The following is a 128,129-nucleotide window of genomic DNA, read 5'->3' as shown; positions in this document are numbered from 1 at the left end:
TTTGCCCTCCTCAGATTTGACCTGTCTTTCCTTTTAAGTTTGTCTTGCTCTCTTCCTCCACCAAAGGCCTCCCAGGGCTCTCTTCCTGGAAGTCTAAATCCTGCCTTTTTAATCAGGGCTCCTCAACACCAGCATCTGCTATATCCCTAGTGGCTACTCTGGGTCTCTCCTAGCCTTCTGCTTGGCTTCTCTACTTAGGAGAGGATCCCAGGGCCAGCTCTTCATCTGGGCTTCCGCCTTGACTCTCCCAGTCTCACCACTCTTTAGCCCCAGAGAGCCCCTCAAACATCATCCAAATGCCTCTTAGGCTTTACCATCACTACCTTCTGGGCTTCGCTTCGCTTCACTTCCTCCTGACTCAGGACAATCAGTCTGGTTCAAGGCTTTACTACCTCCAGTCCTCACCAACCTTCTGCTACTGATGTCCTTTCTTTATTGTCATCACTGAGCTTTACCAGCTGGAACTAATCTTTAATGGGGCTGGCCCACCTCCACGTGCAATCACATGGATTAATTGGCCTCTCAGGTTAATACTAACCCTTTCAGAACCAGTATAGGGTATATACTTCATCACAGTCTCCAATAGTGGCCAGCACCTGTTGCTTCCGAGGTAAGTATAAGAATCCTGCAGTGGGTAGATATGAAGGGAAGATTATTTGACTTTAGGTCTCATCCTGATCTCTAACAGTTAAAGATGGGTTTAAACCCTGAAGCATGAGGTTTAACAACCCTTCCAAAATTTGTTAGTATCAACTAATAACTCTGGATATTCATCTTATCCATGTATATCTTCACACCCTTTTTGAATCTTGCTAAATTCTTAGCTTCAATTATTTCCTGCAGCCATGAGCTCCACAATCTATGGATTGTACGAAAAAGTATTTAATCACTCTTGAATTTGCCACTTTTTAATTGGTGTTCAGATTATGCTTTCAGTGATAGCTATGCAACCACATTGTTTTAGGATTATGCCCTGAGAGATAGCTTGTGTAACCCCATTAACTATCAGTTTGTTTACAAAGGTGACACTTAAAGCATAATCTCAGACAGGGAGTATGCACAAGTGTAGCTAAGGCTATAACTTGGCTTGTAGGCCCTCTAGTACTACTGATGTGTGAGATGGAAAGAACTCACAGTTGTCACAATAGTGTGCATCTAGGTGGGCAAGGATATGGTATATACTTCTCTTGTATTCTCTAGTTCTCCTTTGTGTTTCTTCTATTGAATCTTTTTTCCTGCTTCTCTCTCCAGTTTCTCACTTCTTCTAGTGGGTCTGTGTCTTATCTATTTTATATAAGTCTGTGTCCCCCCCATTCCTGTTGAATCTGAGCATCTCACAATCTTTAATGTAGTTAGCCCAACAATATAGCACCTTTAATGTAGGAAGGTACTATTATCCCAATTTTACAGATGGGGAAATGAGGCCAAGAGAGGCTGAGTGACTTTCCCAAGGTCACACAGGAAGTTTTGTGTGGAGCCTGGAATTGAAGGCTGGTCTTCTGAGTTCTAGGATGGTGCCCTAATTTCCTTTGCACCTTCTCTCTCCCTTCCCTCTTTGTTCCTCTTATCTCTTAACTCTGTGTTTGATCAAAAGCCTACTGAAGTCAATGACAAGCCTCATTGATTTCAGTGGGCTTTGGATCAGGTCCTCTGTGCTCCTGTCCCTCCCACAACTGTCACTCCCCCCTTGTACAATGCTAGGGATTCCATTGTTGCTGGTTCCCTTTACTCTAACCTGTTCCTTTCTTCCTCCTCTACTTCCTCTTGCTTTCCGGTTCTATATCCTACCTCTTATAATGCTTGGGTTCACTATGGGAATTGTCCTTATGTCTCTCACAGCATCCATCTATTCCTACAATGTTGCCTCCTCTTTTACACTCTGCTTGATCCTGCATAAAAGTCATCCAACCTTGGCAAATATGTTTCAGCCGAAGCATAGCAAAAACAATTTGCAGTTTATTTCCCACTTTAAAATTCTTTGTTAGGGGGAAGTAGAAGACATGCTAGAGCTCTGCTACTGAAGACATCCTAAATAGCAGATACTCTCTCTCTACTTAGAAGCAAAAGAGAACCTCCTCTGCTGACTTTCTCATTCAGTAACCTGACAGCCACTAGCTACTGTGGTGGATTCTTCATCAGAGGAAATTTTTTAAATCAAGATTATTTTTTAGAAAAGCATTCATTCTTTAGAAATTATGTTGGGGAAACTCTGGCCTGTGTCATACAGGAGGTCAAACTAGATGATCACAATGGTCCCTTATGGCTTTTGAAATCTATGAAGCAAATTCTGATATGTTTCTAGAGTGGGGTGGAACAAAAAGTCCTCCTCCATGCTAACTCTACATCAGACTGCAGTCACATGTTGCACAGGCATCTCCTGGCTCCCCTAATAAACAAGAATTGTTGTACTTCACAGGCAATTTAAGGACTCTACAGTAAATTGTGTCCATGTGTCACTGGGTTTGCTCACCGTAAGTGTGCCTGGGGATTAGCTGATTGCATGTCTGACACCTTTCTGCCTCTCGCTACACACCCTGCCTTCTCTTGCTGGCTCTTAGCTTGGCAAGATGCTCTGTGTTCGTGGTTTAACCCTATGACCAAGTTACATGCACCCTCCCCTTCTGGGGCACCAAAGTCCCTTCTTACAAACAGGCTCAGGCAGTCTTCCCATTCACTGCCCAGATGGTGCCACTTGCCCAGTGGCTGGTAGGGGAACCGAGCCCTGCCCTCGACTCTGGGTTCCAGTTCAGGGACCCTCTAATCAGCACCCAAAGTCTGTTCCATTCTGGACCTTACTGCTTCCTCCCTGAGCCTTTCCTAATCTCCCGGACCCCGCTTCTCTGTGTTTATCACCCCAAAACCACGGTGGATAAAAATCAACAATTTTTTTAAAAAAATCAATTTTTTGTTATTTAAATCAATTTTTATTTAAATCTGATTTTTCCTCAAAAAGCATTTTATCAAAAAAATCTGATCTAAAGATAGTTTTAACTAAGATACATTATAGCTGAAAGATATCTCATCATGGAATAGGGATTATAAATTCTCATTCTATAGTATGAGACAATATATTCAATTAATATTTAAGAAACGTTTTGTAAATGAATTCCAATAGGTCATGGGTTAGGGACCCAATCTTATGGGATTCCAAGGGCTTCTGTATAGATTTATTTAATCTTTCTATCTTCCCATTGGGACTCCGTGCTCAGTCTAGAAGATACCATCAGAGATGCTTAGTTTTGCAGTTCTCAAACTGTGGAGTTGTGTCTCCAGAGATAACATGCTTGTTAACAGCAAAAATGTTTTTAAATCTAGAGTTACCATACGTCTGGGTTTCCCCGGACATGTCTGGCTTTGGGGTCTTTAAATAGCCGTCCGGGGGGAATTTGTAAAAAGCTAAAAATGTCTAGGATTTGACTAGGGTGACCAGATAGCAAATGTGAAAAATCGGGACGGGGTGGGGGGTAATAGGAGCCTACATAAGAAAAAGACCCCAAAATCGGGACTGTCCCTATAAAATCGGGACATCTGGTCACACTAAGGATTTCCCCCTGGATGGCTATTTAAAGACCCAAAAGCGGCTGACAGGGCAGCCGCGCCGGATTGAGCCACTCACTTAGGGCCTCTCCGGCAGCAAAAGCTCCTCCCCCGCTTCTCCCCCTCCCCTGCAGCTTCAGCACGCCGGCAGCGCTGCGTGGAGCATAGGCACCAACTTTAGCTGGCACCGGAGGGAGCTCGTGCCCTCCCGGCTCCGCCCCTTCCCCACCCCCATTCCAATCCCTTCCCCAAATCCCAGGCCCCGCCTCCTCCCCCAGGCGCACTGCTTTTCCCATCCACCCCCATTCCTCCCAGACTTTTGCGCGGCAAGCCTGGGAGGGAGGGGGGAGAAGCGGAGCGTTCAGGGGAGGTGGCAGAGTGGAGGTAAGCTGGGGCAGGAGCGTGTGGGGAGGGCTGCCCACAGCAGGTAACCCGGGGGGGAGCACAGGGGAACCACTTCCCGCCCGAGCTCACTTCCGCTCCGCCTCTGCCTGCTGCCTTGAGCGCACAACCGCACCGCTCCGCTTCTCGCCCCCTCCCTCCCAGGCTTGCTGCGTGAACAGCTGATTCGAGGCAAGCCTGGGGTGGGGGCAGAGAAGAGGGGTGGCTGCGTGCTCAGGGGAGCAGGCAGAGCTGGAGCGGAGGTGAGATGGGGTCGGGCAGGGCAGGGAGCGCTGTGAGTCAAGGGACAGGGAGCAGGGGGTTGGATGGGGCGGTGGTTTTGGGGGTGCCTGTCCGGGGGCGGGGGTGTGGAGAGGGGTTGGAGCAGTCAAGGGACAGGGAGAGGGTTGGATGGGTTGAGGGTTTGGGGGGGGGCCCTGTCAGGGGGCAGGGGTGTGGCGAGGGATTGGGGCAGTCAGGGGACAGGAAGGGTTAGATGGGTTAGGGGTTGGGGGGGGGCAGTCAGGGGACAGGCAGCGGTTGGATAGGCGTGGGAGTCCTGGGGATCTGGCGAGGGTGTGGATAGGAGTCAGAACAGTCAGGGGACAGGTAGGGAGTGGGATCCTAGGGAGGCAGTTAGGGTGGGGGGTCTCAGGAGGGGGCAGTTGGGGACAAAGATAAGGGAGGCTTAGATAGGGGCAGGGGTCCTGGGAGGGGGCGATCAGGGGACAAGGAGCAGGGAGGGTTGGATGTTCTTTGGGGGAAGGGAAGGGAAGTGGGAGGGAGTGGCTAGGAGGCAGGGCTACTCCACCCCCCAAGTGTCCTCTTTTTTGAAAGTTCAAATATGGTAACCCTATTAAATCAATACATAGAGGTGAGAAATAATAGATCTCAAATTGTCCCTCTGCAAATTTGTGTACAGAGTCAATCCCTTACCTCTCTCTAAAAGTGCAAAGTTTCAAAAAGTTCAATGAATAGAAGATTGTTGGGGGCTAAATAGATCTGGACAAGGAAAAGAAGTTTGGAGATCAATGTGAGAAGGAAGGGACAGGCAGTAGAAACAAAAGTGAAACTGTTTGAGCAGAATATTCCAGAAGTCTTGAGGTCTTTCTTAGTGTTGCCTTCATTGAATTTAAATCTACCATACCATTTTCTCACTAGAAGGGAAAACCTATAATGGCAGCAGGCTGTAAAAGAGACCCAATTTGGGAATAAGAACCATTAAAAAAAAAGTTTGCTGATGATGTATTAAAGAAAGTCACACCCATGAACTGGTGGAAATTGCTTAAGCACTTGGATTCAGAGACTGTTGAAGTGATAATCTCACTTTTAACAGCAGTAGCTTCTTCTGCTGAGGTAGAAAGAATCTTTTCTTCCTTTGGACTAATTCATTCCAAATTGAAAAATCATTTGGGACCCAAAAAAGCAAGAAAGCTTGTTTTTCTTTTCCAGATTATGAACAAACAGGAAATGAAGATGAAGACTAAGTTAACTGCAGAAGCCAATATTTTACGTTTCTCATGTTGATGTGGCTGACATAGTCAATTTAATTTGTTTTTGTTTTTTAAATATTTCATTTAACTATTTTAGTTAAAACAGTTCTAACACAAACAAACCTGATTTTAAAAGCTTGAATGTTTAACTAAAATCAAATGCTTGTTTTGTTAAAATATTATATTTTTGCTGTTGAAGAAAAAAATCCAGAATACATAACATTGTTGTTTTTAGTTAAATAAAACAATTTAAATGTTTTAAATATCTGGTGATGTTCTCCTCCTAACACAGAAGGACAAGAAAATCCTCCAGCTATTAATGATTAACCTGTTGATTTGGAGATAGTTCACCTCCTAATGACTTCATAAATATCTGCTTCAATTACCTTTGGTAAATGAAATAACCAATCATTCATTTTCTGATATAGCTGTAAAACTACTGTAATTTGAAAAGTTTTCAAAACAAAGTCACTTAAAAATGTATAGCGTGTACCTTCTAAAAATGAAACCTACATCCATCTCTGAGTTGTGAGGAATATGTATTAAGGTTATAACAACCAACAAGAATGCACTTTTTATGTAGAAATCCATGATTAAATTGAGTCTTCCTGACTAGTGATTTAAATCAAATCCCCCCTGTCCAAAACACCTTCCTCCCAGAAAGTAACTATAGGCTACTTTGGCTCTGTAGTCCCCAAACAGACATTTTCCCCACCCCCCTTTCTCCCAGGGAGTGACTACAGACTACTTCCCTACAGTGCCCTGACTGCCTGTCTTTATAAACCCAGTTTACTTCATTCCTCCTCAGCTGGGCTCCCTCATTATTCAGTCCAGGGATTACTTAAGCCATTTGATTTCACTCAGCTGTGGTCTGTCTGGTTAATTGACCCCCTTCTTAGTTTACATTAACCCCTTCAGGGCAATGTCTGGGGGTGAATATCCCATCACACCATGTACTTGTATTAGTTACTCAGAAGAATAGAACAATTTCTTCATGATTAAGACTAATTTTTCTGTCTTCACGTGAATTTTCATTAACATGGTTGTAATGGAGCTGCCCTATCACTGTGCACTGCTTACTGGCTGTGGTAGCTTTCAGGACCCTTGGCTATATTACCTTTTCTGAAGATTTTCCATGGGGCTGGAGTAGGGATGATGTGTCCCTTCCAGTTCACATAATCTCCTCCCCCACCATTGTGTGGGCTTTGGATGTGTGGAAAGGTACCTATAGGGTCTGTGTGCGCAGTGGTGGTGTGAAAGTGGCTGAACCCCACTTCCATGTGGGAAGAGGGATATCTGTACATGGAGGGTCTTCACCATTCATTGCTCAGGGCAGGGGTACAATCCTGCCATGTGATTATCAAGACAGTAATATTGAGTGAGGGCTGCTTTTTATTTTACATATACTGAATACTCAAGAGAAATGCATAATTTGAAATCCATGTTGCAAACGAAAGTAAAAGAAATAAGACGTGGCTACCTGTCTCAAATGTGTAACTTCAACCCAATATGGTAGAGATTCATTCTTTACTGCACAAGTTATTCAATTTACCCATGAATGATGCATCCTACAACATGAGTAAGTTTTGTTTTCGTTCATCTGAAACATGTTTTTTAGTATGTCAGGACAGTTGCTAATGTTAGTGTAAGTTCCAGTCTTGTACCAGCATCTTCCCTAGTAATAATTGCTTCATTTTGAATCTTCTTAGTGAAAATGAAACTTAAACCTATGGTTATAGATTGTGGGCCAAATTCAATGTTGGTATAAATAGCACAAATCAGTAAAGTTGCATCAGCTAACACCTTGGACCACAGTCTCAAACTGGAATATAAATAATTTATCTGGACTGTGGCCTTTTAAAATATACAGCCTGTACTTTCTGTAACACAAAGCAGTTGTCTGTCCTTGTAAGATTACAAACACATTTACTGAAGCAAACAGGTTAAACAAGGTGAAACATTTTGAGATTTCCATTTCGTAAGAGTTGGGATCCATAGGGGCCCAATTTAGGAAAACATTTAAGTATGTTGTAAAACACCTTTCTGGAATAGGGGTACTTTCCTGAATTATTGCTTTACACAGTTTCTTTCCATATTGTTTGTTATAAGTCTCCATAAATATTGATGTCCTGACAGGATATAATTAATCATTCAACAGTTTTAAAATTCTCAGATTTATTCAAAGGAAAGGGCCCAGATGTGGCCACCTTCCTTAACATTTCCATCAATCTTCTTGTAATCTGTACTTTAATCTACTGTCTAGTAGTGTTATGCCATATGAAATACCTTAGTATAGAATAAATATGAAATTAAAGAAAATGGTTAAGAAAATTATATATATTGTAAAGAAAGACCCTGACTAGCAAGTAGAAGAAATAATTTATTTTCAAAGCCTAAGGCCAGAAGGAATGGAATAGGGAGGATGTCTGGTTCAAAAATAATTAATAAAATAAGGGAAAGTTTCTGAAAAGAAGGCCTCTGACTGATGGGGGTGAATGCAGATGATTTTAAATAAGACACAAAGAATCTGTCTGAAAAGATGCAAATATGGACTATTCTCACCCCACCTAGCAGTGTTATCTTAAAATACATAAATAAAAGTAAAGCCTATTTAAACTTAGGTGCAATGAAATAGCTGTTGGTCAGCAGCAAAGAGGAAGAGATAAGGAGAAAAGACCTTGGAAGAAAGGAGGTTGTAAATCTTACCTGGAGTAAAGTTAAAAATTAGGATAAATTGTCCCAAATGAGTTGTTAGCTAAAGAGGTAATTAGCTATGACCTCATTTGTTTGTTGAAGGGTATAAAAAGAGCTAGGGATTTGAGACTTATTTGTCAGACCCTATGCACACAGGGGATGAGACTGTTTTCCCTGGGTCTGGCCTATTTGTAATTATATTGATCATATGCTTATGAATACTTTATTCTGTATTGGGAGTAGTGACTGCTTCCGTTAAAGCTGTTAGGCATGTTTAGAGCAATTGTATAAAATACCATTGGCCTTTGAACTTAAAAAAGGCAATTTATGATTAAATTGATGTCTGGTCTCCCATATTAATAATTCCAACACTGAGTGTACTCACATACTTCAAATATATAAGGCAATACAGACTTTCAGATATAACTTCGAGTAACTGGAGGGGGTGAAGAAAGGAAACATTAGGTTGAGCAGACTCTTGGGAAAAATTTGCTAAGAATGAATGGGATTGTCTTTCCTACTCTGCCCCTGTGACCTCTCTGTGTGGGAGGAGTGCTGTCAACCCCAAGCATTTAAAAAAAAAAAGTTTTTTAAAATAGACGTTGGGATCATTTTATTTGTCTTCTGGTTTCTGAGCCTTTAGGGAGCACTTGGCTCACATTTTAAAGGTCTTCTCCACAACCAGGAAGATCAGAAAACTTAAAAAAAGAAGAAAGTAGAAAGTCTCACCTTATCAAATTAATGCAAGAGCTGGGGCTTTAAGAAAAACATCAAATATGCTGAGACGCACATTTCCCCATCTACCCAGCCCTCCAGAGTTGGGGCAGGAAATAGAGCAAGGGCTGGTGCTGTCAGATCAGAGCCAACTGGAGGAATAGGGCATACATGAAGATCCTCTTACGGATCCCAGAATGTCATAGCCTATTGCACAGGTTGTGCAAACCCAGCCCCCAGTGGAATGACAGAGGAGGAACTCCACAACTGGATTCTCGAGGAGTTTCCTCCTACAGAGTTCCCTCAGGGAATGTTTTCCACTCGAGCAGATGATCCAGTCCTATGAGATCTTGTTCACCATAGAATAGTCTCTGAAGGGAAATATTGGAAGCCCCATTGCTTGGGTTTTTTAAAACATCTTGTAAGGAATGTTTGGTGTTTCTGGATTGGGGAGAGGATGGACTCAATGACCTAAAAGGTTCCCTCCCCCCCCACCCCCCATCTCTAATTTCTGTAATTATATGTTAGTCTTGACTTGCTCATAACCTGTAGTAGCATGGCACCTGCCTCTCACAGGCACCCCTTCTGGTTAGGTGTGTCTGCAGTCTAAATAGTCTGAGCCCTGGTATCAGGCTGTACCCCCAGGAGGCAATGGTTTCGCCCTCTTGGTTCCTTCTGTCCTCAGCTGGGCCACTAAGTAGTTCAGTTTCCCGTGTCCCCAGTCTTTGCCAAAGCTTCACCCTTACCTCAGGGCTCATCTAAATTCAGGCCCAGCAGCCAACCAGGAGCTCTGCCTCACCACCTCAGACCCTGCCAGCACTAAGCTGTCTGTGGTGCTGCAGTTTCCTTTACCAGCCAAGAGCATCATCTGCATTCCTCTGGCACCAGCAAGGAACTGACTATTTCTGGCTCTGCAGCTCCTTTTATATGGCCTCCCTGGACCCTGACTGACTGCTCCCTGCAGCCACTCTAGGCTGGTTGGAGGACTCCTCTACTGCTCCTTTCCTGGGACAGGTATGGCAGGATACTGAGGCCTCCAGCAAGGGGCCTCTGGGCCAGTACTCTCTGTCACACCACCACATAGCACTTCCTCTGAATTCACACATGGTTGTGACACCTGTTGTACTGCAGCATGTTATGTTGTACAAGGCTGCATTAAGCAGAAACTATTGCTCTACCAGGAAACATGGGCTGTCGGATAACACAACTTGTGACTTCCCCTACTGTGTGGTCAAGACTTCTTAAAAAGCACTATATATGAAGCCCATAGTTCACAGGTTTAAACATATCATGGTGAGAAAAACTGCTACCGTCAAATTTCCAACAAACCCTTATGATATGTTTCTTCATAGTAACCATAGGTGTACATAAACCAACAGATGATTTCCAGGAAGAGAGATACTGTACAATGTACCTATTGTTATATAATTACCTACTTCATATTGAGAGAGGTTAAAAAGAAGTCTCGCCTGCATTGTGCCTAAGGTTGCTGCATCTGAGCCATTAAAAAAAAATGGAGGTCCAATCTTGACACTACAAACAAAGACTGTGGGATTTACAAGGGAGCAGAATCAGCATCCCTAAAACTGAAACCAAGTTGCTTGCACCTACACAGGTGGTTAATTCCCATCAACAGATAGGCATGAGAAGAGGAGCAGACATAGCCCACTGCTGCCCTTTTCTTCTTAACTTTTGGTTATCTTGATCCATGCTGTTCAGAGCAGGTTGTTTTTTCTGAATTTAGTCCCCTTTGTTGATATCTTTCTGGTACCCAGAAATTCTGTGTTTAGTCCTGGGTACCAGAAAGATATCAACAAAGGGGACTAAATTCAGAAAAAAACAACAGTATTTGACAAGGGATGGGTGAGAATAACTTAGGAGGAAAGATTAAGATAATGAAATATGTATACTTTGGCAACATGATGACCAAAATGGGTCTGACCATGGTCTACTGAATCTGTTCATCCTATTTGTACACATATATTATTTTGTACTTGAAGTTATGAATATTGGCTGTATGCTTGCTTGATTTCTAAGTAAGCTTTGTAAGGCAGTTGGTCAACTTCTTTAGAAAAGAATTTGCAAAGTTACATGCCCAATCAAGAAACACTTAAGGAACAATGCATCTTGGAATGCTCCAATCCACATAAGAAGTTTTCCTGGAGACATTCAAGATACCATGTGGGCAATGGCTTCTGCCTGTAAAAACTGAGTCATGCATGGACATGTGACTTGCCCAGGTGACTCCGTGTAGCGGGGCGGCCTGGCTTCCAGGCGCCCCAGGAAGCGATGAGCCAGAAAAGCTGCCAGAGTGGGCGGAGCCACCACGGCCTGTCCCCGCCCCCCGGAAGTCAAGGGGCGGGACAGGAAGTATAAAGGCCAGGCCCCAGCGCTCAGTAGCTGGCCGGCAGCGGGAGAGGACAGACGCTGGTGCCCGAGCTCCCGCGGACCTGAGCCTGCCGAGAGCCCGGTACCCTGAGGAGGACTGGCCGAGCCGGCCGAGAGCCCGGTACCCTGAGGAGGACTGGCCGAGCCGGCCGAGAGCCCGGTACCCTGAGGAGGACTGGCCGAGCCTACCGAGAGCCCGGCTCTGCTCCTCTTCGGCTCTGTGTAATTTATACAGTGTAAGTTACGCAGAGCCGCCGGAGCCCCAGAGGGGAAGTGCCCAGCTGGGGGCGCAGGGTCCGGAGGCATAGGGGCTGCCCAAAGCCTGAGCGCTACCGGCTTCACGGTTTGCTGGGCAGCCTCCAGACCCTGCGCCCCCGGCTGGACGCTTCCCCTCCCGGGCTCCAGCTGCGCTGGGGAAGCGCCGGCTGGGGGTGCAGGGTCTGGGGGCTGCCCGGGAAACCGTGAAGCTGGTAGCACTGGGGCAGCCCTTTCCCCCTGGCTGGGAGTGGGAGGGAGGAGGGGGCAGAGTTAGGGTGGGGAATGGGCAGAGTTGGGGCCAGGCTAGGGGTGGGGAAATGGGCGGGGCCAGGGCCCGTGGAGGGTCCTCTTTTTTTATTTATGAGATATGGTAACCCTAATTAAATACAGAAAGTAGGATTTAAGAAAATCACTTTTTACTTAACTCAGAGTATGTGTTAATACCTTGGGGGGGGGGCAAACAGCTGTGCATCTCTCTCTCTCTATCAGTGTTATAGGCTTTATACAGGGTAAAATGGATTTATTTGGGTTTAGACCCCACTGGGAGTTGGGCATCTGAGTGTTAAAGATAAGAACACTTCTTTAAGCTGCTTTCAGTCAAGCCTACAGCTGTTAGGGGACGTGGTTCAGACCTGGGTCTGGGTTTGCAGCAGGCTAGTGAGTCTGGCTCAAACCAGGCAGGGCACTGAAGTCCTAAGCTGACAGGGCAGGAAAGAAGGGGCAGAAGTAGTCTTGGAACATCAGTTGGCAACTCCCAAGGGGGTTTCTGTGATCAAACCCATCACACACGGTATACAAGTGTCTGAAAGACATAGGAGAGAACTTGTTCAGATGGCATACAGGAATTGTATAGACAGTGGCATAACTAAATCAGATGAAACTGAGCAAAGGAGAAATTAGGTTGTATATTGGGAGGAGTTTCCTGCAAGGAAAATGGTGGAAACTTCAGGACTTGAGTCATTGAAATCTAGAGGGACAAAATTCTCAAGAACACAGGAAATTATTCTGTACTGTTTGGGAGATGGAAGAGCTGATGAAGATTTTTTTAATATTTACATTATTGTATGTACGTACACAGGCTCCAGACAGGGTTGGTGCCTTAATGTGCCGGGAGCTATACAAAGCTAGATGTAGACATGATCTTTGCTCCAAAAGCCTCACCATCTTTGGAGATCTGTATTTTCCATCTCTGATTTCTACTCCTACTCTGCTCCACCTCTGCTTTCCCCTTATTCAGTGGGAATGTCTAAATGAACACTTAGCTCCTGGCAAGCTGGAGTGTAACTGTACCCTTCATTGGCCTATTGTACACTAAAGTGTCCATAGGACCCTGCAACCACACACTAAAAGTTCCCTAATGCACTTTGATTTACCCTGCTTTTCAAAAGGCACATGGGAACTTTTAGTGCATGGCAACAGGGTCCACAAAGACACCTCAGCTAAGTGCATGGCAAGTTAGCATGGGGCAGATTCATATCCTAGCTTGCCATGAACTAAGTGTTCATTTAGCCAACCTCCATGGTCCTCTTCCCTCCATTCCTTTCTTTATCCTTAGTGGCTCTTTTGTCTGCTTCTCCTATTGCTATTTGCCTTTTTAGGTCTCCTTTTTATTTCCTTCATATGCCAATATATTTTATATAGAGATATTACGTATTTTCATATGGTGGACCAGATCAAATCCTAAAGAGTGCATTTTTTAAAAAGTGTAGTTATCGTTAGAAAAAGAGACTTGATAAGAATAACCTATGGGGTTCCATATTTAACATTTTATTTTAGATCCTTTTTACTCCGTTTATTTGTCCAAACAGGATTTTTCAGCCAGTTTTGCAAGCTCAATTTGAAATCTGAGAACCAAGCTAAATTCTCTCTCCCTCTTACATAATCTGTAGTAATAAGCATTCTGCAATCAGAATTTAGCAAAAAACATTGGTGTTGATCATGCATAAGGCAGAATAAAATCCAACCCACTCTTTCACGGCTGAATTGCCAGCAGCAGGGAAAACTTTGTTTGACAGTAAAGTAGACAGATATGACTCAGACATGCTAGTATTACATATTGTGCAAGAAGGTTTCAATTTTCTGCCCACCAAACCACTTCTGAAATTTTCACTGTTGGTTTAAGACTCTCTCAAATAAGTTTCATCTTTGGATGATGAAGTGTGATCAAACTAAAATCTCCCAAGACTCAGGTTTGTATTGGGTATACCAAGGGAACCTTACCCCTAGTGGTGTGTTCTTATTGTAGCATGCCTCTCTCAGTCAGGATCAGGATCCCATTGTACTAGCTGCTGTACAAACATATAGGAACACAGTCCCTGTCCCAGAGTTTGTAGTCTAAAAAGATGAAAGATAAAGGGTGGGTGAGGGGATGGGACAGGAATACAACATACAAATCAGATGGTTAGGGCAATGTAAAGGGCTCCACTCACAGCAGGTGCACCTCCTTGTACCTAGGTCTGGGAATTAGCTTTTGCCCCATGTAGCACAGCGCGGGACTCACCCCTGCGGTGCCTCCTGTTGGTCGTCCTCGGGAATTAGCTCTTCGACCCAGGAGCGCCCTCTGCAGGCCGGTGATCCGCTTGCCATTGCCCCCCTGTGCCCCTCCCAGAACCCCAGTGCCCTTATCTCAGGGTTCTGCCTCCTGCAGTAGCCCAGTGTCTTACTGGATTTCCCCCAGGGGAACCCCCACTCCCTAGCCCCACGTCGCCTCAGTCGTGGCTACTGCCAGTCTCAGTTTAGCCACCGCGCCCTGGGGCGGACTGCAGTCTATCAGCCGCTCATCAACAGGCAACAAGGAGTTTGGACTGGCTGCCTTTACCCACCCTCCGGCTGCCCCTCTGCAAGCCCAATACCTAAGAGGCCTAGAACTAGGCCCGGCAGCCTGGGGAGTTGCTGGCCTAGGGCTTCCCAGCTCCTAAGGCCCTTCCCTAGCCCAGCCCTGCCTCCCTCCCTCTAGGTCCCCTGGGTGAGTTCCCAAGTAGCCAGGCCTGTCTCTCTCTCCAGTCAGAGAGAGAGAGTGTTCCCTCAGGCTTCCCTGGCCTTCTTATAAAGGCCCAGTTGCTTAGTTTGGGACATGGCCCCAGCTGCAGCCACTTCCCCCAATCAACCAGGGTTTTGCTCCCTTTCGCAGCCCCAGTCCTCTGCAGGGCTTTTCCAACCCCTTCTGGGCTGGAGTGGGTGTTCACCCCGCTACACTCCATATGGCACCCTTTGTCATTGGTTGCGTGCAGTGTGGCCCCTCTCTCTCTTCATGACTCGAAGAGCTCAGTCTTCGTGATTAGGCCCTCTGGCCAGGTCACTATATAGTTCCCCCTTCTGGGGTATCAAAGTCTCACTAGACAAGCTGTCCAGATGCTGCCTCAGGTGGTCTTCCATTTCAACTTCCTGGTGGTTAGTAGGGAAATCCAGGCTCGCCCGCAACTCACAGTTCCAGTCCATGGTTCCTATGATTAGCAATCCAGGTCTGCTCAGTCTCAGTTGCTGTTTCCCTGGCCTCTTTCCTACCCTCTGGGTTTATCACCAGATCTTCTTTTGTTCCCTGTAGTAGGGAGACCATATTTCCCTATGCTGAATATGGGACACCCAGTAAAATTACTCGTATTCAAGCAAGTTGAATGTCAATCAATCGTACAAATGTTCAAATTTGACTGAGCCCATGTTAAAAAGAAATACTGTGTAGTTAGATCCTTTTTATTTACCTTCTTATCTTTAAGGCTTTATGGTCCGCATAGGGAAGGGTGACACACCACAGTCCCGTACACCTCTCACACAGGGTGTGTGTGTGACCAACTGACCCAACCCTCCCTGCCTGGCGCTCTCCACCCTCTATGCCTGGATGGCCCCCCGGGATAGCCCCGCCTCTCCTGGTACCTGGCACCACATCTTCCTGAGGCAACACATGGGGGGACATGCAGGGTCACATGCATGGAATCCAAACTGAAACTGCTTCACGCATTGGTCATCTCCATTTTTCTGTATGCGTGCGAGACATGGACCCTTACAGCAGAACTTGAACAGAAAATACAGATAGTAGAGATGGGATACTTCTGTAAAATCCTGGGCATCTCCTACTTCGACCACGTCACTAACGAAGAGGTCTGCCGCAGCTTCACCCAATGCGCTGGGTCATATGAAGGCCTCCGGAGACCATGAAGAAGCTCAAGCTGAAGTGGTATGGCCATGTAACAAGATCTGATCATCCTCCAAGGGATAGTACAGGGGAAGAGAAGAAGAGGTAGACAGAAGAAGAGATGGATTGACAACATAAAAGAGTGGACAGGAATGGACGTCAAGGAGACTCAAGCACTGACACAATCATCAGGGGTGGAGACAATTGATTGATTGCTCACTCATCAATGATGGTGCCCCAACAATCAATGCAGTTATGGGAGTGATGATGATGATGTGCGTTTCAGATAGCTTCTAGTGAAATATCAGTTACACTACGAATGAAACTACTGGACCTAACTTTTGGGGCCAAAGTTAATGGGAATTGTAATATTTTAAGCACCAAACAAGTATGAGGATTGGTGGGAATTTGATAGCCAAACTATAAAATGTGATGTTAGAACTCCACATGCTATTTGAGTTGAAGTATAGAGGCAGAAATTAAAAGACAAGGAAGAACTGAAAAATGTCAAAACTTTTAGTCATGGGAAAATTAGTTATGGATGGAAAGTCAAATGTCTAAATATGGATTTAGATTTATTTTATAAACTTAAGGGTAAAAAGAGACAGTAGGTATTAAAACTGCAGCGTACCAAGATATAGATGAAAAATGGATTAGGTTTTGTCAAATAATATACAGATGGGTCCAAAAGATATAAAACAGGAAGAGTAGGGACAGCATATTGTATACCAAAATTTGGAATTAGTACATGTAAAAAATATCCGATTTTGTAGTTATGATAGTCAAACTAGTAATAACCACACTAGCACTACATTAGATTTGGCATGTGTGCCCAGCAGTGGTCCTTTTGTTGGATTCAATCTCAGGCCAGATGGAAGTTTTAAAAAAGGGTGTCTCAGCATCTAGAAGTGATTTAATCAATGAAATTATATTTCTAATATGAGAGTTAGTACAGATGGGAATTCTTGTAGCATTAACTTGGATCCCAATGCATAGCAGGGTAACAGGGAATGAAATGGCGGACAAAGCAGCAAAAAAACACTAAAACTGAAAGATTGACATAGAAATACCCTTGAGTAAACAGGAATTCAAAAGTCTACTGCAGAAAAATTTAAAAGAGGAACAGCAAAAAATTTGGACTTAAGGAAAAGAGGAGGAGGAAGATTTTTTTGAACTGTACCCTAGAATTGAGGATGACATAATTTTTACTATCCAGGTCCTGAAGTAATTGCTTTTGTTTAGAGTTCCAACTAGCTATTGTGGCTTAAACAAAAATCTTTTTCAAATAAATAGACACAAAGATGGACTATGTGCACTCTGTAAGGTGAAAGAAACAGGGTCACTTTTCATGTGTTTATAAGGGCTTTCATAAAGAAAAGTTTTCTGAGAAATTAAAACATCTTAAGGTAACAAGTTACATCATGTTATTTAGTAAAAGTATCAGGGAAATAGGGTAGTGCTAGAAAGGCATTGTTACATTACCTGAAGGACACAGGGCAGAGTGACGCTATAAACTGGTGGCTATAGACTGTTCAGTTAAGTTTGCTTCACCACTTAAAAAAAAAAGGGGAAAAAAAAGAGGAAGAGGCTGCAGGGAAGGAGCCTGCAGTCACGGTTTGGGGGAGTGTGTGTGTGGGGGTAAGCCCTGGGATCCTGCCTTGGACTAGGGAGTCTGGCAAGCGGCTGAGAGGAGTGAAGTGGCTAGAGGGTAGGGTGAGTAGATGTCCCAATTTTAAAGGGACAGTCCCATATTTAAGCCCTCCTGCAGGTGTCCCGACTTTCTTAAAAATGGGCATATTGTCCCGTATTTTCTGTCTCTTCCCCCATCAGTACTGATGGGTCCTGCTGCTGGCTGGATCCCTGCTCACCAGCTGCTTGCCCACCAACAGTAAGTGTGTATGGGGGGGGGGGGGAAATCCAGTGACTGATGATGGGGGTAGATGTGCAAGGCTGGTGGTGGAGTCCTTTACATGATTCCCTTCTCGTGGTCTACTTTGCCCCTTCACCACCCCCCAGCCCCGCTGCTCCTCCAAGCCCTGCATGTGCCAAAGCCCTGCACAAGGCTGGCACAGGGAAGCCTCTCTGGCCCTCAGTTAAGCTCTGGAGTGGTGGTGGGGAGGGAGCGATTTCCTGCCTGTTCACACCCCAAACCTGCAGGCTCCACAGCAGCCCCCGGGGTAGGGGCTTAGCATCCTCTAAGCACAGGGCTGCTCCATTCTCTCAGTGAAGCCCCTTCCATGGGGGTTGGTGTGGAGCCTGCAGGTTCGGGGGACAGGTGTTGTAATAAATGCACTGCATGCAACTCGTAGTGCCTGGGCTTGTATTAAATACAACTTTTTAAGTTCTGATTTTGATGATGACCCAAAAGCTTGGCAGCCATAATCTGTTCTGATTAAGGCTCTGTGTACCTTCAGTAACGTTTGCTTATCCACCCCTTAATTAGTCCCAGCAAGACTTCTAAGCAGATTAATTCTTCCTGTACATTTATCTTTAACATGTCTATATGATCTTTCCAAAGTAATTTATCAAATATTGCCCCTAGGGATTTAAATCTTTAACTATATCTATTTGTTTTCCCTACAGATACAGTTTATAGTCCTTTATAGCTTCCCTTTTTGTAAAGATCAGTTCCTTGGTTCTGGCAATGGAAAACTTGAAACCCTATGCATTTCCCCAATCAGACATCTCTCATAATACTTTATTGGTTCTCTTTTCTGTCATTTTAGTATTCCTGCTTCTAACCCACAGAGCATAATCATGTGTGAATTGAGTGGCATCTACTCCAGCACAAATTCATTTTGGGAGATCACTTATCATAATATTAATTAAAAAAGGTTGGGCTGATAAAAATGGTTCACCACAGGGAAGTGTTAATATTAAATACAGCCAACATAATTTCCCCCAACTCTGACATGCATGGTCCTGTTACTCAAAAAGTCTCTAATCCACTCATTGTAAGGCTCAGCCACTCAGCCTGGACCTGCAGAGTTGCCAGGAAACACATTCACACTGCCACACAGTAGCAGCTTGTGCTCCCTTACACATGACCCGCTGGGGGCAAAGATCACAAGTAGTCCTGATTCAAGGATTTTGACAGACTGCAGCATCACGGTCCCTGATTGGCTCCCCACCCTGTGTAAACTCAAGGGGCTTTCCGGGAAGTATCCAGAGAACAGTGTGGATTGCTAACTAGTTGCCATGATCACCCAGCATTCTCTCTCCCTGAACTCCTGGTATTGACCTCAGATCTGACTTGACCATGACCTCTGCTTGAACCCCAGACCACCCACATGGACCCTGGTATTGAATCTCAGTCTGATTCCTGACCTGTCCCTGGCTCTGTCCTTTGGCCTTACTATTGACCCTGATACTGACTCTGGACGTTGCTCCTGCCTACCAAGCTCCTGCCACTAGTCCCATTTACCTTTGGCCAGAGTACTGAAATGCATACATTCCTCCCCTTATCCCTAATGCACCTACTTTGTAAAACAAGCCTTCCCTCCAGAGCACTTCCATATCTAGTAAGGCAGCTATCATGAAACCTTGGTACATCATACTATTTTAACAATGACCAATGGTTCATCTTCCTCTTCTAAAACCACTCTTCACCTTGTCTATACTGCCATTGTTTCCAAATAGGCAACTAATCTTTCATTCACCATTTCCCCCATAATTTTATCCTGAGAGGACAAAAGGGCAATAGATCTATAAGCATCCACTTGTGTGGGTCATTTTCCGGGTCTGCATATTCTGACACTTCCAGTATCACTCCTTTTTCCCCATATAGTATTATATAATTCTGAAAGAACCCTCAAACTGTTTTCAGAGAGATATTTAAAGGTTATGTTGCATATGTTATCTTTACCTGGGGATGTCTTCTTTCTGCTATCAATAGCCTTTTCAAGTTCCTACATACTAAGCCATTCACTCAGCATAGTATTTTCATATTTACCCCATCTACATAAGAGTTTATGTTGCTGTTCAAAGTCTTGTCTTTTAATCTGAAAGAAAACTGCACTTTGATTTTCATCATTACTTGGCCTTCTCCTGCTCTCCCTTCCTGGCTTTATAATCCTATCCCTGCTCCTCCCCATTTGCAATTAGTCTTTACCAATCCCTGGCTCCCCTCCAGCTGCACCATGTAACATTAATTGGCCCCTTGTGGCCCACATTAACCTGCTCACGGCTTGTGTGGGGTGAACACCCCATTCCAGGTGATCACAGACTAACACACTGTATAAGTGCCCTGCTTCTTTTTTTCATATTTATATATTTGTTTTATTTGTATTAGAGACTTTTGTTTTTGTTTGTTTGTTTTTGGGGGCACTCAGGATTCAGGCAGGGGAGAAAGAGGTGAGAGAGAAACTGAGGGGGATGAAGACAGAGAGGAGGAAGAGAGTGGGGAGAAGCATCATGTACAGGGAGATGGAGGTTGAGCCTCTGAAAGGCTGTTTTGGTAGCAGATGATGGGCACCAAACAATAGCAGTGTGACAGATGTGAAAAAATTCCAGAGTCTAAGTTTCAGAGTTGAATGAATCATGGTTTCAAGGGGCCGCAAAAGCTCCTCCTGGTGCTAAACCTCCCCACGGGGTGGGGGTGGGGGGCGGGGGAAGCTGGTGGGTCTCATAGATCAGGCAGGCAGGGCCGGCTTTAGGAAGTGCGGGGCCCCAGCAGGGATGACTAACAACAACAACAAAAAAACCCTGTAAAAAAACCCCTTTCATTTCTTCCATGTATTATTTACTTTCCATAACTATATAAATAATAAAATTATATATTATGTACATTGTGTCATATATGCTATTGATTGGTTATTAATGAGCTCTGTTTCACATGTGTGGGTCCCTGCCACTTCCGGGGGTGTGTGCACATGTGTGGGTCCCAGCTGCTCCCTGCCCCCCTCATTGAAGCAGGTGTGCAGGGTTACTGCCCTGGGAACTGCAGGGCACCAGTGGACATGGGGCTGGCTGGAGGCAGGGCAGGGGCTGACTAGAGGTAGGGTCTGGCTGCAGGCAGGGCAAGGGGTGTGGGGCTGGCTGGAGACAGGGGTGTGTGGGGCGGGCTTCAGGTAGGGCCGCAGGGGAGTGTGGCAGGGGTTGGCAGGGCTGGAGACAGAGGAGTGCAGGACTGGCTGGCTTCAGGCAGGGGGGTTTGGCAGGGGTTGGCTGGAGACAGGGCAGGGGGTGCAGGGCTGGCTGAAGACAGGGCAGGGGGTGTGGGGCTGGCTGGAGACGGGCTGGCTGCGGGCAGGGCAGGGGGTGCAGGCCTGGTGCGGGCAGGGGGTGCAGCAGAGGCAGCTGGAGCCCCAGCCTTTAAATATCCCCCAAGCTCCCCGCTATCCCAGGGCTCTCAGGGGCTCTTTAAAGGGCCCAGGGCTCCCCTGCTTCTACCGCCCCGGCCATTTAAATAGCCCCGGGAGCCCTGGGGAAGCAGCAGGGCTCCGGCGGCTATTTAAAGGGCTGGGGCGGTAGAGGCAGCAGGAGCCCTGGACTTTTTAAATAGCCCCCAGAGCCCCGCAGCCCTACCCCAGGGCTCCAGCAGTGGTGCTGTGGTGGCAATTTAAAGGGCCTGGGAATTGCCCCCTGGGGAAGCTGGGCCACCCCAGTACGGCACACCAGCTCTTCCTGGTACGCTGTACCGGGGCTTGGGTGCGGGGCTCTCTTAGGCGTGGGGCCCGATTCAGGGGAATTGGTTGAATTGGCCTAAAGCCAGCCCTGCAGGCAGGGTCCTCTGGATGTGGCAGAAGGGGGCTGGAAGACCCTCATCTACCTCATGTTTCCACAACTGTAAGACTCCCTCAACATTCAGAGATTTCAATAATCCATCCCCTGTGAGATCCTCCTGGCTGTTACTGTTGTTCTTCATTTGGATGGGGGTGACAAGGGAAGAAAGAAGGATGCTTGCTGGGCCTAGTGCCCTGGGTTGTTTCTTCTTGGGCCAGTTGATGAGGGCAGGAGGAATGGGCCAGTAGGTCCCAGGTTATCCCTGCAGTCTCCAATGTAGCTGCTTATGAAGGTTGTTTTGGGAAAGTAGCCCCAAGTATTGTGATTGGCGCTAGAGCTAGAGAGGCTGCCTTTTTCTCCCTAGATGGATGTGTCCTGAAACACATGGAGCAGCCCTGGCCATGTTTTTGATTGGAAAGAGCCTGTGGAGTAGCCTTTCCAACTCTTTATAAGGGAGTGAGACTCAGAATAGAAAATTCTGCCCTGTGCCACCCTTTGGCTTTTGCATTTTCTGGCATATACCTATGTATAACTAACCGCCAGAATTTGCCCTAAATGGATCAAATAGCTTGAATCATAATTCTATTATACAACTGTATTTGACTTTTAAACTAACTTAGAAGGGAATTCAGTCACCAGTGCCAGTCCGTGCAACAAGAAATATGAGTTTCCCTCTATACTGTTCGTTTATGTGCTGTCCTCAGCAAGATGAATAAATGTTTCAGTATTAGACATATGTAAAGATTTACTGTCACTTCCTAATTGCTTGATGCATTACATAAATATTTTATGCTTCAAGCTTAGTGTAACAGTTTAGACCTTATCACTAACATGTTTCATTTACTGAAAATTTCCTATAAAGTGTGAAGGTTCTCTATTAAGTTCCTGTTTACTGAGTAGTGATGCTGCTTATCACACGTGTTTCAAAATATAAGAACATTATTGTGATGTTTCACTCCATAATGTTTTATGTAAATATGCTTGAGTGTAAATATGATGTAATTGGAATATGATTTATGCAAAAGGGCTCTTGTAAGGTACCATTACAAAGCTTATAATCTACTGAGTGTGTTCATCCTATTTGTATTTATGTATCATTCTTGTATCTGAAATATAAAGCTAGAAATGTAAAGTACAACTCTGAGGTCCTACTGTAATTATGTGAAGTGTGGGCCACTGATGGTGGTTGAGAATCTTGATGGCTCCCATTGACTAGGACAATTGGTTGTAAATAGCTCTGTTTACTTGCAAGCCTTCCTGTGTTCCTGTAAGAATGGTGGAATCCATCTTAAACCTGGTGATTTTCCATTTAGAAGGAGGGGTGGGGATCCAGAGAGACAAAAGATTCCTGCCTTGTGCCAAAGCTATAAAAGGGGGTGGAAGAGAACAAAGCGGGTCCCAGTCACGAAAAAGCCCTGCTTTTCACCTGAGATGCCTGCTGGAACTAACAAGGACTGTACTGGGGAAAGGATTGGGCCCAGACTAGGAAGCAATCTAGTCTGTGAAAGAAGCTTATTGGAACAGCTGAGAGTGAGATTTACCTGTAAACAGTTTCTTAATGTATTAGGCTTAGATTTGCAGGTTTTGTTTTATTTTGCTTGGTAGCTTACTTTGTTCTGTCTGTTATTATATGAAACCACTTAAATCCTACTTTTTATACTTAATAAAAATCACTTTTGTTTATTATCCAACCCAGAGTAAGCGATTAATGCCTGGGGGAGCATACAGCTGTGTGCATCTCTCTATCAGTGTTCTAAAGGGCGGACAATTTATGAGTTTACCCTGTATAAGCTTTATACAAAGTAAAACAGATTTATTTGGAGTTTGGCTCCAACTGGGAGCTGGAGATAGGAAACCTGCTGAGCAGTTTTTAGTTAAAGGATGCAGCTTTGGGGGCATGGACCAGACCTGGGTCTGTGTTGCAGCAGATTAGCGTGTCTGGCTCAACAAGGCAGGGTTTTGGAGTCCCAAGCTGGCAGGGAAAATGGGCTCAGAGGTAATTCCAGCACCTCAGGTGACAGTCCCAAGAGGGTCTCTGTGACTGAACCCATCAAAATTATTATATACTGGATGGCTTCTTTGAAATACTGTGGTTGGAAAATGTTAATGTACCTCCAGTCTCCAGCAGTGTTGGATGCTTACAGTTCTATTTACTTCACTAATAACCAATACTCATCTCTGAAAATTGGTCCATCACTACATGGGTCATCCTCTTTATGAACTGCTGTTAATGGAACAGATTGAACCAATGTTTTTAGATCTATAATTAGATAATGTCCTTATGCTGGCACTGGTCCTTTTCAAAATTAGGTATGCACAATTACACACACAATTTGCACACACAATTACTGTGATTGTTCATGTAAAATGAGTAGTTGAGCTCCCAAATAGCCAATTATGCATCTCTGCATATGTTCACAGAATTACCCACTTAGCACATACAACAGTGGTAAGTAGAGTCACACATTAGGCACAGAGTTGCACACCTCTAATTTTGAACAGCAGCCCTGTATAAATGGAAGATTGTCCTCTCATTTTGAAAATCTAGCCAACCATGTTTTTCTCCCAGAAAGTTCTCCAAACGTTTCAGAAACTACTGTACAGCCCTCATCCTGCAGTCTATACCCTAGTGGTTCCCAACCTGTTTATTTTGGAGCCCTCACTACCCCTTGGGATGGATTGGCAGATGGCTGCCCTCAGGTTTCCTCTCCATGTCCTTACACAGTTGCTGCCACCTCTCCTTTTTCCTCTTGTTTCTTCTCTTTTAGTCTCCTCCCCCCCCCTCTGTTTATATTTCTTCTTTTCTTTCTGCTTTTACATTTTTTTGGTGACTTTTCTTCTACTCTCTGGGTGTCAGTTGTTTCCATCCAAAGCTGAACTGAATGCTAAGCAGCAGAGCTCCAGTGGGTGAGCTCCTGCCTGAGCCTGCAGGCCTGCACTTAAGTGTCACCACAGACAGATACATTCGGGCCTGAATAGGAACAGGGAGGAAAGGTAAGTGGCTTTCAATAAACCACTTCCCTTATCCGCAGATGCATCAGCACATTTCCAGTGTTTGTATGAGATGAGAGGGGGAACTAGTATCTGGGTTCTTGCAACTTCCTTACCTCTCATGCTGACACGTTCTCTCTTGTGCCCCATACCTCTCCTGTACTAGTCTAGTGTTTTCCCTGCTTCAAGAATGCTGCCTTGCACAACGGGAGGTTTGCTTAGATGAAGACAGCAGGATTAAGCGTGATTCTATGATTTTGCACTTCATTGATTTCCACCATCTCTGGCCTGAATGTGGGAATTGTTTAACAATGTACAGCCATGTACAGTCACTCAGCACCTGGCAAGATTAGGTCCTTAACACATAAGGACACGTGACCAGCATAAAAATACTCCGTGAATGACATTCAATACAATTGTAGATCCAACTTTCAACTTTGCACAAAAAGTCAGTTAAATGACTGTGTACCTTACACTGAAGCTTTTCTGGTATCTGTCTCACACTCTAATTTCATAACATGCAGGTGTTTTTCCATGCAGTAAGTACTCTATGTACATACCATTTTGAACATAATTGTTTTTTCTATGCTGGAAAATGCACTGATGAATCTATTTAAGCATTTCCTGGAAGAGACGAGGGCTTATAAACTCAGCCAACAGAGAATATCACGCAGCCCTAATGGGCTACTTTAAACATTTGTTTTAATCAAAGTAACTGACAGGCTGAAATTCAGCATCATGAAAATATCTAAACAAGAATGCATCTGTGTCCTTAAGATAGGCTGCCCTTTGGTGTTTTATAATGTACTGCATCCTTATATGGTGTAAATACTTTTCTTTCTGTGTCTCTGCTGTATCTTTACAGATATCTGCGATTTACAGTGGTCATTATGTAGCTGTTTTGGGCCATTTAAATACGTTTAAAAATATCTACATTCAAACGTACAGTTCTTTCAAAACTGCTACAGCATCTTCTGGTTCTTGATGCTGTTAGTGTTAAGATAATAAATGAGAAGTGTTCTCTGGCAGGTAGGATCTAATGCTAGTAGAGGAAATCTTTCCTGACCCCAGAAGTGATCAGCTTAGGCCATGAAACATGATATTTGATACTGCATGCCCATTTTTCAAAGGGACCACAACCCAGCCTCTAGTTTGCACACACATCATTTCCCTAAGCCATTTTTGCACATTATTAATTGTACACACAAATGTTAGAATTTATATGCAACAACTTTGAGCTTGATTTCTGCATACAAGTAGGATTTTCTGCATGCAAATGGATCATTTGTGTGCACAAAAATTGCTTCCCTGAGTAATTGTACACACAGAGTTGACCATGTACAAATAGAAGCCTTCTGACAATTTAGCTCAGAAAGACCTAGTGTTTAAAAGGAGAATTAGGGTAAATCCTGGTTTGCCATTGACTTTAATGGAAAACTAAGGGTGAAATTGTGGCCCCATCTTAATATAGGGCTACATGTAGTTGCAGTCTGACAAAAGTAGGATGAAGAACTTTCACTTTAACAGACTTTTGGTTTTGGTTCCTTTAAAATCCAAAAATGTTGAATATAATATGGTTTTGCAGCTATTAAAAAGTGTGAGTTTTGAACAGCAATGATAAGAAGCCAGTGCCAATTCCTTTGTGAAAGGAATGTCAAGCAAAACAAGAATGTAGAGGTCCAATGACAGGATGCCACTACCTACCTCATTTGTTTACCTGCTGCTTGAATGGAAAGGAAACACTCCAAATAGATCCACTTCCTACGCTGGTGCTAAAAAAAGAATAGGTTGATAACAGCAAAGCAATTTTCTGACCCGGGGCCACATTTGTCATGTTTAAAAGAGAAACAAGCCCCAAACAACCAGATTACTGGATAGTGTGCAATAGTTATCTTTGCAATTTCTGTTTTAGCAGTTTTAACAATCTTTGGATGAAGCAGGACTTTTAGATTATTTCTACAGAAAAAAAAATCACTGTTCACTTTATTTTAAAACGGTAGTACATTTTCTGGAATATTTTCCTAAACATTTCTTAGATTGAAGCCCATTCTGTTTCTTCTTTTAAAACACCTGGGGCCTCAGTCAGCTTCCCAGTCATAAAGTAACTACACACATGGGCCCAGCTCACTCTTGTGTGAAAAACAACTTTGTTTATCCAGTTATTAATGAAATCTGTTATTTTTATTAGGTGACTGTCTTCTTGGAGTAACTCCTGCTTAGCCTACTTAGATAAATAAACGTGTTATTCCTACTCCTTAGTATAACAACTTATTTTTGAATTGCAAAGCACAGACAACACAGCCTGACACACATGAACATGTAGACAACTCCACACAAGAGACAGGGAGAGAAGGAGCTACTGGTGCTCTCCTAGGTTAAGATTAGGCAGGGCGCTCTTTTATAATAAGTTTGTACAGTGTCTAGTACAATGGGCACTTGCACTGGTGCTACTGTAAAGCAAATAAAATAAGTGGATAATAATGCATATCTGCCTTTGTAAAATGCTTTGAGATCTACAGATGAAAGTACGATATAAATGCTAAGTATGTCTAATGCTGGTAGGGGAAAATCCTCCTGACCACAACAGTGATCAGATTATGCCATGGAGCATGAGATCTGATAATCTTATTATTTTAGCATGTGCAGTGAAAGCTGTAAGTGTTATTATTAGTAACAGAATATATCCTATCCTGCCCTCCTTAGATAATGAAGGTCTGGAGGAGTGAAAGAAGCAAGGAAGAATAGATATTTTAAACCAAGGCAAAATACATTTAAATAAAAAAAATTGAGTTAGCTAATTTTGTAAGTCTACAGTATTAATTTTTCTTTATAAGCTCAAGGGTATAAAGCCAAATTATAGAGAAATTATTGTCTCTAGACCTCTTAGAGTCTATTAATTTTTCAATTTTAAGGACATTTTTTATTTTGCTAAGCCAGAGCACCAAACTAGGGGCTTGTGTTCACTACTAATTGTGACTAGCCATCTGGCAGCTATCAGTAGATGTAGTTTCCCAAACTATAATTTCTTTTAATTGCTATGACAACGAGGGCCCCTCTGTGGGCATCTCTTGTTGTTTTTAAAAAAAAAAAAAAACATTTCCAGTATGTCATCCCCGTACTTACCCCAAAATAAATAAGGCTGTTATTTCCAGCAAATGTGGAGGAATGCTCTTTTCCTTCACATTCAGCAAATTTCCAAAGAATGCTGATGTCGGTTTCTGGCAGTAACAGAATAAGATACCACTGGAATAATATTTCATAAGTTTTGACAGTTCCACATACTGATGAGCCAACGGCTGTTTCTGACTTAATGCTATTGACTCAGACTCATAGACTAAGGTCAGAAGGGACCATTATGATCATCTAGTCTGACCTCCCGCATGATGCAGGCCACAAAAGCTGACCCACCCCTTTCCCTTGAATCAGCTGTTCAAGTCCCCAAATCCTGTGATTTAAAGACTTCAAATCGCAGAGAATCCTCCAGCTAGCGACCCCCACCCCATGCTGCGGAGGAAGGCGAAAAACCTCTAGGGCCTCTGCCAATCTACCCTGGAGGAAAATTCCTTCCCGACCCCAAATATGGTGATCAATAGAACCCCGAGCATGCAGGCAAGATTCTCCAGCCAGACCCTCATTGACACTATTTACCAGCGATGGCACGCTGTTGATTAATTGACTAAAATCATGTTATCCCATCAAACCATCCCCTCCATAAACTTATCAAGCTTAATCTTAAAGCCAGAGAGGTCTTTCGCCCCCACTGTTTCCCTCAGAAGGCTGTTCCAAAATTTCACCCCTCTGATGGTTAGAGACCTTCGTCTAATTTCAAGCCTAAACTTCCCCACGGCCAGTTTATATCCATTCGTTCTCGTGTCCACATTAGTACTAAGCTGAAATAATTCCTCTCCCTCCCTGGTATTTATCCCTCTGATATATTTAAAGAGAGCAATCATATTCCCCCCTCAGCCTTCTTTTGGTTAGGGTAAACAAACCGAGCTCCTCGAGTCTCCTTTCATACGACAGGTTTTCCATTCCCCTGATCATCCTAGTGGCCCTTCTCTGTACCCGTTCCAGTTTGAGTTCATCCTTTTTAAACATGGGAGACCAGAACTGCACACAGTACTCCAAATGGTCTCACCAGTGCCTTGTATAACGGAAGCAGCACCTCCTTATCCCTACTAGATATACCTCGCCTAATGCATCCCAAGACCGCATTAGCTTTTTTCCACAGCCACGTCACATTGCCGACTCATAGTCATCCTGCGGTCAACCAGGACTCCGAGGTCTTTCTCCTCTTCTGTTACTTCCAACTGATGCGTCCCCAGCTTATAACTAAAATTCTTGTTAGTCATCCCTAACTGCATCACCTTACACTTTTCACTATTAAATTTCATCCTATTTCTATTACTCCAATTTACAAAGTCATCCAAGTCTCCCTGCAGAATATCCCGATCCTTCTCCGAATTGGCAATGCCTCCCAACTTTGTGTCATCTGCAAACTTTATCAGCCCACTCCTACATTTGGTTCTGAGGTCAGTAATAAATAGATTAAATAAAATGGGACCCAAAACCGAACCTTGAGAAACTCCACTGGTGATCTCCCTCCAACCTGACAGTTCGCCTTTCAGTATGACCCGCTGCAGTCTCCCCTTTAACCAGTTCCTTATCCACCTCTGGATTTTCATATCGATCCCCATCTTTTCCAATTTAACCAATAATTCCTCGTGCGGTACCGTATCAAATGCTTTACTGAAATCGAGGTATATTAGGTCCACCGCATTTCCCTTATCTAAAAAGTCTTATTTTCTCAAAGAAGGAGATCAGGTTGGTTTGGCACAATCTGCCTTTCGTAAAACCATGTTGTAATTTGTCACAATTGCCATTGACCTCAAGGTCCTTAACTACTTTTTCCTTCAAAATTTTTTCCAGGACCTTGCATACTACAGATGTTAAACTAACAGGGCTGTAGTTACCTGGGTCACTTTTTTTCCCTTTCTTGAAAATAGGAACCACATTAGCTATTCTCCAGTCCAACAGTACCACCCCCGAGTTTATAGATTCATTAAAAATTATCGCTAACGGGCTTACAATTTCTCACGCCAGTTCCTTCAATATTCTCGGATGAAGATCATCCGGTCCGCCCGATTTAGTCCCGTTAAGGTGTTCAAGTTTGGCTTCTACCTCGGATACGGTAATGTCAATCCCCCCTCCTTTATTCCCCTCTGTCACGCTGCCACTATTCCTAAGCCCTTCATTAGCCTCATTAAAGACCGATGCAAAATATTCGTTTAGATATTGTGCCATGCCTAGATTATCCTTAATCTCCACTCCATCTACAGTCTTCAGCGGTCCCCCTTCTTTCTTTGTTTTCTTCCTATTTATATGGCTATAAAACCTCTTACTATTGGTTTAATTCCCCTCGCAAGGTCCAACTCTACACGGCTTTTGGCCTTTCTCACTCCATCTCTACATGCTCTGACCTCAATAAGGTAGGTTTCCTTACTGATCCCTCCCCTCTTCCACTCTTTGTACGCTTTGTTTTTTCGTAATCACCCCTTTGAGATGCTCGCTCATCCAGCTCGGTCTAAATCTCTTGCCTACTAACAGTTTTCCCTTTCTTGGGATACCGGCCTCCGACAGCTCCTGCAACTTTAACTTAAAATAATCCCAGACGCCATCTGGCTTTAGATCCATAAATATTTTAGCCCAATCCACTTCCCTAACCAGTCCCCTTAATTTATTAAAATTAGCCTTTTTGAAATTGTAAACCCTAGTCTCCGATTTAATTCTGTTAATCCTTCCATTTAGTTTAAATCGAATTAGCTCATGATCACTCGAGCCAAGGTTGTCCCCTACAACCATTTCCTCAATGAGGTCCTCACTACTCACCAAAACCAAATCTAAAATGGCCTCCCCCCTCGTTGGTTCAGCTACTACTTGATGAAGGAATTCATCAGCTAGCACATCTAGGAACATCTGAGCCTTATTATTGTTACTAGCATTTGTTCCCCAATCTATATCCGGGAAGTTAAAGTCTCCCATGATTACACAGTTCCTATTAGTATTTACTTCCCTAAAAACATTAAATAGTTCTCTGTCCATATCCAGGGTAGATCCCGGCGGTCTAGAGCACACCACAAGCACTATCCCAGGGGAGGCTCTAGTAGTTCTTTTACCCAGTGTGAGTATTGCCCAGACAGACTCCGTCTTATCCATTCCACCAGTTATTATTTCTTTACAGTTTACCTCACTATTGACATACAATGCTACCCCCCCACCTTTACCTTTGTTCCGGTCGTTCCTAACTACTGTTCAGAAACTACTGCCTTATCCATCTCTTATGACTCACTTTTGAGCCAGAATGTGCTCTTAAGGCACAGGTATGTGTTGGAAATGGTGTAGAGCCACTCACAATACCTCCTGGAGCAACTTGGTGCATAGAAGAACCCCCATTCCTATTATACTACCTATCAAGGCCATTTCTACATTAGCAAAAAGCATGTTAACCATGACCAGCAATCATTTTTTTTTTTTTTTTAAACTCAGCTGTACCCGTCTACACGAACGACAAATTCATGTTCAACATTGTGCTACTTAAAACTGTTTTAAAAACACCATGTTTTTTCCTAGTGTAGACATGACTTAGAAAGGCAAATTGCACATTATGACTGAGACTATTTGCTATATATTCTAGTGATTTAACATTAGACGCCAATAGTATGCTTTGCACTTCTATAGCATCTCAAAATCCTTTACCTATATTAGCTAAGAAAATCCCACAACACACACTCTGGTACAGTATGAATGTATGAATCACCACCATCACCACAAGATTAGAAAGCACCAGCTCTTTAAGTTTGCACAGCAATTCTACACAACCGTTTGGACCAGGCATTTTAAGTGTAGGATATCCAATTGAAACTGCAAAGGAATTTTGGCTGGTTGTAACTTGCTAAGTTTGAATTTGGCAATGAGATAATCCAACACTCTTCTTCTGCCTTTTAACTGGAAAGGGAGCGGGGGGAAGAGGGAGGAATCACCTTTATACTGCAATGCTGCTGAAAAGAAAAATTGGAGCATTTCGATAAGCAGTTTGAAAACTGATTTAACCTCTTCCTTAGAGAGATTAGACCAGAGATATGGGTTTTCTTAGTTACCAAGTTAGTATATTCACAGTAAAGAAATACTGTGCTGAACCTAAGGCGTATGAGCAAGAAAGACAGTAGTAACACGTGTCTAATCGTTGTGGTTAAATACTTGTGGTAGCAGAAAGTCTGCTTTCCCAGATCTCTTCATCAGCCATTTCATTCAAATCAACAGTTCTAATCATCTGGGTAAATTCACTGGCATTTAGAAAGCTGGCACAGGGCTCTCTGGAACACTTAAGTCCCATAGCAAATTTAAGGCTATGTCTACACTTGCAATTGAACGACAAAACTTTTGTCTTTCAGAGGTGTTAACCGCCCTGCACAGGACTGGCTCCAGGCACCAGCCCACCAAGCTTGTGCTTGGGGCGGCACCTGGAGGGGGGCGGCGCGGTGCAGCGCTCCGGCCGCCGGGGAGAGCGGAGCCACAGTGGGCTCGCCACCCTCCCCCCGGCACTCTGGCCGCCGGGGAGAGCGGAGCCCCGACCAGGCTCAGCGCCCTCTTCCCGTGGCTCCGGCTGCCAGCGGAGCCGCGGCGGGCTCGCCGCCCTCCCCCCAGCACTCTGGCCGGTCATGGAGAGCGGCCCGCGGCCGGGCTCGGTGCCCTCCCCTGCTGCGCTGGGGGGAGGGGTGGGGAGTGGGGGGGGGTGGCAGGAGGCTTTTTTGCCTTGGGCGGCAAAAAAGCCAGAGCCAGCCCTGCCCCTGCACACACCCCGAAAGACAAAAGTTTTGCTGCAACAAGCACCAGTGTGAACATGTTGTTGGCAGGAGTGCTCTCCTTCTGACAACACAAATGCTGCTCTTTGGGAGTGGAAGTGTTTTGTCGGCAGGAGAGCCAACAAACAGCGGCTATGCTGCACGACTTTTAGTAGCACAGCTGTAGCAACGCAGCAATGTCGCTAAAAGCTGTGTAGTGTAGACATAGCCTAAGAAAAAGGCACTGTGGGTAGAGTGGCTAATTAGGCTTCCGCAACCTCTCTAGATAAGGGAGGCCTAGACAGACAGAGAGGCCAACATGAAGATGGTATAGTTGGGTGGGGGGAGCCAAAGGACAGCCCATGGGAACTGTGATAATATTTCATGGTTTCCAACCTTCACGGGGGCGGAGAAAGCAGCTGCTATTCCAACCCATACTCTGGAGCAGTCGGTGTGGAAGGACTGCGTTGCTGTTCCTCAGGCTGCCTGCCATTCTTTCACACACACCTTTAGTTCCTGGCATGTAACCTGTTGTTTTTCTTACTTGGAGGAGGGAGGGGTAAATTTCACTATGTGTAGGAATGTACCCTCTGTGTACAATCCACTTGACACCGCTGCTGAACACTTGCCACATTTTCTAGTTGGACTTAAAGCCTCAAACGGTTTGACAGGCAAACTTATTTCTGGAAGTATCAGGGTGCATAAAATCTATATCTGAGCATCTTTTATATAGATCCTAGAACTACACAGGCGATTTGGGTGAGGCCCAAATTGGAGTTTGTCCTTAAAAGAAAAAAAAATCAGTATTATTTGATGAACAAGGTGTTTTTCTCTCTATTTTCTACATGAAAAATATCAGAGCTTGTGGGTTCTACTTATAGTATTTCCTCTTTGTTTCTTGTAACCCTGCTCTTCAGTGCAAACAGCTCACAGAATTGCTGCCACAAGCATACCTAAAGTGTAGAAACAGGAAAGGTTTTTCTTTTTTGCTTCCTTTGACAGCGAAAGGTCAGGGTGCCTGGAGAGGTAAAAGGAGATGTGTGGCAGGGAGGAAAAAGAAGAGATTAAAACAAAACACCCTACAAAAGTCATGGACCCTACTAGCCTCAGGCCAAGCCTCCACTCAGTTGCTTTGCATCCCATGCCCAATCCCTTATTTTTCCCACTCTACTTATGCCTTGATTCTACAATTTGATCCATAGGGGTAGACTCTTTCAGGGTAGTCAATGGAGCTCTGCACTGGTGCAGAAGTCTGCTTGTATGAACGGATTGCAGAGTCAGGGCCTTTTACTGTAAACTCACTGGGCCAAGAACCTGTTTTCTTAGATGTCTGTAAGGTGCCTAACAAACTAGGAGTACTATTGCCCAATTCTTCAAAGCACTTAAGTACGTGATTAAATAGATGATTAAGTCACATACATACATGATTAACTTCAAGTAAGTGCTTTGCTAAATGTGTGTATAAATAATAAAATAATATTCTAAATGTCTAAATTTAACCTAATTGATGTCACTTCTCATGATTATTTAATACCATCAATAGAACTACTAGATGCAATCTAAATTATATAAAGACAGACAAGCATCTTCATGATAGCAGATAATGATGCTAGAGAGAGACCTGAGCCACAGAACTTGGATCAGATTCATTATTTTAAAGTAACATCTGGAATTAATACTGATAAGGGAGTAATTATTCAGAGTAGCTTAAGGAGGGAAGTAAAACAAAGAGAAATAGCTTGAAAATTAAAGAAGGAAAATTTGAGACACATTTACGGCCTGTTCCAAAGCCCTTGTAGTCAGTTGAAAGACTCAGTGACTTCAGTGGGCTTTGAATCATGCGCTTGGTCCTGCACCCATTTGAAGCCAGAAGGAGATTTCCTGAGTAAGGGATATAGAATCACTCCCTAGAATATTCTTAGCCACAAAGCCAGGCAGGGAGTGGAGTCATTTACCCAGGACAGAACGTTTAGAGGTCATTCTTAAAGAGCACAAGTGAGAAATAGATACAAACCCAAGAGAAATAGAATAGAGGAAGGGCTTGTGTGTGGGGCGGGGGGCTGGGCTTAAATGGCCAAGGTCTTTTCCAGCCATAAAATCTATGATTCATTCATCCTAATTTGTCACTGAGGCAGGGGACATCTCTTGTGGCAAAAGGCAAACATTGTACTTTTATTCACCAGAGGAATGCAGAAGAAAGGAATGGCAAGAAACATTATATAAAAAAAATAGTTTAAATATCCTGCAGCTCAGTGACATGAACACACAAATAATAAATACTAGTCTGCATTTTGAGGTCCTGGTGACATTAACAAAAAAAGGATTCCACCCCCTGCCTCCATGATTTCTACATGTTACGCTGGTAGCGGACCATATTGACCGTGCCTTGAATCCACACACAGCAGCTCTTCCAGGAGTTTTACAAACATTGATTGTAAGTTGCTTACAACATCTGGGACAAAGTCTTCAGCTCTGGTCTGCCTGAACCAGTGCAGTCTATAATGGCCTCATACCAGTGCAGACAGAAAACCACACAAGTTGCAGCTGCATCAATTCAGCCAGTCTTCCTTATTCTATAGCACAATACAGTCCCTTCCATTTTGCAGATTACCCAGAAGGCCCTGCTCCTAGAAATAGTGCTGTGAATTCTAGGAGCTTCAGGAGTTTCCTGAAAGAATGGTGCAATTGCAGTTACAAGGGATGCTGTGCATGGGTGGATTAAAATGGTTTTGCCAAAATGTGAAGCTGTATAGACATGCTAAGTCACTGCAAGAACAAGCATTGCAACAAACCGTGTCTTGCAAAGTGGGACATTGATTGCGCACTGTACATTCACTTCTGCAGTAGCGTCCTTATGAGGTGCTCAATCCATTATCATCATCCCTTTAAAAATTATTAATCTTTACAACAAGCCTGAAAGGTTCAGGTACATATGAGGATTATATTTTAGCCACCTCTGGGATGGAACTCAGCAGTTGTTTAACAGTGCACATCAGCACTACAAATGTCATATACTTTAATGCAGGAGAGTAGCAGCAAAAAAAAAAAAAAAAAAAAAGGCGCCGCGCCGCCCCCTGCCACCCCCCCCGCCGAGCACCGCGCCGCCGGAGCCCGCCCACCCCACCCCCGCCGAGCACCGCCGGAGCCCGCCGAGCGCCACCGGAGCCCGCCCCCCCTATAGTCTATAGTGCCTCCTGTAACAGCTGCATGACAGCTACAACTCCCTGGGCTACTTCCCCATGGCCTCCTCTAAACACCTTCCTTATTCTCACCACAGGACCTTCCTCCTGGTGTCTGATAACGCTTGTGCTCCTCAGTCCTCCAGAAGCTCACTCTCAGCTCCTTGCACTTCTTGCTCCCAGCTCCTCTCATACACACCACAAACTGAAGTGAGCTCCTTTTTAAAGCCCAGGTGCCCTGATTAGCCTGCCTTAATTGATTCTAGCAGCTTCTTCTTAATTGGCTTCAGGTGTCCTAATTAGCCTGCCTGCCTTAACTGGTTCTAGCAGGTTCCTGATTATTCTAGTGCAGCCCCTGCTCTGGTCACTCAGGGAACAGACAACTACTCATCCAGTGACCAGTATATTTGCCCTCTACCAGACTCCTGTACCCCACTGGTCTGGGTCTGTCACAGTGTATAATGCGTAACAGGGTGGAAGCAAAGACTGTGTGGGAAATGGAGATAAAAGACCACATCCAGAGGTAAAATGAGTGGTGGTGTAAGCCAGGGTACATTCATGTATATCTTAAACACCAAGGGTTTGATTCCCATTTATACTAGGCCCCCGTGCACTGCCAGAGCACTGTAAAGGAGAGTTAGTGTAAATAAGGCTCAGATCAGATCTCCCAAGGGAGCCGTGTAGCAGGGAAAACAAGGAACAGGCAGGTGTAAGAATGAGTAAGCAGGTCCCTGACACTCTCACTAGTTCACCAAAATATAATTTAAACTACTACTTATGCCAACTCTGAACATTGCTCAAAGAAAAGAAAATACAGCTCAGAACAAAGTCCCGGAGAAGCTGTCGCACTTTGTGAGTTCCATTTCTCAGGCGCTGTTTTAGGAAGAAATGAGCAAATACTGCAATACATTCTCAGTGAATATACTCTGATTGGCTGGTAACCAGAGGCAGGTGGTGTAGCTATGCTCTCTGCCCCATGTTGGGCATAGTCAGGCCCCAAAGAAACATTTATATTCATTTTATACTTAGACTCTTGAGGCTGACAGCTAAAGGGCAATTCCACTCCCCCGTGCCCAGAAATCATTATCTGGGCCAGATGCTGGGAAGGTCTGCAGGGGAAAGCTGACAGGAATGCCATCCTCAGGCTGCTGAACAGCCATGGGATTGTGCCTCGTAAGCTACACCACTCTAAGAACTAGAGCAGTCTGTGTCCTTAGCACCCCATTCAATTGTGGAGAAGCACTGGAAGACCTGCCCATCACCAAATTCCCTTTGCCGATCCCCATTCAAGTCCCATACCTGCATATGGCTATACAGGGGTCGCTCTTGCAGAGGGTCTCTCTGATCCCATCTCATCCCCTCTGCACAATGGAATGCCAGTGGTTCTCTGAAGTTTTCTGCGCCTGCAAAGGCAGGGGCAGCCAGAGAGGAGTGAGTTGCAAAGATGACATTAGTACCCAGGAGCTCTCAGCTCACTGGCCTGTACTTAAATCACTAGACCACAGGCACCTTTCCCTTTCCTCTGTTCTAGATGAGAAAGAAACAGAAGGAAAGGAATGGAGAAAAAACAGTTACTCACCTTCTCATAACTGTTGTTCTTCAAGATATGTTGTTCACATCCATTCGAATCAGGTGTGCGCGCTGCATGCACAGTCGTCTGAGAGTTTTCCCTTAGCAGCTCCCGTGGGTCGGCTGTGGAGCCCCCTGGAGTGGCACCTTCATGGCACTCAATATATAACTCAGCTGACCCGATCCCCCTTCAGTTCCTTCTTGCCACCTACTCCGACAGAGGGGGAAGGAGGGTGGGTATTGGAATGGACGTGAACAGCACATCTCAAAGAACAACAGCTATGAGAAGGTGAGTAAGTGTTTTTTCTTCTTCGAGTGCTTGTTCACGTTGATTCCAATCAGGTGACTCACAAGCTCTCCCCCAGAGGTGGGGTCGGAGTTAAGGAATCGCTGACTGGAGCACCGTTCTGCCGAATGCTGCATCATCTCTGGAATTCTGGGTGATAGCATAGTGAGTGGTAAACATATGCACCGATGACCAGGTTGCTGCTCTGCAGATCTCCTGAATAGGGAACTGGGCCAGGAAAGCCGCTGACGAGGCTTGTGCCCTTGTGGAGTGTGCCGGAATAGCTGGGGCTGGGACCTTAGCCAGCTCGTAGCATGTGTGGATGCAGTCCGTGATCCAGGAAGAAATGCATTGGGAAGAGACCGGGAGCCCTTTCATTCAGTCTGCCACTGCAACAAACAGTTGGTTCAATTTCCTGAAAGGCTTAGTGTGCTCGATGTAGAATGCTAGTGCACGCCAGACATCCAGTGAGTGAAGTCTCTGCTCCTGTGCACAGGTATGAGGCTTAGGATAGAAGACTGGTAGAAAAATGTGTTGGCTAGTACAAAATTAGGACACCAGCTTGGGAAGGAAGGCTGGGTGAGGCTTGAGTTGCATCTTGTCCTTGTGGAAGACCATGTAGGGTGGGTTCGAAGTTAGTGCTTTTATCTTGGACACTCTCCTAGCCGATGTGATGGCGACCAGGAATGCCACCTTCCACGACAAATACAGAAGGGAGGAAGTCACCAATGGTTCAAAAGGGGACCCCATTAGTCTGGAGAGGACCAGATTAAGGACCCATGCAAGCACAGGTTGTCAAGTCTGTGGATATAACCTTTCCAGGCCCCTGAGGAAACACCGTACCACAGGGTTGGCAATCATGGAATTCCCCAACTCTCCCAGGTGGAAGACCAAGATAACAGCAAGGTGTACCCTGATGGATGACCCTGCCAGGCCCTGTTGTTTCAGATGCAGGAGGTACTCCAGGATGAGTGGTATAGGCGCCTGGAATGGAGGTGTGCAATGCTGGGCAAACCAGCAAGTGAACCACTTAGCTAGGTAAGTGACCCTGGTGGATGGATTCTTGCTGCCAAGGAGAACCTGCCTTACCGGTTCTGAGAACAGGAGCCCCCAGTGGGTTTAACCATGAAGCTTCCAAGCTGTGAGATGGAAGGAATGGAGTCTGGGTGGTGAAGGCGGCCATGGTCCTGGGTGATGAGATCTGGGTAAAGCAGTAGCAGGATAGGGGTGTCCACAGACAGCTCCAGAAACGTGGTGTACCAATGTTGGCATTGCCATGCTGGGGCCAACAAACTTATTTCTGTCTTGTCTCTGTAGATGTTGAGCAGTACCTTGTGTATGTGTGGAACCGGTGGAAATGCATACACGAGGTGGTCCCCCAAGGATAGCATGAACGCATCTGAGATCAAGCCCAGGCTGTGTTTCTGGAAAGAGCAGAACATTGGGCACTTTCTGTTGCCCCATGTGGCAAACAGATCTACCTGGGGAAACCTCTACCTTTGGAAGATGGAATGTATGACATCCAGCCGGAGGTGATCCGCTAGTTCGTTCTGCACTCCCGGGAGATAGGATGCCTCCAACTCCAGGTGAATGGAGTGGGCTATGCAGAACTCCCATAGTTGATGGCTTCCCGACATCGGGGGAGGAATGGGCTCCATCCTGTTTGTTGATGTAGAACATGGCAGTGGTGTTGTCGGTCATCATTGCCAAGCACTGGCCTTGTAGTTGGGACTGGAAGGTCTGGCAGGCTAGTCGCACCACTCTGGGCTCCTTGATATTTATATGGAGTGAGAGCTCATCCTGTGACCATAGGCCTTGTATTTGGAGATCTCTCAGGTGAGTCTCCAACCCAGAGTTGATGTGTCCATTACTAGGGACAGAGAGGGTTGTGGGCTGTTGAAGGGGACTCCCTCACACACTGACCGAGGGTCAAGCCACCATTGGAGAGTACTTGCTCTGACACAGTGACCACTGAGTCCCGGCTATCGTGCCCTGGGTGGAGACCAACACAAGCCACGCTTGGAGGGGTCTGAGCCTCAGTCTGGCATGTCGGACCACGTAAGTGCAGGCTGCCAAATGGCCGAGGAGACTCAGGCATCCCCTTGCTTAGTGGTCGGTTATTGCCTGAGGTTTTGAATAATGTCTGTTATGGCGTGGAACCGGGTCTCTGGCAGGAACGCCCTTGCCTGTACTGAGTCCAGTACTGCCCAGATTAATTCTATTTTTTGGGTCGGTGATAAGGTCGACTTGTTCACATTGAGGAAGAGTCCCAGTCTCTCGAAAGTGAATCAGACTTGAGACTCTACCTGTTCTCTGGAGCGCCCCCTTATTAACCAGTAGGGATATTCCTGCACCTGCCTCCTGAGGAGGAAGGCTGGTACAACTGACATACACTTGGTGAACACTCGGGGAGCCGTTGATAGATCGAATGGGAGGACTGTGAGCTGATAATGTTTGTGGTTGACCACAACCATAGGAACCGTCTGTGCACAGGCTGAATGGCTATGTGGAAGTACGCATCTTTCATGTCAAGGACTGCCTTCCAGTCACCTGGATCCAGGGAAGGGAGACCATGTGGAACTTAAACTTCACCATGAACTGGTTGAGTCCTCGCATGTCTAAAATAGGTCTGAGACCTCCCTTTGCCTTGGGGATTAGGAAATAATGGGGAGTAGAATCCCCTGCCCCATAGGTCCCGAAGAACCTCCTCCACTGCCCCTGTGATGAGGAGTGATTGCACCTCCTGGATAAGGAGTTGCTTGTGAGAGAGGTCCCTGAAGAGGGACAGGGAAGGGGGGTGGGAGGGAGGAGAGGAGCAGAATTGGAGAGAATATCCCACCTCTACCATGCAAAGGACCCAGTAGTCCGATGTTATTTGGGACCACGCATGGTAGAAGTAGGATAGACGATTCATAAAACAAGGGGAAGGATCCGGTGCTGTGGCAGGTGCACAGTCCTCAGGCATCCCTTCAAAAGGCCTGCTTAGAGCCCAAGGAAGGTTTGGTCGGGCCCTGGCCCTGACCTGACTGGGGGTGCGATGATCTGCACCTGCCATTGCTACCCTTCATTCTATAGAAGTCCCATCTGGGTTGACGAGGGTAAGAACGCTGCTGTTGAGGCTGTGGTTTGAAGTGTTCACGCTGGGTTGCAGGGTGTGCATACGTAGTGACTTCAAGGTAGCCCTGGGGGTCAGTCAGCTGTGCAGCTTGGAGTCCGTCTACTCCAAAAATAACCCTGTGCCCTCAAACAGCAGGTCCTGAAGGGTTTGCTGCACTTCAGGGGGCAGCCCAGACTCCTGCAGCCATGAATCCCTTCTCATGGCTAACCCCAATGACAAGGTGTGGGCGGCAGAGTCCGCTGCATCAAAGGAGGCTTGAAGAGAGGTTCGTGCCATCGCCTTCCCTTTGTCAACAATGGCTGTGATTCAGCCCTGGAGTCTGATGGAATTAGCTCCTTGAACTTCAACATGGAGGCCCACAAGTTGAAGTTGTATCTGCTGAGGACAGCTTGTTGGTTAGCTAAACTCAGCTGCAGGCCCCCCGTTGAGTAGACCTTTCTACCAAAAAGATCTCAACTTTTAGACTCGTTGGCTTTTGGAGTCAGTCCTTGCTGGCCCTGCCTCTGGCTGGCTGTTGGGGCTGTAGTTGTGGTTGTGTTGACTGTGTCCTGGACAGGCTGCGGGCCCTGTGCTGGCGTTGATTCTGATCCCCAAGGCACCGGGCATCAAAGCAATCTTTATGTGGCTGGGGTGCTTGGGCATCAGAGGCTACTGACCAGGTGCCCCTGGAGAACGAGCCCTGGACCTGGTGATAAGCCCAGGGAGTCCAAAAGGGTCATTAAGGCTGTGGCTGCCAATGTGGAGGCCATGCTGCCGGTGCCTCAACTTTGCACCGATGCAACCTGCTGTGGCGTGATTAAAATGAGTCTGCGTCCGAGTCAGACGACACTGATCTAGATCGTGACGACCACGGCGGCACCAAGTGATATTGAGCTGAGGACTGGTGCCGATGCTCCCGCGCTGGGGATCAGTGCCGAGGGGCCGATGATGGGGACCGGTGCCACTCCGCTGGTGCCGGAGACCAGTGCTGCTCCATTGGTGCTGGAGACTGAGCCAGGGAACCATGCACTGGGTCCCAAGCTGGGGAACAGTGTCTCAGGAATGATGAACCCGAGCGGTGCCGAGGTGAACGATGCTGTGCCGGGGAAGGTGATTGCCGCATCATGGCTGGCTTGCCCCTAGATGGCCCTGGGCATGGTGGTACTGGGCGCTTGTCCCTGATAGCCAGAGGCTGAGGGGCAGTCATTGCTATCAGGTCCCTGGCAGCTTTGAAAGTGTCCGAGCGGGCTGTGGACAGAGAGCAGATGCCATCAGAAATTGTTTCAGACAGAAATCCCTCTCTTTCTTTGGAAAGACCAGCAGATTTTGCACCTGTCTGTTTGGTGCTCTTCCCCCAGACTCTTAAGGTCCCGCAAGATTTAAACCCTTGGCCCTGAGGCATGCCCCAGAGCCGAGAGGAGGTAAGGGATATGGGATGACCCTGCACCCTAACTACTATATACACTAAACTACTAACTGAAATCTAGACTAGAAAACTACAAGTTAAAGAAGAGAACTAAGGGAAGCACTTGCAAGGCAAGCGAATGCAGTTCCAACGTCTGTCACGGATGGTAAGAAGGAACTGAAGGGGGATTGGGTCGGCACAGTTATATATTGAGCACCATCAAGGCGCCACTCCAGGGGGCTCCACAGCTGACCCAATGGGAGCTACTAAGGGAAAACTTTTCTATGACTGCCTGTGGCTCGTGCACACCTGATTGGAATCAATATGAACAATCACTTGAAGAAGAACTCTTGTTATAAAAATAAACACACCTTTTACCAAATAGTGCATTTATGTAGCTTTTCCCCCCTCTTTCAAATCTTTTTCTGTATCAATTTTTGGCATCCTCCTCTCCAGTTATAACACATCCAGAAATCACTGGGAACGTCACCATCCAATATTTTTAGTCCTAGCCCACCGAGACACTGGTCAGTAATCATCACTGCAGCTGATCACACTGCAGGTAGGATAATTATAAGGATGTTAAGTGGAATGTACCAATATGATCACTGGCAAGAGGGGAGAGTGACACTAGTACAAATTACAATAAAAAGGAAAAATGACAAATCCTTCCCAGTGTAGGATGTTATGTGTCAATTTACTATTTGTGTTAGGAGGTAAAAGGCCAAACAAGCCACTTCACAGATGTAATAAAGAAATGTAATGGCAATAAGCAGAACAGGTGTCTCAATGGGGGAACAGCTAACTTCCTGATGAGCTATTTCAATAACCACACAATATGATCAGCATTAAAGGATTACCACAAAGGAACACCACTGTTTTCAGTCCAAGTTACAAGCAGGCAGTATAATTTTGATTATACAAGGCCAATCAGTAATGTGGGGTACAGAACTGGGAGTCATGTCTAGTCCTGGCTCTGCCACTGATCTGCTGTGTGACTTTGAACAAGTCACATCACAGCGGTTTCTTTTCCCACCCCTTATCTGTCTTGTCTATTGATTGTCAGTCTTTTGGAACAGGGAGTGTCTTTTATTATACTTATACAGAGCCTGCCTCAATGATGTCTTGATCTCAATTGGGTTTCCAGGCGCTACTGTAATTTAAATAGATAATTTTGTATCATACACTCACATTATATATACACACACATATATGGCCAGTAGTGAAATCAGCATCTAATTGAACAAGCACAAATATGTTACGGGTGTATCTACATTACAGCTGCTACGGTGCTGCAGCTGTAGCCCCATAGCATAGAGGCTTTCTACACTGATGGAAGGTGATTTTCCAGCCATATAGTTAATCCACCTCTTTGAAAGGAGATAGCTAGGTCAATGGAATAATCCTTCCGTCAACCTGGCCATGTCATCACCAGTGGTTAGGCTGACTTAACTACAGTGCTTGGCACAAAATTTTTCACAAACCCAAGTGCCATAGCTAGGGTGATCTAATTTTTAAGTGTAGATAGGCCTATATATTAGTCTGCAGCATGGGAAGGCATGTGTATAGTTTGGTGCTATGCCAACTCTTGCCACAAGCTGTATTTCTGGAAACAGTGACTAATATGCAGGGTATTTCTTTTTATTGTGTAAACCAATCACATGAGCTGCTCCCTAAATGGTTTATCTTCTGTAAACTCAAGTGCAACTTACTACTATGTGTCCTGTTGCTCTTGTACATTCCACAGCCTCATAAGCATAAATATTGGTGACCCTTGCTACATACAGGCAAGAGCTCCTGCCAATAAGAATTGTGGTATCATTTTGATGGAATAAGTGGGCCCAGAGAGTCAAAGAGGTTATCACGACCTTGTCACTGTGCAACATTACACAGTTCTACATGGTTCAGGGTTTTAAATATAGAGACCTTGGCCTGCTTAGTCACATGGCAAATGCAATAGAAAATTCATGCCAAAGTTTGAAAATTTATTGATTAAGATACACAAGGATAAAAGAATAATAAAAAAAAAAAATTCAGTGCTTTTGAATGGTTATGCAAAGCCATCAAAACTTATCAAAATCCCTTTTTCAGAGAGAGGATATCAGTTACAGTCTCTTATTCCGTCAAACAGTCCTTCTTAGTGGGGAAGAAAGGGTTAGTTTTGTTGAATTTTGAGTTGACCACTGTGAACAGTCATTACTTTTCCTGCTTTTGACCCTCACTTGACTCACTGTGGAACACTCCAGAATACCATTCCAACACTCTTTTTGGTTTTTGGGACTTGAATGGCTTTTTGGTACTTCTGCTTGTCCCAGGCCAGGCAGCTCCTTTCCGCTCCCTGGCTGCAGAACATTCCCTGAACTGAGGTGGGGGGGTTAGTGGTGGGTCAGTGTGGAAGGAGCTGGGGATGCTGCAGCTAGGACTAAGCAGAGGGATGTGAGGGCTGGAGCTGCTGGGAGCCTGGGGCAGACCTGGGCAATGTCAGGAGCTGGGTAGTGAGGCCACCTGGACAGTGGACCTGCCCCCTGGGGAGCAGAAGCCAGGCACAGATAGGGAGGCAGGGATGGGATGTTACTCTGAAACTTGAGGGATGGGATGGGCTCTCTGTCAGGCTGGGTTGTAGCTGGCCAGCCTAGTGGCTGGAACCAGATGTCAGGAATTGAAATTGTGGGTCAATCCAGTCAGGAACCAAGGACCAGAGTCAGAAGCCAGAAATTAGAAGCGGGGGACAAAGCCAAGTCAGAAACCAGCCTTTGGAGCCAGGAGATAAAGCCAAGGTCAGGAACCAAGGATCAGAAGCAGAAGACAAGCTGCATCAGAAACTAGGTATTGGAGCCAGGAAGTAGAGCCAAGGTCAGGAACTAGGTATCAGAAGCAATGCAAGTAAGCAAGATCTGAGGCAGCAGCTAGCGGAGGTTCCACCTATGTGCACAGACAAGTTTCCTGTAGCCTCCCTGGGCTTAAATAGTGTCTGGGCCAATCAGGAATGGCCTATCATTTGGGCCATCTGGGCGGTGGCACATCCTGCAATGTGTGGGGTCCTTAAGGCTCATGACCTGCCAAGTGTTTCTGCTACCAGATCTTGTTAGATGGCAGTGTGGCAGTAGCTGCTTCCTAGGGAAGCTGCAGGCCTAGATTCTAGATCTGCTGCTCCTTGTCCTTTGCTGAGTCTCTCACTGCCCTGCATTCTAATACTTTTTTCCTTTAAGACCCCAGCACAGCTTATGACAAACCAGAGAGGCAAAAAGGGAGAAGAAATAGGATAGTAAAGGTGGTAGAAATATAGATTTGCCATTGCTCTTGGGCAGCCGGTCAGTCACGGATGGTTGGACTGGGCTGGCAGATTGGCCATGACAGCTGCCATTCTGGACCCTGGCTCACTTCCTAGGCTGGGACACTATCAGGCTGGTCTGGTTAGGTCCCTCTCCTTCACTGGTCATTTTCGGTCTGAGCTGAGATGGATGGCTGTTTTATCCCACTACACTGGAGACCTGTTGTGCAGTTGGTCTCAGGATCAGGTGAAAAGACAAGAAAGAGAGATGGACAGAAGGAAAACAGTGGGTGATGGAAAGGAACACATGAGGGAAGGGAAGACAGAGAAGCCTCTCACATATATTGGACTAGGGTCCTTGCTGGTCTAACAGTGATGGTCAGGCATCCTCATAAGTGTGCTGGTCTAGACATCCCACTGACCAAGGCTCAACAATATAGGATGAAATCTTTGGAGCAAAGCAGAGGCCTATTGCTCTTTCTCCAGGGAATCCTCCAGGAGTTCAGTCCCTATCCCAGAGTCTCCCTAAGGACCCCAAAAGGTTGTTGTTAGTGGGTAGAATAGCCCATCCCCTCATTATTTTGTCCACCAGTTAGGCCTAATTTTTGACAGACCCAATTCTGGTCCATTAATTCCTGATCAATTCTTTTCTTGTTTGCTAATCGTGATCTCAAAACAGTCCTTGGCTTCTATCATCAGACTTTTTGTTCAGACTATTCCAGTTTTCCTTTCTCCCTTTTAAATACCTTTTTCTATCATAATCTGGAGCATGAGAGCACAGTGAGATTGTAACATTTTATGAATTTCCACTCACTCTCCAACAGTTGAAGTAGGCACAAATCCTCCTAGGGTGCATGAGAGACATTCCTCCCCACCTCTCCCAGTTAGCTGTGTTGTGCTGGAGGGTGTTAATGGCTACTAACAAGTGAGTCTATGAGCTATGGGCAATCATAGACCTCACTCGGTGTGCCTACCACTTTTCATTCAGGTTAAATGGAAGAAGCAATTAAGTTCCTTTATGGACTAAGATATCTGAAACCATTGCCCAAGGCATTGGACTACATGGGAAAGCCTGAGCAAGAATTAATTCAAAGAATAAGAAAGGTTTCCCTGGGGACTGATTGTAAACGCAGGGCACTAATTGGTTGCTGTGTGGGTGTGGGTGTGTCAGAAGCAGCAAGCAAGCAGAAAGTGACCAGAAAGCCAGGAAAAGGCCCAAGAAGCACTGGTAGTATGACCAGGAGAGGGAGCAGAGACAACTCCTCAGTGCACAGGACTGGGTGGAAAACAAGGCTTGGATTTCTGAACAAGGAACCTACCTCTTGTTTCTTTCTGTGTTCAGGGAAACAGGACTTTGTGTACATTCTTTGTAAACACAGGGTTGCACCAAAGAAAAACCTGTCTCCTTTCATCAGTTTCTCCCCTTAATGGAAACAAGCTGGCAACCACTTAGGTCAAATTGTATAATCAGTTCTACTATTCTGGAACATGCTACTACATACAACAGTTATTCTGACTTGTTCCTTTATTCCTGACCACGCTCCCTCTTGACCATATTCAGCAGAGTGCCTCTATAGCAGGTGAGAGGGGAAAGAGATGGTTATATGGTGGAGAAGAATTTAACACACAACCATCTTCCCCTCTACCACATACCCACAATCTCCCTTTATGGAGTTAGGGACCTTCCGTTTCCCCTCTACTGGCTGTACATCGAGAATGACATATGCCTTTGGTGAACAAGTTCCATTAAAGAAAAAAGCTTACTAGCTCACTGGTAACTTAATCCAAATAAGTAAAAATAAAATGAAAGAGCTTATAGAGAAAGGAATATTTTAGATTTCCGGAGCTGGACTGAGTTAACTTATCTATAATAATTGGCTTTGTTTTCTGAGCATTTCGACACTCACCTAGTGTTCTTTTCCCAAGAATAATAATTAAAAAAAGAAAAGAAAAGAAGAAGAAAAAAAAAAAAAAAAAAAAAAAAGAAAGAAAGCACCAAGTGCTCTTGTTCAATGGTTTCTTACTAACCACACAAACAAGTTTAGACACCCTTGGAAATTTGCCAGTGAAGATTGGGAAACATGCACAAAAGATACAAAGAAAACAAACAAATGGAGACTAAGTTTTAATTTGTAAAAACACAGCCTGAACAAATAGAAGTGATTGGCTGCAGGTGGTATTCCAAACCCTGATGAATGCTAAATTATTACAACTACTTGATGCTGCAGTTTGGTTGATTGTAAGTTGTCACAATACATTTAATTAACACAGCTGATTAGTTATTCCTGGTTCTTAGCACCAAAGAATTAACACTACCCTTCCCACCAAGTACACAAATTCAATCATCTGGATGATCAATGCTGACTGCTTTCAAGTGTATGGCATAAAAAAATTGAACTCTAATTTTTCCTGAGAAGTACATAAGGCTAATTATGTGTTCTCCTAAAGATATCACTATAATGTTTTTCCTAAGATGACTTATTGAGCCCGTTTCAAGGCCTGATTTCTGCTGTGCAGAAGACATTTCAAAAAGTTTTCAGTGTAAGTTGCTCATCTTGAATCTAGCATTGATTTTGTTAGTGACTGAGGAAGGCGTTTTCACCTGTCGCTCTGCCTTGTGTAAGGCTCTTAACTGAACAGAGATCTGATATGTTTAAGCTACAGAGTGACCTTTTTAAAAAAAAAAAGAAAAGGAAAAAGAATTTGAAATACAAATTGACTTGAGAGACTGTAAATGTAACATGTCTTGCTTACACATAGGCTATACCAGAAAACAGAAAATACCGCATGGAATTGGGAATCTTACTCACACACACAAGTTAGAGCAAATTATTCTGCTAATATTGAGACAGAGACGCCACAGATGAACTACAGAGACTTGAGAAGCAGGGCATAGATTAATTAAATTAAGATTATATTAAGCTAATTGGAAATTCAAAAAAAGACTTGAACTGCATATCAACACAGAGGTTAGCACTATAAGGACTTTCTCCAGTACTTTATGAAAATATATCTATTAAAGGCAGTTTGATTTATAGATGAAAACAACCCCTACTTGTCCATCTCAATCTGAAACTGATGTTTTAAAATTCTGGTTAATACACAATAGTATTACAGAAATATTAGGCGCTTTAGCTGGGGTCTGGATGGCTATGAGTATTGGTAATGGGATAACAAGCTTTTAAGTTTGGGTCACTCGTTGAAATCCAGCTCAGGCCACTAGTTACTAACAGTTATCATCTGATGACTATTTGGTGACTTCTATGAACCGAGTTGATGATTTCAATTCAATTCTCAGGACAGTTGTATGCATAATTAGGGTTGGCACCCTCATTGTTGGCAGTGTCATAAGAGCAGAATATGGAAACTGAACTAAGATCTTACCCCAGAGATGGTCCATCCAATAAATCAGGGGTGAGACATTGCTGGGAAATTTGCTATACTGTTGCCTGAGCTGTAGATAAAAGATCTCATTGTCCAGTGCTGTTAATTTGGCACCTTGTATGAATGAAAACAATATGCCTATGTCCTTAAGAAGAGAGTGTGTTGGAGGTGGCAAATATACAATGTGATGATGAGCCGTGTCAGATTTGGTGTCTCCAGGATGGCAATGTGAAAAGACAGAGTTTTAGTTTGGAATTTGATTTTGATTTGGAGAATGGAAGTCTGGCTGTGAAGATGGTATAAAGACTGGGAAATAAAACTATTCACTGGGTGAATGGCTGTTGCATCTCCTGACTGTGCGTTCACCTTGTGGCTAACAGTCACTGCATATTGATTTTATCCTTTGTTCATTTTCTCCATAAGCTATTGTAATTGCTATATGATAGGTTCAGGTGACACCCTCTTCTCACAGTTCCTCAGCCTGTCATTTTCTCCATAAAATCTTCAAGTGCATTCAACTTGCATATGCTTCGTACACAAATATTGTATCTAGTAGCAGAGGTGCCAACTTTCTAATTTCCCTGGGGGTGCTAGACTCCCATTCTGCCCCAGGCCCTGCCCCCACTTCACCCCTTCCCCAAGGCCCCACCCCACCCCACCCCTTCCCATCCTGTTCCGCCCCCACAGCGCACCCTGCCCTTGCTGTGCCTCTTCCTGCCCCTGCCCCTCCCCCTACCACCTCCTGCACGCCACTGAGCAGCTGATCATGGCAGGTGGGAGGCGCTGGGGGAGATGGGAAGGAGTTGATTAGCAGGGCTGCCGGTGGGTGCTGAAGCGGGTGCTCTAGCCCCAGAGCACCCATGGAGTCAGTGCCTATGTGGCAAGGAGTTGGTAGGGGAACCCAGGCCTGCCCACTCCACTGGATTCCAGCTCAGGGCCCTAAAGCTACACAAGAAGGACCAGGATTTGCCAACTCTGACAGTGACTTCCTTCCCCCGGGCCTCTGCAGCTCTCCAGCTTGTTGGTCTGTTTCTGGAGTGTTGTCCTTGGGCGGCTCCCTAGCAGTCTGCCAACAGGAGTTCCTTCCTCAAGCATGCTCACGCCTCTAGTAGCCACCTCACCCCTCTGCTTCTGAGACCTTTTATCCTCCTGCTGTGAATCAGCAGTGGCCAGCAGTGCCTATATTAACCCTTTGGTTGCTGGGCTACCCCATGACGGGCATTTTTTGCCAAAAAGGTTTTGTCCAAAAATTTCTGACCAGCTTTAGTTTTTATCTGTCTGTCAGAGGCAATGAGCCTGAGGAACTTGGAATTATCCCAAGGATAATGGAAGAGGTGGTGCAGGAATTCTCCATGGTTGTTTCTTCCAAAGGGTTCAGAGAAGATGCAGCTGCAAGTCTTGACTCACTAGTTCTTTCACATCCTTTCTTCGACACTGATTATTACAAACCATGCATCAGGAATAGTATGGGGAAAGGTCTGAGTTATGCTTTAAAATAGTTGTAGTAGAACAGCAGCATGTGAGATAGAATTGCACAATAACCACAACTCTGGGGGTAAGAGCTGATCCTGCAACAGGCTCAAGTTTGGAAAAAAGGGAACTAAAAGCAGATGTTACTTAGCAGTAACAAATCTGATCATATACTAGAGGGAAGCTGAGCTGTGGAACAAGTTCTTCCACATATTATGTTCCCCTAGGGAGCCAGTAAAATTTCTGAGTAGAAATTCGCATGCAGATATCCAGCTTTAACTGTCCTGGTGGCAGTAGGGCATAGACATGTGTCTTGTGAAAGAGTTGCACGATAGAGCCAGTTCTCTTAATGGATGTCCTGCAAGGTTTAAAGCCATAACTCCTTCTCAGCCCCGCAAGACTTCAGGGAGAATTTCTTGGAAACTGGCAGCTCAGTCTTGGTTTTTGAGAACTCTCCCCCATGTTGGTTGTTTTATGGAAGGGAAACATTTTATCTTCTTCTTCACATGATGGTTAGTAATAAAGAGAATAACCAAGCACAGAATGGAACTGGCTGTTACAAACTATGACCTTATGGTCTAGGACAATGTCTGTCAACTGCTTCTGGTTGGTGACCCCTTATTTGAAGTAAAAAATGTTCATGATCCTCTTACATTTACTATAAAAGTAGAAGTCAAGAATATAGCAATGATAACAATAAGCCTATATTATATATATATATATATATATATATATATATATATATATATATATATATATATATATATATATATATGAGTGTTTCGAGTGGTTGACAGAGAATACTTGGCCTTTAAGAATAAGTGTGTGTGGGGAGTGGAGAAGCGAGATTTTCTTTACTTTAGATTGTATTAAAATGTTCAATACCTTGCGACCTCTCTGATCACCTTATGGGACCCCCCCTTGGAGGTCTTGACCCACTGGTTGAAAAACACCAATCTAGGAAGTCAGTGAAGTCTTGTTTTCCATGGTAAAAGTATTTTGAGAAAATAAGGAGGTAGATTTATTAATTGAAAAGGGACCCAGGTAAGAAATCGTAATTGTGTTCCAGAGCCTTGAGAGCCCCTCACAATTCCAAACATGTAATAAACTGTGTCAGCTGCCTTCTTGGTTGAACCATGTGTGTCTCAAATAAAAGATGGGTTAGGTCCTATCCCCCCAACACTCCACAAAGGGGGCATGCAATTGCCTTAACCCTGCAAATGGTTTTACCTGGTGTTGGGGAATCCCTTGGTGGTGGCATAACCAGCTCTAACCCCCTCTCTCTCCCCATCTCTCTGGCAGAGAGGACATGTGTGCCCAGGAGGTGCTGGCATGTGTAGAATGCCGCAGTGCTCCCATGGTCCTTGAGTAACATAATGGCCTATGAGGGCCATTAGTTGCTGGCATAACTATAGGCCTTTTGAGGCAGTTCTGATTTACATTGGTTAGCTCTTGGGAATATCAGGGATGTCCTCCCTTCTGCTCCCTTTTAGGGCTTTGTGCTGAGTGCAGTGTGGCCCTATGATTCAGAAATGGTAACCTTAATTAAACTTCTCCACTCGGATAGCACAACCTCAGTACTGCCAATGAATAGTGCTCTCACTTGCAAAAGAATGAAGTATATCTGGGAGAAAAAGACCCTAGGGACAGTGATAAAAGATTATATAGCTTTCTAAGCTACTGTGGTATGTGATTCCTCATGTGTACTGAAAAATAGCCACACTGAAAATGGAAAAAGGACATACTTGGAAAACTGTGGAGAGACATTAGACACTTCTATTTTTTCAAGAGAATCTGAAACCACAAACTATGAATACATTCTACACTACGACTTTTAAAGATGTTCAGCTACTACCCAGTAAGGGCACCAGACACAGAACACCATAAATGTTTGTAAGAGTTCCATGGACAAAGCAGAACTGCCCCTTAATTGGGTACATGAAGAAATTTTAACAGTGGGAAACTTTGACTGTAGAAGTATGTATTTTTAGTGTGACTTAAGATTTTGCTAGTGTGATTTTAAGATCTTTTTAATAGTCTTCTCTTCCCCTTATTTATATGGGGCTCATCTACAAAACATAGATCCAATACTTTGTAATTTTTCACTTGTAGCAAAATCCTCTTGTACCTCAGAAAGTTTTCCCTCTTCATACCTTTCAACATGCAGCCTTATTTTGGAAGTTTTTTTTAGCATATAAGAAATCAAATTATGTTCCAGGTGAGCCAAAGCTTCAGCAATAGCAGGTGCATTGCACCGTAAAGTCACCTCCTAGAACTAGCATCAGAAGGATGAATGACTAATTTAGGTCCTGGTCCTGCAAGCTGCCTGTTTTAAAAGCATGTTTCAATGTGGTTGAAATGAGGTTACTACAAAACCAACTTAGAACATGATTTGTCCAGCCTTGTATGGAGGGAAGTCAAGCCATATAATAAACCATCTTTTCTCCAACTGTATTTGAAACATATTTAATTACAGGGTCTACCCATGCCAGAGGAACTTGCAGGATTGAAAACACTTTTGATTATTTTCCTCCGATCTCTGTTTTCCTTTACTTTTTCTCGTAAGTGCAAGAGGCAGAGCAGTTTGATTTTGTGGTTAGGCATTCAAGATTAAGATCTAAATCTGGTTCTGATCTGGGAAACCTGATACAGTAGACAGTCTAGTTCAAGGGCTACATGTCCAGTACAAAGGGCATCCTTCCAATGCAGGGGAGAATGGATCAGTGTGGGCCATTGTAGTACAGGCGAGTCTCATCTTATGTGGGGGTTCCGTTCCGCGGTTAGCACGTAAAGCGAAAACCACGTATAGTCAAAATTACATTGAGTTGAATGGCGGGCAAAATCACCTGCACTACAGGTACAGTATTAAAATTGTTTTTTTTTTTGCCTACTGCGTAAAGCTGAAATCGCGCATGTTAAATACGCGTAAGATGCGACAGACCTGTACATTGCAATATGCTGGTCACGGGATGACCACTCACCGTTGGACTGGCTTCTCCTCCTGGTACTCCGAGGATTACTCAAGACTGATGCCCTGTCTGCAATTTGCATACCATAACTCTGTCACTGCTATCCACCTGTGGCCCCTCTTGCAGTCTCAGAAACAACAGTGATCTTTCTGTGGCTCAGCCCTCTGGCCATGTTACTGTCTGCATCCCCCCCTTGCAGGAGAGGTTTAGCTCCTCAACAGCCCTAGGCGATCTTCCCACCCACTACCTCGGTACCATTTGCCCAGTGGCTAGCAGGGGAACCTCTCCGAGTTCTAGCCCAAGGACCCTCAGCTCAACAGTCTGGGCCTGTCCCTCTCTCTGACCTCGTTGCTCTATCTCTGGGCTGCTTCCTGCCACTAGTTCCTCTTTTCTGGGCCTACTAGTTTCCTAAAGCCTCCTCCCTCTTCCCAAGGAGCAATTGCAGTTTCCACTCACTCCTTCCTTTTCCCAACAGCCTCTTCTTCTTTCAGCTCCTGGACTTTATAGACCACGCACATTCCTGCCCAGCTGAGTCTCCTTAATCAGCTGCCTAATGGGTTAATTGGTCTAGCTGGTCTGTTAAACCCTGCAGGGTGAGTGTGGGGTAGTACCCCCATCACAATGCATATGGCTGCTCCTCTAAGCCTATCTATATTCAGGTTAGTGCAAAGCATAAGGCAATCAATATCAAGATTCCAACATTTCAGAAATGACTCGTCTACTATGAAGGCACAATTAGAATGCTCCAGTGTGGGAGTAGTAAGCTTGGAGTTGTAGGACTCTTCTATAGCAATAAAAAACAAGTATCGCTGATAAACTGCAACCTTTAGTTTGGAGTTTTCCCACAGACAATGCTGAGCCTTCATATGAGCAAAGATATCATGCCAGAGCCATCGTGTCTTCCAAAACGATGGAAGATGGGAAATCCCTATCGACCTGTGTTCAGCCTTAAGGAAAAGAAGCAAAGTACAAAGGGACCTTGGTCTGTAGTTCCTAAGGCTCCCACCTTTGCTGGCTATTCAACCATCTGTGATGCCGTGTGCTCTCCACACTTGCCCTGAATGGGGCTAATGTAGGCCAGATGGATCAATTAATGTAATAGACTGAGAGGAAAGCCCTAATCAAGGGAGGCTCACCTGGGCAGGAACAGACATGGCTTCTATAAAGTCAAGGAGCTGGTAGTAGAAAGAGGGCTGCAGTCACTCTTCTTGGGATGAAGGAAAGGAAAGAAAAGAAAAGGATTTAGACTGTGAGGAAGGGTTTGGCTAGAAGAGTGGGGAATGTGAGCCTGTGATAGGCAGGGTAGGAAGCACTCCATGGGAGTGGCAGGAAGTTTTGTGGTAGTATAGACCTTAGCTGCTGGTGATAGGGCCCTGGACTGGAACTCTGAGTAGAGGGTGGGCCTTGGTTTCCCTACCAGCCACTGAATGAGTGGCATAATCTGGGCAGTGAACTTGACGACTGTCTGGGTTTGTTTGCTCTAGTCACTGAGGGAATGGCTCAGCCAGGGCAGAGGACTTAAGGATTTCCTGGGATGGTGAGGAAGACTGTGGTAAGACCCTGGAAGAGGAGGCCTATTGTGAGTTGGCCGGAAGACTAAGCCATGAAGACAAGGTGTGGTAGCTCCTGAAGAGCAAGTGGGGGGCCAGAGAGTGAGGTGACAGGCTGAGGAACTGTGAGAAGAGGATGTCGGGGTGCCAGAGCTAATCCCTAGATATGGCCAGAGAGAGGTGCTCCTGTGGTGCATAAAGGATTCTGTGACACCATCTTTAAACGTGGTTCAACAGCAGTTGTAGCAAAACTGGTCTAGCAGCAGTCTGGGTCCAGCTCATAGAAGGTTGGCAGAACCATATTCTAAACTGGTTTTGCTGCAACCTAATTTCAGCCATGCAGAAATGTGATTTTTAAAACACATTTCCGCAGCCACAGAAGAGAGCAACCTAGTGAAATTCTAGGTAATCTAACTTACTTTTTTATGTATTATAGTATGTTCACTACTATGGTAACTGAAGACTTTTGAATGAGCATTCATTCCCCCAAATACCAGAATTTTTTTTTTTTTTACATCAGGCTATGAGAGGATAGTTGCAGGAACATCATTTTACACATGAACATTTTTTTCTTTAAACAATCATGACTCCAGTTAAAACCTCCTGCACAATATAGTGGAAAGGTGGAACTCTGCATATGGGGGTAAATATATTACTGGGTGAGGGCAACGGACGAAATACTTAGGCAGATTGGAGTGCATCTTATTTTCAAAAGAAAACGTTTTTTGAGAGGAGTCAGTCTTTGGTTCTATAAATCTATTGTAAGTGTAAGAATATGTTGAATGTAAACTATGTTACAGTATGTAAATGCATTTGACCATATTGTATTTTGGTTAGTAAATATTCCATACGTGTATACATTCATTCCCAGATCCCTGCACTGGGCCAAACTCTCCTCTGAGTGATACTGCTGCAACACCCAAATAGTTATATTGGTGTAACCGACAGGAGAACTTGTCCAAGTCATTTTACCCATTAAATAAATAAAACCGGTTGTGCCTGCCTCCTCAGGCATTTCTTGGCAGCTAATAATCAATTGTGTTAACCTTAAATACTCCATCTCGTCATTATTTTCCAGGAAAACTCAATGACCTCTTGGGGTTGGGGTAATTACTGGTTCATTTATTATCTTATATACGGTATTCTCAAATGAACAATGTGTTCCCAGTCAAAAGAGAGAGATTGTAAACTTGTCTTTTTATTTATTTACTGCACTGTTATTACTAGCTTTCGTTGCCAAAGAGGTCATGATAGTTCCTGGTGAGATTGCTTCTGAGAATAACATTCAGTGCTTTCTCAGGGCATGTTCTGGATGTTTTCACGTTCAATGTTTGGTTTACTGTCAATTGTATAATTATCAGAACCTCGTGGAAACACATCAAAATACCATTTCAAAAATGTATATGACCCAGATTCAGGAAAGCACCTATATAGGTCCATCTCTATTCAGGGAAGAACTTAAGCATATGCTTAATTTAAAGCATGTGCTTTGCATTTACATCCGGAAATGGGATGCTTTCCTGATTTGTGGATCATCAGAAAAGAAAAATTATCTTTTTGGGGAAAAAGCATACAGTGTGAAAATGTCAATTGGCTGAGGTCGCCTGACTAGCGTACAAAACACTGTACATTATTATAGTGAGGATGTGTGATACAGTGCTATTATAGAGACTAACAAATTTATTTGAGCATAAGCTTTCGTGGGCTAAAACCCACTTCATTGGATGCATGGAGTGGAAAATACAGTAGGAAGATATATATACACAGAGGACATGAAAAAATGGGTGTCGCCATACTAACTATAATGAGAGAAAGCTTATGCTCAAATAAATTTGTTAGTCTCTAAGGTGCCACAAGTACTCCTCGTTCCTTTTGCTGATACAGACTAACATGACTCCCATTCTGAAACCTGATTGTTATTATAGTGAGCAATGATGCTTCCAGCTTCAAATCACTCCTACTTGAATTCTACATATTTTGGATTTTATGTGGTCTTTGGAAGAAAGTATTTTCTTTGATCTAGACCTCTTTTCAGCTGAAAATGGCTGGCAACATTAGTTCATTACTCAGCTTTGTTTGTGCAAGACTGATAAACCCTTTATGGAGAGGTACATTTGTTACCTGATACTTTATTTTCTGGGAATGACCCGACCCCTAACCCAAGCTTGGTCGTGCTGTCTCACGCTTCTTAGAATATTGGAGGCAGTTCAGACTTGTCCAGGGGTCTATTGGCTGTGCCCCATATCCACATGAGTACTCCCAAAGCTGTAAGTAAACATTCCATTCTTATTAGTAGATTATATATAATGTTTTAGGTAGTAATGCTTTTTAATCTGAAGAGATCACTTCACAGATACCTGAAGAACTTGTCTTAGGTGGGGAAGGCTAAGCAAGTGGTTAGTCCAGAAAAGAAACAATACCACTTTATTCACATTTACAGGTAATACATTTTCCATTCTGGATCCTGACCTCTCTCCCAGTCTCTAGATTAAGGCAATCCAGGGCCCTAGAGACACCATTATATGGGGCTGCTGTGACCTTGCCCCCACGTGGAATTGTAGAGAAAAACTACATAACAGCCACCTGCTGGACTGGTAGGCGGCCAGACACCACTTCTCTGTGGGCAGCCTAGAGTTCTCATCCTCCCAGGACAGGCAGTGGCAACAGCTGGGAGGAGACACTTTCCCCTGGAGTAGGGGCTGAGTCCCCATTCCTCTCAAGAGCAGCAGGGGCAGTGGCAGAAGGATTCCCCTTGCTTTCCAGAGAGGCAAAGGCCTTGGCATGGGGCTCCTTCTCTCCGGGAGAAGGAGCAGAGTCCCTCTCCCTGCAAGCCAATAGGCATCTACTTCTTTCATCCTGCAAAGGACAAGAGTGGCAACAGGGGGTCATTACATACTTACCCGAAGAGCCGGGGTGTATCTGCTTCAGTGAATGTTTGGTGGGCCAGGCCACACACAGTGCCCCTTTCAGGCTGGCCTTAGAGTTCACACCCCATTGAGAGGCAGGGGCAGTTCACATGTCTGAGCTATTGTTTCAGGCAGCGTGCATAGAGAGGCAGACATCACTCTGGTAACACTTGGATCACCTTCTCAAACTTTCTGTGCAACTACGAGGGCTAGAAACTTACTTTTTTCATGAAAGCTTAGGTTCTGATGTAATAACATCGCTCCAGGAGAGTGGGTCTTGACACTGTCATGTTCACATCTGTAGAGCTTTATACACGTTCATAGATGGCCAAGTGGTAGGTTTGCAGATTTCCTCTGTAGTGGCTGCCACCCTTTTTGCCTAGGAGGCTGTTGTGCAATGCATTGAGTGGGCTCTGCATCCTTGTGGAATTGGTTTACCATTGACTGAGTGTGCTTCGGTGATACAGCTTTTTATCCACCTAGCTACAGAGGATTTGGATGCTTTCAGGCCCATGCATTTAGGGCCTGATATTTGGATCAGGTGCTTAGGTGCAAGCACAGGAATCAGGAACCCATTTATGTGAGTTCTTTCCCCTCTACTTTCCAAGAACAGTTCTTGACTGTTAAGTGTCCTGAGACAAAAAACTGCTGTGCTGGATTTGGCCTCTACTGTGATGTGAGGTAATTAAGAAAGAATCATGTAGCTAATAAAACATGTATCTAGAACTACTTGGGAGTGCTTATTCCATTCTCATTGGTAGAGTGGGATTTGGAGCTAATCAACCCACATATTTTATTGGAAATGGAGAAGTAGATTGTTAGCTGAAGACTGTAATATGGGAAAGTAATGACAAGAGCACCCTGAAGCAATCATATCCTGACTAACTCTGACAGCCTCCAATGAAGTACAGTGTTAGAAAATGTTTTCCAGAAGACCATAGAGCATACCCCCATATAATGCAACTCAAATTACTGTTGATTAAAAGGCTTTCAGTTTTGATTTTTTTAATTTGTAGATCAGAAGGATTAAATTGATGAAATAACAGCTAATAACACCGATCTGATTGAATTATCCTTGTTATATGAAAATAATAGTGTCTTGTTATTGAAGAATATAAAGTATTAAGTAAATCAGATACATAAATCAATCTGTGCAATCAGCAAACATTTTGAAAGGCCTGTGGTATGTCCCTGTCTGTCCTGCAAAGATTTGTTTTTTGTATTACATTTTTTTTTGGCATGTGGAGATCACAAAAATCACAAATTCACAGTGCAGAAAATGTGTTAGAAATAAATTGGAAAATAACAGCTGATTTACCAAAATGTTTCTTTAGAGTTCAGAATTTTAGTTTTTAAAAAAATGGTTTTCAGCATCAGAGCCTTTGCTTTGTGAACCACAGTAAAACCTCACAAACTTACATTTCACTTATCCAAACATCTTATGACTCTCACACAAATCCTGGCATTCTAGCCCTACTTCTCAGCAAAGATTTAATAGCACAGTGCAGTAGTGGGGTTGTGTGTTATTAGGGTCTCCTTTCACAAAATATACTACAGTATATTCACTACTTACTATCAAATGAATAATAAATTAAAATGACACTAAAAATGTCAAAGCAATGTACAAAATACTGTGTGTGATGCAGTATCCTTGCTTTTTAAATTGTTTAATCATTAACAGTCTAGTTCACATCAGCTTTCACTAGTGTGAATTAGCGAGGTTCTACTGTATAATAATCTTGTAATAAAAAGCTTAGAAATATTTCCATCTATGTGTTTGAGGCCAGCAAGATGAGCTAATTTTCACTGTCTGATTTGCTGGAAGATTTCTTAAAGTATTCCACTGTGAGAGTGGACCCCTTCTGGCTCGGGATAGCAGGCAGGACACGGCTTGTTCTCAGAGAGTCCCCCGATAGAACTGGTAAGAAGGAATGCAGTGAATGACTTTGAGAAAGTCCTCCTCTCTGGGATTTGGAGGTAAGTGCTGGTGGGAGTATAGCTGTGCCAGTCCTTAAGGAGTTTAAAGACAGAGACTTTGACTTCTTGACACCCTGAGAAACTTCAGTAGGTGGTAGCTGGACTGAGGAAAAAAGAGAAAAAGAGTGCCCAGAAAGTCAGAAACAAATTCTATAATGTGTCAGTTTGTCACTTTCTTATTCTTGTACGTTTATCTTGTATCATGTGCACTTAAATTGAACCCATGAAACTTAGGGTAGGTCTACACTTACCTCCGGGTCTGGCGGTAAGCAATCGATCTTCTGGGATCGATTCCGGAAGTGCTCGCCATCGACGCCGGTACTCCAGCTCGTCGAGAGGAGTACGCGGCATCGATGGGGGAGCCTCCCTGCCGCATCTGGACCCGCGGTAAATTCGAACTAAGGTACTTCATTTGCGTCCCTTAGTTCGAAGTGGGGGTGTGTGGACCAGGCCTTAGAAACAGTATTAAAAAATGAGCAAAGAATTACTAAAGTAATTTAAAGCATATCCTGGCAGAATTAATCATGTGTGGAAATACTTTTCTTTGTGATAAAACAATGCCAATGACAGATGATTTACAAGGAGTTTTCCGTGCTCTGTGAGCCTGCATAGCTTCACTTTTGATAATCACTGAAACACATGGATACATATCCAAAACCTATCTGAACATGAATCTTCATGACTCCCTGCCTTCCTTTGACAGTTCTTCAATTCTTTGCTCCTTCCTCGCAACCCACCTGATCGGGATTTTCTTTGCACAAGTTTAAAATAAATTCTACAAGCCAACAAGGAGGAGATTCTCCTCTCTTAATCTGATGTAAATCTGGTGTAATACCACTGAAAACAATAGAATTAATCCAGATGTAGATTGATTGACTGGGGTCACCAAATGAAATTAATAGGCAGCATGTTTAAAACAAACAAAAGGAAGTATTTCTTCACACAACGCACAGTCAACTTGTGGAACTCTTTGCCAGAGGATGTTGTGAAGGCCAAGACTATAGCAGGGTTCAAAAAAGAACTAGATAAATTCATAGAGGATGGGGCCATCAATGGCTATTAGCCATGATGGGCAGGAATGGTGTCTCTAGCCTCTGTTTGCCAGAAGCTGGGAATGTGCAACAGGATATGCATCACTTGATGATTACCTGTTCTGTTCATTCCCTCTGGGGCACCTGGGACTGACCACTGTTGGAAGATAGGATACTGGGCTTCGTGGACCTTTGGTCTGATCCAGTAGAGCCATTCTAATGATTTAATAGAGGAGAATTTGGAGCAATTGTTTTTAGAATCAACAGGTCACATCCTTAGCTGGTGTCAGTTGAGTATCTTCACAGAAGTCAATAGAGCTATGGCAGTTTATGTCCACTGAGGATCTTGTCCTACAAGTCCACTTTAAACAATCTTTGAATTTACCTGTTAAGAGTAGATTTGCTGTATATGAAACACTGTAGAATCCATATTTACTGATTAATTGTACCTTTAGAAAGAACAGCAGATCAAAAGAGTGCCTGTTTGTTACACACCTAAATCTATTGCACTTTTAAAAAAATGTTTATTTAGGATATTTTAATAGGTTTACAAATCCTAGCCATATAAATATTAGAGACAATACAATAAATGTTACGACAGTGAGCTTTGGTTTGGCAAAACATGTTATTGTTGGATCTCTCTACTTAACATTGTAACATGCATCACACACACTGAGTGAGCATCTTTACACTATCCATGACATATTGTTTCTAGTGATTTATTGAATTATATTTAACAAAACAGGCATGTCTACTGAATGTTAATAAAAAAAAATTATCTGGTGTGCTTTTTTTGTAGAGGTGAATGTACTTTGAGTATTGAATAAATGGTAACCAATACCATGGGAAAGTGAGCCAGTTAAAGCTAGTTTTGAGCTCTAATTAAATTAGAAAAGCTTTTTTGATGAATAGCTGGTCAATTGTTTGTACTCCATGGCCTTTTCAGTCTTTAGACTTTCTGATTAATAATTTGGGTTAAAATCTGGAATGTTTGCAATGGGGGAAAAGGGCTTTATTTTATCTTTAGCTCTATCCCAACCTATAGAGGAGTCTTCACTTAAGGATGAGTATAAATTTCTGGAGGGTGTGTTTTTGTTTTTTAATTGGTCCATGGTAGCCTAGCAATGTTTATACTGCTCCAATTTTCTTGTTAAGTAAAAGACCCGGTGTTTGGCTGGGTTAGAGTGCTCTCAATCCACTACTGCTTTGAGCGGGCTGGCTTGCTAGTGCCACAGAATATTTGTAATAGCTAATCCACTTTGTTCAATGGGTTGAAAGAAAGTATCTGCACTCACATTTGATCTTTTCTTATTCCATATAAATTCTAACACTATCCTCTTTATTTCTGCTAGGCTTTTTATCCAGGATGATTACAGGAAGACTTTGAAAAAAGAAAGATATCCTTGGCAAAATGTGCATTTTGACTGTGACTACTTCTCCCAACCAAGAAATGGCATACTTTCCCCAGCACTCCAGATCTCTTTTCATTTGCTGAAGTAGAGATTTGATATTTAAATTATAAAGCTCTTCTAGAGATGTGAATTCCCAGATATCTTTGTGAGTCTTTCTTTGGGTGCCCAAAATCATAAGCCACTGTTACCCTACTACTTCAGTGAGTGAGAGCTTTACTGGAGCTTAAACTGCATGTGTCCACTCCTTGCCACACCATTCTGCCCGTCTCACCAGCAAACTCCTTGAGACTCTGCCAGTCTTAAATTTGTGTGATAGGTAGCGCTCACTGGCAGTGTCGCTAAGTGGTTAGGATGATAGGTCTCTACTTGCCCCACTTCCAATGTCTCTCACTGGCTACAGTCATGTCCTCTGGTGGTCTGCCTTCTGCTGGGTGTCCACTCGACCCTCTGGTCAGGTCATCCATAGCTGCAGATCATCCAGGGGACTGGGCTTGGCATTCAGTACCCCAGAGGGCATCCCCCTCGCTGGGCTTGTAGATCTGTAGTCTGTGATACTCTGGAATGAGCATATTGAGGCCTCAGTGTTCCAGTGGCCAGGCATGTGGTCACCATATAATTTTCTGACAGCCTTATTGCATCAGTCGATGTCTCAGACCTATGTCACAACACTCACCCATGTCTGCCAGCTGGGAGAATCTGTGTGAATTGCTTGAGCATGACCTGCTCAACTGGAGCCACAGCCAACAATGTTCTTTAAGGCTCTGAGCCACTGCTTGAGGCTGGGATCCCGGTGGAAAGTGCTGCTGGTGGGTCTCAGCCATGATATCAAAGATGTCTAAAATGGCTGCCTTGACCCATGCATAGTCTTGCACATCTATGGCATCGAGGCTCTGATATGCTGCTTGAGTTGTCCCGGTAAGATAAGGTGCCGGCGAAACAGCCCAGAGTTCAGATGGCCATTGAGCTGCTCCCATGATCTTCTCAAAACTAGTAAGGAAAGCATCAGAGTTGTCCCCAGACATCTTACCAGAAGATTTGGGGTTGGGGCAGGGTTTGGGGTCCTGGATGCAAGATTTGCGCTTGCCCCTGGTGGTTGTGAAAGGGTCACCACCTGCTGGACCAGGTGTTGTTGCTGCTCTAACTGTTGTGCCATCAGCTCCTGGCTGAGCTGCTGCTGCTGTCATTGTGGTGCTTACTGCTGTTGCTGGGTAGCCATTTAAGTTGGAACATCTGGTTCTGTTAATGCTGGCTGTCCATCAGCCACCTCAACAGTTTGTCTATATCCATGATTTTTTTTTTCTTTCAAGGCTTTACTGCAGACCTGTGATGAGTGCCCGCCGTTTCCACCAAGTTGTAAAGGGTGGCTCACTGGTGATGTTGCCTAGTGGTTAAGATACTAGGCCTTTACTTACCTCACCTCCAAAATCTCCCACTGGCTGCTGTCATGTCCTGGAGAGGCCTGCCTTTTGGTGGGTGTTGACCTGACCTTCTGGCCAGGTCACCAGTTAGCCATATCCTCTGTGGGGAAACAGAGTCTCAAGAAAGATATTGGGCCCCACACCCCCATGAAGGGGTGGCAGGGAGATAACCTTCAGTCTGTTTAGTGACCCCTGGGGGTGTTGAATTCCAACCAGGCAGTTTGCAAAGTCTTTACCCTCTCTGGCTTTCCCCAAGGGAGAAGAGAAGAGAAGGTTTTCATGCCCTCCGTAACAAGGTGGTTGGTAGGGGAGCATGGACCCTCCCACTCCACTGGGCTCTGGCACCCAGGAGTGCCTTGAGGCTGCCTCCCGGGGCCACTTCTTATCATTTGCTTACTCTGCAAAGTCTTACAGTTTGTCACAGTAGCAAAGGAAAGGAGAATAATTGAAATTTCTGCCCCTAGGGTCTTTCCCCCAGGGAAAGGTTTTTGTAGCATCCTTCAGGAGCTTTTAGGGTAGGTCTCTCTCCCTGTCCTGTCAGGCATCTTTTGAACTGTCTGGCTCCCTTTTAAACTCCACCTCCAGCTGGAGTATGCTCTGCAGGTGGAGATGGGTAGGGCTGCCTGAGTCCAGGGTTACTCCTTAATGCCTTCAGTTCTGGCGCGGGATAAATACATCCCATCACACTTTGCCTTGCAGGTAACATTCAGTAAACCCTAGTTCCTGAACCTCTGGAAGAACATTCATTTGCAGTATCCAGCCCTTCCAACTGGACAGTCCCAGAAATTACCAAGTCAGCTGTATCCAAAGAGACAGAATACACCCCAGCCTGTGGTCTCAACTGAGAATGCACCCCTCACTTTAGTATAACAGCACTGAGATAAATTAATAAAACAAGAATAAGTTTATTAATAAAGAACAGATGTAAGTGATGCTAAGCAGAGCTAATACAGGCAGAAAATACTTACAAATAAAACACGTTTTCTAGAGTATAAAATTTAGATTATAATCCTGGTGTCAGGAAATTTCTCACCTACAGTCAGTTCTGTATCCTCAACCCACATGGGAGGGGGAACCACCTTTCACAGATTCCAAGAGTGCTGGCCCCTTTTGTCCCTTTAGTGATAGGTAACAAAGGACTCCCCTTTCTTACCTTTTATAGTCCAGAAAACCTTTGAACTATATTTTTTTGAACAGTAAGCCCAGACAGATAAAGTTCCTCTCCCCGGCTGCTTGTTCTTTGGGGTGTAGGTACCAAGTCTTTTTATCATCTTCCAGTCAATTTGCTCTTTTGATTGGCTTGAGTACTTTGTTTGTAATCAAGCCATGCTGTTTTTTCATCTGCCTGTGAACTGGGTCCATGCAGACAGGTAAATCCATATTTCTTTTTCTAGGGCAGGCTTGTTTATCAGCTGCCTTCACACCATACTTTAACAACTTATTTCCAGAATGCTCACATATCTCTGTATACACAACGTGCACGTACATCACACAATGATATTCCTGATCAGTGTGACACCAGTTTTCATGAGATACCTTACAAGACACTGTTTGGTAAAATATTCTGACAACTGTGTGTTGGATGTGCATTTTTCCTGTTGGCATAAATGGTTCTTAGGGATTACAATCTTATAGAATTTGTTGCCCATTTGTATCCAACTGTCTTCTGGAAGAATGAGTTCTTAGAGCCTAGCAAATTTATAGTTAGCATTTCAGATTTGGCATAACTGACTTTAAATTCAGACAATTTTCCAACATCATGGATTTCTTTAGATACTAATTTCAGGGAAATATTTGGTTTAGATAAAAATAGTATAGAATCATAGAATATCAGAGCTGGAAGGGACCTCAGGAGGTCATCTAGTCCAACCCCCTGCTCAAAGCAGGACCAATCCCCAACTAAATCATCCCAGCCAGGGCTTTGTCAAGCCTGACCTTAAAAATCTCTAAGGAAGGAGATTCCACCACCTCCCTAGGTAACCCATTCCAGTGCTTCACCACCTTCCTAGTGAAAAAGTTTTTCCTAATAGCCAACCTAAACCTCCCCCGCTGCAACTTGAGACCATTACTCCTTGTTCTGTCAGCTGCTACCACTGAGAACAGTCTAGATCCATCCTCTTTGGAACCCCCTTTCAGGCAGATGAAAGCAGCTATCAAAATCCCCCCTCATTCTTCTCTTTTGCAGACTAAATAATCCCAGTTCCCTCAGCCTCTCCTCATAAGTCATGTGCACCAGCCCCCTAATCATGTTTGTTGCCTTCTGCTCAACTCTTTCCAATTTTTCCACATCCTTCTTTCATTGTGGGGCCCAAAACTGGACACAGTACTCCAGATGAGACCTCACCAATGGCAAATACAGGGGAATGCGCTGGCAATGCTCCTACTTATATAACCCAAAATGCCATTAGCCTTTTTGGCAATAAGGGCACACTGTTGATTCATATCCAGCTTCTCGTGCACTGTAATCCCCAGGTCCTGTTCTGCAGAACTGCTGCCTAGCCATTTGGTCCCTAGTCTGCAGCAGTGCATGGGATTCTTCCTTCCTAAGTGCAAGACTGCATTTGTCCTGGTTGAACTTCATCAGATTTCTTTTGGCCCAATCCTCTAATTTGTCTATGTCCCTCTGTATCCTATCCCTACCCTCCAGCGTATCTACCAGTCCTCCCAGTTTAGTGTCATCTGCAAACTTGCTGAGGGTGCAATCCACGCCATCCTCCAGATCATTAATGAAGATATTGAACAAAACCGGCCCCAGGACTGACCCTTGGGGCACTCCACTTGATACCAGCTGCCAACTAGACATGGAGCCATTGATCACTACCCTTTGAGCCCAATGATCTAGCCAGCTTTCTATCCACCTTATAGTCCATTCATCCAGACCATACTTCTTTAACTTGCTGGCAAGAATACTGTGGAGGACTGTATGAAAAGCTTTGCTAAAGTCAAGAAATAACAGGTCCACTGCTTTCCCCTCATCCACAGAGCCAGTTATCTCATCATAGAAGGCAATTAGGTTAGTCAGGCATGACTTGCCCTTGGTGAATCCATGCTGACTTTCCTGATCACTTTCCTTTCCTCCAAGTGCTTCAAAATTGATTCCTTGAGGATCTGCTCCATGATTTTTCCAGGGACTGAGGTGAGGCTGACTGGCCTGTAGTTTCCTGGATCCTCCTTCTTCCCTTTTTTAAAGATGGGCACTACATTAGCCTTTTTCCAGTCATCTGGGATCTCCCCCCGACCTCCATGAGTTTTCAAAGATAGTGGCCAATGGCTCTGCAATCACATCCGCCAACTCCTTTAGCATCCTCGGATGCAACACATCCCGCCCCATGGACTTGTGCTTGTCCAGCTTTTCTAAATACTCCTGAACCACTTCTTTCTCCACAGAGGGCTCCTCCCCATACTGTGCTGCCCAGTGCAGTAGTCTGGGAGCTGACCTTGTTTGTGAAGACAGTGGCAAAAAAAGCATTGAGAACATTAGCTTTTTCCACATCCTCTGTCACTACGTTGCCCCTCGCATTCAGTAAGGGGCCCACACTTTCCCTGACCTTCTTGTTGCAAACATACCTGTAGAAGCCCTTCTTGTTACTCTTAACATTCCTTGCTGCAACTCCAATTGTGATTTGGCCTTCCTGATTTCACTCCTGCATGCCTGAGCAATATTTTTATACTACTCCCGGGTCATTTGTCCAAGCTTCAACTTCTTGTAAGCTTCTTTTTGGTGTTTAAGATCAGCAAGGATTTCACTGTTAAGCCAAGCTGGTCACCTGCCATATTTACTATTCTTTCTACACACAGGATGGTTTGTTCTTGCAACCTCAGTAAGGATTCTTTAAAATACAGCCAGCTCTCCTGGACTCCTTTCCCCTTCATGTTATTCTCCCAGGAGATCCTGCCCGTCAGTTCCCTGAAGGAATCAAAGTCTGCTTTTCTAAAGTCCAGGGTCTCTATTCTACTGCTCTCATTTCTTCCTTTTGTCAGGATCCTGAACTCGACGATCTCATGGTCACTGCCTCCCAGGTTCCCACCCACTTTTGATTCCCCTACTAATTCTTCTCTGTTTGTGAGCAGCAGGTCAAGAAGAGCTCTGCCCCTAGTTGGTTCCTCCAGCACTTGCACCAGGAAATTGTCCCCTACACTTTCCAAAAAGTCCTGGATTGTCTGTGCACTGCTGTATTGCTCTCCCAACAGATATCGCAGTGATTGAAGTCCATGAGAAGGAGGGCCTGTGATCTAGTAACTTCTGTTAGTTGCCTGAAGAAAGCCTCATCCCCCTGGTCTGGTGGTCTATAGCAAACTCCCACCACGACATCACCCTTGTTGCTCACACTTCTAAACTTAAGCCAGAGAGATACCCCAACTAGTTGAGGATTCACTGCCTCCATGCCTATTCTTCTTAAGCCAATCTCCTGACTTCCTTCCAAGCTGATGTCTAGGGAAGCTCTGTGATTTGCAGAACCCTACGTGGAATCCCTGACTCTCACCTGCCCCTGCAACATGGAATCAGACCAGTATTGTCATGCTCAGGGCCCTCTATGCCTGCAGAATTACACAGGGTAGGGAAGCAGAATTTTCCCTTGTGCATGAAGGACCTGATTCAACTCCTATTGAAGTCAATGGTAGTTTTCCTGTTGACTTCAATGGACACTGGAACAGCTCCCCTCCCCATACACAGATAGATTTTTTTTTTTTTTTTTTTTGCTGTATGCATTATACAACAAAGGCTGAAGTTCTCCCAACCATCCCTTTCCAAAGCCACATGCCAATCTAATAATTCTTCATTTGCCATGAACAATAAGTCCAGAATGGCCACAGGGGCCCTGTTTGTTGCAAAGCAGATTCTTATAGAAAGGATTTAAAAGTACTGGAGGTCTTTTTAATTTTTACTAGCTTCTAAACACACAAGTCTATTCCAAACTCAAGCTTGATCAAAGCACACAAACCATGGTGTGTAATAAGCAGTATTGTAAGCTAGCTGCCTGGTCTTTTGCAGTTTAACGTGATGCATAGCTCAGATTCATGGTTCATTAATATTTAATACTGTAATTCAAGAAAAAAAATTTAAAGAAAAAAAATGCAGTGATTATGGTTTGAATCACTTTGTACAGAATTTGCCTGGATGACTCTTGGGACACATGCATTGTGATGTTTTAAAAAGGAAAGGGTCAGGATTGCTATTTTATGGCATGTGGTAGAATTGGTTTAGTGGAGACTTTTGCACCAAACACATCCAGAGGAGCATTCACTCATTTCTTAAGAGGACAGCACTAATCTCAACATTTGCAGATTGTTATTCACCTAAGTGAAATTCACACCAGTGAAAAGGGTCTGCAGAAGGCCCTAAACACCAAGAAAGACCCACTTAAACCCTTAACTAAAAGTGTAAGTGGTTTAGAGAACCTTGCACAGGCCTGCTGCACTGTGGTGATTTCACCACCAAGCATCAGAAGCCACTACATAGTAACATTCTTTCAAACAGGCAAGATGAGGTGGCCAGAAGTCAAGCCCTGTTTGTCTGTCGGATCCTGAATAATGCAAACCTCCCTCTAGGACAGTGGATTTCAAACTTTTTTTCTGGGGACCCAGTTGAAGAAAATTGTTGATGCCCGTGACCCAATGGACCTGGTGATGAGGGGTTTGGGGCGTGGGAGGGGCTCAGGGCTAGGGCAGAGGATTAGAGTGAGGACTGCAGGGTGGAGCCGGGAATGAGGGGTTCAGGGTGTGGGATGGGGCTCTGGGCTGGGGCAGGGAGTTGGGGTATGGGAGGGGGTCAGGGCTCTGGGCTGGGGGTGCAGGTTCTGGGGTGGGGCCCAGGATGAGGAGTTTGGGGTGCAGGAAGGGGTTCCGGGTTGGGGAATGCTCAGGGCTGGGGCAGGGAATTGGGGTGCGGGGTTGGGGCACAGGCTTACCTCTGGTGGCTCCCGATCAGTGGTGTAGCCAGGGTGTAGAGGCAGGCTTCCTGCCTGTCCCCTGGCACCACGGACGATGCTGCACCCCGGAAGCAGCCAGTAGCAGGTCCGGCTCCATGGCGGGGGCACGCAAGCGGCTCCATACGGCTCTTGCCCGCAGGCACCGCCCCCCCGGCCAAAGGGAGTGCGGAGCTGGTGCTTGGTGTGGGGGCAGCGTGTGGAGCCCCATGGCCCCCTGCCTAGAAGCCGGACCTGCTGCTGGCCACTTCCGGGGCGCAGTGAAGTGTTGGAACAGGTAGGCACTAGCCTGCCTTAGCTGGGCAGCACCCCTGAAGGGACAGGGCAGGGTCAGTTCTAAGGAGAGGAAAAAGACTCCAGCAGCAACTCTATGCCTGTCCAGCCCTGCGTTCCTCAGTACGCAAGTATGACTACTGTGAACTGCTCGTGTCTGCAGAGACAAGAGGAAGATTGTCAGAGAGGTGGTGCCCAGGGAATGCTAGAAGAAAAACTGCGGAGTGAGGACAAAGGCATCATAGGTAAGACTTGGAAGGAGAATGTATCAGGATTAGTCATGACAAAATGAAATAATACAGGTTGGAAAGGCAAGGGTTGGGGAAATATTTGGAACAGTGACTGGCACTTCCATAAGTTAAAAGTTGAGATTTTCACTTAAAGCAGAGATTCAACCACTTTGTTACACATGAAGAAAGTGAGAGTAGAGGACTAACCTTTCAAAGATACCTTTTTCAAAATGGCCACTGACTCCCATTTTTCTCAATGAGACTGATGCCAACCTGCCCTCAAAGAAGATGGCGGCCTGAGTCCATAACTTCCCTGAGTGCAGCTTGGCTTCACTCTCATTGAGAAAAATGGGAGGCAGTGGTCACTTTGAAGGAGGGTTTCTTTGCAAAGGGCATTTTTAACCTCCTCCCACTGAGACCAATAGGAGATGGCAGCCATTCAGAAAGAGGAGAGTTCTTTGTGAAATTCTCTATAGTAGAACATTATTCTTCAGCCCATGTTGATGAAGAAACTTTCAGTTATAAAGAATAATGGCAAAAATCACCATTATTCCTATTTTCAAAATTGACCTGTTGAACCAGATCTACTCATATTTATATTTAAGAGGTGAGAATTTCACCACAGTTCTAGCCCCTTTATGCCACATGAAAGGGCCAGAGCAGTATAAGGGGGCCTTAAAAGCCCAACATTTTGCCAGGGGAGAACTCCTCCATTGCAGGAGCTGTGAAAGTCAGCCCTAAGGCTGTCTTCTGAGGACCCTTTTGCAAGCCTTGGTTTAGAAGGTATATACCAGGGGCAGGAAGGGTGTGTTGGGGGTGGGACAGCAGCACTGAACACTGCAGAGATTTCAGGCCAACAGGGCAGCCATAGGAGGTTAAAAGAATGAGGAGTACTTGTGGCACCTTAGAGACTAACCTCTTCAGCTCCCAGAAGAAGCCCAAGATTGGGAGGTCAAAATGATGGCTTAAAGCCAGCCTAGTACCTTCTCCCACCATATGTTTTTCTTTTCTTATGTTCTTGCTTCAGTGCTACTTATAAACTTTTTTCTAAAAGGTATTTTTAAAGTTGTTTTAAGGCAAATACATCTTCCTTTTTTTGCTTCACTTCCTTTTTTTGAGGGGATGTATTTTTTCTGTTTACATTCATAGAGGTTTCAGTTCTCTTTCTAATTATTTTTATACTTTTATTGTGTTTTCTTTCACCTTTTTATTCTACGTATTTAGCACTTGTTTCAATTTAATTAAAAAATCATGGAATCTTGTCTTTTCTATTTGAATCCTAACATTCTTACTCAGGTAAACTTCCCTGGGAGTAAAACTTCAGGAGTGGAAACCTAGATCTATTGAAATCAATTTGATTTCAGTAGATCTATGTTTCCACTCTTGAAGTTTTGCTCCCAGGGAAGTTTACCTGAGTAAGATAAACCCCAACAGTATTGGATTTCACCCATCATATTTAAGTTTTTCTCTGCTGTTTTCTACAGCAAGTGAAACATTTAAATCAGTTTTGCAAACAGAAAAAAGCTTTTCTTTTTATTTGTATCTGCCCTAAGAAAGATGATACCCTGTATATGGCACTGCTGCTAAACATTAGTACCTCACACCTCTATCTGTTAAGTATCAGAGGGGTAGCAGTGTTAGTCTGGATCTGTAAAAGCAGCAAAGAGTCCTGTGGCACCTTATAGACTAACAGACGTATTGGAACATGAGCTTTCGTGGGTGAATACCCACTTCATCGGATGCATGTCATGTAGGTATTCACCCACGAAAGCTCATGCTCCAATACGTCTGTTAGTCTATAAGGTGCCACAGGACTCTTTGCTACCTCTACCTTTGATGCTTACAGTAATATGCTGCTTGTAGCTGAAAATACCCTTGTTGCTTGTGTGAATTATTAAGTCTACATAAATACCGATGACTATGAAATCCACCGTTGAAAGTTATACCTAACAACAGTATGCTAATTGGGGATGAGCAGAGAATATTTAAACATCAGAGGTTAAAATTAAAGAGACAACTTGAAGCTCTGGTTCTGCAAGTAGCTAAAGAATTTTTCCTTGACGACATGGAGTGTCACTTAAGCCTTCTTCGTGTCTTCACTTCAAAAGAGAAAAGGTGAACATTAGTTTCTCTTTTACTTTCTAGACAACAGCAGAGTTCAGGGTTCTGTTTTCCTATCACCCTGGCTGGAAACATCATTAATGTGCAGATCAGTGTAAGGAGTCCAGCTTCCTTTATTTTGTTGTTGTTAGCAATCTGGTCAACTTCAGCTGCAGACACATAGATTCCGAAGTGGTAGAACTCAGGTCCTAATGGGCAAGAAGCCTTTTGCTTAGCTCTAAAACGTTGGTGTTGTAGGAGCTGGCTGATTTGTGCTTTTGTAAATGGCAAACCCACAAATCCTCATTCAAAACAGATGTATGGACTTGGAGCTTAATGGAGCACAGAAATGTGAGACCATGCTACTGTGCTGAGAGTGGGGCTGGCATTGGTTGCGTCACACACCAAGTGCCTCACCGTGTCGGGCTCCAGCTAAAGCTCTGACGCTGGCCTATGGTCTTCCTCCTCTGTCCTGACTTTTTAAACATTCTCTCCCCTGCTGGTGCTGATAACTGGGGCAGGGACGGGCTCTCTTTGCTCTTGCAGCAGCTTTCTTGGGGTTGTCATGGGAATGAAGAGGAACTGGCTGGCAGTCTACAGCAAGAGAGGCCCTCGCTATCTTCCTGCTCCTCTTGATTACAGCAGAAGCTACCAAGACAGCCATAATTGCAAGCACCAAGCCGTTGAGAATGAGTGAAGGCAACTGCCACCAGCTTCCTGTGAAGGAGGAGACAGCCTCAAGTTCCACCTCCCATCCTTTCACTTGCCGATAGGATTGTGAGTCTTTGGCCCATAAACTGTACACATTTGTAGCTGTCTATGATGAAATAGTGACCCAAATTACCTAGCAGCTCCGACACCCTAGTAAGGTGCACACTGTCAAAATCTAGACACCTAGGTTACTGTAGACAAACTAATGCTTTGAAAGGTCTGTTGTAGCAATATATAATACAGCACATTAGACTGAATATGAGGATATAAAGTTATATGCTCTTGCTTAAAATCAAGTCTAAGCACCAGACCATAATACAGAGTAAAAGATCAGCACAGACCACCTTCTCACTTGTGCACTGTCTTTCTCTCAAGAAAACGACTTGGTGTGTGGTTGGCACCCAAAGTTCGAGATCTAATTCTCTTTCCTACCATGATCACAGACAAGAACATATGGGAGATGATGGATTTCTTTCATATTATCTATAGTAGAGCCATTGTGTATCCATATTTTTATCGCACACATCAAGCATTGCTCCAAAATGCACCAAGCAGGATACATCTTCACTTTTCAGTGGCACTGTACCTATCATAAGGGTCTACAGCACATTGTATATACATCCCTGCTCTTCAGTAGTAAAACACTGCTTTGGAGTATCTAGGAAGGGCTGCTACCAGAGTGGTACAAGGCACTTTCACTTCTACTGGAGGCTGCGCATACTACATCTGCAACATATTTCAGCCCCTGCTATCCTAGAATTAAATTCTCCTATATGATAATGCTGATAACTGCTGCTAGACCAATTATATCAAACACCTCTGGGATAAAAAAAAAAAACAATCCCAATGCAAATGCTTTACAGATTCACATAGGAGTGCTACAGTAATTTAGATGCTCTACTTACTTTTCTGAACACAGTGGTCTGGTATGGGAGCTAGATTGTTCCGTACAGGAGTAAGGTCTTTTACTTTGGGTCGGTCTAGGGACATCTGTTGAAAACTTTTCCCTGTGATAGAAAAATATATACATACTATATGTACTTGGAAATAATATGGAGCATGACAGTACTCTACTTGCTGGTAGACTAACAACTTCTGTGTTAATATTCAGAAATGGGTATCTTCATGTCTACAGAAAACCAACTGAAAATGGCTAGACAGAAGGTCAGTGGTGATTGCTGATATTTATTTATTTACATTCATTTATAAAAATGAGTTCACATCATTAAGTTGTGCACATAGAAAGTCTACATAACAACATGACCTTGTTACTGTCACTCTGGTTCCCATTCTCTCATATTGTGCGTAACACTCATTTGTATTGTCTTGTTTAAAACTGGCCCAAAATTGTGTAACTAGATCCACATAGGAAGCCAATAGGGCTCAACACTTCCGTGTGCGTCCATCCGTAGTATACACAGTTTGCTGTTCTCACTTCTGAAATGAGGCATTGAAGTCTGTGTTTCTTAGTTACTCTCCTCTATGTAGACAAGTGTAATTCACCTCACCAGTCCTGGACCAAAGGCCTGATTCAAAGCCCACTGAAAGCAATGGGGATCTGTCCACTGGCTTCTATGGGCTTTGGATCAGGGCAAAATAGCTTTGCTAAAATATGAAGAACACCTGTGGAAATCAGAGATTTTGCCCCATCACTAGAGTCTAAATGCCGGTGAACTCTCTAGACCTGCTTTTCCTTTGGTTCGCGTTCTGTTTAGTCCCTAATACTTGTGCCAAATGGCTGTAAAATGCTGTCACTATCTTACATCCACTTTGCACTGGGATAAATGACTACATAAGCTTCAAGGTAGCAGAGAATGTCCATCTGCTTCCATTACTATAGTCAAGTTGTGTTTGCTGTGTTGCGATGCTTTAAATTGGAAACTATTGGTTTTGCTTAATTTGTATGTATGCATATGAGATTGACTGTTGGATTTTGTTATTTCTGGAAAGAAAAGGACTTATTTCATAAATGGGGTAGTGTGGTGAAATAATGGCAATAGAGTATAATTATATGCTTTGATATGAATGACTGGGATACAATGAATGTGTTATTCCTTGACTTTAGCAAGGCTTTTGATACAGTCTCCTACAGTATTCTTGCCAGCAAGTTAAAGAAGTATGTGCTGGATGAATGGACTATAAGGTGGATAGAAAGCTGGCTAGCTCATCGGGCTCAACAGGTAGTGATCAATGGCTCCATGTCTAGTTGGCAGCCGATATCAAACGGAGTGCCCCAAACGTCAGTCCTGGGGCCGGTTTTGTTCAACATCTTCATTAATGATCTGGAGGATGGCGTGGATTGCACCCTCAGCAAGTTTGCAGATGACACTAAATTGGGAGGACTGGTAGATACGCTGGAGGGTAGGGATAGGATACAGAGGGACCTAGACCAATTAGAGGATTGGGACAAAAGAAATCTGATGAAGTTCAACAAGGACAAGTGCAGAGTCCTGCACTTAGGAAGGAAGAATCCCATGCACTGCTACAGATTAGGGACCGAGTGGCTAGGCAGCAGTTCTGCAGAAAAGGACCTAGGGGTTACAGTGGACAAGAAGCTGGATATGGGTCAACAATGTGCCCTTGTTACCAAGAAGGCTAATGGCATTTTGGGCTGTATAAGTAGGAGCATTGCCAGCAGTTCGAGGGACGTGATCATTCCCCTCTATTTGGCATTGGTGAGGCCTCATTTGGAGTACTGTGTCCAATTTTGGGCCCCACACTACAAGAAGGATGTGGAAAAATTGGAAAGAGTTGAGCAGAAGGCAACAAAAATGATTAGGGGGCTGGTGCACATGACTTATGAGGAGAGGCTGAGGGAACTGGGATTATTTAGTCTGCAGATGAGAAGAATGAGGGGGGATTTGATAGCTGCTTTCAAGTACCTGAAAGGGGGTTCCAAAGAGGATGGATCTAGACTGTTCTCAGTGGTAGCAGATGACAGAACAAGGAATAATGGTCTCAAGTTGCAGTGGGGGAGGTTTAGGTTGGATATTAGGAAAAACTTTTTCACTAGGAGGGTGGTAAAGCACTGGAATGGTTTACCTAGGGAGGTGGTGGAATCTCCTTCCTTAGAGGTTTTTAAGGTCAGGCTTGACAAAGCCCTGGCTGGGATGATTTAGTTGGGGATTGGTCCTGCTGTGAGCAGGGGGGTGGACTAGATGACCTCCTGAGGTCCCTTTCAACCCTTATATTCTAATCCTTGTTGTTGGTTAAAAGGTCTGGAATAAAGTGGATGTATATCGGTATGCAGAGAGAATTTCTCTTCCCCCAAATATTTTCTTTGGGCCCAAAGTACATTGATGGCATTTGTTTTTGTATGGGGTAGTAAGGATATGCTGTTTTGATTGCAAAATGTTGTAATCTTTGCTGGCATTTTATTACATTGCGAGTTTTATGATAGCTGGCACTGCTGCTGTGTTGTTGCTATTTGCACCCCATTTACAAATGGGCACATGATCCCTCCAGTGGGGTTTCATGTGGCACAGAAATAACTTCTGATACATAGGATATCATAAATTACCCTAGCTTTGAAAAGGGGAGCAGGTCATACAGATCAGCTATTGCCAGTTCCTTGCCCTCTCTGCCAAAACATGCTCCCTTTTTTATTATTAGCCCATTTTTTAGATTACCTATCATGGCACTCAAGATGTACTAGGTGCTGTACAAACACATAACAAGGTATAGTCTTGTGCCTGATGGCTTAGCAATATACACAACAAATAAATGAACGATAAAGAAGAGCGGGAGATGATTACATGGTGGTGGGAAACATCTTGTGCACCTGCCTTTCCACCCCATACAGTGGTTCCCTTTCCGTAATTTATCTCCTTTCTGTTCCACAGAGTGGATGAAGGGTTGTGTCTGTTTTACAAAGGGATATACTGGCAAGGCTCATTTAAGCAAAATGTTCTGTATTGCTGATGCCAACTCAATGCTACAGTTGACAGGAGTTTCTGCTGCAATATTGCCAAAGCTTTTTGGGATAGTTGATCATCCTTGTTCTACCAAGGTCACACACTGATGGAGACAATCCAAGATAAAGTGTTTTTTCTCCAAATTTGCGCCAGTGGTAAGATGGTAAGGTTCAAAATGCCCAATGCTACCAACACCAAACTCACTTGACATTTATTCAAAGGGCAATCAGTAGATAGATCAGCTGAGCTTTCATTTCTAAGAGTATAAAAAAACCACACAAAAAATCCCGTTTCATGACAGATGTCTCAGTAGCATTAGCATAAAATATAGTTCTAAATTTTAGCAAAGATAACTCCATATAAGGGCTTAAATGCTGAATTTCAGCTGAGATAATGACTTGCAAATTAACTTGTTACTAAAAAAAAAAAACCCCAAATGACTGATAACCATAATTCTGTCCTATATTTTCAGTGATAAGGCAGTTATATGTAGCAACCACTGTCAGTACTGAAAATGGAGGAAAAGAATATTAACATTTAATTACTATAAAGAGCCAAATGTCTGTCTCTCTCTCTAAACCCTACCCCCTGTGCAAGATGAAGTAAATGGGCTTTATGAAAGGGCCTCCCCTATATCAAGCCCAGCTGTCTGGTGGGGAACCTTAATTTACTTCCAAACCTCTACAATTCTGCAGGCAGGGAAATGCTGTGAAAGCTACAGAGGACTAAAAAGCCAGAGCTAAAGTAAGAGCCACGAGTCTCTAAATTCATAAAGTAAATGGAGTGTTAATAACAGGGATTCAGGTGTCCCTTATTACAGCAGCAGACAGATTTTAGACAACACACACACAGCTCTTTTCTATCATCATATTTTAAGACAATACCTGGGCTATGCAATATATTCCCATCAACTAGCGAGCTGCCCTTGTTTTATTCATTTCAATGGATGTCCTCTATTCTAGCTTACGGGAATCTTCTTATTGTTGGAAAATTTTCTTTGTTAAAGAGCAGCTGAGCCTGTACACAGACTACTGAACTCTCACAGTGCTCCAGCTTTATGTAGTAAGTTAATTTTCTAACTGTAATTTGTAAATTGCAAACCATTAGAGATAAGGGGATACATTCTTCCCTTCGATACACAAAGAGAGCTCCCACCATAATGAGTTAACTGTTTCCTGTAGGTTCCATACTTGGGCCATGATCCTGCAAGCAGACCCATGCAGGAAGACCTTTACACCTGGAAGTTAATGGGGTCTCTATGTGGATACAAGTGTCCACTGTGCAGATTCATTTGCAGGATTGGGGTTTTAAGACACAGAAAACTCTTGGAAAGATAGCAATTAGATGATCCTGTCTGTGCCTCCATCTCTCCCTCCCTCCAGCATAGTAGGATTGACCTTTACCATATTACACCTTCTTAAGAAAAGCCAACAATGTAGATTTAAATTACTTAAGTGATAGGGTTTTCATCATTTCCCCAGTGAAAGTACTCCACAGTCAACAGACAATTCTTTTGGGGAATGTTTCCAAATATACAGCCTCCATTTTCCTTTATTCAGTTTTATCCCATTTCTCTTAGTGAAAACCTCTTGCATGATCCTAAACAATTCCTCAGCCTCCTTGGTAGCTATTTACGCTTGGGTTGCAAAAAAGTCCGACAGGATTTGTTTCATAGGGGTTGTGTGAGGTGAACCCTGATGAATTCAATCTAGAGGTGATTGCATCACATCAATCACAGCTAGTTCCCTGGAGTCTTGGGTGCATTTAGTGAGAAGGATGGCAAAGGGGAAGGTGGGGAAAAAAAACATCTAGGCAGAGATCTAGGGTCCCAGACTGTGTGAACTTAATCAGCCAAGGTCTGTCAAACTTTTAGGGACCTGGCTCTACTTAACCCCCTACAAATAATTTCTAGCCCTTATTTTCACAGCATCAGTTATTCTGAAATTAGCTTGTCTACAGAATCTCTATTACAAATGTAATGAAAGTTCAGCTACTGTGCAGTAAGTAGCTTAGTGGATTGTTCAGTTTTCACTGCTATGCAGGAGGCAGCCACAGCTCAATAGTGATGCATCTGACCAGTTAGGAGTAGGTGTCAGAAAGGAGTCCTTGCCAGTCCTCCTTGAACTGAAGAGTAGTGGGCTCTGACATGGTCCCTCAGCAGCAGCGGTGGTAGATACAAATACTTAAATTACATCTATTCTTGGAATTGGTGTACAAATGTGTGTGTGGGGGTGTTTAATTTTCAGTTAGCATCTAGATATTATGATGCTTTGTGCACTACAAGATCCCACTTTGGGAAGGTACATAAGCATGTGCTGAAATTGAAGCATGCGAGAAGTACAATTGGGAATGAAGTTAAAATTGCTCGTATGCTTAAATTATTTCTGAACCAGAGCCTGACAGACAGATTCATGAAGAGACAGACGTGAATCAAAACATGGGATCCCAAACTGCCAAACATCAGCTCCAAATTCACTTCAGAACCTTGTAGCTCAGACTCATCTTTCGTTTCATTATCATTACAGAACAGCTTACAAAATACTAGGTAAAAGCATTTACTCTCTCAGTAAATTTAGCAACTTTAATTCAGCACTGAAGACAACATAAACTTGAACACAGCACATATAACTGAAGTGCTGAAAAGACAATATATTAACTAAAAATCTCTTAAGATGCTGTTTTGGGAATCCTACTGCATACAGGAAGAATAAACTAAAAAAATTAGAAATATCAGCACTCAGACTTACCTATATTTCCAACATGCCCCTATCCAACCTGCCATGTCTGTAGAGATTAGATGATACGGGGGATATTGAACAAAGAAATTACCTGATGGAGAACTAGGCAGATAGGGAAGGTGGGGAGGGCACAAAAGCACATGGCTGGATCTTTCAGAGAGCAAACCATCTATCAGTTTATCTGAAGAAGTTGCAGTACAGACTTTATACGAGAGTATTTGGTTAGCATCTGTGTTCCAAGGATTATCTGATAAAGTCTGGCAGCTACTTCTGTGATCTAACAAGTCATGTTCACTTCTACTTTTCTGAGATCTGTGTGCAAAATGGTAGGCATTAGTACCCAAGGACACACTTGAAGTTGCACTCTGGGAAGTTGTTAGAAAAGAATTGCCTATAGTAATGGGGGGGAGACTTTGTGTTCTTATTGGAGGAAGTCCATTACACTCTGGCTGCTTCTTTTCTGATATGAGGTACTTCTGGGTGTCTGTGCTCCTTCTTTTAAAGTCAACAGTGGTCAGACATTCCTCGGAGTTGTCTTTACAGTTTGTGTCCATAATGCAATCAAACGTAGTGATAATGTCATCAACTTCCGAGGTCTCTTCCCTTTGATATCTGTCTCTGCCTCTGTCTTTCTGGTTTGTTTTCTGATCATCTTTCTTCTTTTTGCAGGAGAAGATTTGGTTAAGCATACTGAATCTTGCTTCCTTCTTTAGGATTTTATTGTTCTGTGAAGGAGGGTGATGGACTGGCTCCGATCTACTAGAAAATAATAAACAAATAAATATGAGAACAGAAAGTGGAAATCCTTCAGAGTTTTTGTACAAATGTACTGAATCTTAAAAGAAATCTTGCCTGTCTTAGCACACAAAATGAAGACTGTCATATCCAGAAGAAAGTTAAATTACTGCAGGAGTAATTTAAGTAGGTTGAATGGTATTGCCAAAACTGGAATGTAAAGGACACTTATGATCAAAAAAGAAACTAAGAATGGTACCTTTTGACTCAACTGATCTGCTTTTTGTGTGTATTCAGAGTACATTAGATGGTGATACATTTGCCAAAAATAACAGAGCTTAACTCAAATGCAAGGCTGAATTTGCAGGGCAATTTTGGAAATTTGGTCTGGAATCTTTGAGACACTAATAGATTTGGAACCTGGGATGCCAATTTTGTGGGCAGTTTTCAGAGTATAAATGCACTTTATGCCAGTACACTGGGACTCCTTTTAACAAGAAAAAATGCATTGGGATCTTGAAAGACAAAGCGGCCTTTGTTTTATGTCAAATTTGAAAGCTGGTATTTCCAACTGCACAGCAATCGCTAGCACCACGTGAGGGGCAATGGTTCAGCATCGACCAGAGAGGAAAAAAAGCGACCATTAAATCAGTACCATTTTACTGTACCCCAGCTCTTTCCTTGGAGGTCGCTCATCCAAGGGCCGAGCAGACCTCACGCAGATTTGGGAGCTCTATCAAGATCATAGTATGCAGTGGTCTGGCCTCAGCAGGTTTTACAGGAGGCTGCTGCTGCTGGCTAAATATCAACTTCTAGAGGTTGCTCAGGAAGTAGAGTTTGCAGCAGCCTCAAAGATCATTTGAAGTTCATCTTACCCTTTGTAACACAGGAAATAATACTGACTGTTGACTGGAAAGAAAGGGGCAGGATAAAGAAATGTAACAAAAGTCTAAAAAAAAAAAAAAATCAGCATGATAGCTTTCACTCTTTATAAGTGAGTTTTCTACCAGTGAAGGAGAACCTAAATGAACAAAATTGGGGCCATTGATAAAAGGAAAAATAATTCGTAAAGCGACAAATAATAAAGCCTCTTTAATAGAAGAGGTTTAGAAAAGTGAAAACATGTACACAGCAAGGCACAGAACTAATCATAGACAAAAACATTACGTCAAGGGTGAAAACTATTTTAAAGTTATGGGTATGAAAGCTTATATTATTAGCCGTTTGAAACACGACTATTATATTTAGTGGGGCAAATTTTGCCATAGTTACATGAACCAATGGTGGTTACATGAACACATAGCTAACCTCCATGAGTTCAACAGAAGGCAGATATTTGAGGGCAAAAATTGTCCCATCACATGTATTTTGTGCAGGAGACATTGCTGTATTGATTTACAACTAAATTCATGTTTGATTTGTTCTGAACCCTACATTTATTGTTCTGAACCCTACCTGAGACAGGTCATTCATTAGTTGATTGACTTTACCATTGCTATTTATAGTGAAGAATTTGAACCAAGCATTGTATAGGAACTGCAGATTAATTTCAGTAGTTTCGTGGCTCTTGCATTCTTCAGTAGCATTCAACGAGAAGGAAATGTCATTTCTTTCCTACTGATATACTGTTCTAGCCAGTGACCTGCTGGCAAAAGCAAGAGGTTGTTTGATTTCTTGTTCCTTTACCTGTTCTCCTGAGAGAGCAGCTTGATGCACGCTGTGTGCCCGCAGTACATCGCGTATGTCAGAGGAGTGTTTTCATTGATGTCCCGAGAGCTGCTATCTATCCCCAGCTGCAGCAGCGTCTGTACACAGTCAGCTTTCCCTGCTGCTGCAGCCCAGTGTAGAGGCGTCCTAGGGAAAATATGGAACAAATTAATGACCCAATGAGAACTACTGCAGTACTACCTAGCCTGCATCTTCACAGAGTGTATCATCTAGCGCTCTCAATGATGTGGTGGTAAAAATGCCTCTGGTTGATCTACATTAACACTCCATGATTGCTAGCACTGGTGGATCTGAACTAGGGAAAGAATTGCCTAAAATTCCCAGTGCAGAGTTCAAAGAAAAGCTTTCTAGTCTCCATTGTCTGGTGGCAACTCCTTCCCACCTCTGCACCGGACCCAGCTGTGAGGGTGTAGGGGAAAGGATGCTCTCTCTAGCCACAGAGCAGTAGTGGAGCTACTCCGCAGCTGCTACTTCATCCATCAGACTACAGTAGCTTCTTTTGCTGCTGTGTTCCATTACATAGTGGACGAGGACCAGCAGGAGACCCATATAGAGGCAGATCCATTTTCTAAATCAAGCTGTCCTGATCCTTTCTTGTGTAGGGGAACCTATTTGATTTTCTGCAACCAGAAACCTCTGAAGTCACAGTGGAAGAAGCATTATTTGGGCCTAGTGTATAGAAAATAATATTTGGCCTCAAAATTTTAACATTACACAGAAAAACTACTGCTTATATTTCTGAAATTGAAATAAGCTGCAAGGTACAGAACATGCCAGATAAGAAAGATTGTGAATGACAATAGGTGAATAAAAGAGGAAGTGTGTGAGCATGGTGCAACCCATTGATTTCAGATGAGTGTAACAGGGAACAGAATTGAAAGGACAGCTAATGAGGGCTTATAAGGTATTGTCCAGTCTCCAAAATGATATCTCTTAAAGGAAAATGTGAGGGAATTTAATAGAAAAATGTTTTCCCATTTGCATATTGAAGATTTTTAGGGTAAAATCTATAGAACCCTGTTGGTTTAATCTCTATTAAGTTTTATAGGACTTTTCCATAAAGGATTAAATGTGTAAATCCTTCATGGGGAATAGGATAGGCCCATAATTGGATTTATACTGAGAGCTGTTACTGACAGCCCTCAGGTTCTACTCTTACTGAACTCAATGCTAAAACTCCCATAGACTTTGATGGATGCAGGATTGGGATTCTAAACAGTAAAACGGAGGAATCTTCTACATGTACAATACAATGGTGCAAAGTGCTTCCTGTGAGAATGGGAGATGAGGTTCTCAGCATCTTGAAAATCAGGCTCTAACATCTTAGCATACTAAGGGTGAAAGCCTGCACCCAGTAAAGTCAATGGGAGTTTTGTCATTGACTTCAAGGGGGCCAGGGCTTCACCCCAAAGTCGTAGGTTCTTGTTCTGGTATTTTGGAAGGAATGCCTAATTTTAGTGAATCAAATAGTAACAAGCCCGTGTGTATAATCACCTTCTTTTCCTTCCAGAAATATAGTGTAAAAAACCATTTACATGAGTCAGCAGTTGTATAAATATTATGGACTGATTTCCAGAGTCACTAAGCGCACATAATTCTCAGAAAATTCAGTTAAATTAAATAGGTCATGGCCAGTAGAACAGGAAACATGATTATTAAACAGACATTCTTAGCCTCAGGTAACACAATGGGACTTAGAGCAGGGGGTTTCCAGCACTTTCAGTACATTTCCATGGGTACCTGTCATCCACATCAAGGGCCTGCAGATTGCACTCCGGGACTCTAGCCAGCTCGCTGATAATGTCACTGTAACCTGCAGCAGCAGCAATGTGCATACACGTCTTCCCATTCTCATCGTCATAGTTTATTAGCGATGAACCCTGGTGATGGTTCAGAATGATGGAACACAGAATCCTGTTTCCACTCTGGAAAACAAGCAAGGGGAAGAGAAACATTTAACAATGAAGCACATGTTTTGCGGCACTGTCTATCCTTGGGAGGAATAAATACAACAATGGCATTTTCTGTTTATTTCAGATTTGAGAATTCCTGCCCCTCCCAAAATTGTTTGGGCTGTGAGTTTCTTAGAATGCTTCTGGGCATTATAGAAATAACAAATAAGGTATCACAATAGAAAAATCCAAAGAAAGACAGCATATAAACGTATATGAATACTTTCTCAGAAATGTTTCGATTTTTATGAAACACAGAATTTAGAGGGATACAAGCATATATATATGCATGTGTCCCTTTGAAGAGCATTTACATTCTCCTCTATGTTTTTAATCAAGACTATACAAAGTAGTATAAGTCCCCAGACTGGCTTAGGCTCTGTTATTCCCTTCTCTCTGTTCCACACTGGGGATCTTAACTTGGGACTGAATTCTGCACCCCCTCATCATGGTGAGTTGTACTTATGCAAATAGTTCCACTGACTTCAATGGGATTACAATTGTAAGTACTGCTCAGCAAGAGTAAGGGACAGAAAGTTGGACCTTTGATGGTTACTCTGTTTTACAACCTTGTTTTTGTTCCATGCAATGGTACTTCATAAGCTTCTAAATAAACTGGAAAAATGCCAATTGATAATGTGGTAATAAACTGATGGCCACATTGAAATCCAAATATACAATATCCACTGGCTTCCTGTTATCTGCCAAATCAGTAACTGCATCAAAGATAACAAACCTGAGCAGTGTGTTGATTGGAATCTTTTCTCCCTTAAAATATTTCTGAACATGTAATCCAATTAGCCAGTGGTTTTCCAATTTTTCCTCCTTAAAAATAGAGGGGTGCTGGGGCTCAGGGCTTTAGCTACAAGGGGAGTGCCGGTTTCAGCCCGAGTGCTCCCCCCGCAGCTAAAGCCCCGAGCCCTGGTGTGGGTCTCCCCCCATCCCAGTGAAGCAGGGAGCGGAGCCGTGAAGAGCCCTGAGCCCTTGCGCCCCTGAGGGGCTGAACCCGGGATTGGAGCCATGGGGCTGAAGCCCCAATCACGGCGCTCCCCCCAGGTCTAAAGTGCTGAGCCCCAGTGCTCCAACAGGGCAGAAGCCCTGAGCCTCCGCCCTGAGAGTCAGAAGCCCCGACTTCCCCTCCCTGCCCTGAGCCCTGACTCCCCCCACCCGGCGGCTGCAGCACCAACCCCCCATGTGGCTGAAGTCCATAACCTCTTCTTCAGAGTTACGGAACATTTCAGAGTTATGGAAAACCTCCATTCCGGAAGTGTCCATAACTCTGAGGTTCTACTGTATATCCTTTGTGCTTTCCAAAGACTACCGAATGACCAAGGACTCCTTGAGGAAAAGCTGTTTGGCTGAAATGTTGGTTTGTCCCTGTCTTTGTTGTAAGTATTGTTCAAATAAAAGTTGTATGACTGACATTGTCTATTTGACACCTTATATGTATATGGAAATTTCTGTAAAGAGTGCACAGGGTTTATCAAGTACTATGATTATGACTAAAACTAGTTGTGATCTTTCCCCCTTTTAGCACAGTATTGTATCAACTGGTTTCTGTGGATGAGTTACTGATATGGTTTTAACGAATGAGCTTGCTCCTGTGGGTTCTTTATTCTGTACTAGAAGAAGCAGAATTTTCCATTATTTTTGTTGTTGAGGATTCATTTGTTGGTACCCTAGGAAAGATGAATCATGCATGCTGCATTTTGATAAGATATAGAAAATTAAAACATATGTGGGCATGCAAAAGGTGTGGGGGCATGCCTCTTACTCATGTTCTGGCATTCAGCGAGGGGGTTACACACAGATCATCTGCTAGGAAAATGTCTGTTAATCATCTGTTATTCACCTGTTGTTTCTATCACATGGCCCCATCCCATTACAACTGAACACCCTGGCATACCTTAAATTGTCAGTGGCTCATCTAAGGGTTAGATTACAGCTGGCCCTGCGTGTGTACTCTCTGGATTACTGTTACCATCGGTAGTGCTAGACATATTACAGGGAACATGGAGGTGTCATGACCCCATTCCTCTTCCACAGTAGCTGGTGGACTGGAAAAGTGACATGGCATGTCTTCCGTTGAAGGGCTTGCACTTAGGGGGGAAATCATCTAAGCTCTGGTTAGTTGTTTTGATGATCTGATTATGCTAGTGAGTTTCTAGCTGAATATTAGCATCCAAAGCAGTGGACAAGCCCTTTTGTTTATTATAAATTGAAATAAATAAGTGTGTATATGCAAAGGTAGAGGCCAATTTTTGAAAAGTCCCTGTAAGAACAGATGTAAATAACTTTTATTTACTTAAATCCTCCTTATTTGCAATTCTTTATTATTCACTTTTTGAATATCAACAGCCCAACCATCCAGCCCTCACTTCTATGGAAAAAAACCTATCCATGTCAGAAGTCCCTTTCACTTCAATGGGAGGACCCTATTTGCATGAGGAAAGATTACTGATGTGAGTACGTTGAAGAATGAGGGACTGGAGGGTGAGGCTTGATTCCGATTTTTTTTAAAGTAGAAATTTTCTTTGAAGTTTCACAAAGTTAAATAGTCACCACCCCCTCCTTAGGCATTCCTGGGAAAACACATGAAGCCAGCAGACAGCAAATGAAGTTTAAAAATGAGAAAGCTGTCTGAAACTCTACTTAGCAATGAGTTACTGGTTACACACCTTATCCAAACCTAATCCAGCAACACACACAGGGCTAGACCATGGCCCTAAAGGAAACACCCACTGTGAACTAGGAAACTGTTTTCTTTAGTATACCTTGGGAGGGAGGGATCGCCTCTCCCCAAAGAAACCAGGGGTCTCCAAGATCCTCCTGAATCATGGGATTCAGGAGGGACTCAGGGCCATCCATATGCAGATCCTGCACTTCTGCATTGCCACGGGTGGCTTTGCCTCCAGTCTGTGCTGCCAGCTATTCCCCCTGAAGGGGTTCCCCAGCACATAGGGGGCTCATCAGGCCATATTAACTTTCCTCAAGGGCAGTCTGTGGGAGATGGAGGGTGGGGAGAATGATATTTTCTCTGCCTAGTGCTCCCACCTCCCGGAGCCTGCCTATTCCCTCCACCTTCTCTATATGGAAATCCCCCAAGCCAAGGGAGAGTCTTCTGTGGAGCCTAGTGGGAGAGAAAAGAATACTGCTGAAGAGGCACCCAAGATCCTTCTACAAACAAAGGGCCCCCTTACCCACAGCTCCAAAGGGTACAGTCTTGTTCTCAGAGAGCCTGAACTTAAATTAACATCTCAGTAAGTAGGACTAAGAAAAGCTGTCAAGTCTTTCCATATAAATCCAAACAAATAATCTACGATTTCATCATACAACATGTACTAATGAAAGTTTAATTGTTGCCAAGGAGCAAATGTTTCTGGGCACAAGTTTGATAAACTTAGCATCATTCAAATAAAATGAACTTACACTGCACTAGATCAGGAGTGGTTTTGTTTTGTTTTTTAAACGTGAATTCTTTTTATATCCCTTCTGATTTTTGAGTCTTTAGAGTTCATGTTTTCCAGCTTCTCTCTGCAACCCTGTAGCCTAGAAACTTTTTTTTAAAAAATGGAAGCTGAGATTTTCATATAATTACCTGACTCCAGGAGCTGAGCTTTAAGAAAAAGAACAAATACTGTGAAACTGTTTGTAAAAGTCCTGAGAATTGGCAACATAGCACAGTGAGGAAACTATGTTGTTTCTAGAACCTTTGTCACTGCAGTATTTAAGTGGCAGCATTATCTGGGATTTAGAACATTTTAAAGAAATTACATTTGGTCTCAACTTTAGTAAACAGACTTTCATGATGCAACTAAGTTTCCTTCTGGTTACAAAGATTATTGCTTGTTTGACTGAAAGGGGAAAAACAGCTTCTGAGGCCTTGTTTAAATAGAGCAAGTGAAACTAAAGGTCTGACAGGACCGGGTGTTCACTCACGTACAGACATTCTCCTGTTTGTGCTGAAATCACATGCAAAGCTCCTAGTGAAGCCAAGGAGAAGAGTGTACACATATGCAAGGGAAGTATTTGACTCTAAGTAGGTACACAGTTTGGCACCTGATAGACAGTTCCACTACATGGAAGTAGCTGTGCTAACGTGTTTGAATGGTAGGCCCAGTTCAACACCACTTGTTCAGCGCTATGAACTGGAGTATTTTCATGTGTGAAAGCTGGAGTTGTGTTGTATGAGAGAGATGAGGGGTTTGGGGGGACAGCAGGGATCTCTAGAGCAATTTTGGCTATCTCGGGGGGAGTGCATGCTGGAGCAGGGGCTCTCACCACCCTTTTTTATGGTGCAGTGAGCATTACCTTATTGAATTGGGCCAGGTGCATGGAGGTACCATGGTTCCACCTCACCCCACCAGGTCATCAGAATTCAACGGACTGTAGCTGGTGCCTTGTGTCCTGTATTGCTCCCATGCAGGACCAGATACAGCCTGCCCCCAGCTTCCTGACTTTCAGTTTCTAGGTACTTTTGTTGCATAAATGAAAATACTTTGGGCCTGATTAACTACTGTGGCCTGCCTCCATTAGAGCTGTATACACTGACACAGCAACACTGATGGAGCTGAACCAGTGCAAACCCCTAGCGCACATCTGCTGCACAGGTATAAACTGTGACTTGCTCTAACATCTTACTCTAGTTTCAAAGGAGTTGTTTTTTTACTCTGATGCAGCATGTCTACAATAGGGGCTTACACTAGGGCAGCTACATCACTGTTGCTCTTCCTGTACAACCAACTACTGTTTGAGGCAAGGCCTGTCTGGTTCTCTAGTGTCACACGGGCCTGGAACTCTGGTGGGGAAATCATCAGATGCACAAACTCTTTTTGTTTGCACCTTGCCAAGTACTAAACATGTGTTCTTTGAAACTGTAGGCAGAGGAAGTGTATTTATCTCCCACCCACACACAATAACTGTAATGGGGCATGATGGTGTAATGGTGTATATTTTAGCAATATCTACCCACGCTGCCTCTTTTCTGTGCCTTCTGGAACAGGTTTCTTTACAATGCCTCATGTTTCATCTGCTGCTTTCCCAGGAAAGAAAGCACAAGTCCCTATTCAGCTGAAAACAGCTCCTGCAGCTACTGGCTCTGGGAGTTCTCTAGGCCTCTTGTGCTCCGCAGATATTTAGCGCAGCTCTTACGGGAAAAATATCCCTGCTTCAGCAGCTCCAGAAGTGGTTACTAGACCTCCCTTGCCACTGCCGCCTCCACAGCACAGTCCTGGGACTCCACCTCTGGGCTCTTGTGAAAAAGTTTGGGGGTATTTTCAGAGTTCCCCAGATCTCAGACTGTGGCAATGAGTCTAAGCACGTGTCTGTAAGCTGGCAGGAGCTTTAGACAGGCCAAAGCCTTATCCTGCCTGGCAGCAGTTATTAGCCTCTATCTGCCCTTATATTGACAGGGAGGTAGAGAGAAACAGCTGTCAGATACTTTTCCCTGGCTAAGCTCAAGTCAGAGAAGAACACTAAGGCCTGGTTTACACTACACAGTTAGGTGGATGTAAGCAGGGCTGGCTTTAGCAGGTGCGGGGCCTCACGCCGGGACGTGAATTGTCTCGCGCCCCCTCCCACCCCAACTCTGCCTCAGCCCCGCCCCCTCCCTGCCCCATTGGATTCCTCCCCAAATCCCGATCCTGGCCCCGCCCCCACTGCCCCATTGGATCCCTCCCCAAATCCCTGCCCTGGCCCAGTGTCTTCCTCAAGCACGCTACATTCCTCCTCCTCACCCCTTCCTCCCAGGCTTGCGCTGATCAGCTGTATGGCGGTGCAAGCGCTGGAGGGAGGGGGGAGAAGCAGGACACGGCTTTTTTCCCCCCGCTCTGCCGGCAGTCCCGGACATTGCGGGGCCCTCTTAGGTGTGGGGCCCCCATTCCGGGGAATCGGCCGAATTGGCTTAAAGCCGGCCCTGGATGCAAGGCAGCTTATGTTGACTTAATTATGTCAGTGTCTACACTACAGCCTTGTTCCGCTGAGGTTATTGCCCTACTACACCGACAAACATACATGACATACACAAGAAGTGTAGGGCTTATGTCAGTGTAGTTAGGGTGTTTCAGTGTCTACCTTACATCAGGTGTCTTGTCAATTTCATGGCTCCATACTGCTGCCAGGAGGCTCCCCACTGAGGGAGGTGAGAAGCCTGGGCAGCTGTCCCCCTCCCCCGCTCCCGCCAAGAGCTGGGTGGGGCAACTGAGCGCCAGGTGGGAGGGTTCTTAGCCCACCAAACTGCCCTCTTCAGTCAGAGGAAGTGCTCCTGGTGAGGACATGCATCACTGACAGAAGGAGGGAAGTATGGACAGCCACTGCAGTAATTACTATGCTGACTTTAAGTCAACCTAACATAGGTCAATTTAGGGCTGTAGTGTAGCCATGTCTAAGAGCCTATGCCTGGTCCAGATATTTAAACCTGCCCATCCTTCTTCACTCCACACCCCCAAGAAGTAAAGCCTGTGAACCAGTCGGGTTCACTAACAGAAATTTCACAGAACAAAATCACAGCAGTGAAACAACACTTATTCCCTCTGCTCTCAGGCAGGCAGAAAAGTAATCCAGTTGTGAGTGGGTGACTTGAAAGGAGCAAGAGCAGGGATTTGTTAACCGCAGGAAACTGAGGGTTTATTTGCACCATTCAACCTCCCATGTTTTCCCAAAACATGCATTGCACATTTGTTGTTCTGAGAGGAAGGTGTGGGGGGATATGGACTGAGTAGGTATGTCTACACTGCACACGAAGCTGGGGCATCCACACACAAATCAATCTGACTTGGGTCAGCAACTGCTCAGGACACAGGTCCCAGGACCCTGCAAATGGGGTGGTTCAAAGCCCAAGTCCCAGTGAGACTCAGGTCCAACCCCTGTCATTTTGCAGAGTACACACAGGTCAAGCTGCAGACTGAAGCCAGGTCTGGGTAGCGCAGTATGAATACATTAGCATGGCTGAGAGACCTGGGTTCAGCAATTGTAAACCCAGGTTTAGAATGCAGTGTGGACGATCAAGCATGGGCTTGGAAACACCAAGTCCACAAACCTGGGTCCCACAGACCCGGGCTTAGTGTGCAGTGTAGACATACCCAATAAGGCTTCCGCTTTGCCATTCTTTTGACTAGCTTGGCCCTCACCAAGCTTGAATGCAGGACCCTCCAGAGCTTGCATGGAACAGAATTTCAGAAATTTTCAGCTGGATGGAACCTACACTGGAGCAAATGTACAAGAATTATTTAATAACTATTAGAAGAGATCCCTTTGAAGTACCAAGGCAAAATCTATACGACCCAATATAGTTTTGAAATGATCAGAAAAATATGAAATCAGAGAGGAAGTGTAGTTGAAAGTAATGATACGTATGGAGGCCACACCTGAATTCTATTCCAGACAAAAACGTTTTGATATATTTTAAGCATGGTAGAGTTAAGACCAAAAATGTGAGAATGGGGATGTTTAGTCACAGTGTATCTTCTCCTTGCAATTTGTGTTTTCTGTTTATAGGGTGACTAGATGTCCCGATTTTATAGGGACAGTCCCGAGTTTTGGGTCTTTCTTATATAGGCTCCTATTACCCCCCACCCTCTGACCCGATCTGTCACACTTGGTGTCTGGTCACCCTATCTGTTTATATGATACAGAGATGTTTTGAATACTTACTATAACTGTCACTGTAAATCAATAAAAATGTATAGTAAAAGCTTTGTCATCAGGCATGTTGGGGAATGTGGGGTGCCAGTTGGTCAAAAATTCTGGTTAACTCAGAGTTATACTTACCAATGGAGGGAGTCTGGGTGTGGGAGAGGGCTCGGGCACAGAAGGGGGTGTGGGACACGGACTCTGGGATGGAGTTTGGGTGTGGGAGGGGGCTCGGGGCAGGGATATGGGAGGGGTTTCAGGGTGCCGGATCCAAGCGGTGCTCACCTCAGGTGACTCCCTGCAAATGATGACATGTCCCTGCTACTCCTAGGTGGAGGCCTGGTCAGGGAGCTCTGCGCGCTGCCTCAGCCCGCAGGCGCTGCCCCCACAGCTCCTATTGGCCATGGTTCCTGGGCAATGGGAGCTGCGGAGCCAGCACTTATGGCAGGGGCAGCCGCAGTGCACAGATACCCAGTGGCTGTTCCTCTGCCTAGGAGCAGCAGGGACATATTGCCGCTTCCAGGGAGTGGCGCGGAGCCAGGAAGGGAGCCTGCTGGCCCTGCACCAAGCGGACTTTTAATGGTCTGGTCAGTGGTGCTGACCAGAGCCATCAGGGTCCCTTTTCGACCAGGCCTTCCAGTCAAAAACTGGACACCTGGCAACCCTATGAAGATTTGTATTGGGAGATATCAAATGCCAATTTCTAGAGCTTTCTGATTGGTAAAGTGCTGGATAACACAGCTTTTATTGTACTTCGATAACTAATGTAACCTACAGACAGAACTCATATTTAGCATTAAAAAGTTATCTGAAGCAAAGTACATGCAGGACACTTACTTAAACAGTATTATAGATGATACCATATCAATTGCTTAACATGATGCATCCTAAGGAAACCATTCACTTTTCTATAGGCTATTAATTATTATTTTAAGTATTACTATAGTGCCTAGTCATGTCTGATATTTTCTATCTTTAATGAGTCCCTCAGTAATTTCTTAGCTGTTGTACATTTGGGGGAGCATTTGTGATGGGTAGTAGAGACCCTATGAGGTCCCAAAAGAGGCTCCCTGTTTGCCCCATATAGCAATGATTTGTTTATAACTTGATAGGAAGAGTGTTTAACATTACACTCTACTTAATGAAGTTAGGATTTCCACAGGATGAGAGCTTCAAGCCTTTAGAACACGGTCCTGTAACAACAATATTTGCCATTTTATACTACATGTATGTTATTTTATTCTCAGTGGTCTGGAGTCACTGGTTTACAGCCCAGTTCTGACAGGTGTGGAGCACTCTGGCCCTGATCCATCAAAAACAGGCATGTCCTTAATGCTCAGCACGGGACTAGTTCCAGGGACATAAATGCTTTGCTGGATCAGGGCAAGAGAGCTCAGCACCTTGCAGCATCAAGCCCGTATTTAATATTTGTTAATAAAAATGGTGTTTTGCCATAGGAAACATGGGCTGGATCCTCAGCCAGTATAAACTGGCACAGCTCCACTGGCTTTGAGCAATGCAGGCCAGTTTACACAGCTGGGGATTCCCGCCCTAGGTTTTTCCAACTTTCAAACTGAAATTCTTCTTCAGTTCTGATGTCCCATGACTTAGAATTGCAAACAATCAATCATTGTAATGCATATGGCGTATTGTTAAAATATTCATAGAGGGCCCTCACCTGTACTGCCCAGTGAAGAGCTGTTTTAAAGTCTTTGTCCACCAGAGTTGGATCTGCTCCTTTCTGCAGCAGGGTTTGCACATGCTGGGGCCGATTGTGGAAAGCAGCCCAGTGAAGTGCAGTCATTCCCTTAATAAACAAATAAATAAAAATCACAATCCAAGACAGTAAAGAATTATCATTCACAGGAAGATTTAAAACTTCAAAGGATTTAATTTTCCTTTTAATTAGAGATGAGTTGGACAATTTGGAGATCAGTCTGGAGTGGGGAAATCCACCTTCTCAAGATTGAATAATTTGAAGCAGTTTCTGGCTTAATGGGGTTGTATCAAAAAAAGAAGTAGCCAATAAAAAAAAAATTGACTACTAGAGAAGACTGATATAAAAGAGGCATGTATCTAATATTTGTAAATGTTTATAGCTTGCTTATATTATAAGTAATACATCAGTCAGAAGTATAATAGGTTACTCATAGGTTAAGGTTTCATACCATTTCCAATAGAAAGCCCTCTTTTAGGCTTGTATTTTATCACAATGCAACAGCCTTATCTCTAACTCACAATAATTACTATGGGCTAGATTCTCAGCTGGTGTAAAGCCGTCTAGCCCCACTGATTTCAGTTTGTGCCAGCTGAGGAAGTGGGCCAATTATTTTTAATAGTAATCTCAAAATAAAAACACATCACAGGCACCATTTTGAAAGAGAACAAAAAACCAAAACGAACGGAGAACTTGATTCTCTGCTCTAGCCAAGCTGTCCTTATACAGTGCAAACTGGTCTTAGCAGACCAAGAAACCACCTTCTATGTGCACATTAATCAGCATCAAAAGCAAGTCCACATGCACACTTTAAATCTATGTTACACACTTTTCCTATCAAGTTATCTAAGCAACATCAGTCTTAAGAAACATAATATAAGTACCATTTTTGTTTGGTGGTTTGTTATACACCCACCTTGCAAGCATCAATGACTACACAATGTGTGGAAATCAGTTCCATTGTTTCTCTTAGTTTCCAAGAGGGTAAAAACCCAAATTATGTAGAATAGAAGCGAAATTAAAACTTCAAATAAAACTCCACAAATTAGAATACAAGCTCCCTGGGGAAAAGACCTGTCATTTGTTTTGCCTGTATGATGCCATTCGTGTGTACAGAAACGCTTGCCAAAAAAGTCCAAATTCCTTAACATTAGTTTCTCTCGGCTCATCAGGTATGGGCAGGGGTTGGGAAGTCCAAATGCAAATAGGGAGGCGACAACAGTCAAACCAGGTTTTGGTTATTTTGGTTTTGCAAGACTTCATCATTGGGGTTTTGTCTTTTGTAAAAATAAAAACAAGTGTTAAAGCCAGCCCCATTTAAGTTAATGGGAGTTTTTCCATAGACTTCAATGGTGCCAGGAGTTCACCCCAGGGACCTGACACTGCTGATGGACACTGAAAATCCTGGGACTCTTGACCTGAGGCTCTACAGCAGTGTTTTCTACCCTGAGAAGTAAGTATGAAGCTAGTTCCGGGGAACAATGAGTCAGTGACCAGGGCAAGCTCCTGGACTCCAGATCAGCCTCCTTTCATCCATCTGCTGATAAAAGTGGTAGGTGTCCCCTTGAAAAATTACCCACCTCCCAGCTCCCATTTTGGTTCCTAATGAGCAGGCCTGCAGGCAGCAGCTCACATACCTAAACTTCTTTGCTGCTGTCTGTGTCCCCTCCAAAGGTGGCATGTCATGTATTATTAGAAAACTAATAACTCCCTGATCATTAATATTTGCATGTGATGTACATACAATAAACCCACCAAGGAATTTACAGATATGTGCTGGAAATATGTTCTGAAAATGTATTTGTCGACCAGTGCCAGTTCCAGACAAAGAAATGCGCTTGAATGAGTCTCCAGTATAAATTAACCAAGGTGTGATCAAAGACAAAGAAAAGCACATTGCCATGCAAGTTAAACAAAGCCATCAGGAGAGCAAGTGGGGACAGATAATCACTTTATAACCTTGACAGGGGTTGGAAACTGCACCCTCAGGAAGCCTTCCTGAGGAATTGTGTGCCTCTGATTTTTGTTCAGCTGCCCTGCTTCTGGGGGGATTTTCGATACACATCATCTCCTGGCAGCCTCCACTGAAAGTCCTTAGAGATAGCCAGTCATAGAAACAGTGCAGCTGCCAGCTGTATTTCTTACTATTTAAAGTGTTTTTTTTTTTTTGGGGGGGGGGGGGTTATAAAGTTACCGAAAAACTTGAGTATTTTCCTTTAAATTGGGCAATAACTAGGAGAAGAGCTTGCTTAGTGCAAACAAACTCTGAGCACATTTCCAAGCAAATATGAATAACCAGGGGTCTAGCACAGAGCCTTCAACCAAATATTGATGCCAAGTGGTGTTTAATATACTTCGGACCCTGGAGATTTTAGGTTGAACGTGGTAACACGTACAGAGAAAGTGTTGAGGATTCCAAGTGTCCTTCATGGTTCACATTAAGTTTTAATTCTGTGCAACTCGCTGACAATATAACCCCACATTTTCAACATAGGGCCAAATCCTAGGTCCTGTTCAGGCTGTTGTAAGTCCCATATAGCCAAGTAAATAGGCTCTGCAAACCACAGTGCAAATGGGCATGAAGTACAAGGCAGGAAGGAAATTTGCAAGTTAGTGCCCTTCAGCAATGTCCTCAAGCTGCTGCCGGGCTGGAAGACACACAGTTGAAACAATGCACCGGATTCTCTGTTGTGTTCTGGCTCCTTTGTGCTGAATGGATGGAGCTGGTAAACAGCCAGATGTGGCAAACTGTGAGTTCCTCTGGTGTGGGATGTGGAGCCAGCATATCTAATCCATCTCCCTGGCACAGGGGTATATTTAGTTGGTGTATGATTAAGGACCATAGCAATCTGGCATAAAATGGTTGCTGTAACCTACAACAGGGCTTCAGGCAGATCTCCCAAGAACCATCTGCCTGATAGTGAGATGCTCAGTGAAGCAGAGAATCTGTCTAACTTGAAAATAAGCAAAGAAATCCCTATCTTGGCAGGTGAGGTAGGAAGGATGTACAGGGAAACATAACTGCTGGCATGTGGAGGGAGTGGGTTTATCGGCCCAGATTCCATTTGCATCTGCCAGCTCCATTTGAGAGTAGTCAGCCAGGAGATCTATGGTGAGGCAATCCACCATGTATATAAACGGTGAAAAATGAAACCGGCTTCTGTAAAGTGCTCTGAGGCCATTAGATGAGAGGTGCTAGCTCAGTGCAAAATATTATAATTAGGGCTGTCAAGCGATTAAAAAAATTAATTGCAGTTAATCGCAGTTTTAATCGCACTGTTAAAGAATAGAATACCCATTTATTTAAATATTTTTGGATGTTTTCCATATTTTCAAATATATTGATTTCAATTACAACACAGAATACAAAGTGTACAGTGCTCCCTTTATATTATTTTTATTACAAATATTTGCACTGTAAAAAAGATAAATAGTATTTTTCAATTCAACTCATACAAGTACTGTAGTGCAATCTCTATCATGAAAGTTGAACTTACAAATGTAGAATTATTATTTTTACATAACTCCCTTCAGCTGAGTGAGCCCTCGTTTGCAAGGGAGGGTGGATTTTACCTCGACTTGGTATGCAGTGGGCCAGGGAGGGAGGGAGGGACGGGGAAGGCTGATGCAGGGAGCGTGGGCTCGCCAGGCCATTATTCTCTATGACAGCATTTTATCAAACTTTTTGTGCTGGCGACCCTGTTTGGACAAAAAAAAAAAAAAAAAAAAAAATTTTTTTGACCCTCCCCACTAGAAAAAATTGTGACCCCCCCTTACCTTCAACCCTCCCCTCAGGGCACAGGGCTTCCCCACTTCAGGGTGTGGGGTTCTGGGCTTCAGTTGCTCTTGGGGCTCCAGCCCTTCTCGTATGTGGGGCTCCAGCTCAGCTTGGGGCTTCAGCCCCCTTCACTGCCCCCAAGCTGTGGGCTGGGGCTTCAGGCCCCCTCCTGCGGTGGATGCCTCCCTCCCCACCCAGAGGAATGTGATTAATGCTTTAATTTTGTTTTCAGTTAATCGCAGGCATTAATTGCAATTGACAACCCTAATTATAATTTACTATAATAAAATCAGTAGTTCTGTGGACCCATTTTAGGTGACAGGGAAGCATATTACCTGCTGCATGGGACCATTACAGCTGGTGCATGTTTACTCACCTCATTGTCCCGATGATTAATGTCACTTAGATGCGATTGCTGCAGCAGCACTGTTAGAAGCCTGTGGAAGCAAAGATATATTTAAAATGCTACATTCAAGGCTAAAACTGGATGAGAGGTTTTTAGAGAAACAGAACCCCCAGTTGAAAGCAAAATTAATAGCAATGATGGATGTGAACCAGAACCCCAGATCTGGTATGTGTTCATGTTTGAAAGCCAAACCCAGATCCAGTTCTGAAGTTTGTGGCTTACTCTATGTCTAACTAAAACCAAAACACAAACTCAACACTTGGAATCAGAGGTCACCTCTACACAAGTGCAAAAGCAGAAACAATCAGGAATAATTCCAGTGCTAGTTTCCAAAATAGTAAATGGGCATTAATATATCAGAATGTAGTGAATGCCTGAGCCATTTTTATAGACTAGAAATCAATAGAACTATTCATTGTGATCCTGTTTTAAAGTTTTAAACAAACATAAATGCAAATTTATTACCTTCCTATTTCACTTTTGTATTCTTTGATTAACAAGCCCCTATATGCACACACACACAGAGACAGGGTTAGATTACGGGTCACAGTCTCTCTGTTGGGAGTAAGGCAATTATTATGCCATAAACCGGAGTTTATGGAGCACTACATCTGTTTACTTTTGTAGAGAACTAGAGTATAAACACTCCCATGTTGTGGAGGGAATAGTTAGAACTATTACACGTGAGATGTTGGTTTTTCAGGTTATGGAGCCCTGAAATTGACAAGACAGTCAACAGCTGACGTAAGTAACATAGGGTACGTATACACTACCCGCTGGATCGGCGCGTAGCGATTGATCTATTGAGGATCGATTTATTGCTTATAGTGTAGACGCGATAAATCGATCCCCAATCGCTCTCCCATTGACTGCTGAACTCCAGCTCGGCAAGAGGCGGAAGCAAAGTCGACGGGGGAGCCGCGGCAATCGACCCTGTGCCGTGAGGACGCGAGATAAGTTGAACTAAGATACGCAACTTCAGCTACAAGAATAGCATAGCTGAAGTTGGCGTATCTTAGGTCGATTTTCCCCCTCCCCCAGTGTAGGCCAGGCCATAGTGTCTACACAGACACTGCGTCACCCTAACTACACCGACATAAGCCCTACGCATCTCATGGAGGTGGAGTTATTATGTTTATAGTAGGGCACTTACATCAGCAGGACTAGGCAGTAGTGTGTACACAGACATAATCGGGTTGACATAAGCTGCCTTACATTGACCTAATTGTATAGTGTAGACCAGGCTGTAGGTGGAGCAATGTTTTATAACCTGAAAGATTTTGCCCCAGGATTTTCATAATCACCCTTCAATTACTGCAGTTAACTCTGAAAATAGTCTGAAGCCACTAGATTTGGAGGAGGCAAAATTATGTTTTAAAGAAGGGCGCTGAGCATTCATTAAAGTGTGGAGATGGCAGGGTTATCCAAACAATCTTGTCACAACCTTATATCTTGTATCAGAATCAGCCAACATAGACCCTTATGCCAGAGTAGAATCCATGTGACATTGGCAGACGGAAGGGTCTGTGCTACCAGAAGCCCATTGTCAGATTGGGACCATAATGCTCACCCAAGGCATGGTGAGTTATGGGAGAGTACTTGCTCCCCCTTCAAACAAAATACAAGAGAAAGGCTCTTCTCTCCTTTGAAATCTTTTACTCCACTTCCTAGCTGGGCAATCCTGAATTGCTTACAGTATATTTTCTGCATCAAGTTGCCCTAGAATGTGTTCTATCAGTCTTAGGTTTAACAGAAGACAGGCTATGTAACTAAAGCAATAAATACATGTCCAAAATTAGAACATTAGTTATTTCATACCATTCTATAAACACCATTTGATAAATTCAAAGCCTATCATTCTTCTACAGTATTCCTGTGGTATACCTCATGCTCATCTGAAAACAGGTAAAGCTCAGGTGGATGTATGATTAACTTTAGCAGTGTGGATTGCAAAAATATAGCCAACTGTGACCCTGCAGCAGCATCCCACTCCTGTCTCTTTTCTAGCCACAAACCACCCAGAGACCTTCTTCTGGTCAAACACCTTGTGCAATTCATTCAGTCTTCTTCTCACCACCCTTATAAATGTTTGCAGGTCTATATTTACAACAGCATACACCCCTCCAGTCAGTCAGTTCCAGACTCAGACCCTAACAGGCCCACCAGTGTCTTCCTTCCCCCTGAGCACATCCTTCTTGTGCCTTTTCTACCTCTTGGGTAATGGGCTAATTAGCCTTTGGGGCTCTTCTCGGCCCATCCCAATCTATCAATTACTAGGCACAGCTTTTCCTCTCAGGTTTACTCCATGGCAATGTAATTGGTGATCCAGTGATCAGAGAGCTGGTACAGCTGCTGTCGCCCAGAGCTCTGCCACACAAACCTATAATGAAATGCAGTCCTGCCATTTATTTAGCTGTTTGTGCATTAAGCCAGAAAAAAATCATTCTGCAGTCATGGATTGCAAGCTATTAGACAGTACAACTGTTTTAAAGATGCTGCATTTGAAACTGCTTAGTGATCATTTGCAGAAGTTACAATTCTCCAAGGGGGCAAAAAAATGATTTGCTCGGAAGTGACGTACCAACGTGGCAGAACTAGGGTATAACACCCACAGATTCTTTTCTAACCAGATACTCTCTTCCAAAGTATTAAATCAATTAAAAATATTCTTCTGCCAATGCAACACCAGGGCCTGGACTCAGACTGGTATGATCACTAAAAAGCAAACGAGTGTTACAGCCCTTTCCTGAGGCATGCAGCCAATTGCATAGTCAGGCCATGTTATAATGAACTTAAAAGTCAGGTCATTTTGAGATTGCTGCAGGCCTGAATCTTACCTGTTCTGGGCCTTAAAGGGTGTAGATTTTTTTTTTTTTTTTGGTGGGAAGCAGAGGAAACATTTTTGCAGTAAACTGATATAAGTAATAAAACCCCAGACTGACAGCTCAGAAGTTTGGTATGTTAAAATAAGTCCAGGTGGAAATGGATGGAATGGATTAGCGGGTAGAAAGAAGGAGAGGTGATCAAAAGGTGCTTGATAAATTCATCTATCACATGGCTCTGTAATTTGTTACATAGTTCCACAAATTAACACGGGATGTAATCGACGAAATTAGTGTATGTGTGTGTAAATATACATACAACCCCCCCAACGCTGAAAATCTGCAACCACACAGATGAGCTGTGCTAATTTTAACTACACATGTAGCATGTGGAGAGTCAGCAGGGTCCTTTTATCCCATTTCTCACTGAAGGCTCAGCCACTCTACAAAACACGTATTGAAGTTTAAAAACTTGCCAGCCCTTGTGCCTGAAGTGTTTAAATGGACTGATTAAGGCCTGTCGATTTCAGTGTGGTCTGTGTGCTGCTAACTATTCCTCCAGCGCATTGACTCATAACAATGGGCTGCCAGTTCTTAGACTCAGGTGAGGAAGCACTTCATAATTAGCCACTGCATTTTGTCTTCCTTTCAAATCTAAATAGTTGGCAGACAGCAAAAATTAGTACAAAGGAAAATTTCACTAATGGGTATGGCACTCCAACTGTGCCTTCTGGTAACAGGGCAATCATATCCAGAACTAATTTAGTTGACTTGGGCTAATAAGACAGAAGAAAAAGAGCTGAGCAGCTGGCACACTCCTGTGTGGAGCAAAGGTCTGCTTGTTTCCATGGGGACTGTGAAAAAACTTCAGGGAACTCTGTGTGCTGCTGTTAAAGTAAATTACTGTTTCCTTTCTAATATCTGCATGTGCAGCGTTGCACAAACATAGCCTTTTCTCTTCGGAGGCTTTGTGTAATGATAATGCACTCTTGCTCTGAAACCTTCCAACTGTACCATCCAAGTGATGCATGAAAAACAATTATGAAGGTGCAAAATTAATATATACGGAGACATTATAGACTGTCACAATACTCACCTGTAACTTGAACATCAAGTTACAGCTTTGCTGCTTCAGACGTGTCAAACTGCCCCTAAGTTCTATGGGTTTCTTGCAACTTACATTTTCAGCCAGCCTCTTTCAGCTACCCATAAATGATTTACTCAGGAGAGATTTTGCATGAATTTGATCAGCTTATATAAATCAGGACTTGAAAGGCTTTAAGAAGCATTCCTGTTCACAAAGGAAACTATGATACAAATAGCACATTTGCTTGTGACTTGCTTTGGAGAACTGCCCTTCAGACTTTTTGATACATCTTTAGTAACAGTTGTCAAAAATCAACTGTACTACATCTTACCTGATCCTTTAGAACTACTTTCCATAGGATGGACCAAATCTTAACAGAGTTGGTCTTCTGGACAACTTTCCTCCCATTCATAATCCCACAGGTTGCCTCCCCTCCCAATAATAAACTATTATATTCAAAACAATAATATAAATACATCATATTATAAATATATTATATATACACATGTTATATAACAGAAACGTGTTCTATGACTGGGGCTCCAGGGCACTATATTAATACTAATAAATTATAATAATAATACAAATATTTATTATTTAATGCCATTAACATCATCCATATAATATTGTGGCAGCTGTAGCAATTACTTACATGAGAAAGTAACATTAGGAAAATATTTAATACATTTTTAGCTGTCTTTTAATGTAGTTGGAAACAAGGAGGAGCCAGAACCATGTGACCAGCCACCGCTCCATTGACCATGAGCAAGAACCACATTTTGGGAACCTCTGCTTTAGCATCTAACCTATAACATTTAATTTATATAATATGCAGTGGACATAGAGTGCAGGGCAACTGCTTTTGTGACTCCTGTTGGGAGACCTACATTTGTAAATAATGCTGAAGCTTGAGTTAAAGAAGACGACCCTGAACACTGGCACCAAGTTAGCTAGGGAAAATACAGCATTGAACTATCATGGGAACAAATTTCCTGTGGTATTTCTAGTATAGAGGACGGCTTGATCACGTTGGTGGTGATTGTTCACTGTGGGAAATCTGGAGCTTCAGCCTCCATTCTGAGTTCCATTGCTTTTGTGAGGTTTAAATCAGATTCTTCACCCTGCCTGAACATGTTCCTATAAAACAAGTGCAGCACAACGAGCCCTAGACTTAGGTCTAAAGTCCCAATAGCCTCTTCATTTAAATGTATGATAATCACCAGATGAAATAGCAAATTACAAGAGTAATTGCCACAGCTAGCTTGCCTGCCTACGCTGCCTCCAATCAGTCAATCTCCAGGGTCTTTTGGTGACTATGTACCGGACCAAGGAGATGTTTTACTCAAATAAGCAAACGCCCTTTTAATATGGGGGCTTACCTCACATTAGGCTCTGCGGTAGCAGCATGCAGTGGCAGTCTCCCATTTTTATCAGGTATGTTCTGCTTGGCACCATTTCGGAGCAGACTGACACAGCCTTCAAGCCACCCCTAGGAAAGAAAGTACGGAAGGTCAAAGAGGAACGGAGAAGATTTGGGGCCAGATCCTCATCTGGTGTAATTCTGTTTACACCAGCTGAGGATGTGTCCCTTGGTTTCAGAAAAACATCCTGTTAGGGCTTCAAAGATGGTTCATGTTTGGTTCAAGTCCTGGATTGGTCCATCCATTCATTGCTGTAATTAAACTTTTTAGTTCCACTGCATTTTGGCCTTTCTTTGGCTGTGGTGGGGCTGGAGGGCTGTTTTAAGATTTGCAGTAGACATGGCACTGAAAATGTTGCTAATTGCTGTTGTACTAGAAAGTCTTATGTACGTTCCTGCATATGGATTTTAATTAAATGGGAGTCAGCCAAGAGCCTGAGCATTTGATCTCATTTTCTTTATAAGAGGTTACCACAGGTAGTAAATCGATATGAAAAGCCTGAGAATTGGAGTTATTTCAGGTTTTGCTTTCAGCAATTCCTTTTTGTTTTAGCAAGTGGCTTTTTACAGAGTTGAAATAGAAGTGTTATACTGAAAATGGCACCATCATTTATGGGGACTGGTCACTGATGGGAGTAAAATGCTGCACTGTCACCTTCAAAAACAAACCAAAACAAATGAACACTCTGGTTCTCACTGAGCAAAGTATTTTGGCATGTGCTTGAGTCCAAAGGAAGTCAAATGTGCTTAAGTGCTTTTCTCAAACTGGGGCCTCTGCAGGGTCACTCCCCTGCAGCTCAAGTCATCTGCCTGCCAAGCATGAGCAGTATTTCCTGGGGCGAGATGGAATGAGGGAATTAAAGCACTCTTGTGTTGCCCACTGATCAAAGTTTTGTTGCAGGGAAGTTTGCAAACTAGGCTAATTCCAGCACTCAGTTGCATTCATGCACACATGCAATCCCATTGAAGTCAATCCTCTGGGCAGACATCACACCCAGATTCTCACTAGGTCTCATACTACATACAGCATAGAAACCACCACTCACAAATTTAAATCACATGTAGCACACTCACATAAGGCTCATGGATCTGAAATTTCCCCATGCATCCAAGTCTCTTACTCTCGTTGTCTATTTAACGCTAACCACGGGAGTATATTACAATGATTCACTCTCCCTACCCCAGGCACCTGATTAAATTGCAAAGGACCGTGAGCCTAATCCTTAGGACATCCATGGGGGTTTTAGCCTATGTAAATTTTGTGGCACTGGTCAGGCTATAATTTAATTAACCTTTTGGGGTGGGAAAGCAAATTGTCATCCTATCTCTGTTTAGCCTTAGAGACCATAAGGATAAGAAGTTCAGCTAAAATGGGGGAACTCTGAAGCCATGAGGCCAGCCTGAGTGACTGGAATGTTTTCCAGTCATTTATTTTTTTCAACAGATGTTTTTTCCCCCTTCCGGAAAAGAGGAAGGGAAAACACAGCATGTTACTAATCACGGGATTTTTTGAAAATATCTGGCAAAGGAAATATCTATTCTTGAAAACAACACGCATATTTAATATGTTTGAACAGATTGCCCATTCTGATATTTTAGACACATTTTCTAGCTGAAAATGTCACAGTGAAGCACTGTTCTTTGCACAGCTCTCTAGGACCACACAAGTCTTATTCTTATTCTCAAAATTAGTCTTTATTACTTCACCCTCTTGCCCTCCCAAAGTGCTCTGTAACAGACAGAAGTCTTGGTACCATATATGTTGCAAGAGATAAACTGGTGCGTCCACAGGCATCTTGAGTATTAATATTTGCTCCCATCTTCAACAGCAATTTCACTGTATCGACTTGGTGTCCCGAAACAGCATGCATCAAGGGGGTACAACCTTGGGGGGAAATAGATACTAATTAATTAAATAGATTTTAAGTGATTATAAGTGATAGCAAACAGATCAAAGTAGATTACCATAAGAAATAAAACAAAACCGCAATCTAAGCCTAATGTACTAGTTAGGATTTGAATCACGCAGTGTCTCATCCAGTTAGATAGTACAAGCAGGTTAGCTTTTGCATATACAGGCAGGCTTCCTTCTTTCCTGCCTGGGACCAGTATTTCCCCCGCCCCGCCCTCCCCCCCAGTTCAGTACTTTTTCTTCTAGTACTTTCAAGTGTTGTATTGTAGGGAGAGTGAGATCCAGTCATGATGATACCTTTCCCTTTTATATCTTCTTCCAACTTGCTGGAAAGCTCTTTTGCTGTGACCTGGGTCAAACATTTCCCATTGTATAGGGCTGTCTGAGAGGTTTCTATTGTACACAGTTCCTGGGGTAATCCTGGTGCTTGTGTGTATTTCCACAATAAGCCATCAACATTATTTTGCCTTTTTATTGCTATACCTGAAAGGCTGCTTGTGGGTGTTCTCAACCTCACAACATGTTTCAGGAACACATACATAGCCAAACTTCATAACATAGCATATACAATCCAATGATATATTAATGTCTCACAGATCAAGACTTTTAGAATAATACCTCACAAGGCATACTTTGTCTAAAACATATCATAATTATATGACAATGGTGAATATGGGGGTGCCAGGGTGTCACACAGATTATCTCAGTTACATCAGTGTGTGAATCCATTTCAACCAAGTTACTCTGGAGTTGAAATGTAATGATTAGTCTACTGCAGGCAGTTAGACATCCTGACTTTATTCTTCTGCTTTAGGAGCTGGAAGATCAAAAGGCTCTCATCTTGATTTTACTGAGATCCAGGGAACGATTTGAAGATAATACAAGGATCCCAATTTCTGAATCTAGATTTTACAGCCAGTTTTCTGAAACAGACACAGATATCTGCAGGGGTTTGTGTTTTTTTTAAATGATTGGGAACCCTGCAACTTTCATGCTAATCCTGGGAAAATGCCACTGTGGTAAAAACTAGACTCTTGATTGAACACAAAATACTTCAAGGGACAAGCTTTCAAAGATCTCTGGTTCAGATTCACTTGGAAAATACATGCCTGTAAAGACAACCAAGTAACTGCATGCACTCAGATGGCACCATGTCAGGCATGGCATGAGAACCTGAATAGAAAAAAGTATGCAGCTTCAAGCATAAAACAGGTAACTAATTATACATGCAATTGCTCTTTTGGCAAGAAACTGCATAAGTTACCATTTTATTAATTGTCTGTTTGTACCTGTGCCCATATTCAGCAAGCACAAATAACTGCTGGTGTCCACTTTTTAAAATTTGGCCAAATGAGTCTTTAAGATGTCCACAAATACATATAATTTGGATTTGACTAGAATAAATGATTTCTCCATCCTTCCCTGAAATTTCAGCAACTTTCCAGTATTTCTCTTCCTATGACAAACAATATAAATTCATGGCAGAGGACTTTGTGTCTCATGTCCACTGTCTGATACATGGGATATTTTTATTTATAGGTAAATAAATAAACTTGTAAGGAGGAAGAATAATATTATTTTATAGCGATCCAGGGAAATCCAAAAAGCATATTCCCAACGGATATCCCAAAGAAAATACCAATTTCCCATTCTACTGCTCATAAAGGGGAAAACTAGATATAATTCTACTTACGCTGTTTCACTAATTTTTAAAGTCAATATTAAAAATGGAAAAAAGATGATAGCTCAATCACATATTGTATTGATTAGCCCATTGGGAACAGTCTAAACAGTTTTACCCTCACTGTCGCAGCATTCTAATATTGAAGGATCTTCACGAATCACTGCAGTTAGTGTGTTGACATCGCCATTAGCAGCTGCTTGGTAAACCACAGTCAGGTCAATTTCTTCTGCCGAATCACCTAGAGACAGACACATTTGAGTAAGTATGTGGGGAAACTCTACAAATGATGAATGGTGAAAACAATCCCATTTATTTTCATGAGGCTGGGTTGACCACATAACTCATGAGAGGTCCAACCAAAAACAGATCCAGCCAATATGATGTTGCATTTGGTCATCTGAATCATGTTCTTCAATGTCAACAGCCTCCTACGAGTTCTCAGACAGAGTCACTGAGAAGTATGCACAAGCAACTTCCTGACGGGGCTAGGTTTCTGACTCAACTCATGAAAGCCATATTAATTGCACAGAATCAAGTCTGGAGTGAGAAACACTAAGTTGTAAAAAAAGAAACCCATTAATTAAGTTATGACCAATTTCTCAAAAGATTAGCAGCCACGTATGTATGTATGAATGATATAATGTAAGTTAAGGATACAGATATTTTCAGTTTCTTTATTACCTCACCACAAAACATGAAGTGGAGACTATGCACTTGTTTCCTCTGAAGTATTCTGATCCTCCTCCAGGAAATATAAATGTTTGCAATTTCGACGTTGGTTTTAAAGGCAAATAGTGTTTAAAACAAGGAAGTGTAAACTGGCTGGTGAAGATCAATGAGAACTGTATAATCCTCATTTTCTCTTTGCATTCTATAGTGCCAGGTGGTACAAAAATGCTGATTTAAAACTGAAGTAACATATTCCGACAGGTGATCCTGATGATAGTTTGCAAACTGACATGGACATTGGTCCAATTTAAAATAAGCTTCCCTGAGGGGTGAAGGTGGGGTGGCTGGTGAAGAAAGCATTGGAGCCATCTCTGCCAGAATGCATCAGTGCAGAGTTCGCCTGTACAGGGGCTATGACACTGGCGATCTCCAGCTGCTTTAAGGCCACTTTGTACCATGGCCATGCAGAGTGGTCTTAGTTTGCTGGAGAATCCAGCCAAGTACCATACAGTACTTCTTTAACTCCCAGGGATGTGAGACTTAGTTGTTTGTAAAGCACCTCTGTTGCAACACTCTGCACTATTTAACTGCACTTAAAAATGAAAGAATAAAAAGTATGGATTAACATATCTTCATTGCACAATCTAATACTGAAGAATGAAATCCTGTTTGCTCCGAAACTTTATTTTGCAGATTACCACAAGTGATGTAAAGTTACACTGGAAGCTAACCACAAGCAGGGCTTTGCACCTAATATTTTCAAATAATCAGACCGTTTGTCTGTTATATCATTAGTAACCAGCTATAGTCTTCAAACACAAAAAAATTTGCTTCCAGGTTCTCTTGATTGTGCTCCATGTATCATTTTATTCTAGCAGCTGGGTTTTTAATTCTGTTTCAGAAAGGCTGGTAAATAGAGTCTACCCTTACCAAAGTGAATGGTTGGTCATTACTTTGCCTATGCCTGCATTTGGATTTCATGCAACCGTAAGTCCTGCTTACATATTACTGCCATGCACAGATTAGAGTCCTAAAAGGGTTGTGTGCCTGGCAAGGAAAAAGTAAAAAGCAAAAAACAATCATGGGTTCACTAGAGAAATTACTTAATTTAGCCAAGTGCAATCCTTCAGAAAAAAATATTTTTTAAATTAATCATCAACATCAACTCATAGAGAAGGCAAACAAAAAGGAAGAAAGGACACAAGGAAGAAAGGAGAGCAGCAGAATACGGACCCTGGACTTCAGAAAAGCAGACTTTGACTCCCTCAGGGAACAGATGGGCAGGATCCCCTGGGAGAATAACATGAAGGGCAAAGGGGTCCAGGAGAGCTGGCTGTATTTTAAAGAATCCTTATTGAGGTTGCAGGAACAAACCATCCCGATGTGTAGAAAGAATAGTAAATATGGCAGGCGACCAGCTTGGCTAAACAGTGAAATCCTTGCTGATCTTAAACGCAAAAAAGAGGCTTATAAGGAGTGGAAGATTGGACAAATGACCAGGGAGGAGTATAAAAATATTGCTCAGGCGTGCAGGAGTGAAATCAGGAAGGCCAAATCACACTTGGAGTTGCAGTTAGCAAGAGATGTTAAGAGTAACAAGAAGGGTTTCTTCAGGTATGTTAGCAACAAGAAGAAAATCAAGGAAAGTGTGGGCCCCTTACTGAATGAGGGAGGCAACCTAGTGACCGAGGATGTGGAAAAAGCTAATGTACTCAATGATTTTTTTGCCTCTGTCTTCACGCACAAGGTCAGCTCCCAGATTGCTGCACTGGGCAGTACGGCATGGGGAGAAGGTGGCCAACCCTCTGTGGAGAAAGAAGTGGTTCGGGACTATTTAGAAAAACTGGACGTGCACAAGTCCATGGGGCCGGATGCGCTGCATCCGAGGGTGCTAAAGGAGTTGGCGGGTGAGATTGCAGAGCCATTAGCCATTATTTTTGAAAACTCATGGCGATCGGGGGAGGTCCCAGATGACTGGAAAAAGGCTAATGTAGTGCCCATCTTTAAAAAAGGGAAGAAGGAGGATCCGGGGAACTACAGGCCAGTCAGCCTCACCTCAGTCCCTGGAAAAATCATGGAGCAGGTCCTCAAGGAATCAATTATGAAACATTTAGAGGAGAGGAAAGTGATCAGGAACAGTCAGCATGGATTCACGAAGGGGAAGTCGTGCCTGACTAACCTAATTGCCTTCTATGATGAGATAACTGGCTCTGTGGATGAGGGGAAAGCAGTGGATGTGTTATTTCTTGACTTTAGCAAAGCTTTTGATACTGTCTCCCACAGTATTCTTGCCACCAAGTTAAAGAAGTATGGGCTGGATGAATGGACTGTAAAGTGGATAGAAAGCTGGCTAGATCGTCGGGCTCAACGGGTAGTGATCAATGGCTCCATGTCTAGTTGGCAGCCGGTTTCAAGTGGAGTGCCCCAAGGGTCGGTCCTGGGGCCGGTTTTGTTTAATATCTTTATTAATGATCTGGAGGATGGTGTGGACTGCACTCTCAGCAAGTTTGCAGATGACACTAAACTAGGAGGCGTGGTAGATACACTAGAGGGTAGGGATCGGATACAGAGGGACCTAGACAAATTAGAGGATTGGGCAGAAAAAAACCTGATGAGGTTCAACAAGGACAAGTGCAGAGTCCTGCACTTAGGACGGAAGAATCCCATGCACTGCTACAGACTAGGGACCGAATGGCTAGGTAGCAGTTCTGCTGAAAAGGACCTAGGGGTCACAGTGGACGAGAAGCTGGATATGAGTCAACAGTGTGCTCTTGTTGCCAAGAAGGCTAACGGCATTTTGGGCTGTATAAGTAGGGGCATTGCCAGCAGATCGAGGAACGTGATCGTTCCCCTTTATTCGACATTGGTGAGGCCTCATCTGGAATACTGTGTCCAGTTTTGGTCCCCACACTACAAGAAGGATGTGGAAAAATTGGAAAGAGTCCAGCGGAGGGCAACAAAAATGATTAGGGGTCTGGAGCACATGACTTATGAGGAGAGGCTGAGAGAACTGGGATTGTTTAGTCTCCAGAAGAGAAGAATGAGGGGGGATTTGATAGCAGCCTTCAACTACCTGAAGGGGGGTTCCAAAGAGGATGGAGCTCGGCTGTTCTCAGTGGTGGCAGATGACAGAACAAGGAGCAATGGTCTCAAGTTGCAGTGGGGGAGGTCCAGGTTGGATATCAGGAAAAACTATTTCACTAGGAGGGTGGTGAAACACTGGAATGCGTTACCTAGGGAGGTGGTGGAGTCTCCTTCCTTGGAGGTTTTTAAGGCCCGGCTTGACAAAGCCCTGGCTGGGATGATTTAGCTGGGAATTGGTCCTGCTTTGAGCAGGGGGTTGGACTAGATGACCTCTTGAGGTCCCTTCCAACTCTGATATTCTATGATTCTATGAAAAAGGCCTCTATGGTTACTCAAGGATAACAGCTTGGTCAGAGGAAAAGTCCAGGAGTCTCATTTCAGAGGAGGTTACACTAGTTTCATTAACAGTTACAGAAGACCAAGTGCAAAGCAGTTGCTTATTAGCAATAGTTGAGTTCTGCTTCAATTACAATGAACTTCACCAGTCAAAACGTTTTGAAAATGCAGGTGAAAGTCTCTTTTCATCTAATTTACTCCTTCATTTCTGGGAATCTTATTTGTTTTCATGTTGGGATTCTTTTGGAATTTATCTATAATTTCACTGGTGGCCCTTATTCCAAAAGGCAGCTTTGTCTCACTAGACAGAGGTTGCAGTCTCTGTGACATCTATTACTGAACCATGAGCACACTCTTCTGAGACTTCTGTACCAGTGATGAGGAAAAATAATGTCCAAGTAAATTTCAATAACAATGAAAACAAAGTAAAAAAATGCATGTTTTAATACAGTATTATATAAGCTTAAAACTAAAAAGACTCCTAATTCATCATACCATGATGAGATTTTCAAGTGTGTTGTAATCCAAAAGTGTAGTGACATAGTTGAAAGTCACTGACTCTGTGACATTCTCACTCCACTCCCAGAAATAGTTAAAAAAATTCAGCTATCTGTACAAGAGAAAAAGTAAATGATCGATGGGTATAGTCTCTCTCTCTCTCTCTCTCTCTCTCTCACACACACACACACACACACATTCATTTTGGTGAGAATGTGGCCTATTATCTGAATAAATAAAAATTATGATTAACTCCCGTATTATTATACGTTACATTTTCAAGGTTAGGTGTGGGTGTCTACCATGGCATATTAGTATGTGCTTTACTTATATACACAAACACGTTCTTTTCATGCCCACATAGCCAGTAGGTGCCTATCTGTCCATGTGCATGTGCAAATACCTTATTTGTGTATTCACACTGAATATTTGCAAATGAGTTGAAGGGTACATGTGCGATTGCTTGGTCCTAACTTTGAAAATCCCACCCAATATCTTCCCTCAGCCACCTACCAAATCTACACTGCATGAGATGGCACAAACACCAGTTGGAGTCCTGAAGTTGTGAAGAATATTCCCAGTTTACATACGTTGCATATATGTTGCTTATAGGGCAAATTACTAGACTACTTCCAAGGTGTGAACATGTAACTCGTTTCGTCAGCAAAAACAACACCATTTAAGTAACGTGCCAACGAGTCAATTTTAAGTCTTTTTTTTTAAGGAAAGAAGTAGTTTAAGAGCAAAATTGCTTCATGATAAAGCTAAATCAAAAAGCTAAATAAGTGAGTTCCTCACTGAAAGTTATTTCACTTAACACTGACATTAATTCATCTGAGCCTTCTGTCATTTTGGTAACTTCTTTTCTTCTCCCATTATCTCTGGTATTCAGCCTGTACGCATGAGAGAGGGAGAATGAGAACAGACTGGCTAGACTATATAGTGCATGTGATATTGCCTGATTTGAGGGCTGTAAAACAGCCATTGTTCTTTCTTGAACTCAGACTCAGACTTTAAGGCGACAAGGAACCATCATGAGCCTGACCTCCTAAACATTGCACAGATCTTCACCTACCCACTCCTGTAATAGACCTAGAACCTCTGGCTGTGTTACTGACGTCCTTAGATATTGAGTTAAAGACTTAAAGTTACATAAAATCCACCATTACCCTAGTTCAAACCAGCAAGTGCTTGTGTCCCACGCTGCAGAGGAAGGAAAAAAAAATAGGGTCTCTGCCATTCTGACCTGGGGAAAATTCCTTCTCGACCCCAAATATGGTGATCAGTTGCACCATGAGCACATCAGCTAGATCCACCAACCAGACATCTGGGAAAGAATTCTCTGTAGTAATTCAGAGCCCTCCCCATCTTCAGACATTGGAGGTATTTGCTAATATTTGTGGAGGGACAATATACCATTGTAGGCAACCTCATCATACCATCGCCTCCAGAAACTTATCAAGCTCAGTCTGAAAACAAGTTAGGTTTTTTGCCCCCACTACTCCCCTTGGACAGCTCCAGAAGGTTCCAGAAGGTCCCCTTGGAAGGTTCCAGAACTTCTCTTCTGATAGTTACAATCCTTTTTCTAATTTCAAGCCTAAATTTATTAATGGCCAATTTATATTCATTTGTTCTTGTGTCAACATTGGCCCTTAACTTAAAAAATTCCTCTCCCTTCTCCCCAGTGTTTATCCCATTGATGAATTTATACATCCTCTCAGTCTTCGTTTGGTTAGGTTAAATATGCCAAGTACCGTAAATCGCCTCTCATAAGGTAGATTCTCCATTCCTTTGATCAGCCTAGTAGCCCTTCTCTGCACCTGTCCCTGTTTGAATTAATCTTTCTTAAACATAGGAGACCAGAACTGCACACAGTATTCCAGATGCGATTTCACCAGTGCCTCATATAATGATAATAATACTTCTATATCTCTACTGGAAGTACCTTGCCAGATGCATCCTAGTATTGCATTAGTCTTTTTCACAATCGCATCACATTGGCAGCTCATAGTCATCCTGTCATTCACCAATACATCCAGGTCTTTCTCCTCTTCAGTCGCTTCCAACTTATACATCCTCAGTTTATAGCAGAAATTCTTGTTGTTAGTTCCTTGTACCTGCAGGGATCAGGTGTCACTGGCCCTGTGGCAGCCTCTTCGGCCCTACTCCTATGGACCTGCTCTCTCATTCACCAGCTGGGAGTGCTGGAGCTGTCCCCAGGCAAGAGCCATTCAACAGCACGATGGCCTCCCCAATTGCTAGGGGCTTGCCCTCCTCCTCACAGTTCTAACCGGGGGTGTCGTCTCTGCCCCGCCAGGTCCTCAGCCTTCCCTGCACCTTGTGCCTGCAGGGTTCAGGTGTCAGTCACCTCGTGGCCATGCAGGGAGCCCTCTGCAGCTCCGTTGTCATGGCCCTGCTCACTTGTTCACCAGCTAGAGTATGGGCAAGAAAAGTTCAGAAGGGGATCATCTCCCCGATAGCTGGGAGCTTGTCCTCCTCCTTGCAGTCCTGACAGAGATCTTTGCTCTGCTGGGCCAGGACTGTAGCCTCCCCTCACCCTGTGTCTGGTATCTTGGGCCCCTTGGCCATGCAGGGAGCCCCCTGCAGCCCTGCCCTAACCCTAACTCCAGCCCTATCCTCCTTAATTTCTAGCACCTGTAAAAATAAAGATAGTTAAAAACTGAAACCAAATCTATATTAATCATCAAAATTGAAAAACAAAAACAAAAAACAACCCCAAACCCAACCTCCCCCAAATTCTGCCAACCCTACTTATAATGTAATAAATGTTGCTAGGTAACACTTTACGTCTTCACAGTACAACAGCCCTCAAAGCCTCACAACACCTCTGTGAAGTAGATTATTATTATTATTTCTATTTTACAGAAGGGGGCACTAAGGCAAAGGGGGCCGGGACATTTATGCTTAGAAAGGATTACAGGATGGGTCCAGAAAAACCAGGTCGTTTGCCCAAGCCCACAGATGGCATTGGTTCCAATGCTAATGAAAAATAAGCAGTCCTCCACTGGCCATGAGTAATTCTTACAGACAAATTATCTCTTTGTGCATTTCAGAGGTTTTACTGGGTGCCTATTAAAGAGCCACATGGGGTATATTTCCTAGTAGTTAGAGTTTCTTTCACTTCAACTAATCTGCTTTTGAAAGTGTACTAGATCTAATTATTATTACCCAAACTTCTGACATATCTAAGTAATCTTTCATGCGGCACAGTGAATGGCAATTTCATTTTGCACGTTAGCAAAATTGCTGGGAAATGAAGATGAGCATTTATGAAGCTCTAGCATTAAGATGTTAAATTGGACTCTGAATGTATTTTCAATTTTAATCTCCTTCTTCAGCGCTCAGTAGCATCAACATGTCTCAGGCTGTTTCAGAATTTCCTTTGCAGTCCCCTATCATTTAGTGACACAATGATTAAGGATGTTTCTGTATTTTCTTTACGATCTCATACTGAGTTTTTAAATAAACTTTAAAAGAGTGTAAGCCTGAGAGTGAACTGCTTTTACAATAGCAAAAAAGTGCGTGTGAACATGTCTTTCTGAACCTGCTCTCCAACACAGTACAAATATTAAATAAAAATATTATATACAGTCCAAACTCATCCCCTTAATGCAGTCTATTTTTATCACCATAGAAGTTAATAATAAGATAAAGTTCAGCTCAAACTTTCTCTCTCCTTCTAGGGTTCCTCCATTCAACCTGTGTAGCTCCCACCCTAGAGCTTCTATGTCTAAAAAGCCCTCCCCCCTTCCCTTATATCTGGTAGGGTAAGGAGCCATTTTTCTCAGTAAGTCAACAGAACTCTCCTACCCTTTCTCCACAGGCTCACACCTGCTATTATGGTGTGATGTTTTAGGTAAATGCTGCTGGCCTGTTACAGTCTGATCTTTAAGGTGTGTCTACACTACAGCTGGGAACAAGACTCCCAGACTAGGTAGACAGACTCACGCTAGCAGGCCTTGAGCTAGCATGCTAAAAATAGAAGTGTGGACACTGAGGTTTGGGCTCTCAAGCCCACCTGATCCCTTAGGCTTCAGAGCCTGAGCTCCAGCCCGAGTCACAATGTCCACACTGCTATTTTTGATGCACTAGCTCAAGCCAAGCCAGTGTAAGTCTCTCTATCTGGGCTCGGAGGCTTGCTCCCAACAGCAACATAGACATACCCCTGGCACAACAAAGTAGCCGCTTCAGTTATGCAATAGATCTCAGGCCTTATGCTCAGTTACACTACCAGAGTGACATAAGCTGACCAGCTACCTTAAGGCCCATTAGTGTAACTGAGGGTCAGGCCCTTAGTTCTTTAGAGTGAAGTTTGACAGGCCACTGGACTACAATGTGAGCAAAGGAAGGTGACAGAAAAGTGATGTTTAAGTAACGTGAATGGGAGGAGTTGACCAATGGAAAGGGAATCTAAGTTAAGGTTGGCACGGCCTTACGCACATAATTTTCTGTGCTAACATAATTACATTTGAAAATTGTTTGTAGGCTAAAAAAGTCCAAGCAGCTTTAAAGAAGCCTGTTCAAACCAACAATTATTATTATTTCCTGGATGGATACGTGATAAAATGTCTTTAAAATATTTTAAAATAATTTGCCATACAAGTCCAATCCATGATCCTGTGTGGTCTCGGCTCTGTTCCCATTAGCTCCACATTATAATTTCCCATCCAGCATAATTCCGCACACATGACCTTCTCTCCTTAGGAAACAATCATCGTTCTTACTTTTAAAACTTGGCTACCATGGAGACTGAATCAACCCTCACCCTGAGAAAAGTTAGTCTGTCACACTCAGGGTTAGTGCTTATAGTCTTGGTAGATTTAGACAGCTGAAATGAAATCTGCCTCCAAAAATACAGACCCTCCCATTCCATTACTGTTAAACTGAGACTGAAGCACAGGCTGTTTTTCTTTCAGTTAGTCTCTTAAATTGCACATTTTAAACAACTTATAAATAAAAATTGATAATTTTACTTTAAAATCCAGTTAGTAGTGGAAGAGGAATGTTCTGGGGTTGGTAAGTAGATATTGAGCCTTTGATCTGTAGGTCACAGCTTTCAAGATAGCTGGGATCAGAAGTGACTAAGAGCCATTACTGTTTGATGGATGCTCAGCAGCCTACCAGTATGTGAAATAATGGCAGTGGTTTCAGGTCAGTGTCCAATAATAGACAGATTTCCACATTACGCAAACCACTATCACAACTGGAAATCTTGGCAGAGAGGCCAAGACTTGATTGTGGCATGGAGATTAGTTCTAATCTCTTACTCCAAGAGGAGTATCCGTTGCATTAGGTTTGAGGCAAATTGGCAGGGCAGAGAGGTGATGCTTATGTTACTGGTACCCCTGCTGTATCTATTCTGCAGCTAGTCGGGGAATTCTGTCTTGAGTGCTGTCAGTGGGAGTCTTTCACAGTTATAAATGGTTGGAAACTTTATGGGGGTGGCAAAGGGAAGAAATTGATGGAACAAGGGAGCAGGATCAATTTTTTGTGTGAGGATAACTAATGAAATTGGGGTATTTGTAGCCTGGGTGCTCACCTGGGATTTTAAAATTGCATACACTTTGCATATGCAAGTTTTATGCAAAAATCCTCAAGCTTTATACAATGTAGGCAGGCCTACTCTTGGCAGAGACATGGAGTGATCCATCTAGAAAAGGAAGCCAAATTCTCTAGTCCTTGAGTATGTGAGGCACTTACTCTGCCACAGAGCAATAAAATGAAAGCAATAGAACATTAATATTTAAGTTACAGCAGGTGGCTCTTAGATGCACTTTCCCACATAAGAAAAACAAAAACAAATCTTCCTATCCACAATAACCTAACCTTGCCATCCCAATCCCCTTAGCAACATCATAGCAACCTCCTTCCCACCCCAGGAGAGCCAGAGAAATATTCAGTGACACTCTCTCCCCTTTTTCCCCCTCCAAAAAATATTGACTCTACTGCTGTCAGTGGCATAGGGCTCTTCATAAGATTTACATAGCCCAAAGCTAGTAAATCCTAGCACAAGGCATGGGGATAGGTGGGGAATCCTTAACCAATAACAGGAATGACTAAATGAGCATATTATGTATTCCTAACTGCATCGAAGCCATAATATATCATTTGACACACATTTTAATGAATGCTAATTCCATTGATTTGATTTCAGAAACTTTTGCATCACAGACAAGTTGAACTATAAATGCTCTCTTTGCTAAGCTCACCTAATTTCTTTTTGCAGACATGTCACCAGGGCCGGCTCCAGGGTTTTGGCCGCCCCAAGCAGCCAAACAAACAAACAAACAAACAAACAAACAAAAAAGCCGCGATTGCGATCTGCGGCGGCAATCCAGCGGAAGGTCCTTCGCTCCGAGCAGGAATGAGGGACCGTCAGCTGAATTGCCGCCAAACAGCTGGACGTGACGCCCCTCTCCGAAGTGGCCGCCCCAAGCACCTGCTTGGTAAGCTGGTGCCTGGAGCCGGCCCTGCATGTCACTAGGAGGTAACTGACAGACTGAGAAATTGTGTCAAAACGGGGACTAATACCGCAGTCAGGTAGCATATCACCCTTTTCATCTCCTTTTGTAAGTTGTTTACAGTACCAGCTTGTGGATTTTTATTGTACGTTTGGGGTCACATTCTCAGCTGGAGTAAACAGACTGTGATGGCGCAATACCAATTTACCCCAGCAGCGGAGCAGGTCCTCTGCATTCAAGTGTCTTTACCTAACTTAATTTGCTTTCTCACTATTCTGTTAAAAACACCAATAAATGCCACATTTGTTTCATCTAAGCTGACTGTTAGGCTGTTTTATCTGGGAAATTACTGTCTGGCACTGCTGAATGGAAGCTGTCACTCACCTTCTGGGAAGCACAAAAGGTACGTATGGGTCAAGTGGTAGGAGAAGCCTGTAGTGTGGCTATACATAGCACTGCCACAGAAAGATCTGCAGGTACCATTGTGGGCAAAGAGCCAAATGATGTATGGCTACAGGATGCTGTCATAATTACAAATCTGTGTTTAGTTTTTTAAAAAAATCACTTCTAGTATATCTTTAATGTTCAGGAAAAAGGAATGTTAAAAATTGACATTTCTGTTCAGCATTTCTGAAATATGTAGTAGTGTTCCACAAGGATATAATTTCTTTCAAGACATTAAATACTAGCAGTTTGTTCTGAAAGGAGGTGTATAAAATACATACAATATGATCTTAATGTAGTGTTTTACAAGGAATGTGTTATGTGCATGTGATCTTTTTGTTAGACTAGACTTTAGCGGTTAGCATCCACAAAGAATTGCTGGAGCTAAATGTATATGATCTTACTGACAACATGACATTTATACATTATTAATTACAGTATTATTATTAGTGATTGTAAAACAGGAAAGTTGAAAATCCAGGTGTTACATGTTCAATGTTGTGAAGAATTATGTATTTTTATTATTTGCTTTCCCCACCATCAATAAGATGCTGCTTGGTCTCCTCATAAAGACCACCAGTGTCTGGCAGATAGTGAAGTATGTCATATCAGGCTCACTTCACAGCAATTCAACATGAACAACAGTGCTTAGCAACAAGCGTCCATCTCCCCAGCCCTTTGATGCTTGAAGTAATGGGACATGCTTTCCTTTCTGGCTGTACTGTGATAACCTGTTTCATGAATGTTAGTATTCTCTTTGGCCCTCCAGCAACGGCTAATTAATACTCAAGTAACAGCATGTAGTGTATGAATACAGAATTCGGAAATCACTTAATTCTCTTATTTTATGGATTTGATTATTTAAAACATCCTTGTGTTATTCAGACCTGTGAGTTAGCAACATAAGAAAGAACAACTTATTAATGTAGAGACCAATTGTATAGATTCAGAAAAAATTGGACTTTGTCTCGATACATTTGGATAAAGAATGCTAAGATAGCTCAAATAATACCTCTCTGCTTTTCCCCTCCCTCTTCCTTCCCCTTCTCCCCCAGTTCCCTTCTCTCCTTCCCTGCTTTTTTTTTTTTTTTTTTTTGTATTATTGTTACCACCACCCTAACATGTTATGTCTGTGTAACATTTTCCAATTTTATATTGACTGGTCTCATAACTTTGACAAGTTGCATAATTTTATTGATATCCTGTGAAATGTGGGGCATTTGGTAACATATACAAGTTGTGGGCCTTTTTGTTATTGTTGTATTTTTTATTGTTTGTTTCTTTATGAAAATAAATAAAAACACACCCCAACAAAACCATCACTGGTTGTGCCAGAGTAGGGACATGACAATTTCAATCCAGAAAGATAAAATTCTTGTTGCAGAGTCCAGAAACTACATGCTGTTCTTTGGGATTGTCATTTTGAAAGTGAATTATACCTAGAAGACAGGAGTGCAATATTTGATTCTCTGCTCCATTAGAGAACCCCCCAAAGTCCTGAACCTAAACATGATGTTTATTCACCATCATATTGATCATGTAGTTTCTGTGTTCAGTCTTTTCCCTCCTCTCCCAAGTCTCTGTTTTTCTTATTTAGTCTAGAAGCTCTTTGGGACTGGTGCTCACTCGCTTGTACTGTACCTACAGCAATGGGACTCTGATCTTGGTTGGTTAATGGTGCTGCCATAATACAAATAAATTATAATAAGCATTACGGTCTGAGGGAAAGACAGCAGGATTTTCAAAGCCCAAATATTTTGTGCTTAAACCTGTAGTTACATGCAACAATATGTCATTCTGAGACAATCTAACAGAGTGTACTGTTAATGGAGTATCAGGTTCTTTTTGGTTGACGGCCCCACTGGCCCATTACCAGGTAGTGCCCCCTCCATCCCACATGGATAACCCAGAGATCATCTTAGGAGCTGCAGGAGCTTAAACAACACTTAACCTAATGGTTCACAGACTTTTAATGGGACACTTTCCCTCCTATGCTTGGTAAATAAACTGGAAATGTCAATCTGTCTATTTCAGTGTTATCCCTCCCACCAGGTGGCACCCCGGACAGGGGCGGGGTCCAACCTGTCACATGCACGCCTTACTCTTTATCTCATTTTACATTCCAGGCTTGTCTTATTCATTGTTAATGGTGTCCAAGGTGTTCCCCTTAGCTAGTACCAACATTCTGTTTCCAGCCTGCTGATTTATTTACCTCCCTAATCATCTCCCTCAAGAAATGAGGCCCCACCCATGTCCAATTACTTATGTCAAGCCAGGCTTACATTCCACTGCTTTTCTTTTTTTTAATATTAGCATTCGTTTCATTTACATTATATTCCTGTCTTTCTGGGCTTTCTTTTTTAAGTTCACTACCCAGCGACACGTTCCCAAGACTGGTAGCTGTAATCATTTGAACCACCATTGATACCAGGCTCAAAATACAAACCAGGCGGTGCTAGCTCACCTCCTCCAGTATAGTTCTCCAGGGTGTAATCCCACATTATAAACTTGCTCTGCCTTTAAAGCATCCTTCTGTAATTTGCTTTCATTATAATATAAAAAACTGGTACAAAATGTAAAAAAATCTTTCCATTTATTACCACAGGAGATTTGGGTGTGAAATAGAATATAGGCCAATTAAAATAGCATTCCCTGGGTCTGTATCAGAAGTGGCCCTCTTTAGGCACCACATAAAACTTATCACCAGCATAGGCAGTTTTTACTTTACCAACCTCTCAGCATCTCAACCGTACTGTGAAATTTGGAGACTGTTCCCCCAGAGTGAAGCCACATGCCAGCAACTCTGTTTGTAAGACATTACACCTGCACATGCAAGTGTCCTCCACTGCAAACAGCAGTACAAGCCTGGCACTTTCCAGACCTTGAATTGTCTTACAACAGTATTTGAGGAGGGAAAACAAATTTCTTCCACATTGTTACAGTGATTTCACATTTATCTTCATAGTATTGGGCCCTCATTAATTTTCTTACCCTGCACCAACTTGTGTCGCCTCTTGTGCCATTTTTTTAGCTTTTCTGTTGGGATAAAAGAGCGCATGTTTTCTTGCTCCCATAGCATTTAAGGCTGCTTTTACTTTGTATAGCACAGTGGTTCTCAACCTGTTTATCATTGTGGGCCGCAGGCTGAGAACCACTGCATGCCCCCCCACCCCCCACCCCTCCACAATCCCTGCGGGGCTAAAGCAGAGCCCTGGGTGCTGGGTCGGGCAGTCAAGACCCAGACCCCTGTGTGGGACTGGGCAGCTGAACCCTGTGCCCTGCAGCAGGGCCAGATGCCAGACTCCCATGTGGAGCTGGGCATCCGGAATGCGGGACACCCCTCCCCTGCGCGGGGCCGGACCCGGACCCTGCAGCATGGGGCCAGACAGCTGGAGCCTGGGACCTCGCTGTGCAGGGCCAAGGGGCCAGCAGCCAGACCCTGGGACCCCGAGGCGTGGGGCTGGACAGACTGGACCTGGACCCGGACCCTGCAGCGCAGGGACGGGTGGCTGTACCATGGGACCGCCCCCGTGTGGGGCCTGGCGGCCAGGCCGGGTAACTGGCAGCTGGAGCCTGACCCTGGAATTCCGCTGCATGGGGCTGGGCAGCTGCAGCCCGGAACCCTGCCACGCGGGGGCCGGGCAGCCTGACCCGGACAGCTAGCAGCTGGACCAGGACCCCGCATCACAGGGCCAGGCGGCCGGACCCCAGGACCCCATCGTGCAGGCCCAGGCGGGCCGCATCTGGATCTGGATCTCCCACCCCCAACAACGGTCTGGGTAGCTGGAACTGACCCCTGAGCTGAACCCCTGGAGGTGCTGCAGTATCCCAGCAAAACTCTAAATCCCAGCCCGCCCCCCACAACCTACCCACAGGCCCATCTCTCCTGGCCCCTGAAGTACTCACCAGCCCCCTGCTGGGAGTAGCGCTCCTGCAGGCTGCCTTACTCTCTGTCCCTCCTCCCCTCAGACAGCCCCGCCCCTGCCAGACCAGCAAATTTTGATTTTTTTTTAAGCACACAGCTGGGCCGCAGCTGTGTGCTAACTGGGCCACATGTGGCCCACAGGCTGAGAACCGCTGATATAGCATGTATTGCCCACATACTACATGTACTGTTATTATTAGAACACCTATTAAATAGGTGTTTTGTTAAATTTTGAGGTCCCTTGCTATGTTGTAAACAATTTAGTAAGAGAGACCAAATAAATCTTTTAATTTTGCTTGGCTTAGCCTTGTCAGCTGAGCCTTTGAACTGTCTTCTTTTTTAAAATGGTTTTACACGCCTGACATTCTCCTTTTGTAAATTGCAAATTATAAGCAAATACCATTTAATTTTCTTAAATATAAAAATTGAAGTTTAAAAATTAACAAGTTACAAAAAACAAAAACCAGTGAGCACATTTTGGCTTGCGCCCTGGTAACTGCAATGTTTTATTTTACTGCTGTCTTTAACGCCCTTATTTTAATTCTGTGGCTCGGCTAGCGGAAGCTTTAGTAAGCTGATTGCTACACTGAAATTTGTGACAGGCAGTATTTTTTTTAAAACTTACTAGGTGTTCCCTTCCCACCCCCTTTTTTTCTGCTTTTAGTTATTTTTTTACAACTGTTCCCAGGTTACACCTCCCCGCCCCCGATAGTATATTCGGAAGCAGTTAATCCATATTGGAAATTTCAGTGGCATTCAAAGGATCTCAGCAGATCATAACCTTTTCCTTACAAGGCAGGCTTTAGATGTAAGATCACAATCAAGGTATAGAATGTCACACTGAGTCATGGCACCAGTATGTTGGAGTAGCCTCTGAGACCTTTTCCACTTGGGAGTCTGTTGGGGTGAATTCTGAAAATTTATGTACTCAGTAGCCTCCCAGACCTAATCACCGAGGTTTCTTTATTAGCATACACTCAAACTACACTTGAGTTAATCAGGCTAAGTGTAGGGGGTAAGTACAGGGCATACCACACCTCCAAAGTTACAAAACAAACTTCTTCCACACTTCCACATTACACTGCATTTACTATACCTTGCATTACATGTTTTGGGACTGGCTTGGTTACTTTGTAGGAACCAATCCCTGTACAGCGTGCTCCGTCCATGCACAATTTACTCTTTACCTCATTTATATTCCAGGCTTATTTCATCCATTGTTATCTTGTCCATTGTAAATGATGTTCCCTCTTATCTTAGCTACTACAGATATTCTATGTCCAGCCTCCTGAGCTCTCAAAACTAGGTGACTGGGCAACAAAATGGCAGATGAAATTTAGTGTTGATAAATGCAAAGAAATGCACACTGGAAAACATAATCCCAACTATACTATAAAATCATGGGATCTAAATTAGCGGTTACCACTCAAGAAAGAGATCTTGGCGTCATTGTGGATAGTTCTCTGAAAACGGCCACTGAATGTGCAGCGGCAATCAAAAAAGCAAACAGAATGTTGGGAATCATCAAGAAAGCAATAGACGATAAGACAGAAAATATCATATTGCCTCTATATAAATCCATGGTACCTTGAATACTGTGTGCAGATGTGGTCACCCCATCTCAAAAAAGATATATTGGAATTGGAAAAGGTTCAGAAAAGGGCAACAAAAATTATTAGGGGTATGGAACGGCTGCCATATAAGGAGAGATTAATAAGACTGGGATTTTTCAGCTTGGAAAAGAGACGTCTAAGGGGGGATATGATCGAGGTCTATAAAATTGTGACTGGTGTGTAGAAAGTGAATAAGGAATTGCTGTTTACTCATTCTCATAAAACAAGAACTAGGGGTCATCAAATGAAATTAATAGGCAGCAGGTTTAAAACAAACAAAAGGAAGTATTTCTTAACATAACGCACAGTCAACCTGTTGAACTGTTTGCCAGAGGATGTTGTGAAGGCCAAGACTATAACAGAGTTCAAAAAAGAACTAGATAAATTCATAGAGGATAGTCTATCAATGGCTATTAGCCATGATGGGCAGGGATGGTGTCCCTACCCTCAGCTTGCCAGAAGCTGGGAATGAGCGACAGGGAAAGGATCACTCAATGATTACCTGTTCATTCCCTCTGGGGCACCTGGTATTGGCCACTGTCGGAATACAAGATACTGAGCTAGATTGACCTTTGGTCTGACCGAGTATGGCCATTCTTATGCTCTAATCCTATAGAACACTTTAAGAGAAAAACTCAAATCAAAATGGATCCAGAAAATGACCGTGACAAAACTAGGTTTTGCACAGTCACTGATTCCCATTGCAACTTGATGCATATGTATCTGATTTATATCAATTTATTCACAAATACCAGAATGGGATGCTGATGTGTTAAAGAGACTAAACAAGCAGTATTCTTGGTGCACCACTTGCATTTTGAAGAATTTTGATGTTAGCCTTTTCACATACGCAGCAAGCCACAACCTTTTGTTTTAGGGCCAACTCTGCTTTATCAGCATGTACACCTTGCAGGTGCATACTGGTGACTGGGAAGATTGCACATAAGTCATTTTGGGGCTTTGTAAATGGACAGAGATTTGATGTAACATAGTTTAAACAATGAAAATTTCCTGCTTTGTGAATAAAGGGGAATATAGAGAATATAGAATTTTAGTGAATTAAGCAAGAAAGGATGTAAATTATATTCGATACATCATAGCCCCCACCCCAACAAATAAAATTCAAATAATCTAACTACAAAATAGATAACTAAGATCCATCTATATTTCCATAGCAACCTATTCCTGTAGAAAATGTATCATTGCGTTAGGGCTTATTTTAGATATCTTATGTTAAGACACCGTAATATTTGTGTAGTACATCTAAAGATTTCCTGAAGATAAATCACTTGTCAGTGTGTATTTCTTTTACTATTTACAGTTTATAATTCCAAAATTCATTAATTTAATTAGGAAAATGGGTACTTAGTTTTGTACAAGTCAAATACATTAAACTAGAACCAGTTAAAAATGTGGTAACAACTGTTGTATATATAAATCTCATAGCTGACCTTAAAAAAAATGCTGTCATTCTTCCTGATGAATCCATTGCTTTATTTTTAAAGCAATACTAGTAGGCAGAAATATCTGTCCTTAACACTGATGGAAGAAGGTCCCTTTTGTACAGACACAGTGAAGCAACATATGATAAACATATAAGAAATTCACATTAGACCAGACCTCCACCATAAAATATGAGGCATTGATTTACCAGCCAAAACCATACAATTTCAACAGGCATGCTGGGACCAATGGCTTTTGAAATTAGTAGCAAGTGACTTACCTTTGTGCTGATCAAACACCGATGAGGTACTAAAATCCATTGTAGTCTATCTCATTATTTACTGTTAGACCAGGCAAATACCATCTCCGTGGTTTCCAGGGAAGAATCCCATATATTATAGTAAACAATATATGCAATGATAGCTGTCACCAATCTTCTTGTTTGATAATTAAATTTGCTTTACGGCTGCAGATTGTTGTCAAGGCAAAGACATTGTCACTCACATAATGAGAATGGTATATTCTGTTAGTTAAGGACCCTGTTAAAAAGATGTCTCCAGAAATGATCTAATTGAGCTTTTAGGTCTTGAAAAAACACTAGCTTAAGAGGGCAAGCTGTCTATGATCAGGCCTGAAAAAGACACTGCAGATCACCCAGCATCAGCAACAAGAATGCTGGCTTTAAACAAACAGAAATCTCAATGAGTGAATGAGGATTCACTATGGCAAACAGAGCATGTGCAAAACTGCCAATGCAATTTGGATGCTGGATGTACTCATTTTAGAAACCAAACGGCATATGCTGTGTTCACAGACAATGCTGTCTTAATTGACTATTATATAAATATTGTAGTAGGCATACATTCTGTAGTTTATTAATTAATCAGCCACCCACCTATTTAACTGAGTGAGTTTTGAATAGCATGAAGAACATAAATAAAAGGGAGTGACGTTTATTGCTGTATTTAATAGATAAGGTTTAAAAGTTCAATATAACTGTTCTCAGTAACTACAGTCAGTTGCAATAGAAGTCCTTTTTAATGTAAACATGTTTGGTGTGTTTTAGGCAGTGTTTTAATGAGATATTCCAATGCAACTTGTAATATACACATTTTATATTTACTCTCCTAGTCCTATGTCCAAGCCAAAGGAGAGGGAGTCCAGTTGTAGGCCTGTTACTCTGACATCAGTTCTGGGCAAGATAATGGAGAGGCTGATATGGGACTTGATTAATAAAGAATTTAAATGAGGGTAATATAATTAGTACTAATACACAAGGACTATGGAAAGTAGACCCCATCAAACTAACTTGATACTTTCTTTGAAGAGATTACAATGTAAACGTGTTGATATAATATATTTAGACTTCTGTAAGCTATTTGACTTGATACTACACGTTTTGATTAAAAAAACCTAGATATAAAATTAACATGGCACATATTAAATAGATTAAAATCTGGAAAGGTCTCAAAATGTAATTGTAAACAGGGAATCATCATTGAACAGTGTTTCTAGTGGAATCCCACTGGGATTTGTTCTTGGTCTTACATTATTTAACCTTTTTATTAATGATTTGGAAGAAAACACAAAATCATCACTGACAAAAATTGAGGGAATGGTAAATAATGAAGAGGACAAGTCACTCATACAGAGTGTTCTGGATGACGCGGTAAGATGGCCACAAACAAACTATGCATTTTAATATGGCTAAATATAAAGATATATATTTAGGTACAAAGAATGTAGGCCCTACTTACAGGATGGGGGACTCTATTCTGGGAAGCAGTGACTTAAAAGGTTTGGAGGTTGTGGGGGATGAACATGAGCTCCCAGTGTGATTCTTTGGTCAAAAGGGCTAATGCGATCTTGGGAGGCATAAACAAGGGGAATCTCAAGTAGGAGGAGAGAGGTTATTTTACCTCTGTATTTGGCACAGGTGCAACCACTGCTGGAATACTGTGTTCAGTTCTGGTGTCCACAATTCAAGAAGGATATTAATAAATTTGAGAGGGTTCAGAGAAGAGCCCTGAGCATGTGTAAAGGATTAGAAAACAAGTCTATTACTAAAAGGTTTAAGGAGTGCAATCTATTTAGCTTAACAAAGAGAAGGGGTGACTTGATTATAGTCTATAAATATCTCCAGGGGGAACAAATATTTAATAAATATTCTCTAGAAGAGAAAGGTATAACTTGCTCAAATTGCTGGAAGTTGAAGCTAGACAATTCAGACTGGAAATAAGGCATATATTTTTAAAAAGTGTGTTGCGGGTCATACATGCCCCGTCCATTTTTGGGATGGGGCACGGGGTCATTAGAGGCCCGTGGACAAGTCTGCGCAACCCCTCTTGTCTCAGAGTGATGTGTCCTAACAGCCAAAGTCACTCTATCTGTCCTCTCTATCAGGGCTGTGCAGCCTAGTAGCCAGGGTGGGCGGCGGCCAGGATAGGGGGTGCCAAGCCAGGGCCCTGTCGGTGGTGGGGTTGCCCACCACCAGCTCGGTGGGGATCCAGCCAAAATACACCAAGCTGGTTTCAAACCACCTCCCTGCAAAGCCTCCCTGGGTTACTTCCTATCCACTTCTCTGCAGCTTGTGGTCTCATGGTCCCCCTGGGCTCTCCTCCCTCTGTGGCATCTGGAGCCTGGACATCCTGGGTCACTGCAATCTGGCTGGCCTCTACGTCGTGGAGTGTGAGCGATCCTTCAGTAGGAGTCTACAGCACACCTCCTTCCTCTCTGGTGGTCAGCCCCAAATGAACTGGGCGGATCCCTTTTATACCTGCCCTCCAGCCAGAGCATACCTAGCAGGGTCAAAGGGGTGGCGCCTCCTTGGCCCAAAGAGAGGAATGAACCCCTGCAGTCCCAGTGTGTTCCCTGTCACACAGTGAGGCTATGGCTACATGGTGCTTTACAGCACTGCAACTTTCTAGCTCAGGGGTGTGAAAAAACACCTCCCTGAGCGCAGCAAGTTACAGCGCTGTAAAGCTCCAGTGTAAACAGTGCCCCAGTGCTGTAAGCTAATCTCCTCGGGGAGATGGAGTACCTGCAGCGCTGGGAGAGCTCTCTCCCAGAGCTGGCACTGCAACCACACTCGCACTTCAAAGCGCTGCCACGGGAGCGCTCCCGCAGCAGCGCTTTGGAGTTTCGAGTGTAGCCATGCCCTAAGGGTAATTGGAATAGCTTACCAAAGGTCATGGGGAATCTGCCATCACTGACAATATTTAAACCAAGAGTGGATGTTTTTTCTAAATGATATGCCCTAGGAATTATTTTGTGGAAGTTCTAAGGCCTGTGTTATATATTTTTCTGCAGGCCCTGTGCCTGGCTGCCTCCTTCAGTGTGCAGGTTGGTCTCTGTGCAATGTATGAGACAAAAGCCCTTCAGATCATTGCATTACACTGGTCAATGTCTAGTTGCAATTACCACTCTGTAAGTATGATCAAATGGATTTACTTTGAATTTACTTTGGCCTCATGAGAACACAATTGGCCCAGCAAAGGACAGAGAGTTGTGGTTGATGCAGGAACCTATTCAGTGAACAGCAAGGGCAAAAATAAGTTCACTGAGCACCTTCTAACCTGTACAATGAATGAGTTAGGGGTCCTACTCAATTAAAAAGCTGAGCAGTGCTGACACAGGGGATAGGGAAAAGCTGTCAGAAAGCCAAATCTAGTTCCCTGATTCTCCATCAACCCTGTTCTGGTATGTCTCAGAGCAGAGGTGGAAAAAGGGGTTTTTGCCGGTGGGTACTTTTGAAGAGATGTGTATATTTGAGAGGGATACTCTGCCAGTTTGGGGGAG

The 128,129-nt window shown here is 43.5% G+C and overlaps 1 protein-coding gene across 1 annotated transcript; it reads right to left on the bottom strand.

Moving 5' to 3' along the window:
* Window positions 1–58,214: 58,214 nt before the first annotated feature.
* ANKRD55 (ankyrin repeat domain 55) lies at window positions 58,215–124,651 on the bottom strand. Its single transcript, XM_054031311.1, has 11 exons — window positions 124,612–124,651; window positions 105,953–106,075; window positions 103,996–104,126; window positions 102,201–102,310; window positions 96,883–96,943; window positions 92,690–92,818; window positions 83,171–83,355; window positions 81,389–81,556; window positions 79,059–79,726; window positions 73,221–73,322; window positions 58,215–59,316 (listed from the first exon to the last, which is right to left on the bottom strand). Exons 1-11 carry the CDS (start codon window positions 124,649–124,651, stop codon window positions 59,033–59,035), a joined length of 2,001 nt encoding a protein of 666 aa, XP_053887286.1. The 3' UTR covers window positions 58,215–59,032.
* Between the last annotated feature and the right edge of the window lie 3,478 nt (window positions 124,652–128,129).

Source organism: Malaclemys terrapin, chromosome 6 (genome assembly GCF_027887155.1).
Source record: "Malaclemys terrapin pileata isolate rMalTer1 chromosome 6, rMalTer1.hap1, whole genome shotgun sequence".
In the NCBI taxonomy this organism is placed as follows: Eukaryota; Metazoa; Chordata; order Testudines; family Emydidae; genus Malaclemys; species Malaclemys terrapin.
Note: the sequence above shows the minus strand (reverse complement) of the source record. Positions and strands in the feature narration are given on the sequence as shown.

Bases quoted from the DNA above. Each gene is read 5' to 3' on its own strand.
- ANKRD55 (XM_054031311.1), bottom strand. From the start codon at position 124,651: ATGGATTTTAGTACCTCATCGGTGTTTGATCAGCACAAAG. The intron at 92,819-96,882 runs GTGAGTAAACAT...TTGTTTATTAAG, and splicing joins TTAATCATCGGGACAATGAG to GGAATGACTGCACTTCACTG. The intron at 79,727-81,388 runs GTAAAGGAACAA...ATTATTTTCTAG, and splicing joins CTGCTCTCTCAGGAGAACAG to TAGATCGGAGCCAGTCCATC.